The following is a 142254-nucleotide window of genomic DNA, read 5'->3' on the forward strand; positions in this document are numbered from 1 at the left end:
GACCTTGCCTTGCTGAGTCACTCAGGAGATGGACTGCAAAGCATGATCATTCAGTTAGACAGGCAGAGCGGAACGGTGGGTCTAAAGATTAGCATGCAGAAAACCAAAATAATCTTCAACAGTCTCGCGAGGGCTCAGCAGTTCACAATTGGTAGCGAGGTATTAGTAGTAGTGGTTTTGGTTTATGGGGGTTTAACGTCCCAAAACGACTCAGGCTATGAGGGACGCCGTAGTGAAGGGCTCCAGAAATTTCGACCACCTGGGGTTCTTTTACGTGCACTGACATCGCACATCACACGGGCCTCTAGAATTTCATCTCCATCGAAATTCGACCGCCGCGGCCGGGATCGAACCCGCGTCTTTTGGGCCGGCAGCCGAGCGCCATAGCCACTCAGCCACCGCGGCGGCCTTTATTATTATTATTATTATTAGTAGTAGTAGTAGTGGTTTATTAAAATAATAATGAGAAGGAAGGATAAGGAGGAGGAGGAGGAGGACAGGCAGGGAGGTTAACCGGAAGAAAAACCGGTTTGCTACCCTGCACGGGGGGGAAAGGGGTGAGGGGATAAAAATGTGAAGAAAAGAGAGCAGAACGAAATTGAAGTCACTATGCGAAGTCACAACGTTCGGTACACTCACAGCCTATCGCGCAGGCCAGTAGTCTTTAAGAAGCGGAGCAGTGCCTTGGATACCTTCACAACCGACGATCGCCGCTGCCAGTGGCCGAGAATCTTCTTTCCGTCAGTGGGTGCGGATCTAGACGCTCCAGTGTACGGCAGAGAGAGCGCCTTTCGGCGCTGTAGGCAGGGCGTTCACAAAGAATGTGGGCTATGGTCAAAGTCAAAGGCAAATTTATTTTTTTCTTCGAGATGAAGAAAGGGGGCGACGGAAAAAAGCTGCACATGCGCAGCTTGAGGAAGCCTGGCCCCTACTCATCACACCCGCCGATGGTACATGCAGGGCTATCAGCCATGCCGATTAAAAAAACAGTAATGCTTGGGGAAAGCTACACCAAGCCACAGGCGACACAGCAAAGTTGCTTCACGTCGTGGTAGGCCGGATGGAAGCCGGAGCTTCAGATCTGGGTCCAAGGTTTTCAAACGCGGACTCGAAAATTGGCCTGAATTCCACGCTGCAAACGTGATCGTGAGCGCCAGTGGTCGAAGCCTACCCGTTGCGTCGGCTGTCGAGATGGGGATGGACATATAATCGCCATCATGGTGAGCAGTTCGCGCGGCCTCGTCCGGGAGGTGATTTCCTGCGATGCCGCTGTGTCCTGGCTGCCATTGGTAAACAATATCGTGCCCTTTGTTGATGGCTGTGTGGTGGAGCCCTCGGATTTCTGCGACCAGTTGTTCATGGGACCCATTACGAAGAGCAGATTGTAAGGCTAGGAGTGTTCTCTTTGAATCCGTGAAAACAGACCATTGCTGGTGTGTTTCTTCACGTATACGTTCAATGACGACACTAATAGCAGTAAGTTCTGCCCCAGTCATTGAAGTCCGGTGTGATGTTTTCGCTTTCTTAACTATGGTTCTTACGGGGATGACCACGGAGGCCGAGGAACTGGAAGGGGTCCCTGAGCCATCAGTGAATACGTGCAGTCGGTGTCCGTGTTTGTCATGGAGATATTCTAGAGTGGTCTGTCTTCTTTTTGATGCCCGGTATGCAAATAAGCAGCGGAAATAAAGGATAGCAGGCAGAATGGAGAAATTGAATGAAAGAGGTGAGGGGACAGGAAGAGAGGAAAGTGGGAGAGGTAATATAACGGGAGCAAGGTGCTGGAAGTGGTAACGAAATACGTGTACTTGGGGCAGGTGGTGACCGCTGATCCGGATCATGCGAGAGAAATAACTAGAAGAAGAAGAAAGGGGCAGAGCGCATATGGCAGGTTCTCTCAGATAATGAATGGCAGTTTACCAATATCCCTCAAGAGAAAAGTGTACAACAGCTGTATCTTAGCGATACTCACCTACGGGGCGGAAACATGGAGGCCAACGAAAAGGGTTCAGCTTAAGTTAAGGACAACGCTGTGAGCCATGGAAAGAAAAATGATAGGTGTAACGTGAAGAGATCGGAAGCGGGCTGTGTGGGTGAGGGAAAAAACGCGTGTTAATGTCATCCTAGTCGAAATTAAGAGGAAGAAATGGGCTTGGGCAGGGCATGTAATGCGAAGGCAAGACAACCGCTGGTTCTTAAGGGTAACGGTCTGTATTACAAGAGAAGGCAAGCGTATCAGGGGGCGGCAGAGGGTTAGGTGTGTGGATTACATTAAGAAGTTTGCAGGGATACGGTGGGCGCCGCTGGCAAAGGACAGGGTTAATTGGAGAGGCGTGAGAGAGGCATTGCCCTGCAGTGGGCGTAGTCTGGCTGGTGGTGATGACGATATGATGATGACAACTGACACAGTCCTATCCAACATATTTGGACAAAGGTTTTCATTACTAGAAAATGTTTAGGTACTGTTACGAAAATATTGAAGGTAATGGTGCATTCCTCCGACGGACAGCAAAATCTTTCTGTTATAGTTTTCCCATCGCTCGCATAGAAGAGGTAAGACTACCACACAAAACCAAAGGGGAACGCTTTTGACGATCGCAAAAATGTTAATAAGAAGAAAATTTAAGCTTGTGGAAAGGAGATCTGCGGATATATTGGTTGTTATAGCGAAGTCTTACAATATATGAAAAAAAAAACAGCGTTCATAAACTCTTTCCTGTTCAAAAATGTTTATTTCCAGAATTGTTGGGTATGACTGCAGAAACTCATGCCGATGGCATTTACAACAATTGTATTTAAAGTACACAAACTACACAGTACATAAATAGCAGTAAAACGCGAGTATTAAGCAAAACATAAAAACATTGTTGAGAACTTTTCGATCAATGAACACACTCGTATTGTTTATGTCTGCCGACGCTGTAAACAACATTCAGTGAGCGCAATAGCGGTTGCAAGCTATCCAAATTAGGCAAACGTGTACAAATGCGTCGCTAGCCTTATTATGCGTCCGGCACTTAGCGTGTAAGAAGTGGGCATTACCGGCCGATGCCGATGTTCACGCTATTCACCATGGAAACCGAGCGCTTGTGGGTTCCACAAACCCACCCGTCGCGGACCGCGCGCAGTATATGTACTATCCTTCCTTTCCCTTTCCATCTTTGCATTTTCTCCTTTCCTTCTCTCGCGGAGTAGTTCGGGGTTTTTGCGCACATATATAGTGAGACAGTTACAGTTGCTTTCTTTGCTTGATAGCCTAAGGTAAGGCTAATAACCTTAACCATGGAACCAGCAGAATAGTAAAGGTGCCGGTGAGCCGTTAACAGTTCTTGCACCCGTACCTAGAGATGTCTGAATAAGATGTGTGATTGGCTACCGCCGGTCCAAGCTTCACATGAACTGCGTTGTTTTATCGATACGACCGATCGCAGCTTTCGCCAGCACCCTTAATAGAACCGTACAGAGAAAGTGATCGAAAATGGTGGTCTCGTCTGTTCGCATGCGGGACGGGAATTCTCGTGACGGAACAATTTTTTTTTTTTAGCCCTGAAAGTTCAGATCTATACACTTTCCCTCTTCCTCTGTGCTCAGAAGCCCTCACTCTATACCGGTCTAGGGCCCGACCGGCTGTGCATTGAAGCCATGGACTCCGTCCCCTCGAGTACATATTGATCGTGTCCTTTTGTAACCATGTTGAGTGCTCTTCTAAGAATCGAAGTCCTTTTCGCGTTGTCATTTCTTTTATTAGTCTCGTCAGTCAGACTTTTCTGCCCTTGTAAGGCTGTCACGTACATAATGACAGGGTTTCTTGCGAAATAACACCCGCATAACTTTAGGCTAGAAGGAAATTCTTGTGTTATCAGCTTGGCGATTGAGCGTCACCTGACAAACAGAGCTCCTACTTCTTCTCGTTTGCTGAAGTGCTGACGGCTTTTATTCATTTCTTTATTTGTGGTAACTTGAGGCCAGGACAGTGCATCACAGATGCTAACGGGTTGCAGATCAACAAAAAAAGAGACAATTTTTTTCATAAAAGCAGCAAAATCATAATAAGGCACAGATCCGCACTTGTAAACATGATGTCACAGGATTAGCATAAGAGGCTTATACAGCACAAAATCGAGCTTTTAAATGTGGAAAGCAATGAGAACAGAGTTGACATTATAACAGGCTGTTACCATTAAGAATGCACACAAAATTGGTAGGGCTTTATCGTAGTCGAACCGACTAGTCGTTCGAAGGCATGCGTTTATCCTGGCATAGAAACGATTTGAGCAAGAGTCCTTGCAGCTGTCCTTACAGCGGCGCATGCGTCAACAAACAGCGCGTTCGGAGTCTCGTAGTGGGCGAAGCCGGTGCATGGCACGAAGGAGGTCAGTGAGGTGTGCTCGCAGTCAGTCAGTCAGTCAGTCAGTCAGTCAGTCAGTCAGTCAGTCAGTCAGTCAGTCAGTCAGTCAGTCAGTCAGTCAGTCAGTCAGTCAGTCAGTCAGTCAGTCAGTCAGTCAGTCAGTCAGTCAGTCAGTCAAACTTTATTTACAACAAAGGAGGTGAATTGAGAAGAGGCTGGGGTGGTTGCCTAGTCCGCCAGACCACTAGCTGCAGCTGCAGATCGATGATGATGATGATGATGATGATGATGATGATGATGGCCTCTGGCAGAATGGCACGTACCCACGGTGGGGGATTGGCCAGGGTACATTGTTGATACATATATGCAGCTCGACCCCGGCTGACGTAGTGCGCGCGCTGGCCACACAGGTACCGTGGTGCCATCTACCAGCACGGACCGTAACTAGCTCCGGTGGCGCGGGTCGCGCTCAGGGCCCAGCTTCACACAGTTTTCGTGGCTGAAGTGGGATGTTGTTAAGGAGTGCTTTCGCGCAAAAAAATTGTCAGGTTCAGGTGTTTCAGTAGTACGGCGGGAGGCATAGTTAACCTGTAAAATTATGCGAAAATTTGTGCTATTCGATTACCGCCGACAATGGCTGAAAGGTGAGCACTACAAGAGCTGGGAATTTAGTTAGTGATCGCGCCGTTTCATCTTCCTGACTAGAAACGTTTATTGCAGCCCAGCAGTATACGCATCGATGCGCAGGTTTGAAGTAGACAAAACTCAGGCATGTCATTAACCACCTTAGTGTAAGGAGCCAAGACACGGAACGGAGGGACTGAGACCGCGGAGCCTAGGTTTTGCTGAAGGTGAACACAACGATTAGTAAAAAAACCATCCAGGGCAGGAGGTACTGGGTTCGAATCCCTGGACATCAAGGAACCGGCAGATTTTTTCCATCGGTACACGTGTCACCCGACTAGGTACTCGGATTCGCCAGGATTGAGACACTTGAGAGACGTATAACTCGATGTACGAATTATACCGTTATAATAGGTACCCTCAATCTTTACGCCCTTTGGGGATAAAAAATACAAAAAGATTTGCAGGTAGGCGCGGGAAACGTTGGTTGCTACTTCCCAGAAAGGCATTCTTAGTGACTGCCATGGAAGGTTGTTGTTGTTGTTACCCTCATACAATGGCACATGCCAACATAGGGGGACATTGGCCAGGAATTGAGGGGCACAGATAGTGTATTGTATCAGGGCTATCTTCTACTTCTCCATCTACTGTTCTTTCTGTGTTCGTCATCTTCGGTCCTCATGGAAGCTCACTTGAATAACATAGATGACGTCCCTTCCTATACCTAACGACCATTTTTCTGTGTCCTATTATGAATGGAAACCGATGACTTCAGCCAATTGTTGCTCTTAGTAAAAATTGATTCTATGGCTCTTTCTTTTGGTATGTTCATGTTTGTTCGGGAGCAGAAGGCGCATTCTTTGCCAAAAAAATTGCATTTAAAAATCCCCCCCCCCCCCCCCCCCCCCAACCCATTCGATTGAAACTCGTGACGTATGCATCGCAAATGACTCCGTGAACGCCGTTTTCAGGCGAATGGCGATGTAGCCTAGCATCTAGGATCCACGCCCAAAAACTTTGTTGATGCGCCGCTGTTTACATGATAAATAAGCTGCTGGTGGCGAAACCTGTGTTTCATCTGTAGTGCATTAGCACTAGAGCTTCCACTCAGCCGCTTGCCCATTGTCTGTACGGTCTCTCTGTCCACCGGGTTTGTTGGTAATCGACCCTAGTTGAACTAAGTGACCTTGTGACGCCATCACAACCTGCCCGCTGAATTGTGTGCTAAATTCCCACCGTTGCCGTTGGCCGTTAAGTTAATGATTGGTCGCGAGAGCCTGCTCGGGAAGAGCGACTTGGGTCTCACAAGCCCCGCAGGTTGCAGCACTTGCCATTGAAGGACAGTGGCGCATCGATTAATCGGTGCACCACTTCGCCAGGATTGGTATGTGGACTCCTAGGGATCTTTAAATGTTAAGCAGAGAATCCGAAGTGCGATGTCTTCATCCCCTCCCCTACAAGGGAAGAGGGTAGACGGAGGGGGCGGGAAGAGAGGAGGACGGTTGGCAGGTGATAAATGTGGTAGGTGCGGCCACCTGCCGGCTGTGACGACGGCGGTTGCGGGGTTTTCGCTCCAACGAAGTTTCTATGCTGACAATGATGTGGCGCTTTTTTTAATTATTTCTGAAAACCTTCTGCAGCGTTTGCTTGAAGGCTAGTTGGTTCATGTGTTCGGATTACTTTTTAGCGCAACACATATAGGGGATAAGACAGAACCTGTCTTCTCCCCTTCATGTGTTGCGCTAAAAAGCATTGCGCCTTTGGGGGAAAAAAAAATTCTGAAAACCTTGTAAGAATCTTTCTCAACCAAAAAAAAAAAAAACTTCCCACTCGAAAACCCTTTATAATATCGCCATAAAAGATTTCCCCTCAAAGTACCCTCTGACGGACTTTTTACGTGGCGTAAGAGCTGTAGAAGCATAGGCCCATATGGAAAGTCCTCATACCACTCCTGGCGAAGTGGTGTAGTAGTTAAGTGGTGCGCCACGGCCCAGTGATAGCAGGTGCCTCCAAGGGTAGAATTTGTGCGATGGAGGTTGCTATCGGGCTGATAGACGCTGGACGATTTTGCTACCTAGGCTCTCAATAACAATAATTGTTTTTTTGGGGAAGGAAATGGCGCAGTATCTGTCTCATATATTCGTTGGACACCTGAACCGCACCGTATGGGAAGGGATAAAGGAGGGAGTGAAAGAAGAAAGAAAGAAAGAGGTGCCGTAGTGGAGGGCTAATAATAATAATAATAATTGGTTTTTGGTGGAAAGGAAATGGCGCAGTATCTGTCTCATATATCGTTGGACACCTGAACCGCGCCGTAAGGGAAGGGATAAAGGAGGGAGTGAAAGAAGAGAGGAACAAATAGGTCCGTAGTGGAGGGGTCCGGAATAATTTCGACCACCTGGGGATCTTTAACGTGCACTGACATCGCACAGCACACGGGCGCCTTAGCGTTTTTCCTCCATAAAAACGCAGCCGCCGCGGTCGGGTTCGAACCCGGGAAGTCCGGATCAGTAGTCGAGCGCCCTAACCACTGAGCCACCGCGGCGGGGCAAGCGGAATAATTTCGAGCACCTGGGGATATTTAACGTGCGCTGACATCGCACAGCACACGGGGGTGCCTTAGCGTTTTTCCTCGATAAAAACGCAGCCGCCGCGCTCGGGTTCGAACCCGGGAACTCCGGATCAGTAGCCGAGCGCCCTAACCCCTGAGCCACCGCGGCGGGTAGGCTCTGAACCTCCAGATTAGCGAATTCGCACTAAAAGCGTTCATGCTTTTGTCTCCTTCCAGATAGCGTTGCCACGGTCCCTTTGTCGGGAGCAGGGGCAGTTGACTTGCGGGTGTCGGGTGGAGTGGCGCTGAGGCGGGTTCGTCGACGAAGTGCGGTGCGCCCGAGGCGGTGGTGGTAGAGGAGGCGGCCGGCATGAGGGTGCGCCGCCAGCTACCGCCGTCTATGCGCGTTCCGCCCTGGCGAGGCTCGTGACGCCCCCAAGGCGCCCGCTGCGGGCACGCCCTCCCGGAGACGCCAGCAACCCGCAGCCGCAGCTCGACGCCCGCCCGGCCGCCATCTTTCTGCCGCCGCCCTGGCCATCCCGTCGCCTCCTCGCCTTGCTGCTGGCGGCGCTGTTGCTGACGTGCGTACCGGCTGTGGCGGCGTACGACAGCGTTTGCTCGACCGCCCACGAGACCACGTGAGCTGAGCGACTGCGGTTTGGTTTATTGCTTTATTGGCTTATTGGGATTTTAACTCCCAAAGCGACTCAGACTATGAGGGACGCTGTAGTGAAGGGCTCCGGAAATTTCGACCACCCGGGGTTCTTTAACGCGCACTGACATCGCACAGCCTACGGGCCTCTAGAACTTTACCTCTATCGAAATTCGACTGCCCGGGTAGGGATCGAACCCGCATCTTTCGGGTCAGCAGCCGAGCGCCAGAACCTATGAGCCACCGCTGTGGCCTGGGCGACTGTTTTGGGACATTTAGTGTCACCTGTTAGAGGGATAACCGAAGTTTTCAGCCGACCGATCGGAAAACGCTTTTGCCACCAGTCACTCGCTTGATCTGTGGCGCAGGTATAGATTGTTGTTACCGCTAATAGCGACGCAGGCAGGTTATGTTATTTTGAAGAACCACGTTGCGCATTCAGAAGAGACACAGAAAAAGGCCAGGGAGACGGAATGCGCAACATGGTTCTTCAAAGCAATGCACCAACTAGCCCAACAAGAAGTTCTTCTAAACTACCAGGTTATGTTAGGAGAGGTTATGTTAGGAACGAAGAGAAGGCATGGTAGCTGTCTCACTTTAAGTGGGCAGGGAAAAGGGGAACCGAGTAAAAGAGAGGGAGAGAGGAAGTTCAGGAAGACGTCACGCACGGCCTTGGACGTGGAAGCTCGGTAACCTATTGTACTTCGATTGTATAGGGAGATATCGAGAAATGGTAGTATATGAAGTAAGGGCTCAGCATATGATAGCCTAGGGAAGAGGGATACAGACACATAAGAAAGGAGACAGAGAGGAAGAGCAAAGGAAACATGCACTGAGAACTCAAATAGATGTGTGCACACAAACATAACAAGCGGTCGCAGAGAAGTGCGTGCTTGAAGTACACGTACCGCCAACTCGAATTGCGTTGCGGGCAGTCCACCATTACGGAGGGAGTGATGGTCTGTGCAGGTTAAGATCGATGAAGGATGCAAACCAGTGCACCAAAGTCGAAGGGCAGGTAAGAGGCACACACAAGCGCTGACTTTATTTTTCCCTCTGTTATTCAGCCCTGAGGTGCGTTCCCCTTACCTGCCCTTCGTCTTGAGTGCGCTCGTTCGTACCTGTCAAGAATTTAAACCAACCAACCCTACTGGCATTCCTTGAGACATCGATGACTAACCTTCTACGACCAATTTGCACCACTTGCAAATTGTTATTTGCTCCTTTCTCTCCTTCCCTTTCTTCCTCGCAAAAAAATGTCAATAACCATTCCATAGACTGTCCGCGCATTATGCAACGAAAATTGCATGAGGCCATGGCGTTGGCACTGTCTAGGATGTTGCCGCGTGCATTGACCACCATAATGGTAAGCAAAGACCATGCCGTCTGTGCCAAAGACCTGACATCACCTGACGTTCGAATTCCGCTGCTGCAAATTAATCTCTGCTTTGTCACATGTGTTTGCCGCATTGCTGTGCCCGCCATTTACACTGTGGAAAATACTGAGAGTGTATCGGGACCTGGTACACTCGAATGCTGACTTCCTGGTTGAGTGCTTCTTTCAAGGATTCCAGTCGCAGTCCTATGTTTATTTTTTAATAACTGTGTGGGAGCTGCTAACGGCTGCGCTCCACTCCGCAGGTGTCGGTCGAACCCAATCCTTGACGAAGTGGTGCCACCAAACTACCATGGTTCAGAGGCACCGACGTCCGCTGCAGGTAAATGGCGAACTTTTGCTACAGCTGCAGGCAGGAAAGAGCGGAGCTTGTTGCAGCATTCTAAGAGCGTTCAGACGTTGCACAGAGTGAACTGAATTTATGCCTGAGTGGACAATACAGCTTATGTCGTTTTCCCTCAAAGATAGTCTGACTATTATAGTTCGTGCTGACGCGTTATAAAAAACGTTCAATTTTTTTCATAATATTGTGGAATCACTCACGAATGACAGCTGGCATCAAGAAACTGTTCACCAGATAAGGTTATGTACTTAATACTTATTGCAGTTCTTTTTTCGCAAATATTACCTTGACCATTAGCAATACTCCCGCGTTTACGCTGAATTTGCATGACTTCGTGCAGCGCGAAAAAAATTCAGTATCATCGCGGTTGTTTTAAACGTATACAGCAGCCTTAACTAGAGCAGGGCGTCGTTAGGGGGGGCAGCGCTTAATACAATGGCGCCAGTGAGACATGCGGTCAGTGTCTGTGTTCTAGCCTTCTAAACGGAATTTTCGAACTTATCTTCAGGCTAGGCCAGGTATGGGCAAAAAAAAAAACAAGCTTAAAATGGTTAAAACTATGACTAATCAATTGAAAACCCGCTCTAGAATAAGAAGGCATCCGCTCATTGTGTGCAGTGCAGTCAGCTTAATAACAAATTCATGCGTACTATGCTTGCTACTGTCAGCGCTTTTAAAATACGTCTGATACATTGGTGCTGAGCTCATGAAGCCCGGTATACACACGGAATCAGAGTAAAGTCAATAGTGGTCGAAAAGCTTTAAATAATGCATGCCCTTGTTTAGCCTCCACTGACACATTCGTCATTTGTTTCTTCCTTTTCAAATTCGCTGATCTTGCCGTGTGTGGGAAGCATATCCTCTCAGAACCCGCCTGTTAAGCTTGCGACGAAGGTGCATTCTCGTAGCGTAGCTGGTGAACTTTTTGGTTACCAAATGCTCTAACCTTTGTTTTGAAGACAGGCAAACACCTGCACTAGTTACTTTCTCGTTCGGTGCACTCACCGTAGGCGTGTGAATAGTTGCCGTATTTTTCCACTTACAGAATGTGCGAGTGATCTGGACCTCCGGCACATTTTTTGCAAACTATGCCGACTTCAAAAGTGTACAGAGCTCCAAGATGTTGATATAAACACCGAGGCGTTCCCTGACGAGTGCCTCCTTCTCCTCTTTCTGAGTGAAGCTTGAGAAGCGGGGCAAAATTGCTGGCCTTGCAAACGAAATCAGTTTTTAAGATGTTTGTTTCACTTCCTTCTCCTTCGCAGGCGGTCCAGTACAAATTTACGTGTCCTTCCAGGTCATGGACATTGACGATATCAGCGAAGAGAACATGGTAAGGAAGGCTGGACGGGTTGCGCCCTTGTACGCATAACTTCAACAATAACTTGCGGCAATTTTTTCAACTCACTTCTAGACCGAGGTTGCAACATTTTTTTTTTTGAGGGATCAAATGTTGCCTAGACTGTTCGCACTTGAAAAGTAACACACGTTTCCTAACTACAGTTTTATTACACATATATTTATGGTTACACGCTTCGTAGCGTGCCTTTGATGCTTATAAATTCTCTGCTTAATAGCACTTGGATAACTGCAAGAAAGACAGAGGAGTTGGGGACTTTCAATCTTTTCTGTTCAGGCACTTCACATCTAATGTTGATGAAAACATGCTGATAGATGTACGACTGAACCACTTTTCAGTGAACAGCCAGATTTCAATTTGGAGTTTTAGGGCATGAAGTCCAGTGGGGCCTCTAACTGTGATATCTAAGTGCTTCGCTGTTGTCCACTTCAAAACACTATGTTCGTCCACAAGCAATCTTTGATAAGCTCCACTGGACGTAGAACAGCATTGCTAAACGATAGAGTCGGTCCGCCGGTCCGTTGTGGCTACTAAAAAGAAATAAGAAAACTCTCTTAGTTTGTATACCGACGCCCGCCACTGAAGTATCAGAATGTTGCAAAGCAGCATTCTTCTGAATTTTCCTTGAATTAATGACAGCTTCGTGGGAACTCCTGGTTTACTCAAGGCTTTCATATGCTGGACTGCTTATGAATTCTTACCGAAAGCAAGACAGCCGCATGGGAAGCTCAAGGCTTTGAAACACTGGGGCTGGGGCCGTCCAGTGTTGCCTGCCTAGCGCTTCTAGCTATTGGAGACTGTTGCTTATCAAAATGCATTCGGATGACGTTAATTACTGACCTTGGCATCACCATTACTTGCTAGCCTTCTTCCGGAAGCTTATCTGGAAAAGAGCTTGAGCTCATTAAGGCAAAGTCGCGCTTAAGGTGCATTGGAGGATTTTTCTGAGGCAAGGCTTTTTCAGAGGCAAGATGATGCCGAGCTCAATGAGAAGGTGTCGGGCTGAGGCACCGCTGGAGTGTTATTTTAGGTATGGCCGGCTATGGCGCAGAAAGAAATGATTTCAGTGCTTCCTGCACCACATCGGATAAGTGGAACACGCTTGGACGAGGTGGCGGGAAAGGAGGTCAGTGTGTAGGCGCCGCGGCGTTGCTATTTATGCTTCACATCAGTAGGGGCAATTGAAGGACGCTTGTGACGACAGCGCCGTCTTCTTACTTTTGCAGCGGCTACGCCATGCGAAGAGCTGTCTCTTACTATTTGTTTGAGAAAATCGAGCCTTTTCGTTTTCCGCGGGCAGTCACTGGACGAAGTGTCATGATGTGCGCGGGAGTTGGAACCTCTCAATGTACTCACTTCTCATGTTACGGCACTATAAGCCTTGACACACCGTGCACACACCGTGCACACACCGTCGCGTTTCCGGGAATACCGATGACGTGCACAATCCTCATACAAGTGTTGCCTACCTTTACATATGTCGGCAGACAGTAGCCTTTAAAAACAACTCTCACGCAACTAGAGTTGCCAAATCGGGAAACATGAAAGAAAAAAGAAACCTTCATTTAATGGCTTCACTAGACAGGCAAGTCGTCATTCTTGATGGCTAGATCAATGTCATAGACGACACTGGTTGTAGTTTCATTCCGCCTAGATCGGTGCGTTAAGCAATAAGTCTAGCGCAGCCGCGTTATGGATGGCCATTGCGACGATCTTCTTGGGGCCATTCACTCTCACGTCCTTGATTGCATTGGACACGAAAGCCTCGAGTTACACAGAGACTGCTTGCCAGCTAAGTCACCTCAAAATGCCGACGGGGAGCACAGGAAGGATCAGTATCGTGCTCGCCTGCGGGTGGTTTTCATCGTGGGCGTACTTGAGGTCGATACAGCCCTCGGTAGACGTCTATTTCCACTCCGGCTGAAGATAGTTTGGGAGCCGTTGTAACAGCTATCACAACTGGATCGCAATGAAATCGCATATGCAGGCTCTCCTTGCGGGAGTGATGTGAAATGACAAGGCGCATTACATCCGGACAAAACACAAGGCGCGAAGCACTGCTGAGGTGTTTGCCCTGGTTGGTTACCCACCAGTCATTTTGTCTCATTTCGTATCCTTTGCTGCCATAGACTTTATTCAGCGTTTTCGCATTGTACAATATAGTCGAACCCTTTCGGAAGCACCATAAGCGTGAAGATCATATTTTTTCTGTGCTCTTTTCCTTTTCTCTCATATATAATATCCGCTCGAAGGCACGTGTGCCATGTGAATGCATTTAGTATACTTCGATGTCACGGACTCCGAATATGCTGAAATTGTAGGTACGGGACTTGCATGTCTACATTGTTTATCTTTTCCTTACTACTTTACCCCTTCTCTTGGAGCGCTGTTGAGAAGCCCTTTCCGGATGAGACATTTGCCGTACCTCGTCCTTCCCTGCCTAATTATTGATGACTTAGCGGGACATATGCTGTAATACGGATATTTTCACTGCCCTCCTCATCTCCATATTCATGACTATAATGATCATTGTTGCTGTTCCGTTGACGACAAAGTCCTTTTCCGCTGGAACTCCGTCAACACTTTTCTATCCCTGCTGCAGACACCCTATTTCGGACATAATACTGATCTCAACTTTTACCTTACTCTCTCCCGCCCCCCTGCCATGCTTACCTCCGCTTACAATCCTTCTTGTTACGCTAACGAAACATCGCCTCAACCGTACTGCCCATTGCATGGGTCACCCATGTCTATTTCCTCTTGCTAATTGCAGCTTGGATATCGTTAACTCATGTCCGCTGCTTAATCCACGTTGCTGCCTTCGTGTCTCTTAGAGTCCCTTAGCCACTGGCGTAAAGATGATTAAAATAACGATCACGCTCCCCCTGCTGTCGGCAGGCGTTCCGCATCCACATGTTCGTGGTGGACCTGTGGCGCGACGACAGGCTGAACCTCAGTCGCTTCCTGGACGACATCGCCTCGTCAGGTGGCGCCGTCAGCAACGGCAGCGGAAGTGGCGCAGGAGGTCCCCGCAGGCACGCCTCGCGGGTGTTGCCCGACGAAGTGCGGGCCGCTCTGTGGAAGCCCGACCTGATCTTCGTCAACTCCAAGAACGGCTACCTCTTCGAGCACTCGGTACCCAACACGTTCGTCAAGGTGCTCGACACGGGCCACCTGTACCGATCTTCGAGGTGAGCAATAGTCGGACTTGCGCTTGCAGGCTAACGAAAAGGGTTGAGCTCAAGTTAAGGACAACGCAGCGAGCCATGGAAAGAAATGTGATAGCTGTAACGTTAAGAGGCCGGAAGCGGGTAGATTGGTTGAGGGTACAAACGTAGGTTGATGACATCGTAGTCGAAATCAAGAGGAAGAAATGGGCTTGGGCACGGCATGTAATGCGAAGGCAAGATAACCGCTCGTCCTTAAGGGCAATGGAGTGGATTCCAAGAGAAGGCAAACATATCAAGGGGCGGCAGAAAGTTATGTGGGTGGATGAGATCAAGAAGTTTGCGGGTATACGGTGGGCGCAGCCGGCAAAAGAAACGGTTAATTGCAGAGACGTAGGAGATGCGTTTGCCCTGCAGTGGGCGTAGTCAGGCTGATGATGGTGCTCGCAGCCTCGGAACTTGTTTAGATAGCGTGGCTAAAAATCTTCAAGAAAATTGGTTTTGCTCACCAGCACGAAGAGCTAGCCTAATTAAGGTAGGCTTGTAGTCTCTGGCAGGTTAAATGTGCTTATAAACAACCTGCATAAAATTACCATGCTGCTTTCGGAAGGAAGGTACTCTATCTAGCTGAAAATAGCCCATCGTGAATGGAGCGGTTGTCTTAAAGGGCCACTGAGGACAGCTGTACGCAATTTTTGTTTGCAGTAAAAATTGGTTTACGGCTCTTTCTGTGTGCGCTGGTCTTTGTTCAACATCGTTTCGCCTTCGGCGTTAGCTTTCAACGGCGGTCCTTCAGGATGAAGTGAAGTTAGCCTGTATCGATAGGGTACTGCTTTCGAATAAAAAAAAGACCACTTTCCCCGAAAACAAAGCTTCTGTAAGATATAGAACAGTAAAAAAAAACTAATACAGGTGTTGCCATCAGCGGCCGGTTTCGCAGCTAAGACCCGCACGTCGACACCGAAATCAATCGCGGATCACAGTGGTCATGCTACACCGCCGTTCACTTAAAAGCGGCGGCAACCAGTCTTTCTCATTCTAGACGTCACGATCTTGAGTCCAGTGGCGGGAAAGCTTTTAAATTCAATTTTATTTCAAAAAATGTGTCTTTAAATTGACTGCAAATTGCGCTAGCGCAAAACGTAGACACGGGAGACTATGTTGACGGGGGGAAAAGTGCGTTTTTTGGTGCAGTACAAACGTTAATATACGCAGGAAGAGCGACAGTGTTAATTTTTATTGAGAATAATAACTGGACGAGGTTTTTTTCAGTGTGACTTTGAAATGATGACGTAATTGGCGTGTCAGTTGTGGAAGTGCTTCTGGACAAGCAAGGAAGATGGAGAATTAGACGAAGGACGAGACGTAAACGTTCAAGAGAAGAAATGAACCGTCTATAGCAGAAATTATGGGTTAAAAGTGTTAACTGTACCAAATAATCCTGAACAGAAACGTCTGGAACCAACGAGAGTGCGGTCAGACTGCTCTTGCGCCATAACAATTCACCATCATCACGCTTTCAGAATTAATGTATAAAAAAAGACGAAACAGTGCGACGCCATTCTGCATGCCTTTAGCGGCTTATAGAGAAATTCACTTGATTCCGTAGCTTATTGATATATCCGGCATATCGCTGTCATTTCCAAAGAGATTTTATTTTATTTCCTGTTCCCATCTAGGTATCTCTTTCAAGTGGATTGCCTGATGGAGCTTCAAAAGTACCCTATGGACACACAGAACTGCTACCTGAAGGTCGGGTTAAGTAAGTAGCAGAGGCTTCTATTCAAAGGCCAATCACAGCCAGTCATACATTTTCGTCTCAGTGAACAGAACACGTGTAAATAGGACGCTACTTCACTCGCCAGAAACTGGGCTGCTCCGTATCCGGAAAAATCACCATTCATAACTAAAGAGAATGATAATTTTTTTATCTTTTTCAGAAACAGTGAGACATAAGTATGCTAATTAACTGTGAAACAGTGATCCCGTTTCCGTCCATAACGAAAAAAAAAACAGGTCACGAAATTCAAGTATATTGTTTTCCCCTGATTCGACCGTGGGTGCAGGCTGTGGACAAGTTGACTGGTTCAGTCGGTATTCTTTAGCCAAAAAAGGAAAAAAAACGCAAGAAAGACAGGTTAGATGTGAACGCCAGAAAAAAAAAAAAACTCTTTCTGGATATTGGTACTCTGCACTTGACAAACGGCAAAAAACATCTGAGGGTGAGAGGGTCTTTTATGCTTGGAGAAGTATAAAATTCAAGGGAAATGCCAAGCCAATGCGCATTTGCGATAAAGTGCAGTTTGACACTTTATATGGAGCCGTTGGTACAGCTCTGACATGTTCGGCGTCAGAGGGAAAATAAATTTGCATGTGCAGAAGGATTGCCGTGATGTCATCACATCTAACTAAAATTTTGAGTATTTCAAGAGTTTTCAAATCTTGGGAGGCATGCATTATGCCCATCCCGTTTCGGAACGAATGGAAGGCTTTTTTTTGCTGGTAATGAACGGACATTATGAGATGACAGCCGTCCTGGTGTGCGATGGGAACTATTTATGACCAACAGAGCCGCCGCGGTGGCTGAGTGGTTATGGCGCTCGGCAGCTGGCCCGAAAGACGCGGGTTCGATCCCGGCCGCGGCGGTCGAATTTCGATGGAGGCGAAATTCTAGAGGCCCGTGTACTGTGCGATGTCAGTGCTCGTTAAAGAACCCCAGGTGGTCGAAATTTCCGGAGCCCTTCACTACGGCGTCCCTCATAGCCTGAGTTGCTTTGGGACGATAAACCCACATAAACCAAACCTATTTACGGCCAAGAACGTAGAGTAGTGTAATTTCTCGAGCACAGCCGAGTGTCTCTTATTTGCGACAACTTAAACGCACCTACCATCGTGACAAGCTATTTCCTTTTAGTTTTACCGTTATTAAACTGGGAGTGCTGACAATGCAAATATTTAACTCTTACTGCCTATATGCCAGTTGGTAGACAACGCCTCATGGTTCTAAATGCTTGTTTCCTGTGTTGTGTTGGGTTTTCACGGCTGCCTTCTTCAGGGTTGAGCGGATGGGACAAGAGAGGAGGTTTTTAAACCTTCTTTCAAACCAAGGAAAGAAGTAGCATATCTTGTTGCGGTCCCTGAAATAGGTGAACAATATGTACAACATTTATTCATTGTTACCAATAACGGCCAAGGATTGGCTCGGTACACAACAGTGTGATATTAACGACAGTAGATTGTCGACCATACAAGAGCTACCGAGGTCTAGAGGAGCGCTATACTTTATTAATGAACGTTGTTGTAAAGGGCAAGGAACGACCCATAAAGCTGTGATGTGCTATACGTTACAGATCCGCAAAAAGAGGGAACAAACAAGCTGGCGTCTAAAAAAAAAATAAGACAGCTGCAGCAGTATCGTTAGATCACGTTTCAGTGCTACCTAGTGGAAGTTTTCGGCTAACTTGGTTTAACCGTCTGGTGCCAGCACTCTTCGACCGTCGTCTTCGGCGCAAAATACGTAGCACCTTCGCAAAGAGCGAAGGCATCAGCGCCGACTGATCGATCTATTTCGGACCACGCGACCGCAGTAGCACACACACAGACAAACACATACATACACAGACATACAGACCGGAGTGTAAACACTGTTTCCGCGAATAGAAACTCAGCAGCATGCAGGCGCAGCCTACTGGCGGTGCGCTTCGACCACAGCTACGGCAAAGGAAAAAAAGAAAACAAAAAAGTCTTCCACCCAATGGTGTGCGCACACGCGCACAATGCACGTGGCGTAAATGGTGGTGCTCAGACACATGTCGAGGCCACAGAAGCCGTACACACGGTCATTTCATCGCAGACTGAACGCGCACCTCCAGGTACGGCGTCTGACAGACGTTGATGACCACTGGACACGACCGGCCTTCGCTGCCTCTCCCCCTCTCACCCACTCCCTGCCGCATCCTGTGGTTGTTTCTTTTTCTCTTTATCACGTGTCGGCCCTCGTGGTACTTTTCGTTTTCTTGTTTCTGAACCTGTCCTCGAGTGCATGTTCCCACTCAGCTGTCCTTTCGGGAATCCGGTACCGAAGCAACATGCTGAGGTCGAGGTTAGAGGGAGGAGTGCCGCCTGGATCGACCAGCCTGTCTATTTCCGGTCGGAAGGTCGATTGATAAATTAATGCTCCCACGGCGCTTGCCTCGTGCTTGGGCACACGTGTGTGTTTGCGTGTCTGTGCGTCCGTCTGTGCAGTCTCTTTCCGCGGTCAGTGGAGCCAGCGCCTTCTGGCGTCGAGTGCGAGCCAGCGCTGATGCACAGCCACCCTGCACCGGGTGGAGCCTGTGCTCTCGAGGCATGAAGTATTGATGTCACCACCGTGGCGTGCGTGGTACGGAGTGAGAAAGATAGGAGAGGGGGGTGGGGAGCTTTTGGTGTTTCTAGCGTCCATTGTGACGACCTGAAGAGGCGTGAACAAAAGGAAAGAAAAAAAAAAAGGTTTTTATGTATGAACCGCCCACGAGCTGATACGGACCCGCCTCAGTGCTAATGAAGTGCGTAGGTGCTGCCGTAGTGCTGCGCATCGGGAAGTGAGGGGGCGGTGTCGGTACCCCTTCCTTCTTCGGAAAACTTTCGTTATGGCTCTGTGCCGCCTCTAGAGAAAGTGTTATGAAGATAGCACTGAATTCACTTTGAAATATATTATACAATGCAGGTTTACCTACATATGAATGATGCCAGCAGTCATCGGAATAAATTTACCTGTTTCTTTTTACAAATGTATTGTAAACATTCAAAATAATGTCTACGACGAAAGGCGCATCTAAACGTCACTTCGTTCATTTGTGTGATTATGAGATTTACTTTTACTCCTTATGACAAAATGAAGGACGATGGGATTCACATGGACACGAGGATATTCAGCCTCCGAGGATTGTAGGGAGCGTGAAATAATGAATTTGAAAGAACTTTGTCGAAGGAATTCCTCTTTATTAGCATCTCTCGATTTAATAGAACCGTAACTTCCGCTTCCAGGTGTTGACGCCTGCTGCAATTGGGCATGACAACACTTCCAAGGAATACAGACGGAAATAGTAGACTAACAGAAAATCAAATAAATTTTTAAGCGCTACATGAATTATCTGTATGATGTTCTGTGCCGATAAAGCTATCAAGGTTCCCACAGGATAGAACGGTACTTCTACTGCCCTCTACAGACACATTGAGTTTCGGAGATGTCGTAACAGCCCGACTATACTGCTCAAAAGCAGACCGTGTGGCCCGGGAACTTTTAACCAACCCTGTACATACATTATGTATGTGTAAGGCCCTTCGTTTTGCGGGTTTTATTTTATCGAGAATTCGGCAGGCAAAAACCGGGTGATATTTTGTGGGCTCCAACTCGGGTGCAAATCGGGTTATTCAGCAAAATGACTTCACAATTCGGGTTTTATCAGGTCATATTTTGTAGCGGAAGACAATTTTGTGCGGGCCATAATGTTCTTCATCGTGTTTTGCTCATTGTTTTGTAAATAATACAGAAATGACGGGTTGCACTGGAAACCTATTAAAATGGGTATATATTTTTATGTATTTGAAATATTTCGTCGCGTACATTACCATCTGCTGCGCAGCACTTCTACGTCCGTGAAACAGCGACCTACTTTTGTTTGCACGCCGCGACGTTCATTCAACATAAATAAGATCACGTTAAAGTTTAAACGCAGAAGATCCTTGCAGCAGGATGCCGCTCGCGTGGGTAGCGCTCGCTACAGTGATGCCAACTAGTCGTCTGGTCAGTGCCCGTACGTTTTAGTCTCGCTTCCGAAACGTACTTATCGAACTTGACCTCATATAAGCACCATCACGAGTAAAAAAAGCGCAGAGAGAAGTTTAAAATGGTCTGACAACTGAAAACACTCCTCAGGATGTCCGCCTTCTCTCTCGCAGTGTCCACGCCCGAGGACATGGCGACGCTCCACTGGATGGATGATCCGGGCAGTCCGCAGCGCAACTTCTCGGCCGCCATCCGCCTCCTGGAAGACATAAAACCGCTACAGTTCGACCTCAAGGTTCCCGTAGCGCACTCCGCCACAGAGGCCTGGATGTTCGGTGAGGTCGACGAGGGAAAGGCGCACGATGAGCGCAGCGCGTTGACGCCGGTCGCTCAGGAGCACCGGGAACTGGCAAAAAGAAACAAGCACAGGCGTGCATACGCATACATTTGTACATTCCAATTTGTTTTCTGGTGCCCAACTGCAGTGTATGGATGTTTCACCCAGAATCTAACCATCTGGGATAAGATTGTATGAATCTTTGTTTATCGTGTTGGTCTTCGAGGACGGTCCTTGGCCTTACCCACTGTGCTCGTGCCAGAGCGGCGAAAGTGTTTTCTTCTGCTGCTCTTCAAAAAACATCGAGACTTTGGCTCATTCTGTAATGTTTCCAAGTTTTAGCGCTTCCAGGGCAAGGAACTGAGAAGAACATAGACAGTGCAACAAGATGAACACACAGCCCTGTGTGCGTTCATCTCGTTTTTTCTTTGTCGTCGAAGCACTACAGCTTGGAACTTTCAAAAACGTTTCTCAGCCCTCACCCGCCGTGGTCGAACTTGAGGGAACGATGATCTTTTGGGCCGTGCCTGCTCGGCACCTTAGTAGAATCGCTAGGACTGTAGAGAAGGGCTTTAGATTGCTTTATTGATTCGTCATCCCCTGCTCATCTCCCTGCGTTTTAATAAAAACACCGCAATTAAATAACCTTAGAAGACAATGTTCACTAATGGGGTCCAAGTTTCACGCCCCGGACGGCGCGCACACTTTTTGTCAGAAGTTTAGAGCTCAAGGAGTATTATGATTCTCAGCCATACTGTCTTGCTTGTAATGCATCCTTAGTTTTCAAAATCTCCTGAAGGTGAGATGATGTTTGGTCCTGCTGCATGCAATGGGTAGGACATCCTCAAATGCTCCGCAGGAGCCTCACTACACGACTTAAAAGCAAACTCCTTAGGCTGTAAACTTTTGACAAAGGCTTTAACATTACAAAACCATGTTGATTCTCGTCCCCGGAGTGAGACACGAATCGTAACATGACACGCATTCCCTCAGCGGTCACAGCACACGCACTTTCCGAGTGACTAGGTGGTGTCACTGCATTTATTCACCCAGTAACCTCATCGCCTTGCCCGGTGCAAACTTCTCGTGCGACGGACTGAGCATATAAGCTGTCCCCAGCGCGGAATCTGCGTTCCTGCCGCTTATGCACACAATTCGAGCGAGCATTTGCTGGGGAGCTGAAGAGACCTCGTCCTTCGTAGCGACGACTTCGGACTCTGACAGGTTGTCCCGACCATTGTTGATCGCCCAGCCGAATTACGAGGAGCGGCTAGCGTCGTCGTTCACTCGTTTAAGCGCGGCAGTTTGGCAGTTGACCACCATTTAGGGTTGCCATCCGCTCAGAGGCGTCCCGGACAGTTTTGTTCTCGTGCGTGTGCCCAGTTGTCTTGAGAAAATTTTGCAACCGTACCCTTTCATGTACTGTGCTAGAGGCAGTCGCGAACAGCTAAAGTGTTCATCAGGCTTGACTTAAATGCATGCCACCTTAAAAACGCTAGAGTGTAGCCATGAGAAAATTGTACTTAATAGAACAGCAAGTCCATTAGGGGTGCACGTTTCAACCAAAATTTGAAGTCGCCTAAGGGATAAGCAGATAAACTGCATGTAAAAGGAGACACAAGCTTAGGACTGCAGTAAAGCCAAGGGACAACCCGCAATTGGAACCTCTTGCGCTGTGCTTTGCTACGCTCGTGGCCACCAGGTGCCGCTACCCTGCGACCGGCTCGAAATATTCTTCACGTTATGGCGCCGTGCTAAAGACTGGAGCTTCCCCAGTGTTGCCCTGTTGCCACCGCGTCTGAATCGTGGTCTCTAGAACGAGCCAGCGTTCGTCCTAGACTAACGACAGGAACTGGACGTTGCAGAGAACTACACTTACCTGTACGCCAACTTCACATTCGTGCGCCGCCTGACGGCCTCCATCGTGAACACGTACATCCCAAGCGGGCTGGTGGTGAGCCTGTCCTGGCTCACCTTCTGGCTCGACGTGTCCGCTGTGCCGGCGAGGATCACTCTCGGGGTCACCTCCATCCTGACGCTGGCCACCCAGGTGGTCCAGTCTCGCAGCTCGCTGCCACCCGTCGACTACCTCAAGGCTGTCGACGTGTGGCTTTTCGTGTGCCTCGTCATGGTGTTCGCCTCGCTCCTCGAGTACGCCGTGGCCTACAACTTCGAGAAGATACTCGCTCTGGTACCGTTGCTGCTTCCCTTCACTAGCATGCTTTCGTATTAATGTTATAAAGGTAATTGCAGCACTCAACATTGAAGCGCGTTCTGCACCAATCAAAATCGTAATCCAGCTGGCAAAATTCTGTACACATTGCACTGTGCCGCCTTGAAATCAATGCCAATGCCAGAAAATCTCAGACTTCCCCCCTCCCAAAACCATACTGGCCGAATAAAGGGCAGAAATAGCATACTACATGTTATTTGAGTGCTTATTCGTGACAAAAATTTCTTTAGACTGTCTATAGAGTCTATAGACTGTCTGTAGACTGTCCATAGGCTTCGGTCACTAAAGTCTATAGACTCTCTATAGAAAAATCCTAGAGAAGAGTCTACCGGCAATACAAATCCCATAGACAGTCTATAGACAATCTATAGATCTATGGCCATACACTTTTAGTAGACGTTTGTCTACAGTCTATAGACAATGAATAGAGAACAAGAATATTTATAGAAACCTAATAGATTTGATATGAAGTCTATAGACTGTTTATAGACTACTTTTATAGGGGATAGGCCCTACATTTAGGTGTTACGTCAACTTTATTTGTTCGCATACTATTCCAGCTTGCAAAACCATTCTTTAGTTAAGAATATTAAGGAACACTCAACTGGATGTTGTCTTTAATCCCGTGGTGCTATCTCTTAAAGAATACCAACTGAGAATTCAGCCAAGCTGTCTGCGTACAATCCTGAATTTTTTCACTCTTAAAATCCTTACCTGATCTCAGGAACGGAAGCGGAAAACGGACTCTCTTCCGGCTGCCATACGCGTGGCGCCCTCTGCTCGCATCACTCCGCAAGCGTGGCAGAGTGATGGAGTGACGTCAGCGGCCCCTGCTGCAGCATTCGCTCGGCCGCCGTCGACGGCCAAGCAAGCGGAAACAGCGGCGGGTTCAGGCAACGGGGATCCTTGTGACGGTGCCGCAAACAATCACAACCACACCCTTGTCACGCCATCCGTGGTGACGCTGAGTGTGCCCAATACAGTCCCCAACCGGACCGAGACGACCAACAACGTGACACAATCCCAGGGAAGGTGAGATAAGAATGAAACTCCTTCGCCAAATTGGTATCCAGTTTTAACAAAATTCTAGAGCTGCTGGACTTGTACGAGGAAAACCGCGACAGAACCTGTCACAAAAGTCAAAGTATTCGAAGTATGAATTTATTCCACCAGAGCACATGCATGTACAGTGTTTGTCAAAAATATACAGCCCCCGGGGGTTAGCTTCCAAGCTGTGTATCCGGGCTCTTAAGCGCATTTTACAGTCGTAAGCTTGGGAGGGTTGAAAACTTAATTTCCTCCCGCCTTCGTGAGATTGGTTCTCTGTGTATACAAGGCGAGCCGCGCAGCAAGGCTCAGATGCAGACCCCTTGGACTGTTTTCTTTTTACAAAGACTGTAAATCCGTAACGGTAAATCATGGTCGCATTTTGACGTGAGGCACTGATGTCAAAGACGTCATCAATTGAGGGTGTGTCAGGCAGCGGCATATGAGCGCATTTAGGCTTAAAGTCTGTGCGTTCAATGCTTTGCAACCGGCTGTGATGTGACATGTCTCCTGTTGGTGCAGACGTGATTGCCGCCGCTGAAATAATTAAAAATAATGAGTGGTCATTCGGAGTGATGGGTAGGGAATGGGACACCGTTTTTATTTCACTCACTCATTTATTTCAGTTATGATTACCATTGTCTTTCAGTCATCTCTCTATTCCACCGCCAAGACTCTTAATTGGGATAGTTGGTTGCTATATAATTCGACATAGTGGCTAGCGCACAAGGTAGACTTACACAAAAAGAATTCAGACAGGACAATTAAACGCTAGTCCTGTCTGAGCGTTTGTCCTGTCTTAATTTTTTGTGTACATCTACCTTGTGCGCTAGCCACTATGTCGAATACTTTATTCCAACTCTGATTCTATACAAATTTTGATTCTATACTGGTTCTGATTCTGTTCTTATTCTGTTTCTATTCGCCATCGCTTCTTTTAATTTTTTGTTGAGTAATTCTAATTCCGGCGTCTCCGACCTCTTTCCTACTACTGGAAAGGGGGTGGGAGAGAAGAGAAAGAGGGTATGGTTGGCAGGTGGCAGGAGGAGAGAAGGAAATCACCGTAAACAACGCCTGCCATGGCTGACAGGTGGTGTTAGACGCACACGCCGGATTGTTTTCGCCTTCATGGAACTCCTAATGCATTCGCATTAACGAAGTAAGAAACCTCTGGTGTGTTGAAGCTAAGAGCATCCCAAATGCGCCCTCTTCTCGAGTCTGGAAGAGTTGACGTCGGGTCAGAACTGTTTGGCACCAGACTATTGAGGCAGCATTTGGGGTCGCTATGCTGTCTTGCATGAAGGAAAAAAAGGGGTCAGGAAAGGCCTTGAAATGTCGCTCTTTCTGAACATAGAAACTACGTGCTTCAGTGTAGCTAGTGGAGGTGGCATACTTGATTTTGTACTTTTAGGTTATTTCGGTGCGTGCCTTTCTTGCTTTGAATAAAGTTCACGGAATCCCACATATCCGAGGCGGGAGCACGCATTTAAAAATATTCCGTGCGTGGGATTGTTCCCGAGGGACTGCGGACACGTGATCTTGGACGCGCCACGTCAGCAGGCCGCTGACGTGGCACCTTCAAGATCGCGTGGCCGTAGCCCCTCGACATCTCCATGGCGACGGCTGCGCCGCGTCACATTGCCTAGGGAGCGGAGCCCTACATTTTACTATCACAGACAGTGACTGCACGAATCCATACATCCAAGCTCACACGACACCTATAGTCGGTGACCAACTGACTCCGACCGTCCGACTGACCGACCTACTGGAAAACTTCCTTTCGTCCTGGGTTATATAGCCCACAGAGGATGGGACACTTAGTCCATGGCCCCATAAGTTGCTGCAATCCGGTCTGGCCGGTCGATCAGTCTGCGCTGGTCGTCCAGGTCTGTGCTTGAAAGAGCGGTTTCCCATGGAGACAGGGAGGGGTTGCGCATGAGAGGCTGAGGGAGGGGGGTGCGGTACATTCCCACGTGGAATGATAAATGTTTGGGTGTCCTCCGCTGGGGGGGCATAACTCTGTGTATCTGGTTGGGTGGACGTGCCTGTGCGCGAGGATCGGGTAAGTGTTAGTTTGAAGCTGACGCCATTTGGCGGCTTCTTCATGGGTTAGCTTCGGGTGTGTTGTAGGGAGTGTTTCACGGGATGGCCTGCGTACATTAGTGGCACACTTTTCGCGCAGTCTGGACTGGGTTGGCCTTCTGGAGGTGCCCAGAGGACGAGGTCGCGGGCTATCGCATGAGCGCGCTCACTGCTATAGGGACAAGCGCATGCCCAAATCTAGACTAGGCGGTCAGGCGGGATGTTGGTTTCGGTGTAGGATTTCATGTACGATCGCCGATATATGTCCTTTCGCGTAGTTTCCGCGTGCTTCTTGTGAGCCTGTTATAATGTTAATTGGGTTTTCACAGGGGTGAGTGCTAATGGCGAGTGCTATTGCGCACACTTCCACTTAGGTGCCGTTTTCGGTGCGTACTGTGGCCGACGCTATTGCTTCACCCCTTCAGTCAGCCACGGGTATTACCTTTGCCTTTGTAGTTGGGTAGTCTGCAGCGTCCGTGCAGAGGGTGGCGCGGTATTTGCCGTATGTTCTATGCTGGACCTTGGCCCTTGCCTTCTTCCTACCAAAGTGGTATTCGGGGTGCATATTTCGGGGTATGGGTGCTACCGTAATGCGGACTGTCATTTTTGTACTATTGGTTTAGGTTCGTGTCGGGCTGATTGAGCTCTCGCTTGACCTTGACGCACGGGACATACATAAATGAAGGAAAGCAACTCGGCGTGGTTGATTACAACACTTGGGAGCCAGCGGGAACAGGATGTCTGCTGCTTTTGGCTCCGTTCTATTTAAGCGTGATGGAGAACTTTCTGGATATGCGGCTTGACGGCGGCACAGGGATGGAATAGGCGCTCGCCGCGAACAGAATGACAGCGGCCGAAACGAACTTGCATTTAAGAGTGATTAACAACGTTTTCTTAGAAGCTTTTAGCACCGCATTATAAAGATTGCAGGGCCGTCTGGGCAACGCGCACTCTTGCTAAGCGCTCAAAAATGACCATTATCTTTTTCCTATGGGGATTCGCGCAGATGGCTCAGAGCTGGAAAATAAAAAAAAAGATAGAAGTATTCAGCAGATCAGCACTTACAAAAACCTCACAAGTTTTACAGCGACAAGAGTGTTAGGCTCATTCCTCCAAATCTCGACGCCGGCGTGTGAGAGCAAAGGAGGAGTGAAGCCTCCACCTATCAAGAGCAGTTCCACCCTCTAGTGCCCACCCACCAGCAGCGATATGAAAGCCTGCTGCCCATTTGCACCCTCCCCCACATCCTGTGTCCAGAAGTTCTCCGCCCACTAGAAGCCCATGTAAGGACCCCACTACCTATCAGTTTAAAATCGTCACCCCCTACGCCTCCCAGAAGGTTTCCACCTACCTCTACCCTCCGGAAGCCGCCACCCACTCAGCAGCTGAACGAACCCGACATCCTGCCTTTTTAAGTCTCCTCCCACTAGAAGGCCATCACAGGAGCCCGCCGTCCACCCAAAAAACTCACATTTACGCTCCACATGGCCTCCACACATTTTACGCCCTCCAGAAGCCTCCATTGACCTTAAGCCCATGCAGCAGCGGTGCGAAAAAGTGACGGCGAAATCAAATTCACAGTGAGTCGTAAAGGAAAGGCCACCGATGTAAAGCGAGCCAAAAATCATCGCAACTCAGCCGCATCAGTTCGCAGGATGGTCCGCGAATCTTTTTTATCTTTATACGATATCTTCGAGCATACGCAATTTCGAGCGCACTGCTGATCTTCATGTGGTGAACTATTTACCGCTTCATTTTTCTTTTATCAAACTTGCCATTTAAACTTAAAATTTGAATTCCCGTATTCTTTGAAAACAGCTTTCTGCTCATCCACCGATATTTCTGATAATTTTCCGAGTATAATAAACAACCAGAACACTTGGTCGAGATAGCATTGCAGTGGAAACGGTGACCGGTTCGTTTGCAATCTGCGTGTTTCTACATTCGCTTGTTTGTGTGAACAAGCCACGAAAAAAACACTCGTGATCTTCCACATTGCCTATTTCTAACTAATCAAACTTTCAGAATTAATACTGCATATTATTAGTATTTTTACTGTTTTCAAAAGTGGGCCTCGAAAGCGGACCGCCTCATTTCCACGAATGTACGCGTAATGAAATTTCGCACGTTGTTGTCAGTGGCTATTTATTAATAAAATAACAATGCAAGGAAAAGATGTTGCTAGCCGCGGCATCTGCCACCAGGGAAAGAAAGGGGGAAGCGAGGGTGAAAAAGAATAGGGGTAGGGGATAATATACACTATGTACAAATACAGCATAAGAAATAAATGTGGGGTGCTGCGCCATGCATGATAGGAGTAAATTTCGCACGAAAGCTCTCTCTTTGTTTTTCGCTTCTCCGTAGAAAGTACCCCTTCGATTGCGGCATTATTTATATTGGGTCAACATAACCGCGTCATAGTATGCGCTCATTTCAAATTTTGCTTTCTTAAAAGGCTCGGCATGGTCATTAAGCTCTGCTATTTCATGGGCGTGCTTAAAAAAAATGGCAGCGAGTAACTTTGGGCGGTGACACTATCAATGGACGGCGCCACTCGTGAAAAAGTGTCTTTGGAGCATCAGACCGTGGAGGTTTTTCAAAACATGCTCTGCGTGTAACTGCAAGGAGACAACAGAAACATCATGTTTTCTATCTGGTACGGAATCGATCTGTTGTGTTCACGGTGGCCGTCTAATTTTCCTTTCCGCAAGCGTCGCGCATGATTGGTGCGTTTGCAATTCATTTACTACTCTGGATTGTGTTCCATATTAAAAGTGGCCGTTCCTCCGTCGCCGTATCAGTCGGTCCAATAATTTATTTTGCCATGTCCGCGAGAGTGCAATTTTAAAAGAAGCAATAAAGCGGAAATATTGACACGTTATTGAGCGATTTCAGCGCACTAACTTTGCAGCAAGCACTCAGCGAACCTGCATTTGCACGTGTACCTCTATGTTTTGACGTGTTGACTTACGCGCGGTTGTTCGTTGGAGGAGGGAAGGCCCGGCCGCTTTTGCAGATTGAAGGATATCGTTCGGAATTCGCAGACCCCACTCCAGGACGCAAAGAGAGCAAAAAAAAAAACAATTACCGGGCGATGAGGCATCTGATGCCACAATTCTGCGAAAGCAGCTGGATTTGCCTTTATTGATTACTTTTATGATTTCACTCTAATGAATGTTTTACCTTACCCCGAAGCTTCACACAGGTCACAGACTTTTTCCGAAGCGTGCAGGTGGCTGGAGGTGAGTCGAGGGTGGCGTTTGGAGGCCTGGGAGCATCCTAGCTAGAGGGGTGCGAAGGCGGCTGGTGGTTGGAGCTTCTGGAGTCAGCTGGCTTTCACACTGCGTCTTTAAATTCAATTTCACCGTTGCATTTTGTTTCAGCTGCTGCTTTGGCTTGTAGTGCGTGGAGGTTTTGTGGAGGGTGAAAGTAGGTGGATTGGTGACGGGTGAAGCCCCTGGAGGGTACTGTTTGGTTAATGGTGGGGGGAGGGGGAGTGGAGCGGGGCTGAGGATTGAGGATGGTGGTGAATGTGTGTGTTGAGCCCTCTGGCTAGGCGGGTGCGGTAGGAAGGTGGCTTGTGGTTGGTGCTTTTGAAGGTTGGAGAGTCCTCCCTTTTTCTGGAGGCTTCTCTTCAACAGACGCCAGAATCCCAAATTGGAGGGGGGGGGGTTGTAAGTATTGCAGCACTAATTTCGCAGTGTAATTTGAAGTCTAATGCATCGGGAAATGAAGCTACTTATTTTGTGCCGCTTCTGGTGCGGATACAGCTCGGAGTTAATTACGACATTATTGCGCTAGCACTTAAACTGGCCATTCTCCGCATTCAGCCGTTATGTGTTTGTCTGTTTGAAGCCAGTTTTGCGGCAAGCTGCTCACTTGCCCACCGCGTCAGGCGCCAGCTCAATTATTCGTGAGAGCCAGCTCGCACAGAGCAATCTGGATATTGCAACCCAACCCAAGCAACCCAATTCCCACCGATGGCAATACCAGCCATAGAAGGGCACTGGCGCATCGCTTGACCACTGAACCACTGCGCCTGGAGTGGTAGGAAGACTCCCAGGGTTCTATGAACAGAGATAATGACCAATTCCGCATAAATGGACGTTAAACCATTATCGCTATCCGAACAACTGACATCCGGGAAAACTGATCTCAGTACAGGAACCAAGGTGAAAACCTAACTGCAAGCGCAACTAATTCGTATTTGGCCTAATTACGCAAATCGACTATCGTTTTTTTTTCTCGCCAGTCGGCCAATCACCCAATGGTCGGGTCGCTTCCCACGGACATTTGAAAGCCGCGGGTATATCTGACTGAACAATGCCAGAGGTGGAAATCGACGTGTAATGGCCAAATGAAAAGGACCGCTTATATAGAGTACGGCACCTGTTGCCCCATTCCCAGACTCACAAGAATATGGCGCGTGATAAATTGTCTGCTGTAGCTACCACTTCCAGTAAAAAAATTGGCAGTGGCTTAATTTGGCTAACCTTGGGATTCAGGGAAAAGCAAGGACTCTTGCTAAGCGTCTGAGGCTCGCCAATGGCAGCACCGCTACATGCTCGTGAGAGCCCACACGGCCAAGCGCCTACGACTTGGTATCACAGTGTTTTACGGCACCCCCATCGGATGTCACTACGTGGCTTTACATCACCAGTCGGATGTTCTTAAGGTCAGAGGTCAACCCAAGGGTCACCCATTGTGAAAGGTCAACTGAAGGTCAAGGGTCAGGGGTCAAGGGTGTGACACCATAACTGCACCACATATCGGCATACACGGCTAACGCGCTTGGGCTGAATGTCGTTCAAGGTCATTCTCCGGCCTACTCGACGACTGCTTTACCTAGTGTAGCGAAGCTTTCCGCTTCAAAATTAGATTCGTCAGACTAACCAACACATCTATCCCCCCCCCCCCCTTCCTTCCTTCCTTCCTCTGCTATGCGAAATGGTGCAGGTCGGTCAAGACGGGGCGTCGTCGCATATTCCAACGGAGCTTCACACTGAGCCAGCTGTGGCAAAAGACCAACCTGCTGGACAAGGTGTCTCGCATTGCCTTTCCGGCCGTGTTCTTTTTCTTCATGCTGATCTACTGGTCCTACTACCTCTGGTGAAGCCTCTGCCGGATGCGGTAGCTTGTATATGCCACGTGTGTGCGTGATGAGGTGCTGCTCCTTCGAGTGGACCTTGTGGTGGCGCCTCTGCACAATGTTCCGTGGATGACGCCTTCGATACTCGTCGCTGACAAGTCTGGAAAAAGGAATGGGTATTGGTACGAATAAAAGTTGCTGTTCGTTGTTTCTAAGCCCCATGGAAGAGGACCGGGGTTGGTTCGAATTCCGGGGCCGCGCAATTCTACACCAGCGTTGAAAAAAAAAAAAAAAACTTCGTGTGTCGATGGAATTGCATATCCAGGCCTGGACTGCGGCCTGAGCTCGGTGACCAGAACCGACAACGCACTCCCTCACCAGAACAGGATTTGGCCACCCGGTTGTGCTGTGCGATGTCAGTGCACGTTAAAGATCCCCAGGTGGTCGAAATTATTCCGGAGCCCTCCACTCGTGTGCTGTGCGATATCAGTGCACGTTAAAGATACCCAGGTGGTCGAATTTATTCCGGAGCCCTCCACTACGGCACTTCTTTCTTCCTTTCTTCTTTCACTCCCTCCTTTATCCCTTCCCTTACGGCGCGGTTCAGGTGTCCAACGATATATGAGACAGATACTGCGCCATTTCCTTTCCCCCAAAAAACCAACCAAACCAACCACCCTGGTGTAGCACTTGGCCACAACCTTATATGGGCAAACCAATTAACCCTCGGCCCTCAGTCCCTAGCGGCTGCGGAGCAACTGACCAAGGCGGCGGTCAGAGCTGTGATGCAGCGGAGGGTATTAAGAGGACAGGGTTAATTGGAGAGCCCTGGAAGAGGACTTTGCCCTGCAGTGGGCATAGTCAGGCGGATGATGAAGCCTTGTGCAGCCGCCGCGGTGGCCGAGTTGTTGTGGCGCTCGGCTGCTGGCCCGTAGGACGCGGGTTCGATCCCGGCCGCGGTGGTCGAATTTCGATGGAGGTGAAATTCTAGAAGCCCGTGTACTGCCCGATGTCAGTGCACGTTAAAGAACTCCAGGTGGGAGAAATTTCCGGAGCCCTTCACTACGGCGTCCCTCATAGTCTGAGTCGCTTTGGGACGTTAAACCCCCATAAACCAAACCAAACCAAAACCATATGCGCGTTGTGCTGAAGCGAATACTTTCGTAATCTACTGCTTCTGATTGCAGAATGAGCTTTCTGGTATTGTTGGATCTGCTCCAAACAGCAACAGCAAAAAGCAAAAGGGATCCAACGGAAGAGGCCGATGTTGTCAAGTTGCAGAGCGGAGGATATAAAAGTGGCCCAAGAGTCCATGAACTGCCTGAGTGAATTGCGATGCACGAGACTCAACAGCACTTACGCTTGCGTTGTTTCCCCGTTTGGCGTTAATAGGAATTATTAAAATCTTTTGCGGGACGTCTTCGGGCCATGCGGTCTCTTTTTGAGACGGTTTGTGGGACACTGATGGCACTCCTAAAAGTAAAGAAGGTTTAAATGGCCAGGACAAGGGTTGTTTTCGCCTTACAGAAGATTAAAATTTTCAGGATTCCTTGAATTATCTGCTACACAGCTGGAAAGCCCACCCTCTTCGACATCACAGTCTTGAGATGTGGACGCTAACCGACGTCAGCTGGTGCTACGTTGTATCAGCTGAGTTCGTAGCTGAAATAATAGTAATGTTGGGGAGAATTAAAGTCAGCATCGCTCCGTATCTCTCCTGACTAAGATTCGAGTTGCAGAACATGGTTAGAAAATAACACAAAAAGGATTGAACAAGAGGCGGTACGGGAGCCACAGTCGGCTAATCAACTTGTCGACAACAGGACTTGTCGTCTGGGTAAGTGCTGTCATCATTGACAGGGGCTAGGACCTTAATCAGCGAAGGCCCTGCTTAGCTCCTGCTAATAATGACCGTACTCGTTTGGGTGAAGACAAGTCAGTGGAGGCTTCATTCAATACCTGCCAGAGGTGATGGCATTTGGACAGATGAAAGGTCCTCTCCTTGATGGTTGGTCGCTGAGAAGGGCTCCGCTCCCGTTTCTCGTTCAATCTGCATTGTGTTCTCGAGAATACCAGCATCCTGTCTTTTCTTTACCGTGGTTAGAAAAGGCCGCTAAAGTCCTTAAATACTTTTTTAAAGAAATTCTTAAACACCTTCTTAGGAGAGTACATGAAGTAGGTAAATCTCTACACTGCGTTGCCGTGAACATCTGAACCAAATAATACACTTCTACACGCAGCAAAAAACCTGCAATTGCGCTCGAAAGTTGGCGGGCTCTTTCCGGCGACTTTTTAATACTCGCGCTCAGCTCCGTTTCACGCTCCGCTGTATCTCTGTTGGGAGATGGCTATTGGTTAGTATCTCTGTTGGGAGATGGATATTGGTTAGTTTCTTCCTGACGTCACAAGGTTGCCGTGGCCGTGACCAGTCATCCGCGCCGCTGCGGTATGAAAAGTTACGAGTGAACCTGCCGTAGAAAAGGCTTACCAGCAAGACTACGGGCAAAAAAGGTGTTGACCAACATGGCTTTACTCTAATTATTTCGTCATTTTAAAGATAAGATCACAAAAAAATACTCTTCATTGCTTGTCTTGGAGCTCTACACCAAAGTTTCGATGTCAAGAATACTTAATTAGCCAGCATCTACGCGAATGACAATTTTTTACTTCCATCTCATTCGGGCACGTAGTGAATATATTTTAACGATTCAGCAATGTTTCTCCCGTATGAAAGGAAAACATTTAAATTGCGCAACGCGATTGTTTCACCAAACTTTATGTCGCAGATTTGCTAATATGGCTGGAGCTTACGACACCATGTTTCTCGAATGCTAGCTATTATTATGATAATTACACTGAAGCCGGCCTCTGAATCGCAAGGGTTCTGGACGAAAAAAAAACTGGCGTATAAAGAAAAAGCTACCTCATACATATACTGACAGTGGCCATACATACCAAAGCACCGTGGCTATTGTCGTACCTCCAATCGAACATCGGACGTGGTAGGACCGTAGAAACACACCTATTCGATCTTCTTGCCTCATCGAGTGACGTAAGCAAAAGAGACCATTAGTTCGCTCCTGCTTCTTTTTCTTTTTGCTTTCCTTACATTTTTGCAATGCGCATGCGCTCAAATGTTCCGCTTACGGTCCCCCTTGTTGTGATGTCCGCGTTACCGTTCCGGGAATCTTCATGTTATGTCACGACGAGCTCCACTGCTACCGTTCAGTGTTCGGGTTACGAGAAAGGCGTATTTCGAAACAAGCAAATGACGCGGGCTTATAAAGAACGGTGATTTTCGCACGAATGAGATAAATATGTATATAGAAAGTGAAAAAAGGCTTCAATAAAGCTTGTTGCTGGGGCTAGTTGATTACACATACTTTGAATAGAAAGGTAGTGCAAAAAAGACAAACGAAAGGAAGACACATACATTGTGGTGTCTTCCTTATTCTGTGGTCGTCCCTTTTGCCCTACCTTTTTATTCAATAAAAAGGCTTAGGGCAGGAAAGCGGGGACAAATTCCTTTTTTCGGGAAGAAAGCAAAAAAGAAAAAAAGAACAGGAGGTGTAAAAAAACTGGTAAGCTTATCATCTTTCCAGAAGTTTCGGTGGTCAGCAAATTACCTTTGTATCTTCGTGCACTACTCGTGCACTCGTCTCCAGCATTCCCGGAAAAAAGTTTGAAAATAGGAAAATTATAAGATGCTGTTACGTAAATATTAAAGGTAATGGTCTATCCTTCTGATGTGTAACAAAATCTCTGCTTAAAAGTGTTTCCATCGGTGGCATCAAAGAGTTAAAAAATGCAATAAACGTTAATAGAGAAAAGAAATGCGAGACTGCCGTCGGGTGATTTGCGCATATATTGATCGCTATAGTGAAATCTTCCATTACATGAAAGAACTGCGTTCATAAACGATTTGACGCTCAGAAATGCATTGTCTAGAATTGTTGGTCCTGCTAGGTACATAAATAATTGCCTTTTTGTTTTCCTCCAGACCTCATAAAGTCGAAGAGAAAAGTGCGAAAGGGGGGGGGGGGGGGGGGCTTTCTCGCAGATATCTCAAGAAACACAGCCTCCGTTGATTGCTATGATGAAAGTGTTTAGGTGATTTTGCTTTCATTCAGCAACGTCCCACGCCTCTTAACTGAGCATTTTTCATTTTGGAGTCAGCGAGATTAATGAAGGTCGTCTACAAAGGCAATGTATCGAAGGAACCGTAGCGTCTTTTCTCAAGGGGTTGCACGAATGAGTAATAATAATAATAATAATAATAATAATAATAATAATAATAATAATAATAATAATAATAATAATAATAATAATAATAATAATAATAATTGGTTTTGGGGGAAAGGAAATGGCGCAGTATCTGTCTCATATATCGTTGGACACCTGAACCACGCCGTAAAGGAAGGGATAAAGGAGGGAGTGAAAGAAGAAAGGAAGAAAAGGTGCCGTAGTGGAGGGCTCCGGAATAATTTCGACCGCCTGGGGATCTGAATGAGGCCACGTGGCAATTCTTGCACAACCGCACGGAATGAGTCTTGAGTACAATTCGCCCATCGAGGGATGAATAACCGCGTGAAGTGCTTCGGCGTCTCGAAGCAGTCTCAAAAATGCGCAGCCATTTATTGCGAGGGGCTTCGAATCAATTTTTATTCCACTACAAAGCAAAGCCCTTGGGCGTCCATTAAGGTAATGCCAGCGTGTCGACGCCTTTGCATTCGGCTCGCACAAAGCACACCGCGTTTGCGTCAGTACCGTTTCTCTTTTTGTACCACAGTTTCGCAAACAAACAAGCAGACCAAGGAGCATTGGCGCTAGTTGACCACAGCCGAGAATTAGAAGATAAACCACTCGGTGACATCCCTACATGCCGTCCTTTTTTCTTTGGGTTGCTGCGTTAGAAGGGCTGTTTTTACGACCAGGAGTCATCCTGTTATGAGGTACAGGCAACGAATATAGGCGACCAGGCACTTTCGGTCTAACATGGCCCCAGCATCACCGCTGTTGCCTGTGACATTTCGAGACCGACCATGGATGCATCGACCACATCGACTCAGAATGGAATGGCTTCAAGGTTCATGTCTGTGCGTGTCTGTGCATTTGAGCGTGGACTGTAGAAGCATCGATTGCCGATTGATGAGCCACACTAAGTCGGCTGGCCATAGCCGCTTCTAGCCGGAGCTGCATTGCAAAACTGTTTTTCTCTTGAGTTCTTTTGTTATTCTTGCACAGTTTCCTGTGGCCCCGTTCGATATTGCTATTGGCGTACGACGTTATTATTACCGCCGAGAGAGCCGGACTCACCCGTTTGTTTCTTGCTACTGGGGCTCCGCGACGCTGTTCAAGAGCGCCGTGATCATCTTTTATAAAAGGGAAAAAGAAAGGAAAAAAAAAGATCGAGACATGGCATGGCGCGCCAGCCTCCAATTGAGTGTAGGTTGACCCTGAAACACCCTCTAAGGTAATTATCGAACACTCCGACCCTGCTAAGCATGTGGCGGTATAGATCTACCTTTACAGAAATGGAATAACTCTATGTGCCCGAGGGGAATGGAGGAGCAGGGAGGGGGCGGGGCACTAGCCGTGTCGGAAACTGGGGATTTTTTATATCGTAGGCCCGCCGCGGTGGATATGCGCCGCAAGCCCCAGAGTAGACATCATCCTGTAAAAATACGGAACATTTGCGGCTGGCGAAGGGAGTAGATTCGTACGGACGTAAAAGAAAACTTTCAGGAACTCCTATCGCATTATGTGATTGCAAGCAATAGCATTAGAAACTGCTGATGTCTTTATACATCGCTTTTTATGTCATTCTTTCGTGGTTGCGCTTGCGTACCCCAACAGGTGTGTCTGCACACAATCTGACATCCTGCCTTAGTGTTATCCAACTGGTGGTTACATGTTTCCCCCAAGGAGCCTAGAGGTGGCGGCACGAACGCAATTAACATACATCGAAACGTTTAGCTGTCACTTCTGGTCTGATGGCATCTCTTCCTGTCCTGATAATTAGGTAACCAAAAATGCATTTTTTTTCGCGATGAGGCTTGGAATCCTATCACAGTATATACGAGGTTCTGGTTCTAGAAATGGGAGTCGACTTTCAGCGCGACAACTCTAGTTCATGCGGTTAACAATGAGAGGAGATTTTAGACAATACAACTGTGATACTGCAGTAATTAATGTAGCTTGCGGTTTTAACCCCATTTTCTTGCTAACCGCAGAGCCTCTTTTATCGCGGTGAATGTCTATATTCACTCGCAAAACCTTTCAATTGAAGTCCTCCATTCAACGGCACTGACTTGCTGCTGCTGCTGCTGCTGATGATGATGATGATGATGATAAGAGGAAAGAAAAGGAAAGCGCACGGGCCTGCCTACTGGCTTAAGCCGAGCCACGCTCGCTGCCGCGTGCTGAAAGTAGGAGGGGTAAAGGATAGGAAAGATAGAAAGAAAAGGCGCGCGCTAATATGCCCCGGGCCAATCCCGGAGGCAGTGCAATACCGGACCGACCCGTGCCAGAGTGCTTCAAGCCGAGCACTCCGCACTGACTTATTGTGAGGAATATAGCGTTCAGCCAGCTTGCACCTGATACAGGCTGCAAGCAGGTGCAAGCACATACGGGCTTTTGAATTTCAGGCAAGGAGTCAGACCAGTTTCTCGCCTAAGGTCAGTTTTTCCTTTGCCCTCGCGTGACCACCCATGAAGGAAGGAAAAGCCCTATAGAGGCCCTTGCTATCCGAGCTGCAAGTAGCCGGAAGTCACGTCTTATCGCAAGGAATACTGGGATTCTTTGGTTGACGGCGCAGTGGCGTCGTCTGCATAACCGGCGCGTCTGTCCCGATGCGACTCCAGTTCCTCTGGTCACCTGTCATTGCACACTGGCGCATGCGCAATCGCGCCGCGACGACAATCAGGACGCGCCAAATGGCGTGGAGGAGGCTTCAATTATGGCTTAAAAAACGGCTGGCGGTTTAGCGTTGCTAAGCACGAAATATTGTGCGAAAGCGCAGTTTCTTGCAGGTGGACAGCACCGCCAAGTACCTGAAAGCGCGATTGAGGTGTCCACTGAGGGAGACAGTTAAGCGCATCTTCAACTTTTTCATCGTCAGTGTCAATTTGCTCAATGTATACGACTGCGGCCTAAGCTCCAGTGCCCGTTTCTGCAGCAATGTTATTGCTCTAGAACCGTGCTTCTGCCACAGCGTTGTCCACGCCAACACATACAGCGCACATATCTCTGCCACTACTGCCACATAGCTCAAAGCGCGAATATTGGTTTGATAGTAGTATTTGTTCATGAAAAAGACGATGTGCAATGCACAGAGTGACAGTGTGTTGCAGTTTAGCACGAGGCGCGAACGGCTGCGGTGACAGCGTTGATTTAGATAAATCCAGGGGGTTTTGGTTGGGTCATTGGGGTACAAGGCCAAGTAATTTCTGTGGCGTAAGATGGGACTGCGGGAACCTCCAATACCTAGGGGTTCCTATTCACCAAATTCTCAACAGTGGAGCCTATTAGGATTCCCAGACAATTTCCATGAAGCGACAAACCCAGGCTTGGATGGGTAGGGACCTGTCAGTGTTTGCTCGGGCTCAAGCCTGCAACATTTTTTTATTTGCAAAACTTGCCTATGTGCTGCAGGTTCTCCACTGTGCGAAGAAGAAAGTGCTGGGAATGCACAGAAAATTTGCTACCTTCTTACGGGGATCCCAACGGGAACCCATGCGTCAAGATAATTTATTTATTTCGCTAGAGTCTGGTGGAATTGGCCTTGTTCACTTATTCGTGCATCAGCTTGTTTTGCGCTTTTTCTTTTTCAAACCGGAAAACCACCCCCTTTTTTTGTAGCTGTGCTTATTAGACGTCCCAGTGCTCATTTGCCTTTCCTATTCGCACCGATTGGACAAACTCGTGAGGGGCCTTTATGGGGATTATTTAAGGGGATTCCTTTGACACCTACAATTTTTGACACCTTCAACACCGCAAGCATGCAAACGTCGCAAAATCTTGCTCTGGTAAAATGCAACGTAATGGCCTCTCCTAACTGATTTATTTCTTACATGTGCCTACACGACCCCGCGAGCATGCTCTATTTCTAGGTCTCAGGAACTGCCGCCATGGAATGCCGCCAACAGGTGGTGGGTGCAAGTGAGCCCAACACTATGAACCTCGCAACAGGATGGCCTGCTGCGAAACAGTAAATATTTGACGGGCCGTGTAGCTATCGCTCCATTAATAGACCTACACGCAGACACGTGTCCGGCCAGCATTAGACTGGAAAGCCACACAATCATTCATCTTCTCTCTCTCTCTAGCTTTCTTTCTTCTGTTCACCATAGCTGCGGTATTGCAGAAACGCTGCGGTCCAGGAAATTGGGTCTTGCGTCGCGGTGCAGGTGCCGCGGGTTGCGTGACTGAATAAACCAAAGCCGTGGCGGGGCCTCTTCTCGGCCGCTACTGCTTTAATGAGCCCGCCGAGCCGACATCGAGCAGTAATGGACGGAACGGGCAATAGGCCTTTTGCGTCAGAGCTGGCCACTTGCTGTGTGCTGTTACTTCTTTTCTGCAGCAGACGCTGCGGAGCGAAGTACAGCATGTGTGTGCTATGCAGTGCTCCCGTTTCCACAACGCCAAGTGCATCGATTCTCCTATGCATATGCAAGGATCGTTAAGGTGAAGGTGGCCGTTATATGCGAGACAGACAGACAGGCAGGCAGGCAGGCAGGCAGGCAGGCAGGCAGGCAGGCAGGCAGGCAGGCAGGCAGGCAGGCAGGCAGGCAGGCAGGCAGGCAGGCAGGCAGGCAGGCAGGCAGGCAGGCTGGCAGGCAGGCGGGCGGGCGGGCGGACGGGCGGACGGACAGATGGACGGAAAGGCCCAGACAGACACAGACAGACTGATGGAAGGACGGACGGACGGACGGACGGATGGACAGAGAGACAGACAGATGGAAGGAAAGACCCAGGCAGACACAGACAGACAGATGGAAGGACGGACGGACGGACCGACAGACAGATGGAAGGACGGACGGACGGACGGACGGACGGACGGACGGACGGACGGACGGACGGACGGACGGACGGACGGACAGACAGACAGACAGACAGACAGACAGACAGACAGACAGACAGACAGACAGACAGACAGACAGACAGACAGACAGACAGACAGACAGACAGACAGACAGACAGACAGACAGACAGACAGACAGACAGACAGACAGACAGACAGAGACGGACGGACGGACGGACGGACGGACGGACGGACGGAGATGAGTGACAGACAGATGGAAGGACAGACAGACAGACATACAGATAGACAGATATCTGCTAAATGTGGGGAAGTGCCAGCGCACTAGTAAACATATAAATCAGCTTTAACGCTGTCGCGGACGAACCCCACTGGGACTCGTTGTCGTTGCCGATCTGATGGATCAAGAGGATGGATTGAATGGCGTAAACCTGGCGCTACGGATGCGCAGTAGTCTATGTAGCCGGTTGGTCATGTGAACATTTTTGTTGCATTTCTATGCGGCAAAACTTTAAATTCCTCGTGTATGTGAGTCACATTCTCCACGCAAACACGGCATGACAGGCCTTTGGCAAACAAGATAATGTATAGATACTTCCACACGATATTTCAAAGCAGGAATTGGCGTTGTGTGGTGTTTTCTTGCTTTTCATTGCGGGTATTAGAGAAAAACAACGGCGCAGGAGTCACACAGTGGTCGAAGCAGAACAACAAAGATAAGTGGAAACTGGCGATGCTAGCGCCGACATACAGTTTATTCATTAAAGAAGTCTCTGTTTCTTGAAAACAAACAAAAAAAGTATAATGAACTTTAGTGTTATTTATTCATTTATTTGTGAATACTGCAATCTCACAAGAGATTTTAGAAGGGTGGGTACATGAATACAAAAAAAAGGAAAATTACAGGTAGAAGTGTCAACTGTTCAGGCAAAAAGCTGAGGCATAAAAAGTTCCGGGGTTCGAACCCGACCGCGGCGGCTGCGTTTTTATGGAGGCAAAACGCTAAGGCGCCCGTGTGCTGTGCGATCTCAGTACACGTTAAATATCCCCAGGTGGTAGAAATTATTGCGGAGCCCTCCACTGCGCACCTCTTTCTTCCTTTCTTCTTTCACACCCTCCTTTATCCCTTCCCTTACGGCGCGGTTCAGGTGTCCGCCGATATATGAGACAGATACTGCGCCATTTGCTCCCCTCCCCCCAAAAAAAAAACAATTAATAAAAGTAACAAGAATTAAAAGCCGCTCATCGGCAGTAAAAAAAAAGAAAATAATACGTAGAGCATCTATTACAACCAGTCAGTAACAAAGATACTTAAACCAGATGAGGAAATAGAACCAAATTCATGAAGAAAAAGCAGAAAAAAGAGAAAACTTACTTGTAGCAAGTGACGCCACAGATTGCTGTATAATTTCGTCGTTTGTAAGCTGATGGTAGTCGTTACTGTTCTTGGGAAAAAATAATTTTTGAAGCAATTATTACGAGGGCTAAAAGGGGTAATTGTGAGATTGTGTGGCTGACTTGCGTCGTAATCCTAATAGAAAGATATTATTTCACAAACTTAATCATGCAATTACCGTTTACAGGCTGGTTCAAAAATTTGTTCCACAAAATTCCACACACAAAAAAATAATCAGTGTTTGTACGACGGCGCACGTCTATTTTTCGGTCGCCCCAAAAATTCCACAAAAAAGAAATTTTTGCAGCGACTGCACAATACACGTGCAACGTAACATGGCACTGCAAACCACCGCAATTCGAGTGGCTGACCAACTGCACAACTGACTCCCTGTAATAAGGGGCTCCCGACGAAGGCACAGCGGCCCAACTGCGGAGGTCAAGGGGCCGCTCCCTCGTACGGGACGCCCGCTCCCATTTTCCCCCAAACCGCCCCGGGATAGAAGAGCGTCCGTGCCAACGCCACCTGTTGTCCGTGTGCGCCCACCGCGGAGGCGATCGAAGCCGCGGCTCCGTCGGCGGCGTGTCACGGGCGGACCATGCCACGCGCTGGCCTCGCGGTCCTCGTGTGCGCAGCCTGCAGCCTGTCCGCCCCAGCAACGCCGACAGCGACGGCCGGTGAGGCGACGGCCAACTGCACCCTCTCCACGTGAGTGGTCGCCGTGCTTGCCTTGTTTGCTTAATAATAATAATAATTGGTTTTTTTGGGGAAAGGAAATGGCGCAGTATCTGTCTCATATATCGTTGTACACCTGAACCGCGCCGTAAGGGAAGGGATAAAGGAGGGAATGAAAGAAGAAAGGAAGGAATAGGTGCCGTAGTGGAGGGCTCCGGAATAATTTCGACCACCTGGGGATCTTTAACGTGCACTGACATCGCACGGCACACGGGCGCATAAAAACGCAACCGCCGCGGTCGGGTTCGAGCCCGGGAACTCCGGATCAGTAGCCGAGTGCCCTAACCACTGAGCCACCGCGACGGGTAAAAAGTTCGCGCTAGGTATATGGGGTAAATGATACGCGAATTCAGCGCAAGGTGCACATAGATGCACATGGCCGGTATGAGGAGTGCAAAGTTCGGAGTGGGAAAGGTATGGAGAGTACAAAGCACGGGGAATACAGGATATGTGGAGCGCAGTGTAAGGGAGTACAAGCCTCCCCTAGCGCACGTGTTTTTAACCTCGTACCTGGCCGTGTCATTCAAGCGTTACAAACTTCGTCATGCCGAAAAAATTTGCCCGAACACACTGCGGGGAGTACCAGGTAAGAGGTGCACGATATATATGCTAAGTGTGCAAGGTTTGCAGAGCTTTTGTTGCTTTAAGTCTTGCTAAAAGGCGTTTAGAATGCATCTGCCTTTACAAATATACACGTATTCAGCTGTTATTTTGGTTTGTTCGCTTCTTTATACAATCATTTTCACTCACTGCATGTATGTGCAAATGTAAAGTTATTATATCTGCCTGTTTCTGTGTAGACTTAAGCTGTGTATAGTTAAAGCGAGAATAGCAGTATGAGAAGAGCTAGCCATTGCCAAATGTCAAGCGTTCTTTTGCTTGCTTTTCCATGATTTACGTGAAGAAATGTAAATAAAAAAAGCGAAATAAAAAAAATACGTTGAGGGCGAAGGGGAAGGGCTGTTCGAGTGATCATCAGGAAGTTACGAATAACGACACCAAATTCGGCAGACAGATAAAAGTACTTAAGAAGTATAAGAAAAATTGGTTCTTGATACATGGCGCGCGACCATAGGGGCTATTGGGAAAAGGCATATTGTATGAGTGGGGAGTTTTCAGGGTAACACCAGCTCTTCTACACATTATGCTGCCCTGGACCAACAATTCTGGGGCGGCACGTTGTCGGACGAGTCGGTCCTTCATTATCATACAGTCAACTGCACACACGCGCGCGCGCACACACACACAAACGCACGCACACACGCACACGCACACACAAACACATGCACACAAGCCCTGTTACACTGTTAACCCTGTCAGTGTCTGGGCTTTTCACAGCACTGTGACAGCGGTAAACAGCATACAAGGGCTCGTAGGGTCATTTATTTCTCAGAAGTTAGGCATCTCTCAATGTATTAGGCCGTCGTATTGAAACCAAGTAGATTTTTCTGACACTCTGTAACTGCGATGCTATAGTTGTCTTATTGTGGCTGCAAGTATCCCGACTTGCATCTGTGATGCTAAAGCTTGCTATAATAATGCAACTTCTTACGAACACAACTCAACAGCCTTCCTTAGAAATTTGAAGACAGTTTATGCAACAGCGCTGTAGGTGGCTGCGGCTTTGCTAGGCTGTGGATGATCAGCTCGAAACAACGAAGAGTGATAATGCGAAGCCGATTGAGTAGAAGTGGTAGTTAAAAGCGGTTAGAGCGGTGTTGATTATATAAATAAATACAAAGCAAAATATGCACAGACTTGGAAAACGCAAACTGGTTATTCTAGCTCGTAACTTCGTTGTTCGAAGACGTGAAGAAATTGTACATACATGCTCCCATTGGTCTAAAATTCAAAGAACAGAATTAAACAAACGCGACGTTCTTTCAAAAGCAGAACGTAAATCCTTGGTGTTCTTGTGGGCTGTTTCGTTGCCGCAACCCTTTTTCGTTTAATTAAACACACCAACATGTACGTGCCACGACGTATTCTGGTGAAGTCTAAAACTGTCGCTTTGAATTCCATTAAGCGCACCTTTTTTGTTATTTCTTTCCCTCATACCTATTCTCCAGTGCAGGTAGCCAACCAGAACACCCTTCTTGTTAATATCCCCGCCTTCCCTCTTCCTCCTTATCTCTCGCTCTCTCCCTACAGCAATACTAAAAATAATAAAAGCTGAGTACAGCGAGTATTTCTATTCTTTTGAGCTTGTACGATATTCGACCTGCCGCTAACGCACTTTGTGTGTATGCATATACACATGTGTGCGTTAATGTAAAGGTGCCTAGAAAACTTTTCGGAAGAAGAAAATTACAACGAGGCCTAACAACTGAGAAACTTAAGCTTGCAGCCAGATACTTAAGAGGGCGCTTTGTACTTAATTGCGCGACCTGCACAACAGATCTCTCAATGTCTGGCTGCGCTTTTGGACAGCGAGGAAATCGACGTTTTACTTGATTTGTTTGTTCCGAAAGCTTTGGTGGGCACGTCTACACACAAGCTTACAAGAGCCCTTGCGTAAGCTCTGATACCACCTGTTGGGTTGTCTACAACGCAGCTGTTCTTCTGATGAAGTGTGGAACAACTTCCTGCCTTCCAATTACAGCAAGTCGGATCCTCCTATCGTCGACGGTGCGTATTTTTGGCTCCGAATAACCGTATCTAGTTGTCACTACCCTAGCAAAAATTTATTTACACAGTCTATAGACGGTCCATAGACTTCTGTCTATAAAGTCTATAGGCCTAGAGACAAACCTTAGAAAACAGTCTATAGACAATCTATAGATTTATGGCCATACACTTTTATAAGACTTTTGTCTAGGGACACTCTATAGACAATGAATAGACAAAAATAAATATATATAGGAAAGCAATAGAGTCTATAAGAACCCCACAAACTGTATATAGACCATTTTTATAAGAGATAGCTAAGGAGTGTAAAGATGTCGGCCAGTTCGTGAGACATAACTACTGAAACCGCAGCAGACGCTGGACAGAGGTAGGCCTTGTGTTGCCGCCTGCCTCTGTCCTGTGTCTGCTGCGGTTTCAGTAGTAATGTGTCACTATAGCGCTCTGTGCTAGCAACATATCGTCTGCATTAATTATGACAGCGGTAAACATTACTACGAATTCGGGAGAGCACCCAGCCTGTGGAGCTAAGCCTAGCGGCCTGTAACGTTCTGTTCTGCAGACGCCCGGTCGTTCTCTTTCTCGCTTACGTCACGAACGATGTGAACGCGCTAGTTTTGAATCTTCAAAGCCATGCGCCACTTGGTGGCAGCCAAGGGAACTAGAAGCGCTTGTCCCGATTTTTTCGGATAATAGAGGATATAAACCACTTTTTGCAGAAGACGAAATATTTGATGCGAGTCCAAGAAATCGAGGAGTTCCATGGAGAACAAGGAAATGCTTTCCATTCGAAAAGTAAAGAATATTTTTTTCCGCCGACACCATGTGAGAGCTACAGACTCCGCCGGCACAGCAGGGACAAGTCCGTGCCTATGCGCTACATCCTTAAAGACGTGTTCCGTGGCACTAGACTACCGATATTAGACATGAAAACCAATAACCTTGGTTAATACGAGATCATAAGTCGATTACAATTGCCTAAACGGTTCAGCATTGAATAACACAAAGCACAAGAGATTACTTATTGAGCAATATTTTCCTAGGCTTCGAATCCTGAGGTAAAAATTGCAGCTTCTCCTCCAGAAGCACAAAGTGCGTGAATATAGTCCGCTGCACAGGCTAGGAATCGAGGCAGTACCGCCGTTAATGATTGGTCGCGAGAGGCTTCTTGGGAAGGGCAACCTGGGTCTCACAAGCCCCACCGGTGGCAGCATCTGCCATCGCAGGGCAGTGGCGCATCGCTTAACCGCTGCAGCCCTGCGCCAGGAGTGGTATGTGGACTTCGAGTTCTATGAACGCAAAGTCGAGAATTTATAATTCCGCATATATGCTTATTCCTTTCCTCAGCAATCAATTTTCAATTTTCATTAACTTATTAATGCTATCGCGTCAACAATTAAGGCCGAGCTAAAGTGCCCCCTCCAGTACATTGGAGTTTCACCTGACCTAAGGAAAACACACTGAGAGAACAAAGCGAAAATGAAACAAAGGGGGACGAAAAAACGCCGGAGATATTCCTATCTACGTCGCCAGAATGTCCTTGGCCGGCCGCAGTCTAGCAACACATGAGCGTCGTCTAGGTCACAACGTACATAGCTGAAGGCTGACGATCGATAGGAACGTAATTACGGATGTATGCAAACGGCGAGCTAATGTTTTCCGCATCGATATACTGAGAGGAAGCTGGTATGTTTCTGGTACACGCACATATCTTGCGGTCAATATTAAGCGCGGATCTTGATATACGTCAGAATGTCCTCTGAAAATCCCCTGCAGGCCATGTTCAACTCGGGAATAGTCCAGGCACTTGCATTGTGGCTTCATTACTTCAGTTACCAAAGCACAGGAGGTGATACGAAGGCTGTTTAGGATGACCGACAGAATCGGCAACAATGGTGCGAGCCGAAAATAACAATTGGTACACGAGCTTCTCCTTATACGTTTCCCGTCGCCAAAAACGTTACAGAAGGTCATGTTCATGCATAAACCACCTAGTCTCATTACGAACTGCCCAACAACATATTTACCAATGAATGCAACAGTGTCCTTTGTTTGGTTCTGTATTAATTGAGCACGGGTCTTATACGAACCCTCTGAACATACTGTTCGTCTATGCGAGCGCGCGCGTTTTTTATGCCTGTGTATTTTGTTTCTTATTTTTTCACTCTCCTATGGAGCAGCCTGTCATGTAGAATACTGACAAATATCTCCAGTACTCAATAAATTATGCCTTCCCTTATGCTCTTTATTAATTGCAATCGGAAAACTGCCTCACATCTACATAACGCAGCAGCGAAATGATCGTTGGAATAATTACTATGAAACTTGCACAGCGTACGCGCTGCTGATAAACAGAAAAATTCGGAGGAGACTTAAGATCCGCCTTGCGGCTATGACGCGAGAGTGTTAATGGCTCACTTAAGCGGCCTGGGGTCCTCTTTGCATGTCACTTCTCAGACCTGACACTGTCGGACAAGACGCACAAGGCCTCCCTTAACCATGTCGAACGAGCGCACCTCGGTGGAATAGGAATGGCGTGTTCGACTCGGGATCTAAGGTGCACGGCTTTGGTTCCTACCTCTAAATTGAAAATCGCGGCGGCTGCGTTTTTATGGAGGAAAAACGCTAAGGCGCCCGTGTGCTGTGCGATGTCAGTGCACGTTAAAGATCCCCAGGTGGTCGAAATTATTCCGGAGCCCTCCACTACGGCACCTCTTTATTCCTTTCTTCTTTCACTCCCTCCTTTATCCCTTCCCTTACGGCGCGGTTCAGGTGTCCAACGATATATGAGACAGATACTGCGCCATTTCCTTTCCCCCAAAAAACCAATTATTATTATTAAAATTGGTTTTTGGGGAAACGAAATGGCGCAGTATCTGCCTCACATATCGGTGAACACCTGGACCGCGCCGTAAGGGAAGGGATAAAGGAGGGAGTCAAAGAAGAAAGGAAGAAAGAGGTGTCGTAGTGGAGGGCTCCGGAATAATTTCGACCACCTGGGAAACTTTTAACTGGAGGAAAAACGCTAAGGCGCCCGTGTGCTGTGCGATGTCAGTGCACGTTAAAGATCCCCAGGTGGTCGAAATTATTCCGGAGCCCTCCACTACGGCACCTCTTTATTCCTTTCTTCTTTCACTCCCTCCTTTATCCCTTCCCTTACGGCGCGGTTCAGGTGTCCAACGATATATGAGACAGATACTGCGCCATTTCCTTTCCCCCAAAAAACCAAGTATTATTATTAAAATTGGTTTTTGGGGAAACGAAATGGCGCAGTATCTGCCTCACATATCGGTGAACACCTGGACCGCGCCGTAAGGGAAGGGATAAAGGAGGGAGTCAAAGAAGAAAGGAAGAAAGGTGTCGTAGTGGAGGGCTCCGGAATAATTTCGACCACCTGGGAAACTTTTAACTGGAGGAAAAACGCTAAGGCGCCCGTGTGCTGTGCGATGTCAGTGCACGTTAAAGATCCCCAGGTGGTCGAAATTATTCCGGAGCCCTCCACTACGGCACCTCTTTCTTCCTTTCTTCTTTGACTCCCTCCTTTATCCCTTCCCTTACGGCGCGGTTCAGGTGTCCAACGATATATGAGACAGATACTGCGCCATTTCCTTTCCCCCAAAAAACCAATTATTATTATTAAAATTGGTTTTTGGGGAAACGAAATGGCGCAGTATCTGCCTCACATATCGGTGAACACCTGGACCGCGCCGTAAGGGAAGGGATAAAGGAGGGAGTCAAAGAAGAAAGGAAGAAAGAGGTGTCGTAGTGGAGGGCTCCGGAATAATTTCGACCACCTGGGAAACTTTTAACTGGAGGAAAAACGCTAAGGCGCCCGTGTGCTGTGCGATGTCAGAGCACGTTAAAGATCCCCAGGTGGTCGAAATTATTCCGGAGCCCTCCACTACGGCACCTGTTCTTCCTTTATTCTTTCACTCCCTCCTTTATCCCTTCCCTTACGGCGTGGTTCAGGTGTTCGCCGATATGTGAGGCAGATATTGCGCCATTTCCTTTTCCCCAAAACCAATTATTATTATTATTAAACTTCAACGTGCACTGGCATCGCACAGTACATGGGCGCCTTTGCGTTTCGCCTCCATCGAAACGCTGCCGAAGCTGTCGGGCTCGAACCCGGGAACTCCGGACGAGTAGCCGCGCGTCCCATCTCGAAATGAAAATGAAATGAAAATTGGTTTTTGGGGAAACGATATGGCGCAGTATCTGTCTCACATATCGGCGGACACCTGAACCGTGCCGTAAGGGAAGGGATAAAGAAGGGAGTGAAAGAAGAAAGGAAGAAAGAGGTGTCGTAGTGGAGGGCTCCGGAATAATTTCGACAGCTAGGGGATCTTTAACGTGCACTGACATCGCACAGCATACGGGCGCCTTAGTGTTTCGCCTCCATCGAAACGCAGCCGCCGCAGTCGGGTTTGAACCCGGGAACTCCGGACCAGCAGCAGAGCGCCCTAACCACTGAGCCACCGCGGCCGGTTCCTATCTCGTACCAAGTTTATTTTCAGTGCAATTAATTTACTTTGTATTCTTACATGTTATAATGACGCTGTAGTTATGTTGGGACCTTATATTCCGAGCTTATGTGATCTTGTATTCATTTTTCAAATCCGCCGCTCCTTGTGTTAGGTCACTAACTTTTCGACCAATCCGCAATTTCCCGCATGCCGCCGTGTTCACTGCTGACCTGCACCCGTATACGCTGTGTTAATGCGACTGGAAGCCTCAGTGCTTGAGGCCGTATCTAATGTGTTTTAAATAAGGGGAAATCGGCTGGAGATATATGTGTATATGCATATTGCAAACCTTCGAGCGATAGCGCAGGGATGCATCGTAGCAGCAGTTATGCCATAGGTTAGATGCAGTGACACAATATATAGCCCCTAAGTTTTCGGCTCCCCCGGCAGCCTCTCGGCTCGATAGTATGACGTGCGCTACTAGTTTTGGCACAAATATATTCAGCTAAAGCTACCTAATCCGTTCGCGTGATCGTCAAAGGGCTGGTTTCGCCCTTTCGACTAAGGTGCCGGTTTCGCCGCGACAACTTCCCGTACCCTAAAGGCGCACGATTAGTGTTTCTAGTGCCCTACTATACCTAACCAATAACGTTGTTAAATTGCCGGTGCGGAGCATCAAACTTTAGCGAATCACAAAAAAAAAGTGCCAAGACACTGCAGCGCTGAGCGCAGGTTTGGCGTGAGTCCGCATCAATACTGAGTGCGGGAAGCCTTTGCTGTCCGGTGTTCATAATAAAGGGATGTCCCCCAGCATTGGTGATGACGAGTTGCAGGATCGCGTGACTTAGCTCCGCGAGGCCGCTTGTCGCGCACCAAATAAAAAATCGGACGCGACGAGCAACAAACGAGCGATGGCGTACGCGCGCCATCTGGTGGCAGCGCCGCGCATTGATTGAACTTGGCCTTAGGGAGTACACACGCGAATGTGAAGCCCTGACCCGCTGCGAAAGCTGGGGCAGGGACAGAGCTGGCGGCGAAGGTCCACGATTCCAGTTTTGGAAGCCACTGCGTTGATCGAAGTTGTCTTTGGAATCGATAATGCGTGGACACTGACGCTCGATTTCTTTCCCGTCTATTATTAGTGGCAACCGCTGTCTATATGTACAGACGGACTTCATTGGGGGCGGAAAATATGGTCGGCGTCTTCCGAAGCTTCGATAAAATACGTGCTAAGTCGAGCAGAGGCAAAAATGAAAACAATTTTTGAGGAAAAACGCTAAGGCGCCCGTGTGCTGTGCGATGTCAGTGCACGTTAAAGATCCCCAGGTGGTCGAAATTATTCCGGAGCCCTCCACTACGGCACCTCTTCTTCCTTTCTTCTTTCAGTCCCTCCTTTATCCCTTCACTTACGGCGCGGTTCAGGTGTCCAACGATATATGAGACAGATACTGCGCCATTTCCTTTCCCCCCAAAAACCAACTATTATTAGCAAAGACGCAATAACGACTCACTCTCCCTGGACACCTCAACATGAACTGCACCGAACCAAATACAAACCGTGGCGTCCCCGTTTCGAAGATGAAACACAAATAGCACACGTATGCTGCGCGAAGTCAGCGCACGCGAAAGAATGAAAAGTGCACAGGTCTGCCCACTGGCTTAACGGGACCCAGAAAGGGGGTCTCAATAAAGGTGAGGTATGTCTGGGATGTTAAAAGACGACGGTTCATAATTATCCCCCAGCAAGAATTCCTTTAATGCGTTTTGCGGAAGCTGAGTTATATGCAGACAAAATTTGAACTTCCGCGTCTGCGCGCCTTTCCCTCTCCTCTCGCACGCCAAAACGGCGGCCCCACTCACTCGGCCCCTCCCGCAACCTCCGCCGTCTGCGGCGCGCGCGGAGTGGCCGCGGCAGCGGTAGCGCGTGACGTCTGAGAGTTTGGCGCTGTGAACCAATTATAACCCCCGGCTGCTGATGTCATTTGCAAGACGTGATATCGTCTGCCAGGTTTTCGTGCGAAAGCCCGGCACCACGCGTCGCCGCGAAGTGCGAAAGCGGGAATTTTTGAAAATGTATTGTAAATTTCCCGCCCGCTTCTGAGGTCTCGTACGCGGCATGGACGCTCGGTGGCCTGTACTCTACATAGTGCAAGGATTTTAATGCCAAGCTCAACATCCCTTTCAGTGGCCCTTTAAGCTGAGCTCCAATCGCACTTCCACGTGTAGACACTAGGAGAGAGACGAGAGATGCGAGAGAAAAGGTTGAAAGACAAGGCGCGCGTCGCAACAACCGCGTCATCTGAAACGACGACGACAGTTTAGTAGCAGATACACCCGGTGACAAGGAGCCCTCGCCACTTTGGTGAGAGCTCCTAGATCCCATCCCCGTAGGACCAGGAAGCCACCCTCCACCCCCAACCCCCGCACGTTAAATATCCTCGGGAGAGAGAGAGAGAGAATAAACTTTATCAATACAGAGTAATTACGCTGGTGGTTAACCCAGGTCCGGGAAACCATTGCCGAATACGGCCCTCCAGGCCTGACCGATCATCTGGCGCTGAAGGGGGAGCTCTGTGTGAGCCAGCTTCGTCTCCCACTGCTAAGAGGTCGAATTTATGCGGGAGGTCTCCACTGCGGCACTTCTTCCTTCTTTTCACACCCTCCCTCCGCCCTTCTCTCCCGGCGCGGTTGTAGTGTCCCCCTATGAAGTTAAACAGTTACTGTGCCATTTATCTACAAAAACTTTTTTTAAAGAGCGTTAGCTCTTACTCATCACGTTTCGAGATTTCATGGGGTCTGCTACCACATTGTTCACAGCGCCATCTGTGGCAACAACTACTCATCACGTTTGGAGATTTCGTGAGGTCTCCTAGAACCCAGAGATCAAAGCGCCATCTGTGGCTGCAACTAGAAAACAGCGCATCTCGCATTGTGACTTGTAACGTGATCTACAATAGCATTGTAGAAACAACCACCTGCCGCGTGCAAATGATGACGTCACGGTCCAGTATGGTGGATAAAGGTGGAACTATGTGAGTATGACGTCAGGGGAGGAAATGGCGGCATAGTTTCGGTTTTTCGAATCCAAGATAGCGGTCGTTAAAATTGGTGGTGCCCTCTCATCTCTCCCCCACCCTCACCAAAACATATCCTAAAACGGGTAGGAAAACTGTCCCGCCATGTGTGTGTACATTCGTTCCGCTATATATACTCCGACAACAACGGGCACCCATTCCGGGGACAGTTGTATACCCAATGTGGTAGGCAAATAAAACCCTAGGGGTTGTGGTATAGAAATGAAACCACAATTAAACAATAGGTAAACATTGTATTCATGGGATTACTAAATGTTCCATACCGCACGTCAAGCCGAACTCTAGGCCCACCTTGACTCCCCAAACGAAGAAAATTCTGTTTGGGACGTATCTTGAGAGGGTGCAACTCGACAATGGGTAGACGTGCATCGTAATTTCTCTTATAGATGGCGCTAGGCGGGGATCGTTCCGCTAGGCGGCGAGCGTGCACGCGTAGCCGAGCATGGTGGCAATCCACACCGTTTCAAAGGCTATTACATTCCGTTTCACGATACGAGCGGCCCGCTCTTGTTCGCTTTCTTTATCTAGTAAACCAAACAGCTAACGCTCGTTACTGCATCGCCTTCCAGACGGTGGCAGCCTTTTTTTTAGTTCGCAACCATGTCTGCATTTCAAAGGAAGCGACATGCAAAAACAAAAAATAGGAGGACGCTCAAGCTTCGTTCTAATTGCCCACGCGACAGCGCCTTCTCCTTGGTCGTCTTTTTTTTTTGTCATTTGAAGATTGGCTTTTGGGGAAAGGAAATGGCACAGTATCTCTCTCACATATCGGCGGACACCTGAACCGCGCCGTAAGGGAAGGAATAAAGGAGGGAGTGAAAGAAGAAAGCGTGGAATAATTTTGACCACCTGGGCCCGTGCGCTGTGCGATGTCAGTGCACGTTAAAGATCCACAGGTGGTCAAAATTATCCGCAGACCTCCACTACGGCACCTCTTTCTTCCTTTCTTCTTTCACTCCCTCCTTTATCCCTTCCCTTACTGCGCCGTTCAGGTGTCCAACGATATATGAGACAGATACTGCGCTTTTTCCTTTCCTCAAAGACCAATTCTTATTATTATTATTCTTATTATTATTATTATATTATTATTATTATTATCTTTAACGCGCACTGACATCGAACAGCACACGGGCAACTATGCGTTTCGCCACCATCGAAACGCAGCCGCCGCGGTCGGGTTCGAACCCGGGTACTCCGGATCAGTAGCCGAGCTCCCTAACCACTGAGCCACCACGGCGGGTAGTCTCTCACCGGTTACCAATCCACAATTTAGAGTGGTACCTGGGTTCGTTCCCGACCGCGACGGCCGCGTTTCGATGGTGGCGGAACGCAGACACCCGTGTGCTGTGCGATGTCGGTGCACGTTAAAGATAATAATAATAATAATAATAATTGGTTTTTTTTGCGGAAAGGAAATGGCGCAGTATCTGTCTCATATTGTAAACTTGGAAGCGCAAAAAACCGGACGACGGACAGAGCAAGGGAACACAAAAAACAGGTTCACGAGCGCTCGTGAACCTGTTTTTTGTGTTCCCTTGCTCTGTCCGTCGTCCGGTTTTTTGCGCTTCCACGTTTACAACATGCATCACCAACTAGCCCGGCAGCTTGCTCTCCTGATCTGTCTCATATATCGTTGGACACCTGAACCGCGCCGTAAGGGAAGGGATAAGAGAGGGAGTGAAAGAAGAAAGGAAGAATTAGGTACCGTAGTGGAGGGCTCCGGCATAATTTCGACCACCTGGGGATCTTTAACGTGCACTGACATCGCACTGCACACGGGCGCCTTAGCGTTTTTCCTCCATAAAAACGCAGCCGCCGCGGTCGGGTTTGAACCCGGGAACTCCGGATCAGTAGTCGAGCGCCCTAACCACTGAGCCACCGCGGCGGGTGGAGTGAAAGAAGAAGAAAAAGAATAGGTGCCGTAGTGGAGGGCTCCGGAATAATTTCGACCACCTGGGGATCTTTAACGTGCACTGACATCGCACAGCACACGGGCGCCTTAGCGTTTTTCCTCCATAAAAACGCAGCCGCCGCGGTCGGGTTCGAACCTGGGAACTCCTGATCAGTAGCCGAGCGCCTAACCACTGAGCCACCGCGGCGGGGCCGTTAAAGATCCCCAGGTGGTCGAAATTATTCCGGAGCCCTCCACTACGGTACCTTTCTTCCTTTCTTCTCTTATCCTTTATCCCTTCCCTTACGGCCGGCCGGCTCAGGTGTCCGCCGAGATGTGATATATTGCGCCATTTCCTTGCCCCAAAACCAATTTTCATTTTTTTTCAAAAATTATTGAGAGATATCGAGTTATCAAAGGTAATAATACCCAGGTCCGAATCCGACCACGGCGGCCGCGTTTCGGTGGAGGCGAAACGCAAGAACACCCGTGTGCTATGAGATGTCAGCGCACATTAAAGATCCCCAGGTGGTCGAAACTATTCCGAGCCCTCCACTACGGCACCTCTTTCTTCCTTCACTCCTCCTTCGTTCCTTCCTTACGGCGCGCTTCGGGTGTCCACCGATATGTGAGAGTTTCTGCGTCACTTCCTTTCGCCAACCACCAATTTCTCTTCAGTAAAGTGCAAGGAAAGTGTAAAAAGTCTGGTCCAGCGTATTTTTTAAGCGAAAGATTCACAACGCTAGATAAAGCCTATTGCGCCGTGCGTTTCCGGTCAACCTTCAAGTGAGCCAGAGGTCAAATGTGGCTGTAGGCCTTACCATATGTGGTCCACCATGTGTCCACACCACTTGACCCTTTGACCTTTCGATTCGCGGGTAGAGGCCGGTAGAATAGGGCGCAGCGTTCATTGGGTGACCAACCTCTCGCGATCAACCATTAATTTAACTGCCATGGTGGCAGGGTGGGCGCGCGGTCTATCCAGTGTGCGGAACGCACTCAACGTTATACATACGCCAAGCCGCGTCTACTTGCCCGATACACCACATCCGATACACACCAGTCCGCCGGCCAGAAATGGCTGGTGGATCGAGCTTTATGTGAAGCACAAGCCCGTGGGCTCCTGGACCAGTTGTTTTCATCTATCCTTCCAACCTCAGCAAATTTTTAAGAGAGAGAAAAACTTTATTTGGTCCATTAAGGGTTTAGCGCTCGGTCTTCTTCTTCATCGCTGCAGACTTGACCTTCAAAGCAGGGTTGGGCACCTAGTCCAGGGCTCCGCTGAGTCGCGCTGCTTCGCTTGCGAGCTGCACCATTGCCCTTTGGGCGGCGAGCTCGCAGCTGGTGAGCCGGCTCTCCCACTGCTCCGCACTCGGGGTTTTGCGTTGGTGGAACGTGTAGTTTCGCTTACACTCCCAGGTTATATGGTAAAGCGTGGGGGTTGCACCGCACCACGGGCATGTGTTCCTATACTGTGTAGGATGCATCTTGCTAAGTATATGTTGGTTAAAGAATGTTCCCGTTTGCAGCCTCCACCAACTAGCTGCTTCTTGTTGTGTGAGGCCCTTATGTGGCGGGCAGTATCTAATTCCCCTGCCTCTTTGATAGTTTAGGTATTCGGAAAATCCGATCTCCACGGTGAAGTGCTGTCCCAGGGCATTTGGCCGCTCGGCTCGGTACGTGATCTCTCGAGCCAAGTTGTCTGCCCTTTCGTTTCCTTCTATCCCCGTGTGTGCCGGAATCCAGATTAATTTGTGGGTTGATGTTTTTCTGAGGTGTACTGCTTCGCGGAGGATAGCTAAGGCAGCCCTGCAGATTGTACCGTTCGTATAGTTTCTGCATGTCTCTTAATATTGAGTCCGTTAGGATGACCAATCGCTAAATGAACCTATTTTGCGGGACGTTACGCCATTTCTAACATTCTCGCTTTTAAAACAATAAGATTAGCCTAGTGGCGCCATCTGGTGGTTAGGAGGGGAACCATTGTTGTCAACAAACCGACGCCCCTCTTAAGCCTAAAAGGGGAAGAATAGTCACCCGAAATATAAAATAAAGCAAATTTATCACTCAAACGTTTTCTTACGGGCGAGAGGAGACAAAGCGAAAGACCGCTGGCTCTTTTATGGCAAGTGAACGCGCTGAAAAAGGCAGTAACAGCGACGAATTCAGTCCGAAGCGAGGTGTCCTGCATCGAGGGGCGCCGCCATGTTTCTCGCCGCGGGTTCTCGCTTTCCTATTGGCTGACGAGATTCGGCGGCAGAATTCTGTCCTGGACCGATCGGCCCATGGAGGAAGTTTTCCTTCCTCCATGGATCGGCCTTTCTGCTGGGTATTTAGGTGGAATCTCTGCCGCGGCAGCGGATTCCGCTCGCTCTCGCCGCCGAATGTCCGAGCGTGAACGCGCCATCAGGCGACCGCGGCGGCTGCGTTTTTATGGAGGAAAAACGCTAAGCCGCCGGTGTGCTGTGAGATGTCAGTGCACATTAAAGATCCCCGGGTGGTCGAAAATATTCCGAAGCCCTCCACTACGGCACCTCTTTCTTCCTTTCTTCTTTCACTCCCTCCTTTATCGCTTCCCTTACGGCGCGGTTCAGTTGTCCAATGATATACGAGACAGATACTGCGCCATTTCCTTTCCCCAAAAACCAATTATTATTATATGCTTCAGGCCACGGTTGAGGTGTCCACCTAGAAATGATGGAGTCTTTTCTCATCAATTTCCACGTGGCTGCAATATGAACGGGTGTGTCTGGAACCATTCTGTACTCTAAAAAAAAATGCAAGTTTCATGCAGACATGAGGCCTGTTTCATGTGCCCTTGTTCTAATATTCATTGAACGTGAGACATTGCTTTATGCTTCATTGCAGGTTGCTGCCTAAACAAAATTTCTCCTCGCCGTTTTAAGCTCGGCAAGCATTTTTGAGGACATCTTTGAAACGATATGACACGAAAGCAGTGCTACTAAGCGTGTTTTATACAATATCAACCAACTCCAGCAGCACCGCGCAGTTGTGGCTTTTACAGCAATACCTGATTTCACGCTAGGGCTTGATAAGTCCTCATGGTTAATGACAGCAATACGTGCTTGCACGTTAACGCTTCATGAGTTTCCATGGTTAATGATAGATATTCATGCGACGGCGAAGTTTTTTGCGACAGAAGCACTATTTCTTGGTGTCCAAACTCAACCAACAATCTTGAAGAAATTGTGCCATGACTTGCGTTTCGAACACGTAGCGGAGCGAACAGGTCAGCTGGGGCTATGCTGTTGCCGCAGCCGACCACGCTTCCTCCTAAACTGCAACACACTCTCGCGCAGTGCTCTGCACATCGTAGTCTGCCTTCATCAACTTCCATCTGCGGCGCCAAAAGATCACACCAGCTTAACCTCGATCAGAGATTAACCTGAGTGTAACGTCGCCGCCAGACGTGCCGACGACCCAGCAAAGGAAAACCGCGAGTCAACCAGGGCAAATACACGCTCTATCACGTCTACTCGTTTCAACTACGTCATATCCCAACCAAATATTTTACATATTAGGACGGAATTTATATGTGACCGAGCAGCCTGGAATGGGTGCGGACTCGCCGCTGATCAAGGGGATGGCATCAGTACATCTGCACGTCCACCTCACTTGAGTACGGTGGGAATGTACAGGGACCGAGGGTCCTGCGTGCCTCCAGTTCCTTCGTTACAATAAAGTTTTGAATGGAATGCTTCCCTATACGCCAGGTAAGGCCGATTTCGCCGTGCGTTGCCGGTTCACCTTCAGGTGAGCCAGAGGTCAAGTGTGGTTATAGGCCTAACCGTATGTGGTCCACCATGATGTTGCATCATTTGCCCTTTGACATTTGACCTTTGGATTCACCGGTAGAGGAATGTAGAATAGGCCGCAGCGTTCACTGGGTGACCAATCTCTCGCGATGGACCATTAATTTAACCACCGTCTCCCAGGGTGTCGGGGTGGGCGCTCTGCCTATACAGTGTGCGGAACGCACTCAACGTTACGGACGCCAAGCCGCGTCTAGATGCCCAATACACACCACAGCTTTCGCTCTCTAATCAGGTTCAGCAGTAGTTAAACCGCAGGAAATTTTTTTCTCTCTCTTTGCACATAAGTGGCGCCATAAAAGGAGCCGCTGCGGGAGTAGGGCCCATGCGTAACAGGAACACTGCTGGGGAGTGTGGGGGGGGGGGCAGACTCCTTGGGCCCCCCCCCCCCCTTTTGGTTTCGTCCCTGCTATAGGCCCAGGCTACCCTGAAATGCCGTTTTTCGGTGATGCACGTGCTCGGCACAATTTTGGCGCCGGTGTACCTATCACGGATGGCCTTTGTTGTGGAAAGATCTTGGGGCGGACAGGAACGAGCCAGAATTTAAGCGTGAAGCAACTTCCCAAAAGCAAATGCTTGTAAGGTCTAGGAACTGTGCGGATTTGTCACTTTAAGGTGGGTTGGGAATCGCGTGTTGCAACACGCCGCATGCCTGCACACCATATAGACGTCACAGTGAGCAGGTTCGCGAAACAGGCGACCACATTTTTTTTTTGGTTTTCGTTGGCAGTATATTATACACAGCCAGATGCTAGACTGCGCGATCAGCGCTCAGTCGTGATTTCACCACGAGCGAATCGGCCATTGTAGCTTGACATGAGTGGTATGTAAAACTGTTGTGAAACTAGCAGGTTCCATCGAATACCACTGAATAGAGCAATACCGCTAATATTGTTACGTGGTGGCAAGCCAAGGAAAGCACGACATGATGACAGAATGAAGATATGATTTAATGGCTCAGGGCCTAGCGCGAGCACTCCGTCCCGCACCACTGCCCTCTTCTTCGTCTTCATAACATGACCCCGGTCCTCCGAGCGATCGTCCCGATCGATTGGTGAGGTGACGATGAGGATGATCAGGAAGGATAGAAGAAGATGAAAGGCTTGCCACAAAGATGAAGGAGATGATCTGGTGGACGGTTGCCCCCGGAGCTTCAGGTCCAGCGGTCGGTCACCCACAGCCAAAGGTCAAGGGTTGAGGGATCGCCGCACAGCCCGGGCGGGGGTGCTGTCTTGGTTCGGGTCGTAGTCGGGTCATCGTACGTCAGGTCCTGGTCGTCGTGTCTTGTGTTCGGGGCTGAGGACGGGGCGGGGGAAACCGGCTGGTCGGTTCCGGTCAGTTCGAGCTGGGGTTGGGCCGTGCGGCGGAGCCCAGGTCCCCTCGGCCGACGACGAAGGCGAGCAGAAGGCGGCGATGCTCCGGGGACTAGGATGACGATGAGAACCCAGCACCTCCACCAAATGTTACGTGGTGGCAAGCCAAGGAAAGCACGACATGATGACAGAATAAAGATATGATTTAATGGCTCAAGGGCCTAGCGCGAGCACTCCGTCCCGCGCCACTGCACTCTTCTTCGTCTTCATAACAATATCACTGCGAATGCGCACAATTTATGCTGCGGTCATGACGTCTGTAGTCCCCATCACCGCAGAACTCTTCTTTCAGCCTTGAGGTTATATTGATACAGATGTCTAGTCTAGCCATTACCTCCTACAGCGCAGCCTGGCCGTTAATAACCGAGATAACTTCAGATGTGTTGCGTTGTTTTGGGTTTCATGGCACATACATCTAAGGCCATCAAGTGCCAAGCTCAAGGTATAAGTTTTCTGCAGAGTTCTATAGAAATCTGAAATATCATCGATGGTGCAGCGCCTAAATTTTTGAGCAATTGTTAGTAATTTGTTAGTAATTGTTAGTAATGAGAAACGAAATATATTTGAAAAATGGCTACTAAGAGAAGTTTTCAAGAGGGTCGGGTAACCTCAGCAACCATCCTTGGCTGGGCAAGGATGTCGAGGCTCCCAACCACGTAACTTAAGGAGAATTCTGTGGCAATTTCGACTACTCAAATTGCACAATGCGCCCGAAAGACAGCATCACAAGTAGAACGGTGCTTGTATATGAAAATTCAACGTGGTGCAAAAAGGCACCAAAAATGAATATGTTACGATGTTGCTGAAAGTGCTGCCATTAATGACGACACTTGCAATACCTACCAGGAGCATTTATGGCGAGTCGCGGGTTCCCCGGAATATTGGCTTCTTTCTATTTGCCTAGCAACGCACACTGGGCTGCGCAAACAGAAAGCTACATACTTGGTTTGCTACCTCTCCGTCTACCGCATTCTGTGCCGCTTAGCTCGCGTTGGTTCTGGTGGTCGCTTTTGCTAGCCGGCATGTCAAATATGCCGACCGATTCCTTCACGAGGACAATCCTCGTTGCTTGATTGATCGACCGCTCGAACTTTGCAAAGCGTTCGAAGCATGATCATGATTTCGAGATCTGTTGACGTGCCCTGCCTTTGGAATCAATGGGAACCTGTCAGTAGAGACGAGAAACGGGTAACGGTATTAGTCCATCGAGTTTTTCATGCTGGCAGTCGCCTACCAATCGATCGTCTTTTCGATTCCGGCAGGTCATAAACCATGAAGTGCGCTTGGCCATACAAGACTACTTCGTACAGACGGGGTCCCCTGAGTCAGAAATTGTAGAGAAAGCAACGAAGTAGTCAGTACGGCTATTTCATTTTTTTTGTTTACTGCCGATCTAAAGCAGTTAATGGTGCAAAGTTCTGGTTAATGGTTCTGAACTTCCATTACCATGTTATCTCTCTGTGAAGAGGAGACGACTAGACGAATTACTGTCGTAGTATTGAAGCAGTCTTCGATCGTCTGACCTATTGATTGAGCATCACTTCACCATTCAGCGTACGTTGCCTGCAGGACTTCTGGCTAAGTACAAATCTGAAGTTTACATTTCAGGAACCAGATTATTTTCGTTGCTTCTGGAAGCAAAAAGAATTCTTAAGGTGTCGCAAGCTTAGAGAGGACGAAAGAAGAAATAATTTTCCGCACTTAAAAAATAGTGCAATATAAATAACAAAATTGTAACAATAGCTGACTTCAGGCTCTGGCCGGTTCAGTCGAAACGACCATTGACCTCAAGGCAGATAACATCTAACCTACGTTAGCCTGCTTGGTTACATGTAGCGTAAATATGGACATGTGTTGTTATTGTGACTGTTCTGCGTACAAATGTTCATTTCATTTGTTGACAGAAAAATAACAGCGCTTTTTTGACGACGGTAGAGAGAGCGAGACACACACAGGCGCTGCATCGTTCTCTGTCCCGTCTTAAAAAATGGACGGATATTTCTTTTCCGTCAACATGTACAGTCTTGGTCAAAAGTCTTAATGCAACAGGATTCAGCTGCAGCGAAATGAATCTTCCCAGAATGCTCCGTGTAGCGGATCATTCAGAACACAATTCAAGCAGGAAGCTTCTATACCGCAAGAAGAAACCTTCTCCTAGCATTTCAAGGTAATTCGGTTTTTAATAGTGCCGTAATGGCTCGGTTATGCAGCTGAAGTGAGAAGCCGTTAGCCTTAATTAAGACTTTTGATACCAATACGGTACCAACCAGCCCGTATTATGCCTCTTCTGGAATTCACTTCATTTTATTTGCAGGCATGGCTGTCCTAGTTAATGTCTCGATGAAGATAGTCGATGTTGACGACATCAACGAAGAAAGAATGGTAAGTTTATCAGTGATAGCGTTCTGGGAACGATGCTATTTTGTGACAGCTTAAGTAGAATGTAAAATGAGAGAAAATCGCTTCAAGAACGACCACAAGAACGGCGCAGACATGTTTTTTGTCATCCTGCTCACTTATTGTCATCATTGAGATGCGGGTGCATAATTTTACAAAAAATGAGGCAATTTATCGAAAACCAAGCCTGGTTAACCGACGGTATACCATGCAAGTGCAATATAGTACCTAGACTTCTGTGTCTGCTTGTGACAAGGTCACCTGTCACTGTGTGGTAAATTGAAACAGCTTAAAATTTGAGACATGACAGAAAGAGGGAAAAAAGGTTTGTCAAAGTCATGTAGTTCACTAACTATTCAGAGGCCCCTTATAAAAATAATCTATAGACAGTCTATATACTTCTTATAGACTCTATTCCCTTCCTATAGATATTTCTTTTTGTGTATTCAGTATACAGACTGTTTATACACAAAAGTTTACTAAAAGCGTACGGCCATAGATCTATAGATTGCCTATAGACTGTCTATAGGATTTGTGTTGCCTATAGACTGTTCTCTAGGGTTTGCCTATAGGGGGTATATTGACTTTATTGACAGAAATCTATAGACAGTCTATAGATTGTCTAAAAAATTTTGTAAAGGAGAAGCCAAGGCTGCCACATTGTGAGAGAAGAGCAGATATATTATGGGTACTGAATAGCAACGGGACAGGAGAAGGTCCAATTGCGCACAGGGTTCGAGGCTTTTCGGTCATGCAATGGAGGGACGCAGGCAGTCGAGGAAATAATAGGCTGAGGTGACTCATGTACAGAGGCAACACAGACGCCCTTCTTTAATGCGGGGTTTGGCTTCATCGAAATGCGTAGGACTTCCGTCTTCACACGTACATCGAAGAGAGTTGGCACGACTACCGGCTGCGGACCGCGCCGTTTGCCGGAAGGTGGCGCCGCGTGCCGGTGCCGCGGCGCGTCGCCCGTCTCATGTGGACGCCCGACGTGGTGTTCTCCAACACCAAGCGAAGCAGCATCTTCCGACAATCGGTGGACAGCGTCGCCTACAAGATCGCCCGGGACGGATCGGTGCACAGACTCACCAGGCAGGCAGAATTATGCGCATGTCTCCTCCAAGCACTTTGAATGAATCGGTTCTGCAGACCGACTAATGGGTCTCGCAGTTACCTTTATCAAGATTCCTTTAGCAATTACCTTTATCAAGAAAACCAGATACCTTTACCATGCGGGGATAATTTCATAGGCAAAACGGGGTGATGTCATAATGAGCGATGAATGGAGCACGCACGTAACGTCAAAAAGGGGGAAAGGGAGTTCACTCGTCGACCACATTCTTTCATGCGAATCGAAAACAGGCAATCCATTTCTTGAGAAGACTGTTGTGATAGGTAAAAGCAAAGACATGACCATGCTATTAATAACAGAAGCCGAGAGGATCAATGCTTCAGTGTGACGTGGGCTAGCACTCAATCTATATGTTTTTGTGATTAAGAACTGTCGTTTCCTAAGGCATGAATACTGTCAGCACAAGTGATATCATGTCTTTGGCGTATAAATGAGATGCATGCGGGAAATAAAACTTTTTGGAAGTTAGTGCTCGTGTTCGTTTCTTCTTGGTGTGTCGTCGTCCCCTGCTGTGCTGCAGTCTCGCAATGAATATGCACCAACAAGCACAAAAAGCCAAAAAAGCAACGCTGTTGAAGTTACTCAACACTTTCTCTCATGATTTCTACAAAGCAGCAGTGTGCGATTTCATTGCGCAGGTACCTGTTTCAAGTCCGTTGTCTCATGACGTTCCACAAGTACCCGATGGACATCCAGCACTGCCACTTCAAGGTTTCACTCCGTAAGACAACAACATTGCTGCATGCGCTCTTTCACGCATACTTTAAACAAGGTAGACAGACCACAGCTTATGACACTTATTACTCCCTGAAAAGTAGCGTTGTACGAAGGTCACTGCCCTCAACCCTGCGAGTAGATAAAAATCCAAGGCAAATAAATCAAGCGCTGCAATCTCAAAACTACTGGGCAGCCTATAGTTCGTTATCATAAGATTAATGTCATGGTTGAAGACTTCTATTTTTAATTTATTATGGCTGTCTTTTGAAAACAACTGCTACAAGATACACGTCTCTGATAGCAAAACTGATAGTTTTGCTTTGATGCTATACTCGCACCAAATAATATGCAAAGGCTCGACAAAATGTGGCGCCCAGTACAAGGATCCATCTGATAAGAAGTTCACTTACTCGGTCGTTCAGTGGTCAATCTCATGATACAGCTCATTCTCTATCTTGATTAAAGACTAATTTGACCATGAGCAACTCTTGAGTGAGGGACCTCACCTGATATGAACCATTGTGCCATAGTACAGCTTTGTGCCACTCCCTGTTCCAGTGGCAACGCCAAACTCCATCACCGAGCTCTGCTGGCAAGGCGGCGTGGACGAAGAAGGCGAGGACTTGGCCATAGAGTTCGTCGACAGAATCGAGCCGCTGCAGTTCCGCATCAAGCGCCCGAAGGTACACCGTTACAGCGAGAACTTTCTCGGAGGTGAGTGAACTTGAAGGCGTGGAGCTGCATCTCCACCGCCACTGGCATCGCGAAATGGTGAACTGCAAATGTCACAGCGCGCATTAGGCGACTTCGGCTGTGTCTCTCTATTTAGGCCGGTATATAGACATATATGACAGGTTTCTTTCAGGGCTAGTTCTGTTGTTTTTGTAAGTTCTTTCCACGTCTTTGAAGCTTTTAATAGCAAGAAAGGCTATCGAGCAGTGTAAAAATAAGTCAAGGAAAATAACGACATCCTCCAAGGAGTACGTTGTATGTTTTTTTCGAACGCCAACATGCACTGTACAAAGGATGTATGTGTAAATGGTGTCATTGATTCCTGATTAGGCCATTTAAGGGTGAACACAGATGTGCATACCTTGAGTGGACTCCTGGTTTTCTGCGTCAGCAGGATTTCAGCTTGTCTTTCAGGCATTGCACAACGAATGTTTCCCATAAAGGCTTGGAATCACTTGATTATCACGTCCTAAGATGCGCAAGTGGAAGACACAAAGGAGGTTAACTCAAACAATTCCTTCCCCTCAATGATATATTACTCCTGTCATCTGCCTCATAAAGTAGTTGGTCTCAGCGATGTCGGAGCTAATGGTGCACTATATTAGTGGCAAATAGCAAATGACAAAAAATACACAAATAAAACTAGAAGGATATCGTTTTAGTACACCGGCACAAGACTGGTTTTACAAACGTTCTTAGGTCACACTGGTTTGTAACCACTTTTGGCTGGACAGCTCACTCTCTGTTCTCGTTACATCTCGCCCAGAGAACTACACGCACCTTCTGGCAAACTTCACCTTCGAGCGCCGCCTGACGGCGTCCATCGTGAACACGTACATCCCGAGCGGGCTGGTCGTGGTGCTGTCGTGGCTGTCCTTCTGGTTGGACGTGCACGCCGTGCAGGGACGCATCACCCTCGGTGTCACCGCCATACTCACCCTCACTACGCAGGTACATGGCCCCAACCTGCGGCGCGAAAGCTTGGGGTTGGAATTTTAGTTGCGTGCAGCAGTCTGGTGCTATGGTCGCGACGCTGTTCGATAATCGTCAGGATACTGGAGTGACAACCTATAGCTCAAGCTGGCGGCTGTGTTGATATCGATATGGTTTAAAGAACATCTTGAAACTTTAAAACGTCAAGAGTAAGGGGAGCCACTGGGGCCGTTCGGTGCATGATGATACAAGTTCAGCTTTCTTGGGCAAAAATTTTGACTTTTGGAAAATTTGAAACACCGGTATGGAAATATTAAAGGCAATGGTTCATTCTTATATGTGTCAAAATCTTTCTTTTATAGTGTTTCCAGCGATCGCATCGAACAGTTAAGACTGCCATAAAAAAATCAATGGGGAACGCTTTTGATGAGAGTAAAAACATGAATAGAAAAAAATATATACAAGACTGCATGTCGTCGGGCGATCTGCAGATATATTGATGGTTATAGAGAAATGATACATTATATAAAAAATTGCGTTCATAAACGGTTTACCGCTTAGAAATCCATTTAGCAGAATTGCTGGGTATGAAAAGTAGTAAATAGTACATAAAACATAACAGCGCACCTTTGTTTTATTTCGCGCTGTATTTCTTACTTCTTCAGAAAAACCGCCGCACTGAGCACTTTTCAAAAATAAGAGATAAATATAGGTTATTTGTAGCAAGCAACGAATGTTGATACTTTGCAACCGCGCCCTACTTTTCCTGTCTAATACCATTGGTTCGAGTTCCTTGTTATCGTATTTATGTCAACTTTTGTATAGTGTATGAAGTTAGGATATTTGGTTTTACATGACTATGAACTAATTGCAAAGCACGGGACGAGAAGTATAGGGACGACACGTGTGTAGGTGCTTGCATTTGGTGCGTTGGTTCGTCAGGCATCAGCTTCTTGCATAAGTGATATTTCCTCCGAGAGGGGGCGTCACAAGATATCTAGTTTTAAGGCGTTACAGAGGACTTCTAAGGTAAGCACAAGTGGAATCGCGCTTCTTATTAGTTTCATGGCAAACCCGTGGTTTATTTGTCGTTGCTGGCAGCCTCTTGTGCCCAACATGCTAATTTCATGACGATATAAAATAATGAACGCGAGAAAACGAAGAAATCACTGCATCGCGTTTGAAAACGTCCGCCGGCATGAAAGTGAAGCGGTAGACTGTAGGCGTGCTTCGGAGCGTAATTTTTGCAATTAGCATTAGACGCAGGAAAGACACAGCTAACATCATGCCGCTCATGCAGAAAAGAAATACGACAGACAAACCTGCCTGCCCGGCCGCTAGAGTTTCAACTTAAGTTGTACTCTTTTCCGTTAATTTGTGTTCATAAAATTTATGAACTAGGTGTTAGATTAAATATGGATAAATATTTTTGTTCGAGTTTACAAATGGAGAGCGGGAAGAATGAGGTTGCTTTTTAATGCGCTTTGTTCTGTCGAAACAACCACACCTAGTACTATCAGTTTTGTTCCTAAGCAGTGAATGGCTTTGCAAAGAACGAAGACATAGCTTAGTGTGACACGGATAACGAATCTGATCATTAGTCGGTAATTAGCCTTCGAGCAGAGCAATTCGCGTTGAGGTGCTATGCGGCATATTGTCTCCGTCTAACTAAAACTCCTGCTAATATTCCACACAGGGCGGAAACTTCGTGTTCCCAAAACTCTTTCTCTGTCTCAACCATCAGAAAACTCACACAGAAACACTTAGAGGCTGTCGTATCGCAATGCCGCGCAAAATTCTGTGTAATAGCGCTTCTAAAAGATACTTCCCTGCTGAAAAAAGTTGTATGAAGCAATCGCGTCATAAAGCACAGGCTTCGTCATAAAAATATCATACAATTTGTATGATGTATGACATATGTATCACAAATATACGATTTGGCAGCAATGAATGACATCGGTATGACATTTGTATCACAGGCCTTATGAGGTTATTGCGGCATACGAGTTTTTTCAGTAGTGATTCACAGCAGACCTCCGACGAGAGCTTCAGAAAGTGTCCTCTAACCGCTTACTCAGCGGAGCAAACTAAGTGCTTCCTACGCGGCGATCATCTGTGGACTAGTTTGCGGCGCTGCCGCAACGCGGCGTCTATTTCATAGAAATGTCCAATAGAACAACTTTCTCTTCAGCCTTTGCTATTGTGCCTGAATACTTTGCTCTTTTCGCTCAGGTAGTACAGTCCCGCACCGCGCTGCCGCCGGTGGACTACGTCAAGGCCGTGGACATTTGGCTCTTCGCCTGCCTCATCAGCGTATTCGCGTCGCTGCTCGAGTACGCCGTGGCGTACCAGTACGTCAAGTCTCGGGGCATCGTGAGTGTCGCGCCTTCGGGGACGTTTTTTTATCTCAACATTTTCAACTATTCAACAATTTATGAACCTTCCTCTAGGGGAGGAGGAGAACAACTTTGCACGAAGCCAGAACCGCGACAGCAGGAAAAGGAGCGCTTGCCAATTGGTGATCTGATGAGTTTAAATCAAGCCAAACAGTAAAGGAAGGAAGGAGGTGAATGGGTGAACTAGGGAGCCTTACAAATGCATAGAATGTGCTATGCCTCCGCTCTCATCTCAGGGATTTCGGAGGATTTTCATCACCAGCAGTCACTTTTGTGCCTGCATTTTTACATCAAGGCAAGAACCTGAAAAAAAAGGCTCATAGGCAGTTTGGTTCAATGCGTTAAACACGACGCTGCCGCTTTTATTCAGGGCAGACAATACCCCATAAACACCCGCAGGGCTTCCAAGGAGGAGACGGCGCCATCGCCGACGAGGACATCACGGACAACGACCTGCTGGGCTCCGCCGACTCCATGGCGCCCGCGGTGTCTCACGGCCGCACAGTGCCGGCATCCTCCGCCCCTAGGTTCCCGGTGCAGCAACTCCAGCCCAGCAAGCTGCTCGCTGTGATTGCCAAGTTCCGCTTCCTGAGTGTCACCAGTTCCAACGTGTTCGACAGCGTGTCCCGGGCCGTGTTTCCCTCGGCCTTCATACTGTTCATGATCGCCTACTGGGCCCACTACCTGCCTAGCAGACCCGGCTACTGAACGATGACGAGGATGGGGCTAAGAGTGGAGTAGCCGAAAGCAAGAGCCTGAAAAAAATTTGAGGCTTGGTGTTCTTGCGCAGCACTAAACACAAAGACAAAGGCAATGCAAGGGCAATGCGAAATGCCGTAATGACGTGGCAGCAATTCTGGCAAACATTCGACACCGAAAAAGAAGGAGAATACTTGAGGCACACACAAAATACAGCTGGGACCGAAGTTTGTAAGCTGTCTCTTTTGCTTCCTTTGCTAAGTCGCTAGCCGGCTCCGTTATCGAAGCAGGGCCTGAACATAGGAGACAAGGCAAAAGCATAAAGGAGAAAAGAAAGCTTCAAGTGAGCGTGCCATCCAATGAACTTACAATTAAAGTTCTGTACCTTTGAAAGAATAACCTTTCTCTTCATTGACACTTGGCTAAAAAGCCAAAAAAAAAAGAGATTTGAAAGACAACGAACTTCTCTCTTTTCACTTTGGATCGTTTAGTCAGTACAGTTGCTAGCTGACCTCATGCGTTTGTAGTTCAGTATTGTGTCTGGGTGTACGTCCTATTTCCTTCGTGTTTAGCGTTGCGCAAGATCTTCAAGTTTCCAGTGTCACACCAAATAACTTGTAGCCGACCGTAGTGCGACAAGATGGTCACGGAAGAGACGTTAGGGCCGTACCGGGTGCTTGCCATCGTAGAAGGAGATTTTGTGCTGATATTACTAATCAAGGGCAAATGCTTAAGCAGCACAACGCCTAAAACCCATGAGACAAGCCCTCGCGCCGACTATAGTTTTGTTATTTAACAGTCTATCCCCGTTGGTGGTTACCTCGAACATCATCCACGAAATAAGGAAACAATAACAAAACAATAAGAATAACACGAGAATAACAAAACGCCGATTATGCTTAGTGTTCCCATAGTGCAGGACTAAAGCACTATGAAAACAAGTATAGAAAGCTCGATTTCAATATTTTATATAAATTGCCATCTAGGATTTCTGTTTTCCTATATGCCAATTAGTGACCCCTCGACTGGACCTTTTGCTCAAGCAGTGCAGTGACGGGAATTTGACAAGAAAATGATATGGTGGCTAGCGAATGGAAGGGTTGCTTATCGGTCCGGAGCATTTGAGTCAAATGCTATCTCAAGGTCCCACCATTGCGCGATGTGCAACATCTCGATGTTCGGGTCGCACATCATCACGCAGGAGGCGCCCGTCTCCGCGCTGGCATCTTCCCCGCTCTTGCCACGTTTCTGGCACGGCTCAGTCGACGCTTAATAACAAGCCCCATTTACGGTATGTGCATCTCCAACGAAAGCTTGAGTGCACCAAAAAAAGCGAGAATACAAATACTCAGATATTGCAGTTAAGGAGCGACGAGTAGAATCCCAGACCGTGTGATTACCGATAGTTCCTACGTAGAAGGATGCCAAGAAAAGGATGCAAAACTCCGGTTTTTTTAGGACACCACGTTTCACTGCTGGTTCCAATCTTTATGCACGTGCAAATCAGACGTAGGCACCATAGCCGTGAGTGCGAAGACTCGAACCACACTTCATTTATTTCACTTGTTGTTATCTTCAAGTCCCGAAGGCACTACACAAGGGGGAGTCGAAAAAACGCTCTAAAAAACTTTGAAGTGCAAAAAAATAAACAGGTAACAAGAGGAAATAACAGTAAAAAATCAAAGAAAAAAAGAGAGGTCAGTGAAATTATCAGAGTCCTGGCTGGTGTTTAACCTCACAAAGTTAGACTGAACAACTTTTTCCGTGTGTAGTGAAAGCTACGAGCTTGAGGCGACGGCTTGCACAAGGCTGCTGTTCTCATGCGGTCGTGGGCTGAATTATGCGGTCCGGAAATTATATTTCCGAGCTCACAGCTTGCACTCCCATGACTGCGAAACCTTTGAGTTGATTGCAAACAAAAATGAAAACGCGCTCTGTCGACTTTAGGGTACACTTACGCACCAGTGACGCTTGCTCATTGCTTGTAGTACACCTTAATTTTGCAAACAATACGGTTTTCCTTGTTTACAATCACGCTGTGGGTCAGAAATCTCAAGTTTCAGAAAGATGCTTGACCACTCTTGCACTGCTTCATTTCCAGGTTTAGCACTAACATGAAATGGACAGTTGCAAATGTTAATAAACAGGTAATCATCAGCCGTCAAAAAAAATGCTCGCATAGAATTTGATCCGAAAAATCCTAAGTAATTTTTGCTTAATTTCTTTTTCCCAAGCATGACACCTAGTACAACTAAGATGATTTCTCTTTTTGTTTTTGTGTTTCGTAAAAGCAGGTTTTTAACACACGGTTGCTAATAGTCCTCGTACATTGTTGCTCAGTACCTGCGGAATTCTCGACGTTTCGGAACGTTACAAAGTGAGCAGGAGGAACACTGCTCAGAGAACTTAAGCTCAAGGCGCAATGCGGAAGAGCCATACAACAGCATGGAGCCCGCTGCGGCAATAATTGAAGTGCCATGCGTACTTCTGAGAAACGCCGCACGTTTGAAGTTTGAAGTTTGAAAAGTATTTATTTGAAGTGTGTTGAAGTATTTATTTGAAGTATTTGAAGTGCCTGGCCCAGATAAATAAGCCTACGGGTGAGGAGTTGTTGTTTGTTTGTTATTCTCCTTGGAGAATAAAGTGGCCTTAGTTTTCACTTCCGTGTTGTTTGTCACCTGTGTGCTGGTGTTGTTAGGGGAGAGGGGGGTTTCCGATTACACTGGCGTACTCTAATATGGCTACAAGATTGTTTTGGAGATGTGTGTTTTTAAAGGACGCGATATTGTGTCAAGCGAGATTATTCGCAAGGACGCGCTGAACCATGTACTAAAGAAGACCTTACTTTACTCTGCACCAAGAATGAAAGTAGAGCCACCCTTGGGCTCTAGCAGTACTATTGTGCGCAAAAGCTTACAAACAACCGACTCTATCGCAGGAATTTTTTGTGCATTTGTGCATTTGGTGATGTATGCAAGGAGCACGCACAGAAGCGAAATATCCATGCATTTTTAATGCGTGTGCATGCGCATTGTGTACATACAATATTATATTAATCATTAAGCTGATGGAGTCCATGATAGCCATCTGTAGCGCCAGCGTGGAAGTGGCCTCGCCACCAACACTAGCTCTAAAGAGAAGACATTTGAGCACATAACACCCAGACCGTCCGCTCGGAACAAGCAGACCTGACCGAAAACTGGTCGCACTAACCGGCCTGAAGTGAAAACGCGAGCTTTTCTGGATGTCTGAAAATTAGCCAAGAAAGAAACTAACCACAGATAACTGTGCAGATTTGCAATTACAATTCGGGGCACTGGATGATATCCAAAGTGCCTAGAAGTAACGTAAGGTGCTCTCTTGGCACTATTCAGATCGAACTACTCACTCGACAAAAAATGGCTTCAAATGACGTGTCCTTATTCGTCATAGCTTTCTTTGCATGAATGCTGCCAAGAACGGCTAAATTTGAATTCGGGAAGCTGTATTCCCGAACGAAAGACACTAGCAAGGAAGCAACGTGAGCTTCATGATAAACAACAGCCTAAAGGCATTCGAGATAAGCGGTCGCTGGACAGAGACAGCGCCAAACTACTGAATATACACCCTCCAATTCTGACGAAGTCAGGTGGTTCACCGATAACACAGCAGGAAGATGACAGCGTACTAACTGATATTTCTAAATAATTAAACACTGACAGACACATGCTGAAGCGTAGTTTCACATTTTGCCCATCTAACTATAGATGCAAAGAATATGAATTTCATCGAGATTAATTACAGTTTGCACAATGAAAGCGTATTAATGAATACTTCACCAGAAAAACAGAAAACTCGAATTAAAATTTACAAACACCCTCTAACACGTGGTGAACATGTGCCCATCAAACTAACGCGCCAAGCGCTATTTCCATGTCTCTAATAGCTCTCAGGAATGGTCATCGGACGCGAAACAAAGCTCCGAACTAGACTTGTGTATTAAATGTGTTTCAAAAGAAATTCTAGATATAAAAAGGCAAACTCGAAAGAAAGGAAACATTGCTCTGATGGAACTCAAAACTTTAAACCAGTTAGCTTCAAGATCCGACAAAGTCTTTAAGTCCGCAGACCAACGCAGCAGCATAGCCATCATGCCAGCAGAACAATAAAATAAAATAGGCCTGCAGGCAGCTCGGAAACCCTTTCCATTTTATAAATTAGATATCAATCCCACCCTAGAGTTCAGTCGGGTTGCGTCAAGAAAACTAGCAGACCTACGAAACTAGGCTCTTACTGAGATTGCAACTTCTTAAGGCCGTCAAACAAGTAGGACGCTCTTATTTTCTCAAAATTCACAAGGTTTCCGCAGGAGAGCTGTCTACAGCAGATATATTGAGCAGGTTCAGGGTTTCCAACAGTAGCTTTTTAGAAATTTGTCTATATTTCTGGACCACTGCCTTGAAAACTTTGCAATCCTCATTTCTGCATCCAGCACGCATGACCACCCTGTTACAGTTTATTCGGGAAAAGTGTTTGAAAGTTATTCCCGTGATCCTTCAATCACATGACGGACGCTTATCGATAACAAGGATACGTGAGTAAAAGGTGGTTGCAAGCCTAAAAAGGCAGGACTGAAAACATCTTTGGACATCGTTTGATTGCTGTCGGCGGTGGATTGTTTTCTTTCATCCCTACATTTCTGCGTTGAGCGCAGCTTTGGGCAGTTAATCTGAAAGCCGCCAAGTGGCGTGACCAATCCGCTGATTTCCTAATTTTTGACCAATCAGAACGCCGGATTCTGATGCAGGGGCCTCCTGGGGAGCTTTTCAACTGCTATAACACAATAGCTGTGATTCCCATTGACGCCATTCTGAATTACGTCGGCACATTAAGCCAATGTTTCGAGCATACTCGTCTTCATAGAGGAGAAGACGGGTATACTCGAGACATTGGTGGAGAAGAAGCCTGCCACTCTGCAGAGTGGCAGGCTTTAAATTTTATTTTGACGTTTTTCGTCGATATATTTTTCAAAATTCATGCTTGGCGCTAATATTTTGTCGTAATCGCTTATGGCAATTTCCTTGTTTATGCCACTACACCTTGGCCAATCCCCCTATGTGGGTATGTGTGATGTTTTAAGAGGAAGAAGTAGAAGAAGAAGACAGAAGACGGTAGTGTGCGACATCCACCTCCGGTCTTGACCGTCAACTTGTTCACAAGCCAATAACCAGGTAGCGAAGTCTAGGCCATCAGCCGGAGACCAGGCCGCAAGGCAGAGGAAGGCGCGACGCACCCTTTTGCCTCCAGGTGGTGGCCACGTCATTAGGGCGCCTTGCGGATGTCCAACGAATCGTACGGGGACGTGGTAGCGCTCAGCCTGGTACTCGTCAGCGCCATTCTTTTGGCAGTGTTCGCGTGGCTGCTGATGCGCAAGTACCGCAAGGAGATGCAAAAGACCGACCTCTTCATGCTACCCAAGCTGGCGGGTACTCCCGTTACGACGCCACCGGCTCTGGAGTTCCCGGTCGTCGACCGCACGACGCATCTCGCTGCGTTCGCCGTCAGGGAGCAGGTTACCGCTGACCGTGAAGCCTCGACCTCGGCCAGTCAGGCAAGCAGCTTAACTTGGCCTTATAAAGAAGTGCGTCATGTTGAAAGTTAGGAAGGAAGGAACAGATAAACTTGAGAGGAGGAATGTACAAGACTCGGGTGCGGTTTTATTTCTTACTCGAGGGGAAATGTAATATGCGAAAGAACACGGGAATGACTGTGGCAACACGATAGAATTTTGCCGGAAGTGACCATGGTGGTGCTTGTGAGACTCAGGTTGCTCTTCTTGAGCTCTTCTCGCACAAACTGCACAACCGACCACAGCGGTGGTCAAGTGGTTGGGCATCCGTCTTGCATGCGAGAGGTGCGGGGTTCAATCTCCAGTGCTGCCGGGTACCCACCGGGGATAAAATGGGTACAAGCTTTCCCTGGCCTGGTGCTTAGCTAATTCACGATGTAATGCTTGGGAAATGAGCCTTTGACCCCACCTTGAGCAAACGAAAAACTACCTTGTGCCATGGCGCTCTTTGGCCGCAGATGCCCTTGCGCCATAAAAAAATCACTTACATCATCAAACTGCACTGCCGCGGTTGGTCGGTGCAGCTTCACACAGACAAACATGTACTGATGACGTCACTACAGGTCTGTTGTCGTCACATCCTAACAGTCAATGGGATTTCCCCGCTCTGGTGACGTTGCTAATGACATGTTTGCTCCGGGTGAGGGTTCTATGTAACGGCATAAAATAAAGGAGAGGTTTAGAAAAGGTATAGCGCACCTACACAGTGATGTTGGAAGAATTTGATGGTATTGGTTACACATGGCTGTTTGCTGCTTCGTGCAGTAGTGATATTCAGAGTCAATATAAAGGCGAGTACTTCTTATTACACTTCACCTATTAAGTTTGGCTCACCGTTAGACAGGCTACAGTTTCTTCACGCTATGCGACAAAGCGTGTACTTGCGTGAAATCAGTGCGATATTCATCCCGAATCTACGCACTGTACAGTGCTGGACACGTTTGCTTCAGTCAGTCGACTCTGAACACTTTTGCAGGCGGTCGTGAAGGCGATCACACCGGAGGAGACAGGGGCTGGCATGCAGGCTGATGAGAGCGGGACCTCGAGGTCTGGGGTCGATGATAAGGGGAAACCATCAGCCTATGTGAAAAAGAAGCCATCGGTTCATGACAAAAAGAAGCCACCAGTGGACAGTGAGACGAAACCACCAGCCAATAATAAGACAAAGCCACCGGTTGATAATGAGAGTAAGCCATCAGCCGATGAACCGACAAAGCCACCAGCGGACGACGAGACGAAGTCAGCAGCCGAACGGAAGGGCAAGCACAAGGATTCTTCCAGGGTTTCGCGACGAAAGGACTCCAGGAGGTCTTCTATTGCATCTGCCGAGAGGTCTTCCACAGGTTAGTACGATCTTCGGCCAGCAAGTTCTATATGCCGATTGCATAACTTGCTATTAGCCAGAATCTAAAAAAAATCAGCAGTCTTCTCCAGCCAAAATTTTGAGTTTTGAAGATGGTCGCGTATCCTGTGATCAAACTACATCAATTAGAAATAATGTTGCATGGCTGTACGCCTGTGCAACATACAGGGTGTATTATTTTAACCGTTGCAGTTTTTTATTTTAAAGAAGTGTGGAAGATTCGTCCTGTGCCCCAGCAGCAAATAGGGGATTATATGTCAGTAGCTGATATATTAATACCTCCTATGGATCAATAATCAAGTTATAGATTAACATAAATCACTCAACTTGCTCATTTTTGATATTAAGGGCAAGGTTACATTGTGAAATTGATGGACGTCAAAATCGAAGATGAGCCCTGCTTTGAAATTTTCTTAATCGGCAACATGGTTCGAAATATAGAACGTCAAAAATTCAGATTTGAAAGCTTGTTGAGCTGGCTTTCCCGCATTATCATATGAGGTGGCACCGCTGTGCATGGTATGACCGCCAAAATGAAATTAGAAATTTCTAAATCCTCAAATACACCCACTGCGCCTGTATCTAATGGTTAATAAATGTGAGAGACTGCATGTAATAGATATAAATCTGGGAAAGCCCACTGAATGAGCTTGCAAATGCGTGTTTTTGACATTTGCATGTCCGTCTTTCTCCGGCAAAAATTTTGAAAATTGGAAAATTGTAAGATACTCTTATAGAAATATGGAAGGTAACGGGCCGTTGCTCTGATATGCAGCAAAATGTTTCTTCTAAAGTGTTTCCAGCGATCGCATCGAACAGTTACGACTGCCATAGAAAATCAATGGTGAACGCTTTTGACGATGGCAAAAACGCGAATAGAAAAAAAAATTCAAGCCTGTCGTCGAGTGATGTGCGGATGTTTTGGCGTCATAGTGAAATCTTGCATTATATGAAAAAATTGCGTTCATAAATGGTTTCCCGTTCAAAAATGTTTTTGTTCATAATTGCTGGGTATGGATATTTCGAACCGCATTGCCGATTAAGAAAATTTTAAAATGCAGCTAACCATCAACGTTGACGGCCACCAGTTTCACAGTATAACCTTGCCCACTAAAATCAAGAACACAAAAGTTTATTAGTTAATTTTAGTGAATTGATCACTTAATTATAGATCCATACGAGCTGCAGAATGTCCGCCTTGCTGTACACTCCAGCCCTACACAGCACCGACGTGTCTTTCACAGTTTTTAAGATTAAAGTCTGTAAAGGTAACGAAAAATCACCCCTGTATAATGATTACAAATTCGCGATGACGCACAGCGCACAAACGCATGTGCTGGTTACTCCTGGAATATCCATATCAGTTTATCCGCTCAAGTTACTGAGCATTAAAGTTGCTACAGTTAACCTCCCTGAGAGGGCACATAAGCCAGACCAGCATAGGACCAATTTTAGAGTAACTAAAATCCAAACTCGAAAACTGTTAAGTTTCCATAACAAGAAAGCGAGCGTAGCCAGGTACAAAAGTGATGCATCAAAAAGGACCCACGATCTGGGCATGCTGTCAAGCTTAGGTCTTTAGTAGTATGTCGTTGCGGGCTAGTAGGCGACTACGTGAATATCACAAGGACAAGAGGCCAAGAACCGAAACTGCGCCCGTGGTGGAAAAATTGGAGAATTAGTTTTCGAGGAAAGGAAATGGCGCAGTTTATGTCTCACATCTCGGTGGGCACCTGAACCGCGCCTCACGGGAAGAGATAAAGGAGGGACTAAGAGAAGAAATGAAGAAAGGTATGCCGTAGTAGAGGCCTCCTGAATAATTTGGGCCACCTGGGGATCTTTAACGTGGTGCCGCATTCGTTTTTTCGCCTGTTGTCCTTGTCCTATTCACGCAGTCTTCCAGCCAACGTCGTTTGCGCAGAATGAATGAATGAATGAATGAATGAATGAATGAATGAATGAATGAATGAATGAATGAATGAATGAATGAATGAATGAATGCGAAACTTTATTGTTAAGGAGGATTCTCGCGGCGTAGGTAGGTCCATCAGTACAGGGCCCCAGTGGCCTTTGCAGTCTTGCGAGCCCTGTCGATCAGCTTGAGCTGTTCTTCAGGCTTCGAGCAGGACAGCGCAGCCTCGCACTGCTCCGGGGTTGGTGTGTTGTTTATTGGCGCTGCCTGCGTTTTCTGACAGACCGGTGTAACGTGATAAAGCGCTGAGTGCTCCCCGCAGAGCGGGCATTTGCTGTCATATGTTGAAGGATAGATTTTGCTTAGTAAACTGAGAGTGGTGTATGTATTAGTCTGCAGTTTTCTCCAGGCAACCGACTGCTCTCTACTAAGGTTTGTTTGGGGGGGGGGGGGGTTAGGTCTTCCTGGGGGCTCGTTGCGGAGAGTACGCTTCCTTCCTGGCCATAGCTGCGGAAGTGGTTTGAGTGTCGCCACCATCAGTGTGGGAAATCACAAAAGAACTATGCGCGCGAGGAAGGCTTGGGCTACGCTGGCGCCTTTCCTACCCCACCGGCAAGTGTGCCGTCTCATTTTGTTAGTGCCGCCAAGTGCTAATCAGCCTTTCAATAAGGGCATGCAAATACAAACACGGACCTCAAAATTGTCATTACATATTCATAACATTGAACTTAGCGGTGGCACGAATCAAGCCTTTCTAAAAACTTGTTTTTATTCCTGATGAGAGTTCAGAGCGGAGACAAGTTCTAGAATTTATTTTCTCCAGATATGTGGACAAATACTTTGGAGAGCAGCTCTTAAATTCATTCTGCTTTAACAGAGTCGTTTCACGAATAGACATGTGGGACCATCTTCCCGCCTTAAGCCAGTTGGTTTGGAAATTTTTTAAACTGTACAACAATAACTGATGGGCACGTTGGTCTGACATGATTTCCAGTGAAACAGCGCAACGGCACAAGGCCAGAGGACAAGAAAGGACGATACACAGCGCTGTACCACTGTACCACTTTCTGTACCACTTTCTGTCTCGTACCGCAGTTAAACGCAAGTCTAAACGTCACCGTTCGGAGGGAGCCTCGACTGATGCGGCGAAGTCTAAAACTGGCGACGAGCCCTCAGTGACGTCATCCTCTTCCCTTCATAAGACGGAGCCGCCGGCGGCGGAGGCGACCACTACTCCCGACTCTGCTAGCGTCCCAACCACGGCTCCTTGCGACGTCACCGAAACCCCAGCGGTGGGTTAATGACGGAGGCTATTTTTACACTTCTGAACTGTGGAAGAATGCTACTCATAATAGTCATCAGCCACTGTACACGCTAGCTTTATTTAAAACTCGTGACACCTACACAGAAAACGACAGGTTGCCACCGCTTTGAAGTGAATGGCGATGTATATAGCGTAACCTGCGGGATCCACGAATGAAAATTCAGTGTAGTCGCAGGGAGCATAAATGCGAAGTCAGCTGGCGATGGCAGCCCCAGTTCATCTTCAATGTCGGTATGACACCACTATTAAAGGAAACATTCTTAATAAATGGAACAAAATGTATTTTACTGTTCTGAATTGTTAGCCATCACCAATGGGAAATGTTAGGAACCTTGAGTGGGTGTGTATCTTGGAAGAAGTTTTCTTTAAATTTTTTAACTGTAATGTCTTTGTTTGAAAACTGCGAAATTTGCCTCTCACGCCAAGAGTCATAACTCGCAAACAAACTAATGAACATCATAGTATTTTGGAATTTACGCAGGTCTACGTATTAGCTGTGCAGTTAACTAGAACAAATCAAATCAAATGAAATCAAATCATATTTATTTATTTCACTACATATATACATGGTAGGAGCTCTTGGGCAAGAAGCTGCTCGGGGCAGCTTGACAAGGCCCAAGAGACCATAACAAGGTAGAGCTGTGCAGGTACATGATTGTAATATGGCAAGAAAACAATATTATATGCAATGTTATATACAAGGAAAACACGGCTTGTGTATGCAACACAAAAATTGACTGTGTATAGAAGTTACCATATTACATGTTCAAAAGAGTCTGTAACGAGTTTGCAGCCAGTTATCGCACAAAAATTAGAAAACTTGCATATAATGGGCTTTCTGAAAGCACGGGCCTGATAGCAGGCCAGAACATGAAATTTTTTGGTAGATTTTAATTATACTAGTTCATTGCATGCCTCGATATGTAATAAATGAGCATGCGAAGTTTCAAGAGAAAGTTTTCAATGGGTGTAATTTTATTCACGTTGGAACAACACAAGAAGAAAAAATTGCGTTTGAGAAGAATGGTAGTCAATATTACAAGTTCTATATACGAAGTTTATATATACACAAAAATGCAAAGTCCTAAAGGGATCCACACCTGTAGGAAGGTTCTTGAGCATTTCGATCCTCTTTTTTTTGCATGTGTTGCAGCTGGCCTTTTTCCTTTTTTTTTTCTTTCTGATGAATTTAGCACGCTACAGGTAACAATTTAGCCTGTAACTTTTGAACGGCACTAGATGAAATTTTAACTCTTTTTGCAAAAGCTAGACGAACGTTGGCAGTTATGAAAACCAATAAAAATGCAGGACGTCATTTTTGAAGAAAATTGACATTTTAAGAGTCGTCACACCTTAAGCTACACGAACAGAGCAGAGTGGACCAGCCCAGAACCGCGAGTAATGATATCCAAGTTCAGATCGAGCTTATGATATGGCCACGGGCAGAGCGGGTATTGCTAAAAGGAGATAACTGATGATCCTCAGGGGAACGAAGTGCATTCCAGGAGAAGGCATACGTAGCAGTGAGTGGCAGAAAGTCAGATAGCCTATGAGATAACGAAGTTTGTGGGGACAAGGTGGCCGCCGCCGGGGTATGACACGGCTTGTTGGAGATGAATGTCATACGCGTCTTTGTCCTAGAGCGGAAGTAGTTGAGCTAGTGATGCCTGCGATGAAGTGACCATTAGATCAGAAAAATGTTTATTGGTCTTTGCTTAGCAGAAACAAAAGTTATCAACGTTATATTGACCGTGACTCTACAAAATATAATTTGCATCTGCGCAGATTGCAAGGAAAGGACTACCATGTGTCACACTCGAAAGTATCGATTTCATACGCTTTCTTATGCGACGTGTTAGAAACTCGGTGCCAGGTGTGAGGGTGGCCCAGAAGTACGCACTTACCACAGGCATCCATCACACTGTCAAACTCTTGTACTCGTCGCGTGCGTTACGATGCAGGTTGCGGAGGACGGCGCCAAGTCTACGCCGGTCGCAGACCAATCAGCCTTGGCCTCGCTCCCGGTCGGCAGCGTTGCAGCCGTTCCATCTGCCGACGAAGGAGGCGTCGCGTCTGCGGCTCAGGAGTTCGATGTCGTGGGGTCGCCCGTGGTGTGAGTAGAGCCGACAGCGCATGCGCTAAAGCTATCTCTGCTGCTTCTTAGCTCCGAGGCAGGGCTAGAAAATCGGTCTGCCGGTCGGTCGTTCTGTACGCCCGGAGATTTAGCCGGAAACAGGATTCACGCCAGATGGCAGTAGATAAATGTCGCTTGCGGGGATGCTTATGAGAAGACTCAAGCAGAGAGCAACACATCATCATCAGCGTAGGTCCCTCCAATGCAGGAGAGAAGCGTTTGCCATTAAAGGGGCAGCGAGTACAAAGTGAATGTGGGAGAAATAACGCGACAGGGAAAGACGTGGATGAAAGAAAGCACACACACAAGCATGTCGCATCAGGTTGCCCAAACCTTCAATCTGAGCAAAGTGAAGTTGGCCCGTATCAAAATAATAACGCTTATTTGCATTAAAAAAAACGCTAGTTTAACTAAGCACGAAGGTTTTTTAATGTAAAAAAATGTCAAATAATAAATTCCGATGTCGCTACCAACGATTGTTTCTAAAATCACACTGATTTCCGAAAGCGAACTACACTGTCAAGACAGATTTTCTTTCCCCGAGGTCACACTACTGCGCCATTCACTCCCAAACGGTGATCACGTAATCCTTTTGGATTTTGACGTCCCCCTTTTGAATAAAATGGCGGGAATTTTTTTATTCCAGTTTTTTTAAATACTAAATGCACCTTTAGCTGACGAAAGAACGTAAACAAAGCTAGGAGCCACACAGCCTATTTATACTAAAACAAAAACAAAAAAAATTGAATGATGTTGTCTGCGGCCATTCTGGTCCCACTAACTTCCTGTCTTGATCTTTACATCTGGCTCCTTGCCACACCGTGATAGTTTGCTTTCTCTTGAAATACACTCCTTTACCCTTTAGGTTCATCGGTTACCTTTTCTTGGTTTGCATGCCAGTGACCTCTCGGTTTCAGTTACGATACTATCAACTTGAGTTTCTTCCCTTACTCACCCTGCATTATTCCTCTCTGTAAACTTTACCCCTCTCATTTTAATTTCCATGCCTCACTTTGTTGTCCGTAGTTTCATTTCAAACTATTCGTTTGCCTCCAAGTTTCTGGTCCATTGATGAGTACTGGTGACATACAGCCATCGTAAAATTTCCCCTTCTGACACGCTGATTAAGTGATATGCCTGAACTTACAGTACCTGCTCCGAGGGCGTGTTGTACAAAACACCTGTGTCCTCCGGTCAAATTTACATTGGATAAACGGAACGGTGTATTAACACATGATTTAGAGAACATCATAACTTATTAGATTCTACCCGGTCTACTAATTTAGTTCATCATTGCCGAGGGTGTCAATCCAGTTCTCCTTCGTTATACTATAGTGGCATATTGTATAAACACCCTGAAAAATTGACCACCAAAATCGTCGAAGCCTACCAAATGAGGAAAAAAAAACGGATATCATGCGTCAGGAAACCACCTCTGTTTCTGCGTGATAGTGAGGTTGCCTATCTTGACCCAACGTAGCAACACGTGCCTTGTGGTTTTGTTGTTGCCTGTCATCCCTTATATTTCTGTTTCCTCTGATTAAACTTCAGTTGAGAGTCGGCGCTTGCTCTGTGTTTTTCTCCCCCTCGTCTTTGTTTTTCACGCTGTTATTTTTGAACAAGTACGTGCGAAGCAATGTATAACAGATATGTCCGAGGGCATGGGGATTGCTCCGGCGGACACCCACTGACCGGACTCAAGTACTCTTTCATCACGTCTGTCGGCGCCGCAGATGTGGCGGTCTGTCGTCTCCAGGATGGCCCACAAGGAGCGGCGAGGTATCGGATCGCGCCCAGTCGTACCTCACACCGTTGCCAAGGATCATCTTCGCGACCCTGACATCGCCCGAGGCTCCAAGCACAGCACCGGAGCCGCCGGAACCTGCCCCGGATGGCACGCAACAGCCACCCACTCAGCCTTCTGCGTGAAAGGTTTGTGCGCATACCGCATGAAAGACGCGGAACTCTCACGGCTTATGGACGGGATGTAATGTATAATAAACAAATATTTACGACGGATACCCTCACATGACATCGCAACGCGCCTCCCGCGCATTATCTGATTTCAACGCATGCTTATCCAGTTCTTATCCAAGACCTGTCGTTGATATGCAACATACCCAGAAATTCTGGACGAAAGAATTTTTGATCGGAAAACCGTTTATAAACGCAAATTTTTTATACAGTGTGAGATGTCACTGTAACAGTCAATATATCAGCAGATCACACGATGACAGTCTTGCATTTTTTTCTATTCACTTTTTCACTATCGTCAAAAGCATTTCCCATTGGTTGTCTATGGCAGTCTTAACTTTTTGATGCGATCGATGGAAAGACCTTAAAAGAAAGATTTTGCTACATATCAGAATAATGAACCATTAGCTTCAATATTTTCAAAACGTGTCTTACAACTTTTCAATTATCAAAATTTTTGCCTGAGAAAGCTGGCCTTGGTATAGTGGGTAGAGGGGGGTGCATTAGGAAACCTTTGGATGTCAGAAAAGTCACACCTATTGTTGGCGCCATTATCATAAAGGGATTAGAGATCAGCTGAGGAATAAACTGAGGAGTGCAAGAAAAAATTACTAAGCTTGGTGACGGCTTAGTTGAAAAATTAGGCCAGAGCCACTGCTGTGGCTGCGTAGTCGCTGTGTTATTAAGGCCAGGCAGACTATGATAGAGAAAAAGAATTAAGCCCGCAGCAAAATCACCCACCCACGCACCACTACCACAGGAGCGATCCTTCATTTTGCCCACTTATCCTTCTGCTCTCTCTCGCCTCTTCTCTATGTTACTTTCTCTTGGCAGCTTGGATTGGCTTGGAGCGGTGCCAAAAGCTACAACGGGCTTCAGTTACACGATGGGTCGTGGTGGTCACCCAATAACGGCTCTCGCTGCAAGAGCTCGGCTGGAATACACAAAGGGGATACCGATAGAAATAAGAGTAAAACTTGATCTTATCTTTAAATGAAGCAGCGCATGACCTCCCACACTCTTAGCTGCTCTGAGTCCTTCGGAGGTATTTATGCTGTCACGTAGTGGTGCCAGCAGTTGAAGCAGCGATGAAGACGGATAAAAGGTCTAAAAGAAAACCGTTTGTTGGGCTGACTTGCACCCAAAATGGACTGAATCACTCGGCGGCGGCGAAGCGACAAGCGTGCTCGGCGGTCGTCGAACAGAATGCCCGTCGCTGTCGGCCGTGCTCAATTTAAAGCCGATAGCAAACCTTCGAGATAAAGCGTGCAAAGTCACTAGAACATTCCGGAACAACGTGGAATCAGCGTTGCCAGGCTGCGATCAATCGAGATAAATCTAGTCTCGTCTTGCGTCGCGAACAAAGCGATAAAGTTGTGTGGCGGCAGATTTGAAGAATGAACAAACACTGCAAATGTTCTCAGCACAGCTGAGATTCTACATGACTTATTTTGCTTCAAAAAAAAAAAAGGAAACTCAGGGTGCCCATAGCATAACGCCTCTTTCTGCAGTCATGCTGGCTCTCTTGTACGCTGTCGTCACTTCCGGGCTACTTGCTCAAGTCGTCGACTGGAGAGGCAGCGTCACCGGTGTCTCCCGCCGTGAGCACACAGCTGGATACAACCTTACCGGCAGACGAAGACAAAGACGCGCCAATTATCGGGGGCATACGCCTGGCGCGATGCGCTTGGAGTGCGGCCCCGTGCTGCCGCACGCTTACACTGGATGCTGATGTTCCTTTTTGCTTGCGGTAGTGTTTTTATATTTCCTATTTTAATTTTTGTTAGTCTCATGTAATTTATTCACAGGTACCTGTAGAGAGATCGCGCCCGCACAATGCAGATAAACATGAGGCCCGCACTTGAAATCCTGTCATTCGCGACTGTCATCTTCTGCTCTCAATCGCTTTTCTATTTTGAATGTTGAGGTAAATTCCTAAGAAATTGCGCTAGAAATGGCACAAAGAAAAACATTAGACAGGACGTCGATCTTTGTGCCGTTTTTTTAAAAAAAATTCTTATGGATTTGCAAGACAATCATATAGCCGGACAACAATTGCTTAAGTGAATGTTCATGCCTCGAAATATTGAAGGAATTTTGCAGTCTGTGCATCTGCAACTAGGCAGAGATATCCGTTCTCTCTTCGAAGAGCTCCCGAGATGCGCCAGTGCTCTGAGTTTGAGCAAGAGCAAAACACGTACTGTGATTCAAAGACGGTTGGTCCTATGCAACTGATTGATGTGTTTACTTAGCGAAATGAAAACTTGCAACAATATATGGCTCAGTGTTTTGCTTTTAGCCAGGTGATTAGTGTGGGGCTAGTAGCCCCTTCGCATCTTGCGAATGCGGCGTCAAATTATTTGCAATCGGTCTTACCTATGTCTGTGCGGTGAATGTTGTTCCGCGAGTTTAACGTTCGTTTAAAGTTTGATGAATTCTCTTCTTGTCCATGATTAATGTACATTTTTATTGGCCATTCCTTGTCACGTGATTTCATCATTAAAACTGCCGTGCTTCTTGAATAAAACTGCCACTGCTGAGTAACCGCTCCCTTCACTCAGCCGGCCCGGCCGATACCACGTGGGCATCGAGGATAGGATCCTGTAAAAACTGACAGAATCTCTTGAAATGAACATTCGAAAGAAATTAAAGCGTTTGCTTGGTGTAAATTAGTTGCGTACCGCCTGGAAATGTTCGACGTGTTCGCAGTGAAAACATTGTCCTTGAAGCGGGCACGTTGTCGCGGACGCTGTATGACTGTTTGGTCCGCATTTATATCAGTGCTTGAAACTTCGATCTGGATAGCACATTGGCGATTGAGGACGGGATCCGTTTAGCCGTATCAGCCTGGCAACAACCAAAAAGTTCTTCTGAAACCAAGAAGGGGTAAAATCGTCATAAATTTCAAATCCGCTTAGACACAGACGCTGCGGTGGCTCAGTGGTTAGGCGCTCGGCTACTGATACGGATTTCCCCGGTTCGAACCCGACCGCGGCGGCGGCTGCGTTTTTATGGAGAAAACACGCTAAGGCGCCCGTGTGCTGTGCGATGTAAGTGCACGTTAACGATCCCGAGGTGGTCGAAATTATTCCGGAGCCCTCCACTACGGCACCTCTTCTTCCTTTCTTCTTTCACTCCCATTTTATTCCTTCCCTTACGGCGCGGTCCAGGTGTCCGCCGATATGAGACAGATACTGCGCCATTTCCTTTCCCCCCGAAAAAGCCCAACCTATTACAAGAGACGTTCAGTGGTTCTCCTTGCCAGCGGTGACGACGGGATACATTCCAGCTATACGGTATGCCAGCCGCAACAAGGGCATGCCGCCTGATATGCTGCGCCGCGCAGATTTTTCGCAGCCCACCAGTGAATTAGTTCCAGCCGTCGCTTCGTTGCCAGCTACAATCTACACTCCGAATGAGTTCATTTCTTTGTCACGTCCAATTTTTTCGACGCGAAAGAAGCGCCATGTTCTAACACGATGGCGCGTAAGCTCAATGCGCCTTATTCGTATTTATAATTGAGACACCTCGCTGCGGCTTAAATGCAACGGAAAGTACGGCAGCACTTAAAGATAATGTCCATGAAAAAATGATCGTCGATTTGCAAAGTTTGGCCAAGTAGGAATTAGCGGTACGGTTTTCCATTTGGTTCCGGTGTTCAGTTCCAGTGCTGACGGTTGGCAGTTGTTTGGATAGTAGTAGTAGCATGTGTAAGGAAGGTAAAAGATTTTTGGTAACCCCGGCATCTTGCATCACTACAGCGGCGGCACCTGAGTTGGGGCAGCGGAAATAAAGGATAGCAGGCAGTTTGAAAAAGTGAAATGAAAGAGGTGAGGGGCGATAATTGGTTAATGTTCATATATGTAGAATGGGTCATTCTCTGCAATTTCATATATCTCTGCGAGACTTCCTACCACTCCTGTCGCAGTGGTGCAGCGGTTAAGCAATGCGCTACTGCCTGCGACAGCAGGTGCTGCCACCGCCCGGGCCAACTGGCCCAAAATTTGGGTCAGCTGCCAAATTTTGGAGGTCGGCAAAGTGAAAAACTTTTGGGGTGGGCCAACCGCCAGACTTTGGGGGTGGGTCAAGTGTTAGATTCTGTGGGTGAGCCAAATGCTAAATTTGTTGCAGGTCAGTGAAGTGTCAAATACGGGGCTCTGTTCAAATTTCAAATTTTAAAGTGCTCTGTGCCGAGCGCCAAACTTTAAGAGTGCTTCGGAAGTTTAGATTTGCCAGCGCTCTCTGACTGGCTCCTGTGTATTCACGCAAATCTGTTGACATCGTCTGCCAACTGACCAATCAGGAAATTTCTTTACGGAAAAACCGGGTGGTTTTTCAAGATGAGACCTTAACTGCTTCAAGCCGCCGCGGTAGCAGTGGTTATGGCGCTCGACGGCTGACCTGAAATGCGGGGGGTTCGATGCCTGCCGCGGTGGTCTCATTTCGATGGGGGAAAAAGCCTAGAGGCCCGTGCACTGTGCGATGTGACTGCACGTTAAGGAACCCCATGTGGTCGAAATCACCCGGAGACCTCCACTACGGTGTCCCTCATAGCCTGAGTAGCTTTGGAACGTAAAACCCCTTAAACCATAAGCAAACCTAAATCCCTCTCATTAAGAAAACATACCAAATGCCCAAAACTACGGCCCCCCAAGCGCGGAAGAAGGCGCGCCATAAGTATTCCACCACCATTCTCCACCCCGCTGCGTTGCTGCGCACCCCTGTCTAGGGGCGCATGGTATGTTGAGCAGACAGGAAGTTTGTTTAAACGACCGCCCGAGGGAACACTCTAGTTCTTTCGACAAAGCTGGCGGCTCGAATTTAGCTCTGCATTGCAGGCAACTTGAACAGACGTGCACCCGATTGGTTCACCAGACGTCAGTGATTTTCAAATATAAGGATCAGACACAAAGGGAGTTAGTACAAGTGTATCACATTGATAAGGGTGGTTCCACGTGTGTCGCGAAACCAGCGTCATCACTGGTTAGCCGAGAATTTGCCCTTCTTGATAAGACGTTGTCTGAAGATAAAAATGGGATTCAGTGGGTTATTTGTATGTGTTTCACTTTGCGGAAAATTTATAAATGTCTCTGGTAATAAATCTTCAGTTGAAAGTCAGCGCTGGTGTTGTTGTACTTGTTCCGTCCTTGTGTTTTTCGCGCTGTTCAGCTTTCTGTTCTTCTAAATGTTGAACGAAAGCTGTTTCGTAGCCCACCTGGTGCACCTCAAACTTCATCACCCCAGTGGCCACGCTACCTTTAACATATGCCCAAAAGAGCAGTTAAATCGCAATACCACATGACAGATTGAGATTGCTGAACACTCTTTGAAATGAAGCAGTAAGCCTTGTGTTACGATATGCTAGGCCGAGAAAGAGCTACACTGCAAAACGCCGAAAGGGCTACTTCTAATACGGATGTCGTATTGCACTTGACTGCCAGTCCAACCATGCCGACCTGCGTAGCATGGACCTGTCATGCCATGAACTGCCACCAGTGTGAAAGCTTCTTCAGCGTGCCAGGCAATGTTCGAGAAGGAAGAAAAAGAATGTAAGATCCTCGAGCAGGGCACGCGCTCCTGGACCAGTTAGGACCAGAAGAAGAAGGTCATCCGGTTCATGCGGCCGCACCAGAGCTAGCTCTCTGTCAGACAGCACGATTTCCAGGCGACAAGGAGTAGTGACCGCTGGAGAGCACGTGACGGCATCATCCCATGCGGAAGGGTAGAAGCCGCCGGACGCCGTGCATGAGCCGCGCCCTGGGCTCCGCCCATGGCCGACGAGGACCCGCACGGGGATCTGGTGGCGCTCATCCTGATCTTCGTCGCCGCCGTGCTGCTGGCGGCCGTGGTGTGGCTGCTGATGCGCAAGTACCGCACAGAGCAGATGAAGAGCTTCGAGTGCACGCCGCCCAAGCTGGCCAGTCCCATCCCGTCGCCGCCGTCGGATCTGTCCCTCCTCCTGGCCACCGACCAGCTGCGGCAGCAGCCCGAGCAGCTTCGGAGGCCCGGCTCCATCCAGGAGCAGAGCGCCAGTGCCTCCAAGTTCACGAGCACGGCCGCCGATACCAGCCAGGTACGGCGCAGACGCAGTTTATAATTTTGGCGATATCATTTCATTATGTGGGCCAAAGTGCCGTACAATATTTTTGCTCAGCGTCCAGTCATATCTCAGGTAGCATTTTCTGAAGTCCGTGTCTCGACATATTTACCCTAGACAGGGTGGAGCAGGTGACATATGAATCAGTGGCCGACGAAGAGCAAATTTAATAATTGATTTTTTGGGGAAAGGAAATGGCGCAGTATCTGTCTCATATATCTTTGTACACCTGAACCGCGCCGTAAGGGAAGAGATAAAGGAGGGAGTGAAAGAAGAAAGGAAGAATAGGTGCCGTAGTGGAGGGCTCCGGAATAATTTCGACCACCTGGGGATCTTTAACGTGCACTGACATCGCACAGCACACGGGCGCCTTAGCGTTTTTCCTCCATAAAAACGCAGCCGCCGCGGTCGGGTTCGAACCCGGGAACTCCGGATCAGTAGTCGAGCGCCCTAACCACTGAGCCACCGCGGCGGGCGAAGAGCAAAGCTGGAAGACGATTTACGAGGTGGTCTTGTACCATGGAGGAAGGAACGCTTATAAGAGGCCTCGCTATCCGAGCTGCAGGGTCAAAAGTGCCGAAAGTCACCCGGTTCCGCAAAGGCTACTGGGAGTCTTTGGCTGATCGTGCGCCCACTTGTAGCGCTGGGAGCAGCGAAATCGTCTGCATCATTGCTGGCTGCACATGCGTTAGCGTGCTGAGGAGGTGGTGGCCAACTAGCGAAAGCAGCCCTCACATAAAATGAGACGCAACGGCCTCTCCCAAATTCTCTCCTTCCTCTATGACCTACAAATGGGGATGGCCTTATACAAATACAGGGAGGGAGGTGCGCAACTGCATTGCAGAGAACCCATTCACGGATACACATTAATACCGATGCACCACGAACGCCGGCCACGCTAGGCACGGCCAATTCTGTATAGTGCGCTTATAGAAGGTGTGCTCAGCACGCATTACACAAAGTGGGGTAAGGTGTTCAATGCCGCTCCCCCTAAAAGTCAACCAAATATTGTTTATTCATTCTCCGCGTGTGCAAACCCCAGGTCCTCGCACTGGCATATCAAACGGCCGAATAGCCAAACAGCCACAAACGTCTCCAATAATTGGATGAGACTGCATTTAGCCGGAGACTGGGCATTAGCTGCAAGCCATTTCGTTTCTTCCCTGGAAGCCGAAACGACCATGAACGCCGGGTGAACGCCGCTGAGAGTTGAATACTTCTGCCCATTCCTCTCCTCCACCCTGGCAAAAACGTGCCAGTGATGGTGCAGTCCAAAAGCGCCCACACACAGAGTTCACGTGAGTGTGGTGCAAACTGTTGGTGAACATGCATGTTAGCGGTACGACATACTACGTTGAATGCGATACCATTGATAACAGACGATGCCCCATATACAGCGATGTAACCTTGAAGGTATTGGTGAGCGCTACCAAAATACGGAAAGGGACCAACACACAAGACAAGCGCTTTCTAACAACTGTTTATTATCTGAAGGAGCATGCCTATATACACATATTAACGCCAAGTCATACACAGAAGAGGGAAGAGCACACGACGCTGACAAGAGCGATATGAAGGAAAAATATATAATAATAAAATATCAACACGTGCCTTTACAACAGCCGAAGATTGCTATTCCTGAGGTAGTTTAATTCGGTTCTCCCTAGCATCACCGAAGGGGAGCTGATGCATTGGTTATCTGGAGCAACGTGCATAGCGAAAGCTTCGATAATTTCGCGTTCCCGTCTGTTTCTGGCCCGACCTATTACCTTGGTGTTGTTTAGCATCGGGGTGCATTTGCAGTGTGCGCAATGTGGTGCCAGGTTTCCTGATTTCGCTACTTGCTCGCATAATCTTTCGTGCTCTCTGAGCCTCTTGTTCAGGCATCTACCCGTTTGCCCTACGTAAGTTCGTTGACAGCTAAGTGTCGTGTTTGACGTCAAACACGACATCACCTATCGAGAGTGTGAAGAAAACGTCATTTACAGCTTTCCACTTAGCTGTCAACGAACCTACGTAGGGCAAACGGGTAGATGCCTGAACAAGAGGCTCAGAGAGCACGAAAGATTATGCGAGCAAGTAGCGAAATCAGGAAACCTGGCACCACATTACGCACACTGCAAATGCACCCCGATGCTAAACCACACCAAGGTAATAGGTCGGGCCAGAAACAGACGGGAACGCGAAATTATCGAAGCTTTCGCTATGCACGTTGCTCCAGTTAACCAATGCATCAGCTCCCCTTCGGTGATGCTAGGGAGAACCGAATTAAACTACCTCAGGAATAGCAATCTTCGGCTGTTGTAAAGGCACGTGTTGATATTTTATTATTATATATTTTTCCTTCATATCGCTCTTGTCAGCGTCGTGTGCTCTTCCCTCTTCTGTGTATGACTTGACGTTAATATGTGTATATAGGCATGTTCCTTCAGATAATAAACAGTTGTTAGAAAGCGCTTGTCTTGTGTGTTCGTCCCTTTCCGTATTTTGGTAGCGCTCACCAATACCTTCAGCGATGTAACGCTTCTTAAAAAGGTTCGTCATAGGGCAGATTCCTGAAATCGACAAACATAGAAAGAGGGCGGCGGAGAGTAATGTTGGCCGGTGAGATTAAGAAGTTTGCGGGCATATGGTGATCGCAGATATCACAGTAAATGTATTATTGGAAGGATATAGGATAGGCCTTTGCACAGCAGTGGACGTGTTTAGGCTGATGATGATACATTAAAAAATGCCGAATGGCTAGTTCTCTCGGAATCAGTACTAAAGGGCTTCTGATTTATGTGTGTGTGCAGGCGGACCAGTCGAAGCTAGAAGCCGAGGAGATGCTAAAGCCACCGCCGAAGCCGAAAGATCGACCCCACGGACACCAGAGCGGGTCCGTGGGCTTGCGAGATTCCAAGGGCGCAGCAAAGCGGTCGGCCAAGCCGAAGGAAACGGAGGCGAGCAGAAAGAAAAGCAGACGGTCATCCGCAACCATCCGCGAGAAGTCTATTTCTGGTAAGGAAGCAGGATAACCTGGATCACATGACTTCACAGGGCTTCGTGGGAGTTTAAAAAGTGGTTTTTGGAGCATTCCAATTTCTTTCTTGAGGCGTTCGAGTATTGCTTTGATGACTGTCTCAGAATTTCTCTTACGTCTCACAGGAGTTAATAGAGAAATAGCTATACAAGCTCAACAGTCAAGTACTTGTAAAAGAATGGAGTAGAGCCACAAAAAGTTTAAACAGGGACATCTTAGAAACCTATCACCAATCACTTTTTATTCGCACAATAATACTTAACATATAAATTTCCAGCCCACATTTGGCACGGTAATCATGTTACTCAAGTGGGCCTGAGCCACAAGCATACGAGAGATGGCGAGTGGGCGCTCCCACTAATGAGCTAAACACGAATTACCCCATATGGTTGTAAAATGTGCTCTAGCGCACTCGCTAAAAGAGGTACTGCAAGACTCGAAGTAGATGGCAACATCAGGGTTGGCATGGAAGCAGATTCCCACCAGAAAACATGCATAATTCTCGGGGTTAACAATGGGAGGAAATTTAAACCGCTAAAACGGAGGTTTTATTGATGTTTCGAACGAACTAAATCTTAGCCAAAATCTCTCTTCAGTTTTGACCGCACTAACGGCATTGTCACGATGATACCCCTGCCTTCACTAACCGCAAGAACTTCACAAGTTTTCTTGTTGAAATGTGCTCACTTCCCGCCTGCAACTGTCCGTAAAAATGTAGGTATTTCATATTTTTAGGAGTGAAAATCTGCTCTTGCTCGTGGAGCATATCCTGCTTGCATTAGGAAGTGCGCTAGACAACCGTTAACTCCTTGATATGGTCCTTCGTGTTCAGAGTGGTGATGTGGTTGAGATTCGCCTGTGCCATGACTAAAGTGTGCGCCACAAAGGTCTGCTTGGAAGTGGGAACACCTGTGGTGGAAAAGGCGTGAGACGTAATCGTGCCATGTGTTATTCGCGCACTCGGCGTTAGGTTCCACATATGTGTTCCATGCTGCATGCGAAAATGGGAATTAGGTTATCCGAAAATATCGTATTCGATGAATTTAGCGGACTTCCTCTTGAACTACTGTTGTAGAGCGGACATTCGGCGGCAGCAACGACATAGGTAGAGCAATGTGTGTGTCTCACTTAACAGAGGCGTTTGAACGAGCTTACTGGTCAGCCTTGGAGTCGTCGGTAGCCTCGTGTGTGTATGCCACTGCGGCACATAGATTGCAAAGCTATCTAGAATTTCACGAAGAGCACTTCCTTCTTGAAATAAATGTGCCATTCTACAGCTCCAACGAAGCGCAGGTCGAAGCACCATCGTCCGGAGCCATCTGCGCCAGAAGTGTTGAAGACCGCGCCGGCAGACAGGCTCTCAGTGGCGACGTCTTCGTGTCCGCACCAGAAGGGCTCTCTGACGCCAAGAGCGGCTGTGGTCAGCGCCTCCACCCCTGCGGCTTCGTCACCTGCCACTCCCGCCTCGGCTACAGGCGCGGGTGTCAGGAGGAACCCTACTACCGCGGCGGAAAATGTCACGCAGGTAACGACGGCATGCTCCGCCAATTTCGTGGAATGCCAGCATGCTGGCTCGGGTAACGATAAGCGTGTACCACTGATGGCACGCTGTATACGTTTACCCTTTCCTAGATGGCGCCACTGAACAACGCCCTATAGGACGTGTTTGGTCCCTGTCTCCGTTGAATGAAATGTCGCTGGCGTAACAATGCCAAGCTTTAATCTATGTCCTGTCAGTATTGTTCAACGGTTAGGGCTGTTGCGAACGAAAGCATTTTTGTAGCAATACCCTTCATAAAAAAAGGAGGACTTAAGGGCAACTTTTGGAGTTGGCGGTCGAGTGTGCCTGGTCGTGTTCAGAAAATGAATTTGTTAGCGTGCTTCATATAAGAAATTATTGTTGACAGAAAATTTATCGCACACGAAAGGTGGCCGCATTACACCACCTCCCCGTCCCTAAAGTGCGCCTGTTGCTTTCCAGCTCCCTGACTAAAGAGAAATTGCACTGGTTTGTGAAGTTTAAAGTTCCACGCTTGTTCTTCGTTTCCGTATTCTGATAAGAACGAAATGTAGAAACTTTGTCATGAAGATGTGTCAAGATTAGATTGAAGAAACCTCAAGTACCTCATACTGACTAATGCTGAAGTAATTGGGCAAAATAGTTTTGACTTGAATAGAGCGTGGCGCTAAAGGGTACATGGACTACGCAGGCAGCAGACCTGGGCCCGTCCTCTGTCCTGTGCCTTTTGTGCCCATGTCGCCTATAGCACCATTCTCTGTTCAAATAGATACTTCATATACGACCGGTACGTTCGGAAGCGTCAGTCACTTTGACGTCAGCTTTCCTGGCCTCTGTGTATGCGGAATCACGGTGCACATGAATGGCCTATACATCTATGTTTTTCACGCACTTCTCTCAATTTCGCTTTGAAGAGCGAGAGAGCATGGACTTTGATGTGACGCTGGACTCGGCGCCGACGATATCCTGCACAAGAGTCGCACAGCCCAGATGGGCCGTCAGCTGGTTTGAGGCTGTGCAGGCCGTCACTTCGGGAGAAGCTTATCATAGCCTGGAAAATTTTATTTTCTCGTGTCAAGCAGCTATATTCAATCCCACATTTTCACTATCACTTGATCTCAAGGCTAAAACAGCCTAAGTCCGAATACGACTGAATGCTTGCAATACACACAATTATAAAAGGTCCTAGAGGGTCTCCACTTAAAGCACGCTATTAGCAGACGTTCGCAACAATATTTCTTTTTTCATGTGGCGCCTCGGGATAGAAACATGAGCTTTAGTTTTCGTACTGATAACAGCGTTTTGTTCTTTCTCTGTACCCTAGCTCCTCTTCATTCAGAACATGGTTCATATATACACCCAGAGTGAGGCAGCTGCTGAGCATTTTCTATCCTTACAGTGTCTTCTTACCTCATCCTCCCATTGAAAAAGGAGGCTCAGAATGAGTGAGGATTGCCCGATGTATGTTTAATGTAAGGTCCGCTCTTGCAATATTGTTGGTACTGCGAAGCCCTTCATGCAACCTGTCGAAAAATTATGAAGCACTAAATTGGCGACTTTTACTTGCCTCTTGAGCTTTCAATAATAATAATAATAATTGGTTTTTGGGGGAAAGGAAATGGCGCAGTATCTGTCTCATATATCTTTGGACACCTGAACCGTGCCGTAAGGGAAGGGATATAGGAGGGAGTGAAAGAAGAAGGGAAGAATAGGTGCCGTAGTGGAGGGCTCCGGAATAATTTCGACCACCTGGGGATCTTTAACGTGCACTGACATCGCACAGCACACGGGCGCCTTAGCGTTTTTCCTCCATAAAAACGCAGCCGCCGCGGTCAAGTACCCTGCAGGCTTCACGTAATGTCTTCTGTCGAAAAAAAAAAAAACTCTGACGCTTTTCGCCCTACCTTCCATGTGAGATGAACTGTCCTAGCTGGTATACACACCCTGCTATTGCATGCCAGGTTCTGAGGAAGACGCTGAGTAGGGCCGCTCAGTAGAAACTCCAGCTCGTTGAGCGATGTTGATTCACTGGTAAAGCCAAGCAAAAGCGTGTATTCAAACGGACGCATCGCAAGCCCTGGCCGGGCCATAAACAAATAAAGCGACCTCCTGGTTTATTTTAGTTCAAAAGCCTCCTAGCCCGAAAAACCTACCCGTTTGCGTCAAGCCGCTTAGGAAAGGGGATAACTGGCTCTCAAGTTCAGTCGACACCCAAATTGGTAAATTGGTTTTTAGGGAAAGGAAAAGGCGGAGTATCTGCTACAGATATCGGCGGACACCTGAACTGCGCCATAAGGAAAGGGAAAAAGGAGGGACTAAGGAAAGAAAGAAAGAGGTGCCATAGTGGAGGGCTCCGGAGAATAATTTCGGCCACCTGGGGATCTTTAACGTGCACTGACATCGCACAGCACACGGGCGCCTTAGCGTTTTTCCTCCATAAAAACCCAGCCGCCGCTAAATTGGTTTTTAGGGAAAGGAAATGGCGGAGTATGTGCTTCAGATATCGGCGGACACCTGAACTGCGCCGTAAGGGAAGTGAAAAAGGAGGGCCTAAGAAAAGGAAGAAAGAGGTGCCGTAGTGGAGGGCTCCGGAAAAATTCCGTTCACCTGGGGATCTTTAACGTGCACTAACATCGCACAGCACACGGGCGCCTTAGCGTTTCGCCTCCATCGGAAAGCAGCCGCCCGTGTGCTGTGCGATGTTAGTGCACGTTAAAGATCCGTCAATCGCACTTTAAGCTAAATGACGTAGTGACAGAGAGAAGTGCGCTGCATGCGTTGGCGCTGACAACGTTGTGGCAGAAACACGCCACTGGAGCAACATGACGCCGGTGTTCAATGGGTTCATTGTCGTTAGCTTTGACGACGCTGCAGACTCCGTTGAATTTGAGGAAAGGAAAGGCGCATAACTGGCCCCCTGGGTCAGTGGAGTCGCGATATGAGGTACGTGGCCGTGCTGTAAATTGAAAATTGGCTTTTGAGGAAAAAAAATGGCGCAGTAACAGTCCCACGTTAGGACTGACGCTTGGGTGAGTTGGTATGCCATTTTCAAGAACAGCGCGAATTTGACAAGGACTGAAGGAAGACACACACAGACAGGCGCTGGCTTGCAACTAAAGGTTTACTGCTTGAAAGGTGGAAATAAATAGAGCAGGTTTTATTCGAGGTTTCAGAAGCTCATGAGAAAAAAGGTCTCATGGCTTGCTCATTTGTTTTTAAGGAAGTTTATTATTCACTTCCGCATGATGAGCTGTTTTCGTGCACTGGAGAATGCATAGAAAAACACGGCGTTGTCGCCTTCCAAAATGAAGCAGTCCTCTCCGTCGCAGGGTTCCTGAAGTGTATTTAACATTGTATTTAACATTTGTTATCTGGGATGTAAACTTTATCTGCAGAAAAAAGGAGTGTGCATCGGTTCATGCATAGCGCCCGTACTTAGTGATCTGTTACTCGCACGAAAGGACAGAAGGCTCCAACGACAATTAGAAGGGTCAAAAGCTTAAACTTGGACTGTTTTCGATTTGTTGATGATTTCTTTGTTCTATTAGACACCAATGTCCATAACTTTGAAGCAGTCATGCAACCGATTCAAGATATTTTTTTGTCCAGTGTTTTCATCCACTCACGCTGACTTCTGGTGTTCCTGAAAATGACACGATTCGATTTCTTGACCTCAGACTCAGCTTTACGCTAAATCATACTTGCTGGTCTTATGAACCGCGAAGCAACAAGCCTCTGCTTCCGTTCGCAGCGTCGCATTCTAAACTGGTTAAGCGCGCCGTGGCTAAGTCATGCTACAACAATGCTCTAAATAAATCATGCATTCACTTTCAACAAGATAACATGTTTCATACATTACAAAAAAGGCTATGCAGAAACTAGGTTACATGAGAAGAACCCTGCGCAATTCTACACAAGAGATAAAACTCCTTGCCTTCAAAACTTTTATCAGACCCGTTCTTGGATACGCTTCTGTAGTCTGGGATCCGTGCACTCAATTAAACATTGCCAAACTCGAAAGCATCCAAAAAAAAGGCAGCTCGATTCATCTATAACTCATATAGTTGGCGTACCTCAGCAACTGCACGTGTGGAAAAAGCTAATTTAGATCCATTACAATTGCGACGGTATTTTGAACGAATGAAATACATGCATCTACTCTACAATAGTAAGCTAGGTATAGATAGTAGCATTTATATCGAACATGTTATATGGCGATGTACACGATCAAACCATTCCAAAAAATTAAAAGAATATATGTGCCGAACAGATGCCTTTCAAAATTCCTTTTTTCCGAGAACCGTCCGTCAGTGGAACGCTTTGCCTTGTGACGCTGTGGAATGCCCGACTGTCGAATCTTTCTTATCAAAATTGAAGTGCATAAGTTAACTCAACCTAAGCGTTTTTGGTTCCCGCTATTGATATTGCTTTGTGGTTGTGATTATTGTCATTGCTGATGGATCAGCGTATGTCTACCGTTAGTGTTTATTTACTAAAGCGTGCTATTGATGCCGGTGTTCTTGTGTTATGTGCCAGTGTTGTTTCTATATGCCTGAACAGCGCGAGCTTGTACAAAGCATTTTTCTTTCTTATTTTTTCTTTTTTCTTTTTCTTTTCTTCTCGTTGTTAATCTGCTCAAGCAGGCGGATGATACCACTGTTATCATTATCATATCTTGTAGCGCTTTTTTGTACTTTCTTCACCATGTATGCTCACTCCTGCCAAAGGCCTTCTGCGAATGCTGGCAGTACCTCTGAAATAAATCAATAAATAAACATCACTTTGTGAAGATAGGATATCCCAAACAACTGCTCGTGTCCGTATCTGAATCGATGCTCACAAGTTTAAGCAAAAACAAAAAGAAAAAACTGATAAAATTCGCCAAGGTAAAAGAAAAGACAGTTCCATACATAATAAATTTTCTTATAAATAAGGATAGGCGACCGAACTTACGTAACAGTTGTTTCTTCCGCACCCGAAAAGCTTAGAAAATTGTGCAAACAAGTTAACGTCATTGGTACTAGGCGCGAACACACACAGAACACAAGGAAGGCGCTTTGTCCCGTTTCCTTCCTTGTGTTCTGTGTGTGTTCGCGCCTAGTACCAAAGATGAATTGTGACCAACTCGCGCAAGAAGACGTTCTTTTAAGTTAACGTCAAATTCACTCCACAAAAGTGCACCACAAAGCATAAGAATAATTTTGTTGCATGCCAAGAAGGCCTCATATACTCCATTCCGCTTTCATGCAGAAAGCAGTACTTTGGACAGACGAGCAGATGCCTAAACGAGCGCCTAAGAGAACATAACCATCATGTTCACAATACAGCTCAAGGGCATCTCGGCATCCACTGCCCAGATTGTGACAGCAAAACTTACCAGTCATGCTTCCAGCAAGCAAGTGTTGAGCAGACACCCAAACACGGTAACTCGAGAAATTATTGAAGCCTCTCAAATCGCCTGGTTAAAGGACACATGTGCCAACAGTTCCTCCTTAGCGTTATCAGCCAATGAATTCGAATTTCTATCTGCAGCGAAGTAATGCTGCTGTATCATTTTGGTTCTTTTTTCGCGTGCATGGATAAGTGTGTATCATCCACGATGTTTTCTTATTGTTGTTTGGAGCCTGATCTATTTATTTCCACGTTCCAAGCAATCAGTCTGTGTGTGCCTTCCTTCAGTCCTTGTCTAATTCGCGCTGTTCTTCTTAAAAACTGTCCCACATCTCGGAGGACACTCGAACCGCGCTGTAAGTGAAGGGAGGAAGGTGGGAGTGAAAACAATAATGAGGTGGCCGTAGTGGAGGGCTCCGAAATAATTTCGACCACCTCGGGATCTTTAACGTGCACTGTCTTCACACAGCACACGGGCACCCTTGCGTTTCGCCTCCATTGAAACGCAGCCGCCGCGGTCGCGGAACCAGGGAACTCCGGGCTAAGTAGCCGAGAGCCCTAACCACTGAGCCACCGCGGTGGGTGCCGTGGTGTCCACCTGCAAAAAAGTGTCCACCTGCGAAAAAAACGTGCTTTCTCACAATATTTAGTGCTTAGCAATGCCACACCGTCAGCCATTTTTTTTTTACGCACTGCGACTTGTGTCAGCGCCAGAGAGAATTTTTTGTTAAAGGTTATCATCACCAACAGCTTTCAAATATATATACGTGTTCATGTTAGGCGCAGCGGCGCACATATTCTATCAAATTTTTTAACCTCCTAACTTCATTAGTCTCCTGGCCACCCATGACTGTTTTCGTTCTTTCGTTGTTTTCACTCTCAAATTGTGTGAAATGTGAGTTCGACGAATTACACGCCCTCCCCATATCAATTTATTCTCTAGTGTTTCCGACGACATATCCTCCACTCGCTTTTGCTGCCTAAAGCCGTGCTTTCGGTCTATTGATGTTGCGCCAATCTAAATTTTCAGTGCTTCGTGCTCAGTTCCCTTTGGTTGCCTTGAAGTTTGGATTTTGTAGAGTAAGCTGGCCATAGGGTCACTGTAAAATGTAAGACATCATTTTTCTGCGTGCCTGTATTTGCGCCCGATCTGAAACTTTCGCTATTGTTGCACTGCTGACATTCGAAACTAACTAACGTTATGTCACTGCATCGCAGGACCATCCGCGTAAGGCCTCTCTTTGCGAGGAACTGTCGCCAGTGTCTGTCGTCGCCAGCGCGCAGCAAGTTGCGACCTCACCTGAAGCTGGAGGCGACGACGACCTCTAGCCAACGCCGGCCGATTCGCTCAGCAGCGATTAGACGCAGGCATGTCCCCAGTGCTGTATGGACGCCGCCTGGACACCGATATCCGAACTTTTCACACGCTCCAAGTTACACAGGTTTTTACGCGTATTCGCACAGATATATAACACGTGCGCAGAAGTATCAAATGTGCTGCTAAAGTGCACACAATATACCATATCATTCACATTAGTCTTGTTGTGTTTTCGAGTGCTCTTGGTGTTTTTTTTTACATTCTAATCATTCTTCCTATGAAAATGCCTGGAAAAGCTCGAAAACTTAAGGATGACCAGAGGTCTTCTTGAGAAGGCCTCTGGTCATCTGGTCATCTGGTCCAACCACTGATTTCATTCCCTTTTGTCCTAAGTGTCTGTAAACCAGCAAACAAGATCTACCACCTGGTTTGACTGTTTTAAGATCCCTGAATTTGCTCCTTACCCGCGTAGTGGCACCCACGGAGAGTCTCATGTTTAAAATCTCTGGATGGTGCAGAAGGGTTTCGCGTTCATCCGCACACTGCTATTCTGTCTGCAGAAGTGCGGTAAGCTTCCGACTACACTGCTGAGAAGCACCTCTCTAAACTGCACACCTTCCACCTTGCCTGTATGTACACTTGGTGGCACATGTGGTGAGCGCTAGTGGATCCGTTAATGCTAGTCACACTAGAGTTTTATAATAGACGTACCGCAGAGAACGCGTGTGTTCCAGTACCCTGTTGCGTGGGCTGAACTTTGCACCATTGCCAGCAGTCATGCCTTATGTGATCCTGTGCTGAGTAACGACGGCAGAGCAGGAGACATGCATTGTAAACGGATGGTGGGTCAACCGCGTCGGATAATGCATTGCGTTTTTGAGCTTTGTTTTTCGAAATAAAGCCAATTCCAAACCATGCCGCACCGTGTAGTGTTATTACATTTAACCAGCTTGTGTCTGGTAACTGTGTATGTAAAAAAAATGTACTAATAAAATGTGCCTTTTTTCGTTTATCTGTAGCCCAGCCCAGGAACTGGTGGGAACGAAAGTGACCCAGCCTTAGTTCGTAAATGAGTCTTGGTCGTGAATGGGAGCGCGTCGAGTACTTTCGCTGCACACGCTTAGCCTCCCGACCATGGCGCATGCCCTAACCAAGTCTCTGCTATGAATATATAAGCAAAACACATTTTTAGCAGTTTTCACTGCAGAACGCCTTCTTAAACTAACAGGTCCGTCCGCCCATCAGACTTCTCGCTCCTTCTCGCTGCTTCTCGCCGTTTTATATATCAAGTCTTCAACCCAGAAAAGCCTTAGAGCCTTTACCATAGATATCAAGGATTTGTTTCACTCACTGCCGCAATCTGATATGCTTTGCTGTGTTGACTGTATTGATAGGCTTGGTAATGTTGCTTTCCAGAACGCTCCGGTACATCGAGCAGTGGCTTTATGGAACCTCTTAGTCTACCTTAGATCTACTTTCATACAGTGGGATGGGCGGCCATATCTGCGAAAAGAAGGAATAGGAGTGGGCTTGGTGGCACGGAAACGATGGGCCACACTCACCTGTGAATCTTTCCCGTCGTTTGTGCAGGTGAGCAGTTGTCATTCCATATATGCAAAACGCTCTAGTAACCGCTTTTTATTCGTGCTGCCAAGCTCACACTGCGCATGCGATACTGTCTATGAATGTTCTCGTGTCATGTTTGACTTCCTCCTGATGGCCGGTGATATCGAGTCCAATCCTGGACCCACTGAGCCATCTGCATCAGATCTGCTCAAAGCCATCCAAGCCATCCAGTCCGGGCAGTTAACTGTCCTAGAAGAGTTAAATCTATAAAATCATCTCTGACCGACCACGAAAACTCAGTGAGGTTTACAACCGCATTTCTAAGATCGAAGCAGATTTCGCTTCCTTCTATTCAATAAAACGTGAAGTAGAAAATATCAAATCTACTACAGCCGAATGCAAGGCTCAGATTGCAACGTTGACTGCTCGCCTGGACGACACTGAAAACCGAGCACGAAGAAATAATCTAGTGTTTTATGGTGTGAAAAAAACGACCTATTTTAGATAAGTTAGCTCACTTTAAAGACAAACAGCATGTGCTATTATTATGCAGCAAATTTAAAGTTACTGGCTACAGCGTCTCCGAAGATTATTCCCCCACCACTCGTCTTGCGTGGTAACGCCTCTGTGAATACGAGAAACGTAATAAGCTCACCTTTAAAGTGCGATATGACAGGCTGATATCCGGAAATAAGTCATATGTATTCGACCCTGCCACTCATCACTCATCGCTCCCGGTCCCATCGCTTCCAGTCATCTTTCTTGGGCACAAACATCTGTAGAGTAATCCCAGAACGCGGCTCATTATGTAACCTTGTTGAATAATGCTCCACTAATGAAGCTTTATTTACCGAAACTTGGCTTACCTCTGCAATTAATGACACGGATATATTGCCCTCTGTTCCAAATTTTGGTATATTTCGAGCGGACCGTACGGACGGGAGGGGTGTAGGAGTTCTCATTGCTACTGATCGCTTATTAAGTTGCTCTCGTGTGGACATTGCAAGCCCGTTAAAAATTATATGGCTTTGCTGTGATGCATCCTATCCACGTGTTATATTTGCAATAGAAGGGACATCTGGGCTAGTATGGGTCTCATCATTGGAAGCTTGTAAAAGATGGCAGAAAACCATTTTGCCGAAGTAATTCGCTGCAGAAACACGGCTATATTTGCTGGAAACAAATGCTACTGCTTTCCCTTAGATGCGTTCCAATTTGTTCGTATTAGATGCGAGAATTCAATTTTCAAGGAAATAAATAGGCTCGACATAGCCAGAAAGAGGCATAGAACCGACTATGAGAGACGTGTCCTCCATATGTGCTTTTAATATTGAGGCAAGTCCACTTTTCGCAATGCAACAAGAAAAAAATTTTGAGGGCGTTCAATGTAATTCGCGCACCAAAATGCGAGAGCTTGTATTTTCTTGTAAAAATATATAAAGCGCACTCAAGACAACGGACAAGGAAGACCAAACAACACAGGCGATTACTCGCCACTGGGCGTTTATTAACAATCGGCGCACGTGTGTTGCCGACCCCATGGTGGTTTTGCATGAAAAGAGTTTTATCTTGACGCGCCTGCATGGGCACTTATCCTGATGCGCCTGCGTGAAGGCTTTTGTTTTGTTTACGGTGTTTCCTCTCTTTTTGTGTGTTTCTTCGCTACTCTTCCCGTTGTTGGTTGACATGTTCTGCCTATGCCCGACCCGGTGCCCACTCCTCTAAGTTTAATTTGTTGTACTCTCAAATTTCAAATGCCGGCACAGTGGGACGGATGCCGGACACAGCTTATTTGCTCAAGCGATGCTTGTATGATATATGCTATTCTATAAAAACATAACCTCCCCTGACGTCACTGTAGTATTTTTTAAAGATTTCCTATGGTGGAAAAACCATTATGTTTAAGGTGGGTGACACCTCGCTCAATTTTCAGTGAAATTATCCACTTAGCGGAGCATACCACTGCCAGTTCAGGTTACACCCTTTTGTCACATGGGGTCTACGGTTGTGCACGTGACATTTGAGACTGTTATTAGTGCGCTAGCACTAAGACCCCCACGCACCGATTTCGCCACAGCCTGAATCTCACAAGCCCCCGTCGCACGATGGCCGCAGGTGCCATCGCAGGGCAGTGGTGCATCGCGTATCCACGGCACCACTGCGCCAGGAGTGGTATGAGTACGTTCAGGGTTCTATCAATTCAAACCAGAGAATGACAAATTCCGCATATATGGGCATTAACCCACTAAAGGTTTCGTGCAATACTTTCAAGGCGGAACTTGAGCGTAACCTCCAGTGTGCGCTAGCACTACGGCTCCCTCCCACTCGCCTATCTCGCCGATCTTTGAAGATCACATCGCCTTGAAAAGGCATAACAACGCGACTCGTCCGTTTTTAACGCGGCAGCTTCAAGGAAACGTTCTGCGACAGTGTGTCGCAGAAAAGCCGGTATCGTCGGCGTCGGCCGTGAGCGAAAGGTACCTCCTCCTCCGCGTGAGCAAAAAATCTCTCCTCCTCTGTGTGAGCGAAAAATGCCTCCTCCTCCGTGTGAGCGACAAATCCCTCCTCCCCCGTGTGAGCGAAAAGTACCTCCTCCTCCGTGTGAGCGAAAAATCCCTCCTCCTCCGTGTGAGCGAAAAGTACCTCCTCCTCCGTGTGAGCGAAAAATCCCTCCTCCTCCGCGTGAGCGAAAAATACCTCCTCCTCCTCCACGTGAGTCCCGGGTTCGAACCAGACCACGGCGGCTGCGTTTTTATGGAGGCAAAACGCTAAGGCGCCCGTGTGCTGTGCGATGTCAGTGCTCGTTAAAGATCCCCAGGTGGTCGAAATTATTCCGGGGCCCTCCACTACGGCACCTCTTTCTTTTTTCGCTCCCTCCTTTTTTCTTTCCCTTACAACGCGGTTCAGGTGTCCAACGATATGTGAGACAGATACTGCGCCATTTCATTTCCCCCAAACCAATTATCATTACTCCGCGTGAGCGAAAAATCTCTCCTCCTCTTCCTCCTCCTCGCAATGTACGTCACTGCTCCAACAGATAGCGCGCGACGGCAGCGCCTCCTAGGGTGCCTCAATGCCAGCGCCGGATCGAGACAACTTAAGCGACGCCGGCATATTTAATCACAACTGGCCTCTCCCATGTACCGCGAAATGCTCAAATGGTAGCCCAGTGTAGCTCTCGCTGCAAAAGGCCATTCAAGTTAAAGCACTTTGAAGCGCGCCGAGAGCATGAACGGCGCCGTTACAGACGCTAGCGCCGCTGATCCCGTGTGATTCAATATGGCGGCGCCGCTGAAGTTGTCTCCACCCCGGCGGCGCTGGCATCGAGGCACCCTAGCGCCTCCCGCTCGTCTCGTTCGGGCGCAGTGGGGCCGTGCGGGCACGCAGGAATCACGCGGTGAGCGGCGAACACAGCGCACATCCAAAGCGCGTTCACCACGAAGCTTGCGGCTTGCTGCCCGTTCGTTCGGCGCGGAAGCTATGCTGGCGTTCGTGGCATCGGGTTTGTCGAGAACGATGTGCCGATGAATTACGACTGCAACTTGAGTCCCGCGCGTTTCGGCAAGGCGCCTGGCAGCGGTTCTACGTGGTTTGCCGCTCCGCGCGTCCGTTTCACCGTACGTAGCAGAGCAATTTGTCTAACGGTCAAGGCGTCGCGCCTAACGGGCGATGGCGTTCCGTCGACTCCCTGGCAGTGTTGCAACACGCTGTCGCGTTGCATTCTTAAATGCGATTCTTAAGCGACCTTCAATTTTTTTAAACGCTAGGCCTATTATCACGCTGTCAGTTATGGCGGCTACCTTCGAAATCCGTGCTGGAAAGACTGGTACGGCCACTTCATGCGTAAAACAACGCGTCGCGCTTCAAAAAATCAGAAATAAAGATGGACGTCGTGAAGCTATACGGCACGCCAAGGAAGTGCTGAAACTTTTGTCTTATACGGTGGAGTGCCTCACTAAAGGACACTGCAGCTGGTTTTTCATTGCGTAAGCTTTTTCGGATGATATATTTCGTTTTATTTTTGAAGCATAGAGCTGAAATTCCTTGAGCGTGGAAGTATACGCTGTGCGTGAATTTATTTTTTGTAGTCATTCATGTTATTTTAGCGAAGTAAGGGTTGTAAATATACACACACTTCCGCATTTTCTCAATAGTAGAACATAATGCCTGCCTGAAAACGTCATTGTTAGGAGAAGCTGAGGAAGACCTCAGTGCAGTATATTAAATATGCTTTGTAGAGAAAAAAACTCACTAAATGACGAACTAATTCAGACCAATTTATCCTCAATGCCTGATATCGTTTAAGGATATCAATTCTCGCTTTCTAATTTTCAATTTCTTCGCTCTCTCAGCATCGTTTTCGTCTAATCTATAGTGAAACACACGGGGCAGTCAGTGCGCCTCTAATTTTGCATTTTTAAGCCGGCATCTGACGATGACCACCCTGGACTTGCAGAAAAAGACAGCCCTTTAACCAACTAGCCTCAAAACATTGCTCGAACTGAATGACATACCAGCTGATCTTAACGACCATTGAAGGCCATATAAACTACTTGGCGAGAACAAGCACTGTTTGCTTTCTACTATTTCTATTCGAAGGCATGCTGTTAAAGCCATTCACAAAGTTATAAATGTTCAAAGCCGCATATTTTAAGGTACAAGAATGTGTGCCTTTAAGGCGAATTTCTTAAATGACGTCGGCAAAGTTTTGCTTAACGGTTTGCCTTGTGCTCCATATGGCTTTAGTCTTGTGGCATGCGCTTGCTGAGCTAGACCGTCGTCAAGGCCAAAGCTATATGTTGGACGTCTCTCAAAAGGGGTTTCTGAACGTGCTGAGCGCAGCATAGCCTTTAAGTAGATCCATTTATGCACAGCTGCGTTCTGCCATTGAGCTGGCAGCCTAACACGCATAAAGGGCGCGAACTTGACCCTCCAAAAACCCCTGTGTAGGAAAGGGCCTGTGTTACGCAAGACTTAGGCAAATCGGCTCCATGCCTAATCCAGTAGGTTACATCACGTGCTTCGCAAGGACGGATTAAACTCATTGACATAAATGCACTGTACACGTAAGAAAGATTTAAGTCTGAATATCGAGCGATTGATTCCGGAACAAAGAAAAAAAGACAGTCCTACATATTACTGACATCGAGCAGCACTAACTGATGACGTCAACGGAACTGAATCGTCATTGATTTCGCACAAGAAATTGTGATGTCACACGCATGGTCGCGGACCTTAACGGGAGTCGCCTTCACGTCTTCCATCACCGCTGTGTCACGATGTGCTGGCTTTCGTGGCCAAGGTGTCACGCCTTATGACGCAGCCAGTCAGGGAGCAGCCGGCGGCAACGGCGGTGCCTTGAGGTCGTCGTCGTTCTTGGTAGAGGCCGGAACTAGCGGAGAGCATTCGCGGGAGATGCCCGCGTTGGCCACCGGGGGCATTAGCGGCTGGTCAGCGACACTGCCACAACTTTCGGCAACGGGTCCACTGGGTGGTAAGGACGGCATGTTGGGCGAGTGCTCTTGCGGCATGATGTTCTTGTTGGCAGCCATGGGTGCTGGAGGCTGGTCGGGGACAGTGCCCCGGCCCTCGGCAAGACCGCTGGGTGGTGAGGATGGCAGGTAGGGCGAGTGCTCGCGCGAGAAAATGTCCATGTTGCCTTTCATGGGCGTTGGCGCCTGGTAGAGGACAGTGTCAGGGCTCTCAACACCGAGACCGCTAGGCGGCGAGGTTGGCATGTACGGCGAGTGCCCTCGAGAGAAGATGCCCATGTTGTCCACTGCGGATGTTGGCTGCTGGTCGGGGATACTGCCGCGGCCTTCGACAAGATCGCTGGGTGGTGAGGATGGCAAGGAGAGCGAGTGCTCACGCGAGAAAATGCCCATGTTGCCTTTCATGGGCGTTGGTGGCTGGACGGGAGCACTGCCAGAGGCATCGACAAGACCACTTTGCGGTGAGGTCGGCATGTATGGCGATTGCCCCCGGGAGAAGATGTCCATATTTCCCTTCATTGGTGTTGGCGCCTGGTTAAGGGTACTGTAGCGGCCCTCTGCAAGACCACTCGGTGGTGAGGATGGCAGGTAGGGCGAGTGCTCACGCGAGAAAATATCCATGTTGCCTTTCACGGGCGTTGGTGGCTGGACGGGAGCACTGCCAGAGGCATCGACAAGACCACTTTGCGGTGAGGTCGGCATGTATGGCGATTGCCCCCGGGAGAAGACGTCCATATTTCCCTTCATTGGTGTTGGCGCCTGGTTAAGGGTACTGTAGCGGCCCTCTACAATACCACTTGGTGGTGAGGATGGCAGGTAGGGCGAGTGCTCACGCGAGAAAATATCCATGTTGCCTTTCATGGGCGTTGGCGGCTGGTCGGGGACGATGCCACGGCTCTCCCCAGGGGGCGCACCAGTTGTTGGGGACGCTACGTAAGGCGAATGCTCTTGCGAGAAAATGTCCATGTTTGGCACCACGGGTGACAGCGTAATCAGCGCCGGCCTGCGAATCATTTCAAAAATATGACAAACTGGCCGATGTAGCTTAGGACTGAGCGTAGTTATAGTAATCAGCTTTACGGAGCCCACAATCTCGCGCACACTTCTGATTACCCGCATGGCCCGAATACATTGCAAAGAACCTACGACCCGTAAATGACAGAAATATTTCACAAGGACGGAACCACCGCGCTCAAGACAATTCCGAGGCCCCATGGACACATTCATCCGAAGGCTGCCTGATTGGTGAGGCTAACAGGACGAAACAATTACAAATCTAACGCAATCTTTTACTGTCTTGGCGAAGAATATATTCAGTATTTCGCCATTAATTTTTTTTATTATGACTTGAAATTAAGATAAATGCTGCTGCTTCTAGACTTGCCCTGATGGCAAGCACTGATTGTGATATAATCATGAGTTACTCCCGTTGCGGGAGGCAATCCCCTCATACTGATCTATAATTGTTCCTGTCCTGCGTCTGCCCTAGATTCGCTGACCCAGCGGATTTGATAAGCTTGTCAGCGGTGCCTTTGACTCGCTATCCGTATCCGAAGTAGCCGTAGGCGTTTGCTCCCTAGCCGGCTATGGATTAAACACTCGTTTTGTAATTAGTCAAGACTGATGCAGCTGAGTGCTGTGTATTTGCTAGTTTCGTGCATACTGAGATCTGAGGTGGGCTGCCGCACCTCGAGAGCGGGGTTCTTCGATGCTCTGCGCTACTCAGTCTGTAATGAAGATGAGACTTGAGACTAAGCCCCTATCTCATCTGTCAGCGTCGTCAAGACGTGGAAATTTCCGCAGTTATTTGTCTCTGCTCTGTGAAGACTTTGAGCTGAATACTCTTGAGGAAATAGACGTGGGCAGAACGTGTAGCGCGCAGGCCAGATAAAAACGGAACGGACTAATTCCAAAATGCAAATGTAGCAGCTGGATAGATGGGATCAAGGTTTTTAACTACGCGAAGGCAAGTCCTCTTGTTCCGGCCTTCCTTGCTCAGACGAATAGAAGCCATCTTGCCCAAACATTGATGAGCGGATTGAGGCTGCTGCAGCTACTTGTCCAAGTTAGTGCTTTCAAGTATTCCTCCATTCCCTTCTTATTCGTCCACCGTGGATCAAGTGTGGCCATATGATGCAGTTAGGCTGGGCCTATGCGGTCTCTAAACGGGGCGCTGGAACGCGGCGTCGTGTGGTGGGGGTTAAGCTATGGCTGTTACTTATTTATCCGAGATGAACCTTTTGAAGCGAGAAGATGCTTAAGGGATGTCAGCCGGCATAACCATCAGTGAAACCAGTAGCTTCGTGATGTCACCAAAGAAAAAGACGAGAACCCACTTACATCTACCGTTAGAACACAAATGTCCTGACTAACGCAAAACACAACAGCCAAAGCATACACCAAGTTACAGGTTATCGTCGAATTAACCGCGTCAAGCCACAGCCTGCTTCTCACTGCTTCAGCTTTAAAACACCCATTATCGCAGTATCTCCGGCGTTTGCGCAGGCGTGTCAACCATCGGCTGGCAAGAGTTCGTGCGAAGAGAGGAAAATCCCCTTCACTTTCCAGGGAGAGGAAGGAGAGGGAAGAGAGAGAGGGTGGGACCCAAGGGGCGGGAAGAGTCGACACGGGGTACGGCGTGCCGCACTATGATTGCTGGATTGAATTGGGAAAGTGGAGTACGTTGTTTCCCATGGCGATAGAATGACTGCACCACGCCACCCATTTTGCGCTGTCTGAACCCGTCAGCCGTAGTGGCTGCTCGGTACGCATACTGTGCCACATCAGTCTCTTCATCGTCTGTACATTTCTGAATGCTATATCATTAGAATTGTCGTCACACCAAATCCCCCGCTGACGTTTGATATGAAATTGGCTGATTGGTCAAGATAGTCAATAATTCAAAGGTATCACGTGACCACCAAGGACCAATCACAGCGCACCGCCAAATTTGAAAATCTGTCATCACCGGCGGAACTGGGAGGCTGCGACAATATCGAAATCGCTACCGGAGAGGGTCGGCATAGCAGGGTGCTCACTGTGCCAAGTGGCCGGATGGCATAATGAATAAATTTAAAAATAACACTTTATGGCCGCAAGCGGCATTCGAGCCAGCGGCACCACCAAAAGATCAGCTTCGCTGGCCAAGCTGAACACAATGCGTGTTGAATTCCCAGTCTTTCGCGCAGTGCTTTCGATGTCGTCGTCTTCAACATCCATCCGTGCGCAAGTCAGTCCAAGACTAGGAGCGCGGGCATATGCACGAGCAAGCCCAAATTCAAAACCGTGGCCGCTTTGAGAGGTAGAATTGCCAAGGAGAACAAAGAGATTCACCCATACATCTAACGCGACGAGGCCCCCGCGTCTGTTAGCAACAGCTCCTGGTTGAGTACAGATGTGCGTCCGAGAGTTCCAGCCACCTGTGTATGCAATGGATCCAGAACAGATTGCTATTGCACTGCTAGGAGACTTATGCATCTCAATAGTTATGTTTTCTTTGCTCCGAGACACACAGCTAGTTATGATCCTTGTGCAATCTGTGTGCACTCTAGATTCCTTGCTGCATCGTAAGTTTTAACTGGCGGTCTCCTCGTCCCCTGCTAAGGGACTCACCTGACAGGCAAGGACGCGGCCGCGGATGATTGCTTCCGGGAGGAGGTGTTCACTTTGGGCACCATGGCAGTAGGCACGGGAGGTAGCTGAATTGTCCATCCTGCCGGAGGGGACACGTCCTCGGACCAAGAACCCTCCTGCAACAGGAGGATTAAACAGCATTGTCCTTCATATGCACTCTTCCCAGCACCCCATGTCTCCTATGTGAGTGCTGGAGTGCATAACTTTAGACAGTGGGGATGCATTTGATGGGTGATGCCTTTACAAGGACGTTTTCCAGCTATTGTAGATAACGACGGTGATCGCGTATTAACGTTGTAGTTAAGGCTTGTGCATCAATTGCTGCTACCAACGCGTCATGTACAGAGAATTCGAAGCCCACCATGTCACATTCTGAGCGGTGCTGTGTACGTTGTGTTGCATATCTGTGCAATAGAGATCTCAAATTTGATCTGTACTCTAAGGGAATGGTGTTACCGCTAGTCCGGGTGCAGATGCGAGCTGATCATGCGCGGCTTCAACGATATGCGATTGATATGCGTTCCAGCGCTGTGTACTTTTGATGAGCGTCATTTTGAAACTGTTGCCTGCTGGCCGAGTTTCAAACAGTTCGGCAACGGCGGTCGTTTCATATGACGTGATTCTAGCTCATATCATGATGACCGCTAGTGGCATAAAGATAACCGTCACAAATTTCATTCATTCATTTATTTTTGACAGAAACCGGTACAGTGTATATGCGTGTACATATTTAATTTTCCTGTCTGGATAGCCGAGGCAAAAGGCGTACTCAAATGCCTGACGAGGCCTCGGAACCGTTATTGCACACAATGCCTCAGTACCTGCACCGTTTTTAAGACCAAGGCGTTTGGAAGTCCAAGTAGTTTCTACTTTAAAAAATTCTGAAACGTGTTCCAGAAGTTAATTGTGTGCTTCGTATCTCTTTGCGGAAAGCCCTCGTGGCAGCACCATGATGTCAACGCCGAGGAAAAGTGAATGAGATTATAAAAACTGCATATAGTAATCATCATCATCATAAAACTATTTCTACTGCAGGACAAAGTCCTTTTTCATATCTCTCTAATTAAATCTGCTCTGTACCAGCTTCGCTAACCTTATACCCGAAAACTTCGTTCTACTCCGCCCACCTGACTCTGACGCCCCCTGCTGCGCTTGCTATGTCTAGGATGACCATCGGAGGAGAGCTTGCCTTCGCATTACATGCTCCGCTCATACACGTTTCTTCTTCATATCGACGAGGATGTCATCAACTCGAGCTTGTTTCCAGGGGTGCGTGTGGTGGTGGTATTAATGTACAGCCAGGTTCCCCTATTCGATTTGCTCTTTTCCTGTCTCTCAAAGTTACACCTTTCATCCTGCTTTAGATTGCTGCGCTGTCCTAAAATTCAATTCTAATCATTTTCGTTTCTATCCCATTCGTGAGTGCCGATATACTCTCTTCTTGAGGGGTAATCGTAAACTGTCATTCATGATCCGAGAGCGCTTGCAAAATGCATTGCTCCTCATTCTAGTTTTATTAGCTTTTTCCCTCTCGTGGCACAGATCTGCAGTCATTATTTCCCTTAATTATATGCATACCGTTATCACTTCGACTTTAGGTATATAACCTAAATATAAATATAAAATCTACAACTTTATATATGAATATAACCTCCAAGCGGTTAAAGCACAACTTCGCTATTTGGTCCCATTGGTGGCAAGTGCGACACTCACGGGTATGAGAGACTTCCGCGACGCTCTGGACTTCGTGGAGGACCGCCTCCGCACCAAGCGGGGGTGGGAATGCGCGGTCCCTGTTTGCTTGCGGTCTTCCCTTGGAGGGGACGAGGGGACGCTAGCCCCGCTGGCTTCGGACGGCGCCGAAGGTGGACTTCCGGACGTCGTTCGTTTGGACTTCTTTTTCCGCTTTGAACCTGCGCCACACACAACCGAGTTCGCGAGATAGAACTAGTCACTTTTCACGAAGAACTGCACGAACCGTGGGACAATATAACACTAATACTTTAACGACTGCTCATGAATAATTTACGGCGTGACGAAATTTACGACACCAGCTAGATTTAGTTGGCTGCACGTTAAGTGCAACTCCCATCGATCTGTAATAGCCTCGTCCAGTGCCAGGGGCCACCCCCATATATATCCCAGCAAATTTCCTATTGTCAAAAAAAACTCAAAAAAAACAGCGTCGAATGCCCCTCATAGAAGCCCCCCCCCCCCCCCCCCCCCTTGCCAACGGCATCGACTGGTTCTCATGAGGTTGCAGTTAATCCCCTAGCGTGACATCGAGGATGACTGGCAAGAGCCTGCGTGAAATTGGTTTAACTGCCACATCATGACAATCGGTCGACGCCATTGGTTGGGGTTCTCCCTTTAAAGGCCTGACTTTAGGGCTATAAAGGGCAGAGAGAGGATATTTATGCAGTATCTTGTTCTCACTGATGTCGGACTTGATTTCAGACTGGGTGGGAGTCTGGTCGATACCGGCGCTGGAGCTGCTACGGCGTGTTTTGGATTTCTTCCGCCGTCGCTTGCTCGTGGAAGTCGTGTGCTCTGGGGACGTGGGGACGCTCTGATCTTGAGCCTTGTCTAGGTGAGCACCAGCCGCGTCAGAACTGGACCCCGCGGTGGCGTCATTCTGTTGCGGCACCGGATGTCCTTTGGCAACTGTGGTGTCAGAAACGCTCGCAGGGACGACAACTTCGTCTCTCGCCGAACCTTTGTCGGAACTAGTTGACTGCGTAAGAGGTTTGGTGAGGTCGGCGACGTCAACCTTGCTAAGCGACGACGGCTGCGCCTTGGTCATGTCGTCGTTCCTGGGATCCTCGTCCTTGCTCTGCACTGGTTTCTCTGTTGTGACGTCACTGTCCTTGGAGGACGCAGGAAGCGACTTCTGCCCACCTGGGATGGTTTGACTTGGCGGTGAACAGCTCTTTGGCTCGGTGCCTCGCGTGTCGTCCGCCGTGTTCGAGGCGGTGCCGGCTTTCGTGGATTCAGCCTTGGTTTCCTTGTTGGGTAGCGCGGTTAGTTCGGGCTTGAGCGAAGCGTCGGTGGGAACCTGGGCAAGTGTTTAATGACACTTTAAGGTTAGCTGGCCGGCACTTGTAGTTAACTCGCTATGCGAATCAACGGCTAGGTGTCTTAATATGATCGATTACTGCCGGTTACAAAAAAAGAAAACAGGTTTTAATTTCACTGCGGAGTCCGCCATGACAGTAGCAGGCCTATCGAACCGTGGAAGCTAGACGAGGAATTTCATCACTGCTTAACGTATAGAAGAGGTGTACGTGGCGCTGTGGTTAGGATATGGGGTGATTCAGATGAACGAAGGCTGAGAAAAACCCTGCTACCCCGACTAAATTGCACTTAACAGGTGTGACCAGTGTAGGCATAAACGCAGGTGTACCCTGACTTTTCTTTTCGCTCTCTCCTATGCAACTAACTGCTGCTGTGCGGCAAGGGATTTCAACAAAATTTCAGCGTGGCAGATCTTAATATATCTAACGTCAATCGCCATTAAAGCTTGACTACGATACCTGTCTAAATCATCATCATCTTCATAATCATTATCAGTCGAGCCACGTCCACTCTAGGAGAGAGGCCTGAGCCACTGATCTCCGTTAATCCTGTCTCGCGACAACAGCAAACTACCCATGCCCTTGGCCATTTCATCTTGTTTATTTCGGCTGGCATATCATTAACCCGCATTTGTACCCTGCTTCTCAAAGTATCCCTTGCTATTTTCCTTTCCATAACTAACTTACAACTATATAACCGCTATTGGTTAACTCTCAACCAGCAAGTACCGGCAAGATGCAATGTACTCTTCCCACCTGACGGACTCTCGTAAGCTTTTGTTTATGGCCTTGGAATACAAAGGCGGAATAACTTTCCTACAGCGCCTGGGGTGTGTGTTCTGGACTGCGAAAACAGTAGCCAAATCCTCGGTGACCAGCGAGGCAAGAAATAACGATGCAATGTCCTGAGTGAAGCTGCGCATGCTCGCAGGCGGCTCGTTTGAAATGAGACGGTATGGCTGGATGTGGGAGAAGTCCGTCCGTAACACGCCCAGGCAAGTACACATCTGCAACACGTCTCTAACATGCAACTCATAGGTTTTAGACGAATGTTTTACCCTATGTACCTGCCAAATTCCCTCTGTGGCAGTGAGGTTCACCTTGACCTGGCCTACCTGCATCACAAGTGTGCACTCATGCTGTGCACTTGTGGTCCAGATGGACTGCAAGATACTTGGAGGCTGTATAGGGGATGAATTCGATGGGTAACACTCCATGTGGCGTGGGGTTGGTTATCAAAAACGGTAACACACCGTAACTCACTCGCGGTGAACGCCGAAACGGCGCTGAGGGGTAGAAGGAACTAAGGAGGTGTGAAAGGAGGAGGTTGAAAAAGTCAAAGTGGTGGCCTCCAGATTAATGTCTACCACCTATTGTTCTCAAAAACGCGCATTGACATCGCACACCCCATGGGAGTGTTTTTGTGTTTCGCCTCCATCGAAACACGGCCGCCAACCACCGCTGGGTTTCGCCCGCGACTTGTTCTCAGCGAGCACCGCCTAGTCTTGTTCAAGATGGCTGCTAGACCACTCCACTGAGTCAACGAGGCAGGCGGGTTCTACCAGGATTGGAGCAAGAGGTCTCGGAGGCCATTCGTGTCGGCGCTAGTTTAGCGCCGCACTTACCTGAGCCGCGTCGGCACCGGAGGACAGGGCGTGCAGGATGGTGGTGGTCTCCTCCTTGAAGACGCGGCTTACGGTTTCTGACGCATGCCTGGCTGCGTTGGCGATGCGCCGGCCGGGCAACAGGATGTCGGAGGCCACGGTCTTGACGACGGTGGGCTGCGCGACAGGCGGCTTCTCTCCCGGTTGACCCAACGCGGTAGGCCTCGCTACGGCAGGGGGAGCCACTACGTCGCTCCGCTTAGGCTGGGCCTCTCTTCCCAGGGCGTCCACGACACAAGGCTTTACGGCTGTGGCTCGTAATTTCCGCAGCAGAAGCCAATACAGCACGAAGATGGCTGTGACGCCTGATAGGGTGATGACAATGTAGAACAGTTCGTCGCTCGAGGTCATCGTTCAAGCGGAGGCATCGGCGGGGACCCACAGAGCATTGGGCGCTATCAGTCTTGGCCTCTCTATTGCAGCGAGTACGCCGTGATCGGGTCGTGGGAGGTACGCACCAAGTTCTTTGAAGGATGAGAACAAGAGGTCGGCCACCCTAACTACGTGTTCGAGAATCGAAAGGGCTAAGCTCGAGCGCATGCACTGCGCGTTGTCACGCAAACCTGCTTCATCTTCTTTACCGTCTACTACATTCTTTGTCTGAAATGATTTTTGTTCCCGTTCTCGGCACTCTCAAACATCCTGCCGTAATCAAGGCGAACCTAAACCTGAAAGCGACGCGAATCTCCGCCCGAAAGGTAGTCACATAAGCGCAAACCTTACATTTTTTCGGCCGACTGCTTCACCCTTCAATCCGCTCTTACATTCGCTGCGCTGTTCATGTTGATTCCTTGTGGTTTCAAGAAGCACCATGTGCTGGCAACCGGCGGGTTCAATCTGTCAACATAGAATACAAACGCCGCGCTGGTCTGACTTCAAAGCCCGTATTCTTGAAATTTCTACTTTGGTCCGCGCCAATTGTTTAAAGCTCCGAACGCGACAGTGAGACTGCAGCTGACCCATCTTTCCCCGTTGCATCACCTCGGCTGAAATTCTGCTTGCGATTACAACAGAAATTGCAGCGCAAAAGTGAATACTGCAAACACAATGCTATAAATTTTGAAATATAATTTTGAAATGTGGCGGCAAAGCGTAAACGCAGGACAGCATGAAAGATATGAAATTTAATGAGGCGTCAGCGGCGTTTGATGTCTTTAGCTCAAGGGAACGCGTTCAACTTAAGCCAGGCCCACTGGGACACACGTCCACTTGAGGAAGACTTCCACAATGCGCACCATGCAGTCTTTTTATTTATAGCATAAAGGGTACGCAATGCACATCCATAATGTTTAGTACACTTCACACATCACGAGTGCTAGGACAGGTACAAGCAGCACCATAGCTATTTTTATTCTCGCAGCGTAGAGGCGAGGAAGAGGAAACAGGCAGCAGCAGAGGGTCATCTTTTCTGCAGTGCTTCAAAGTTAGAAACCAAGAATTTTTCATTAGGCACTAAAAACTATCAATTTTTTTTGGTGGTGTTTAGAATGCTACAACTAATATTTGCACCTAAACTATATAAGCTATAAATATGCAGTCTCCACCATACTATATATTACCATGCGATCGCTACTACTATGTTACGTTACGATCCCGTTTACTTTAGCAGCCACTCTCGGATATATGAGATATAAGGCTGCTATGTCTACAAAGGTGTCGCGTTTGTGCTATACTTACGGATTTATGAACACTATCTATATACCTATGCACAAGGAGCATCGGCGTCCGTCACAAGGAATGAAACAGGTACGACCGCATGATTGTTTCTAATCAAAACCAGGATTTTACATAAAAATATATTTATATGCCACCTAACCATATGCACAGTCGTGAAGGAGTATTGAATCTGGAAATATTGATCACACAAGCAAAAGAAATGAAAGACAAATTTTAGCGTCCCTTGACATGTCGAAATCTGACAGGGCACGTAACTGGCACTGCATAATCTGACGGCCACGCTTATCTGTCGTAACATCATCATCAACATCTAACGAAGATATCACGATGACGCCGTGCGGACCTCAGTCGAAGCTCACAGGCGTGTTCTTACGTCACTGCTGCGTAACAGACTGCCGCCTATTGTCGCCACAAGGTGACCCTGTCGCACTTTGCCCGACTATCGATCGCAGAGGTGCTGGCGTCGAAGGAAAAACGGTGATTAGCACGTCCTTTTCCCTGGGCGAAGCTGGAATTAGCGGAAGGAAGGTGTGCATGTTGGCCACCTTGGGTTCCCGTGGTCGATATTGGGACCTTTGGGACACACTGCCGCAGTTTCGTCGACAGGAGGGGTGCCGAAAGGCCCGTTGGCAACCACGGGTGACACGACGATCAGCGCGTGCAAGCCAACCACCCCTGATATGTATCGGTAGGCGACAGTAGTCTTGAAGGTTGTGCACAAGATGGCGCTTGTTGTGCCAGGGATACGATGGTCAAGCGCAACACCCACAGAGTTGTTGACGGACTTCCTCGACAGCTAGCACTCGGTGGAGGACCGCCTTTGCAACCAGCCGTCGAAGAGCCCGTCGCCAGTGAGCTTTTTCTCCCCCGTGGCGGATGAAAGGCCGCTGCATCACGGAGGTTTTGGAGAGCACCTAAGATTGGGTCCTGTTTGGGCTGCGGCTGGATGGCTTCCGCTTCCGCTTCGGCGACCGTGAACCTGCGCCGCGGTTCGAGTAAGTGGAAAGATAATGAGGCACCGCACGAAGAAGTGCAAGAGTCAATGGACGCGCGAGTCAGCATGGCTTCTTTCCTCACTCAGTAAGAAGCTGACTGCCCACAAATGGCATAGCATGGTATGGCATAGGCTATAGCATGGCACATGGCACGGTATGGGGAAGTCTACAGTTGGACGAAAACTCATCTGATCGGGGACTCATTATTAATACATGAAAATGGAGACACCAATCATAAAATAAAAACAAAAACAAAATCAAGACGTTTCGGCTCGTGTTTTCTATCTGATTCGGTGTCTCTGCCTTTTCCCTATTTTATTATGGTATAGTACGGTATGGTATGTGAGGTTTAGCGTCCTGAAGCTGTACATTGACTATGATAGAGCAAATGTGCAGCTTGGTGACAACAGCTGTGTGAAAACCGTTTTACTGAAAAGGCTCCATTTCCTGAGTGAAAGCGGCTCAAATATTTGCCCATTGATTGAATACTGGAGAGTGAACGATTTGGTACACGAATTGGTCTATTTTTTTTTTTTTTTTGCGTAAGGAATCAGTCAGCAGAGCCATTAGAGTCCTATATAGCTCGAACAGGGTAAGTTGCGAGGAAGCTCATCGAGGAAAGGGCACGAAATTAGGCACCCCATTCGATTTTGTCGCTTGCAGAATAAAGGTGCTCAACTGTGCGTCTTAACACCGCGATGGTAAACAAAAGATTGTGATTGCCTTGACCAAAGAACTGCAGCATCGAATCTCCACTGTCATTTGTTTCCACTAGTTTGCATAAGACGCCTCTTCGGTTCATTGCATGTTCAGCAATTTCGGACAAAAAATTTTAAACTAGCAAAATTGTAATTTACTTTTACGGTAATATTGAAGATACTGGTCCATTTTTCTCATATGTGGCAAAAACTTTATATCAAAGTGTTTCCATCGGTTGCATAGAGCAACTAAGACTCCCATAGAAAATCAATGGGGGACGCTTCTGACGATAGCAAAGACGTTAATAGAAAAAAAATTCAAGATTGCCGTCGTGTGATCTGCGGATATATTGATTGTTATAGTGAAATCTTACATTATATGAAAAAATTGCGTTCTTAAATGATTTCCGGTTCAAAACTGCTTTTGTCCAGAATTGCTGGGTATGTTTGGTGTTCTCTCAAAAGCAAAATCGGTGTGTACCAATTGGGGTTTAGTTAGACATCATTGCAGCGCCATTTTCTTGCAGCGGCTGGTGTCGAGACACGAGATGGCGAGACTGTTTTCATCCAGAGGCATCTCAGTTTGCTCGTTTTTAGAGCTGGTGCTCCTGGTTGGTGAAAATAGCGAATGGCATCACAAGACCAGCCAACAACGCAACGTCGCGTGATACACGCCGCCTTCTGCTCCTGCAGTACTGTTAGATCTATATTTGTGACTGTGACAGGTGTTAAGTCGCCGGAACAAGACGAAACCGCTTCCAGTTCACCTTCTCTACATTTAAAGAGACGGTGAAGGGTAGAAGAACCCAGGAACCAAGAATGTTTTAGGCCTAAGCGGTTCAGATCGAAAATGATCCCCTACAGGCTCATTCCCAAGTCTGCCTTAGTTCCTCACGCATCCTGTTAGCTGAGCATACAAGACTTGCTGAGCACGAGAGCATCGCTGCAAAAGGCCTTCTCGGCAAACAGAGGGGGGTTATTATTTCTTTTTGAGCGAAAACATTACTCCGCCGGTTCAGAAACTAGCAAAATCGTCTCTAGCCGATGTATGTCCGACGGTTCAGAGCCGAGCAAAAAGAAGCATCAATATCCACGACTGGAAGCCGAACCCGCGGCGGCGAGAACAGATCAACTTCAAAGGCCGCTACACGAGACCACTTGGCTATCGGCGCAGCCGAACATGCCTACTGTTAAACTGCACCACACTCTCGCGCTATGCGTTACAGAGCGCCCTCTTCGTCAACTTCCATCTGCTCCGTTTCGCGGCACTGCCCGCTCATCGTCGACTTTTACGTCGCACAAATCTGTGCTCTTGCACCGATTCGAATGTCGATAACAATCTTTGTAGATTTTTTCACGATGCAGTGCTGAAATATATTAGGCTACCTTCTCTGGAGCATTGAGGACATGAAGAAAACTGGCGGACAATGCTTTCCATAGTCGGTACTTGGCCTATAGTTAGTGACATGCATGACAAAATGTTTGTTTTGCAATTTTTTTATATTTCATTGTAGAATTATTTTTTTCAGTAACCAAGGTATTTCGTGCATGGACAAAAGGCAGATGTACTCTGCCTGACCGGTCCCAGCCAGCGTATTCACCACATCAAGATTCTTGACAACACAAAACAAATTGAACAAAGGTCCAAGGGAAGCATCTGTCCGTTAGCCAACGCTTCGACAAGAATTTGTTTTAGGTTGGACACTGCAGTCTGCTATACAGCACGCTTATTGTTCCAACGAAAACGCCAAAAACAGACTACGATTATTCTTCTTCATTAATGGAAAGAGAACGAGTCACTTTACGAAATGGCGCAAAAGTCAAAAGGCTTCAAAGGACTGCTGACAGCCTGCTACGGTACGGTAAGTGGGCTTTCTGCCATAGCTTCTCACATATCTTTGCTAGAAAAGTATTTGTCAGTTGGAGAGCATTACAGCAAAAATCCAAAGGATGCTGCGCTGGTAGAAGGACCAGTACAGCTGCTGCTGCATGCTTTTGCATGCGCGCACAGCATGACGCCACCTTGGCGTGCGTTTCGCTGCGCGACACGTCTTTTTAGCCTGTTTCCTTGTTTCACCAAACTGGCAAACTTATATGGATGTGCTTGCAGTTCAACCGATGAGAAACGCCGAGTAGTCACGTGATCAATGAGCAGGCAGCTGGCTCAGACGGTTGCATACTTGGGGTGAGGTCACGGCACAGGGCTATGGGATAGACACTGCTCAGGACGTGGATGCTACGCCAACGCTGACGAATACAGCGGGTAATGAGGTAAAGATACTGTGAATAACTCGCACTGCGATGCAGCTAGTTAAAGCTGGAGTTGTAACACTATACCTTTGCTCCTGGCAGTACTCTTGACTGAGAGAATTCGTAATAACCTGTGCGAGAAAAAGCTTTTCTAGCGGGTTGTACTCACCGGGGTCGCTCTTGAGTTCAGACTGGGCGAGAGACTGGCTACCGCTGCCGACGGCGCTGCTACTGCGTTTGTGGGACTTTCTCCGCCGGCTTTCACCCTTCGTGGATCGGTGCTCGGAGGACATCCCGACATCCGCGTCCACAGACCCGCTCAGCTGAGCCCCTGCCGCGTTGTGCTTGTCCTCTTGCTGCGACTGCAACTGTTCTTTGGCACCGGCGCCGACGGTGGCTGTCCCAATAGGGTCGCCCATCGGCGATCCGACCTGGGAACCTGTAAGCTGCGGCGGAGGCTGGCCCTGTTGGGTGGCGCCATCTCTGGTTTCCGACTGCGGCTCTGCCTGGCCAGTCTTTGCGTTCCTGGCATCGTCGTCTTTGCTCTGCGCCGGTTTCTTCGTCGTGACGTCATCCTCCTTCGGGGACGTCTGTCCAGGGCATTTAGTCAGCGATGACTCCCTTTTCTTAGGTTGGGTGTCTACCGTGTGGCTCTCCTTGTCCGATGCAGCGGCGTCCTTCGGGGGTTCAACCTTGCCGTCCTTCAAGGACACCGGCGGTCCTTCGGACTTGAGCGAAACGTCTGAAGGAATCTGCGCGGAAGATGATGATGTGCCGAGTCACAAGACGTAAAAATGACTTATCTTCATCGCACGCGAAACTGCTACGTGACAACTTCAGATGGCTGATCGCCTTTGTCACCAAAGGTTGATTCTGCAGCATATTACTCTACTCTGAAGTGAGGCTGCATTAGGACTCCATTTTCAACCTGGTTAATGAACCTTAACTCTTGTGTGACGCGGCCTCAGTGATAAGTGTGGTGAAGGCATTATTAAGATTCTTCAAGTACAAAAGACTAATGAACCTTCAAAAAGTAATCTGCGATTTCATGTGCACAAGTGTATTTCGTGGATTGTTTCACTTCCTCCTGGAGTAGCCTACTATGCAGGTAACCAGGCCAAGATCACTAGTGAGCAGAAAAGGGAAAATACGGCTTTTTTTTTTCTACATGCACGGATTTTACTGAAATTCTCGAGATATTTTATCCGCACTCTTCTGATCTCTGTGCCAATTTTGGTAGTTTACCGGCGGTTTCTTGCACCGAAAATAAGTTTAAAATTTGCACATTTCTGGGCCTTAATCAGGGCTATTTCGGCGGGAAATCTTGCGCGTATGATGTCACACTTTGCAAGCTCGTTGATATTCGCTCTGCTCTTGCTGAACAACAAAATTTCGAGCTTGTTTACGGTCATCTCGTACCAATATTCACCCAAACACTCACAATGCCCAGTAGAAATACACAGGACAATACAGGACAAACATTGTGCAGGCAAGCTTGTGAGCACACGGTTATTCTCGCTAGCTTCGACGCTCCGCGCAGAGATAAGGCGCTGATAAGCTGTTTGGGCGACGCGCGTGGTACTGTTAATGAATTGGCCGGATGTACGTCATAGTTAGTTTATACCGACTTTCGATTTCTGGTTTCAGCTTTTTTTAAAACACTTCTATTCGGTATTTTTAAAGACGCCTCTTTGTGCCGCAGATAGAAAAGTTTCAAGGAATGTGATGGAATTACCGAAATGTTCGAAAAAAAACCCCAAGTTGCAGTTTAAGGCGTATCTTGTACCTGATATTTCTCCGTGTAATGTAGCACCTAGTTGTACAAGCCCCAGATACAGAGATTCATCAGTATTGACTAGCAACAATAATTCCAGTAGTACGCAATAAATTCGACCTCCCTACACAGATTGAAAACCCTTGACATTGATTGTCTTGTTGATCCGGGTTTTCTATTTGTAGCGGGCTGTCACGTAGGATGCATTGTATCTAAAGCGCAAAATAAACACGTGAACGCCAGCAGTTTAAGAAGCGCACAAAAAGACGCTGTCTCGTTATTTTCCATTGGATGACGCCGGGCATGCATTAGTGTAAACTCTCAAATCAGTGATTATCACAGAGAAATAACCAACTTCAGCCCGTGCTGTTCACGCAAATTACTCAGAAATATACAAGTAAAACATTCGGTTACATTTGAGAGGTGTAGAAAAGAAATGAAGGTGCTAGCTTCAGTATTCAGATCCTTTCCACTCTGCTCACCTTTCTAAGCTCTCTACTCGTCGCGGTGGCGCAGTGTTTAAGGATGCACGGCTGCTGAACTATAGGACGCGGGCTCAATTGCGACCACGGCGGTCGCGTTCCGTTGAAGGCGTAACCGAGAACACACCCATCACTTTAACGAGCGATGTTAGTGCACGTTAAAATTCGAGATGGGCGAAATAATTCCGGAGCCCTACACTACGGGGCTTCTTTCTCGCTTCTTTCCTTCCCTCTCTCCTTCGTTCATAACCCTCAGGGTATAGTTGAGGTGTCCACCGAAACTGAAGGAATTGCCGCGTCTTTCGTTTCCTCAAAAAACAAAAAAACTTTTTCCCTCTCCCAGTGCAAACACCTCTTCTGCTATGCGTCGAGATATCACCAGGCTCATCCAAAGCTTCAAGTCTATAAAGTCCATCGCAGTTAAGTATATTTATTCGAGCACAATTCTGAGTTCGATGAAGTGAGAGGCCATCTATTTTAAGTATGAAAACCGACCACTTTTCACTGTACGGTCTGGAATCTTTGTAGACAAGAGAGCGCAGGCGGCGTGCATGTGCAACCATAGCGTGTTGGCATAACACCTAAGACTGAAAACCATTGTGCCTCAAGTAAAAGCATTGTTTGGTACGCCTGAGGCACCATGGGGACGCACAACACTTCGAGGGAAAGATTCGGCAAGAACACGAAATCAGAACTTGGGAGACAGGTGCATGCACTCACTGGCTACGCACCCTTGTCTACCAAGATCTGCGCAAGACATCAGTTTTTGAATCCATTTACGCAGTAGGCCTACCTGCATCACGTCGGCCCCGGAGGATAGGGCTTGCAGGATAGCGCCGGTCTCCTTCTTGACGGCGCGGCTTACAGCGACCGACGCCCTCCTGGCGACCTTGGCGATCCGTTGCCCGGGCGACAGGCCGCCGGTCTGTGGGGGGTGGCCCGCGTCGGGTGAGGGCTCAGACGGCGTCTTCACTGCCGGCTGGTCGAAGGTCGCGTTGCCCACCGCGACGTCAGGACTGACTCCAGCCGACTTTTGAGGCTGGTCGGCTCCACCGGGGACCTCCTCGCCGCATGGCTCGACGGCCATTGGGGGTACGAGTCCACACTTGCGCATCAAAAGCCACAGCACCCCGAACAGGATTACGACGCCCAGCAGGATGATGGCCATAGAGAGCACGTCGCTGTATGTATCCGCGGGCATGGTTGCGGGAACGGTGCTCGTTGGCGACTTGTTCTAGTGGAGGTTGTACCTCTAGGCCTTGGTACTGTATCGCGAACATCCAGAAATCAGCAATGACGGTGGGCGTGTCTGCGAGCTAGCCGACATTCTTCTTGGAGAAGTACGAGAAAAAGCGGCCTTCGTTAAGCTTCTTCGAATACGCTCGAGCGCAGTGCGCGTGGACACTTCGGCCTTCTTTTTTGTTTCCTGCTGTCAACTGTGCCACTTCCCCGCATGTATAGCCTGCAGGAGTCTGAAAACGGTGAACTCAAGGGCAACAAGACCCCTGGTACACAAGCCGGGACGCGTAATTCCGACCTCTCATCAGTATGGTGCCCCCCTTCTGGCTTCGCCTCCCAGCTCATGTGATGACTTTCCAATCGGCGATATTGCCTAGAAAACATATGCAATCTAATAAATAGCACGCAACCAAGAAAGGCAATAAATCATTTACGTGATGTTAATTGAGCGTAATTTCGTTTTCTCATCAGTACAGACCCCCAACTGCAGAAGTCACTTCTCTCGCAGGTTTCTATAAATGGCGAATTCGACTCTAATGCATTAAGAAATGCAGCCTAAAATGTAACGCACGCCCTCTGAAGATGGTAGTGATTTGCGTATTGGTAATTTTTGGCACGAAAAAAGAAGAGAAAATTCTTGTGCAGAATGACCGAGCAGTGTAGCAAATACGAAAAATTCCGGGGCACTTTGTTGACGTAAAATGTGGGGAGGCGAAAGCCTTTAGCGCGGTGTTGCTGCTTGTGTAACTGATGTGTGGTTAAGGTGTTAAGTACAGAATTGCGAACCTTAAATGCTGGAGACACTGGAGGGTGTTTGGGAGGCATCTGTGTGATTCGACGCCTTTCCGCAAACTCTCTACAGAGTCCTAGACAAGGAGAACTACATATGCATTCTCAGGAAGTAGCGTTCAGGAAGTAGCGGAGTTCCTTGACACCACTGTTTTAAAACGTGTTAGGCGAATGTGCATTTCTTCTTCCGCGAAAACATTCTTTTTTAAGCTGCACACGTCAACGCTGCCTGTGAAGGCATGGCTTCATGCTAAGGGGATGCTTGCGCCATGGATGGTGAATTGTCGCCTGTGCAATACACCAGAGACAACTGACCACTGTTTTGTTTTGTACTTTGATGCTATCTTCTTCTGGGACATTTTACAACGAGCAATTAAGGAGGACATTGACATCATACCGTACAATATTCGTTTTTTGCCCGTGGAAAAGGACAGTGCTGTGCCATATGATGTATTTATGTTGCTGGGACTATTTAGTCTCTGGTAGAGCCGAATAACCACGGCCGTCGAAATCTTTGTTTCATGAACAATAAATGCGCTTTGGTGCGGGGAGTATACGCTGCCCTGAAAGAGCCGCCTAGCTGGCTCCCCTATCTGGATGCATGTGTGTGCCTCCCAGACTTTTGATGTTTTGGAAGGAGGGTTCATGCAGGGGTAAGGTGGCCTGGTGTTTTGTGACGTAAGCGTGCTTAGACTTTTCTTTTCAGCACTATTTCCATGCACTAAAGAAAATAAAAGGAAGCAACGTAATCGTTAGCACGTTCAGCTGCGGAACGGAAGGATGGTGGTTCGAATCCCATCGTGCACAAAGATTTTTTTTTTTTCTTGAGTTGAAGAGTGTCACGGACGGACGGACGGACACCGTGAGTATGAGCCATTAAACGCTTCCGCCTCAATATGTTCTGGTAGACCGCCGGACTGCCTGCCTTCCTAACTACCCTCCCTCCAGCCTACCTACATACTAACCTACCCTCAACCTACCTACTATGGCCATGGAGGCGAAAACTGTCCGGCATCGGCGTCTGTCCACCTGCCCATCATTGCAGGTCTTGTTTTGGGGTCCTCTTACACCTGCCGATGTTGGCAGCTTTCAGATGAAGAGAGAGAGAAATTCTCCTCTCTATTCTTAGGGTAAGGAGAGGCCGGTCTAAGAATGACTCAGAATAAAAGAAGCGATAGCGAATGAAAATGAACCAAGAATAGAATCAGAATTAGAATAGAATAGCTTTGGAATAGAATCATAAGTAAAAGACAACGAAATTAGAATTAGAACAGAATAACAATTTGAATTGATTGCGAAGTGAAAGAAAAATGCTATCACATTTCCAACACATCAATACAATTGACAGCCTATACATTTTTTGTCGTTGATTTTATATTAAGGCGAAAGCCTTTAATGGCTAATGATCGCGTCCATCCGTTACATCCTTGGTCACGTAACCGTGTCCGTCTTTTACACCCTAGGTCACATGACCGTGCCTGTCCGTTACATTCTAGGTCACGTGACCATGCCCATTCGTTACAATGCCACCTAGGTCACGTTACCTTGTCACGTGATCACAACCGGACCTGTCAACTTGGGACCTTGACACGTGCCGGAAGTGTTAACTCGCGAACTGAAAAGGTTAGGAGAAAAACCGCTGAAGAATGGTTGCTTCAGATAGAGGAGGACCGCACACAACCCGCAACCCGGCGAGGGTGCAAGTGTCCAGTTACCGTCACAGTCTTTCGGTAGGGTGGAATGCCAACCTGGAGTGCATCGCATGTGGCCCTGCACAGAATCCCAACCCACATGCTACCTCCCAGGCGTAAGCGGAGCTATCTTAATCACTACGACACAGCTGTGGGGGTGGTGTAGGGTTTAGTTAAGATTTGTATACAGTAATGATATTGAATGATAATGAATTCTAGCGCGGCAAATTCAAATTAAATCAGTGCAATGAGTCGCAAACAGATTTCGCCTTCCTGCACTTAAGGCATATATAAGTGCCTCCAACGAAATTTTTCCTTTACAAGGCTTGACACTGATGATGCCCAAACGACTGACAGAACCTTATTATAGGATTTTGGCGTAGGCAAAGTACTCAGGAGCTTAGGGTACGTTGTCGATTTTTAAATTATATTGACTAAACAATCTCTCTTGACTTACTCGCAAACTGTGCAGGAAATTTTATCTGATTTTAAACAACATACCAAGAATCTGGAATTCTCTTACGAACTGGCGAAAGAAAACCCGCTAAAGTTTTTAGATATTGACATAACCATTACTGACGGAGGTGTTTGCTGGATGTATCGTCCTCGTGCCCGTAAGTAATTGTGCCGTACAATTCGATGCACTCGAAAACTGTAAAACGTGCCATTGCCACCATGTGCCTTGAATCCGCTCTAAAGAAATCATGCAGTCATAAAGTAGAGGAAAAATTTGACGCACAGATCCAAAAGCTTAAGCAGGCAGTCTTTCCTTCCCAGGTTTTAAATTCTGTCATGGAAGCGTTGCTGAAAGAGGTAAAAAAAAGAAAGAGAAAGAAAGAGCGAGGAGGGTGAAGTTTCTGAAAAGAAAATCAAAGCAGTGACGATTCCGTACTCCCACAAAGTGGCTCATGATCTGAAGCATGTAGGTGTGGAATGCAAAGTTCCTGTGGTCTTCTCTGCAACCAGAAAACTTGCATCGCTGAGTCGCAAGATTGAAACTGATAACGCAGAAGTAACATAATGCGAAACAAAGCATGGAGACCCTTTTGTGAAATGTGTTGTGGGGGTAGCCTAAAGCCTCTCGCTTACGTGTGGAAAGGTGTAGATCGGCCAGACGGGCCTATTTATTTATGAACCTCTATTTGAACACAAGCGTTCGCTAGGAAAGGGTACCGGATCACATTTGCCGCATCATTGCAAAGGCTGCGGTAAAGCAGAGCAGAGAATTTGTGAAGCTCAAAGATACTATTATTTTACGCAAAAGCAAAGCTAAGGCTGCCCGTGAATTACTAGAACCCCACCAGATTAGAAAAAGCGGGAGTGCCTGTGTTAGTACCCCATCGCTTGTCATTCATAAGTATGAAAGTGTGCTTTCAGATAAGTTTCAAAAGCATTGATTCACTTTTGTACCGTCCATCGCGTTGTCCCTGTTGTCACACGTGCCATTTACAATGTTTGTTGTATTGGCTCCCCTTCCACCACGCCTCCTTCTTGTCTATAAATAAGCAGGTCCTGAATTCAATATACAGTCGAAAGTAGCGCCTCTCTCGTGTTATTCTTTGTCTATGTGCTGTCTTTTGTGCGCTTTATCTAGTCAAGCCATGCACCAACTTGCCCCAAAACGTGTCCTACTGCGACACAAAGGCTGTGGCCATATCGTCTAATCCAATTCAATCTAATCTGTCCATCTGCTGGGCTGTACCATGGAGAGAACGAAACTGTGCAGCCGGAGCTCGGCAGGTGGTGCGTCCTGTTTGTAACCAGAGTCCGCTGCGATCTAAGTGCGCTGTGAACCTCTTCCTGCTCGCACCACTTATCACATTTTTAATGCAGAGGACATTGAAGAGCCGCTGCGTGAGGCTTTCCGCTGGCAGGCGTGGTGCAAGGAACTCAGAAATCACAATAAGTGCCTTGCTCTTACGTCTTCAGGCCATAGCGCTTGTTTTTAGCTCTACGGTCGGACATTTACGCTACCTCTGAAGCTGGAAAAGCTAAGAAAAGTCAGAATGATAGTATTCTTCCCACTCGGGAGATTGCTCAGTTTTGATGTGTCGCAGCTGCCCTACTACACGACTCAGAAGCCAACCCTAGGGTCCGCATCTTGCCTATAGTTCTTTTCTGACGCTAAAGACGTAAAGAAAATGGACTCCACGGCCGGGAATTCGATATTTAATTACACTCGATAACCTCTTGCGCTCCTCAAGTGTGCGCTCTTTAGAGACATTTCGGTCGGTAGATCAACATAACTTTAAAAATCAAGAGCGATCTTTGAGTTTAGAGATGAGATATTTTATGAACGTCATCTGCACATTTACTTATGCGTGTGTGCATTATATCTGTACGCTATGTTGAAGAAGAACTAACTGTAGAAAACCAAGAATAGAGAATGAAAAAAGCATAACAAAAGTGCCGGGTAAGCTCTGTCCAGGCGGAGTCCATGCATCGCGCTTGGCATAGTCGTGCATGCGTCTTGTCGCTGGTCAAAGACTTGGGAGTCTTGGGGAGAAATTTTCTTCCTCTCCGGCTTCAGGTGATGTCGTAGCCTGGCGCGCGCTGGCGGCGGCGGCGGACACTGGTGACAGCTCCTCGTCAGGGGAGGTCTTTCGGGGGTGGTCCTGCGGTGAGGTGGTATGACGCTTGGTTTAGATAGCAGCAGTGTTCATTCAACAGAAACTACGGGCAAAAGTGTCAGCTTGGGCGCATAATAATGGTACGCACCGCAATACGGTCTTAAAGTTTGCAGCGATAATCTTGCCAGTACACGCTAAAGAGCCTAGAAACATCGTATAGGAGGAAAAGACGAGAAATGAGGCGCGCGAAGCACTGGAAAAGAAATAGAGCTGTGGCACCAGTGGAAAGAGGAAGCAGTGAAGCAGTTAGTAGTCGCAAGTTAAGGATGTATTGCTTCGAATTATGAAGAGGAAATGAACATGAACAGGGCATGCAATTCGCAGAACAGGCCGCCATCTGCAAGGGTTCCAGAGTGGATGCAGAAATAAAAATAAAAACATTGAGAGTTGCCGAGAGACCAAGAGGTGAGGACTGGAACTAAACGTCGAAAGCTGGGGTAGTTTGTGGTTCGTAACACTTTGACTCACAAGAACAGAGTGTGTCTAGTCTCCATCTGCCGTGATGTCAACTCTTCCTCTGTGGGTGTCATAGCTGTTTTGAAATTCGATTGGGATGTTTTCCGTTGTAGTTCGAGTTATATTCGTAGTGCGTCAACGTTCGTAGCAAAAAGAAAAAAAGAAAATTTCCTAGGCGACCATACGGTTTAATGGGATAATCTGCATTAGCGGTATTAAATGTTCATTTCGCTTTTACGCTGTCTTCCTTCTCATTGCTAATTTGATTTCAGCGCCACTTTTTCCTTGCGCTGCTGCCTAGGATTCTGTTGGGTAGAGGCTTCTGCAGTGTGGAGGAGATTGGTGTGGGGGGTAGGCGGTTGGTGAACGGAGGCCTTATGGATGTTGGAAATGGAGTTCTGTAGAGGCTGCGGCGGGTGCCCGGGGGTGCACCGGAGGGTGCTTTCTCCGTCGGGGTGGAGGCTTCGCACCCGTACAAAGCGGAATTTGGCCGAAAGAGTACTATACTGCTGAAGCAGTAAAACACATTCGGCCTAATCTGAACCTTGTGAGAATTTGGATGCGGGAGGGGGGGGGGGGGCGGTGATCCTAGCTTGCTATGTTTAACCAGCCAGCCAGGCGAGCTCACCGAGCTGAGGGTTTGACACAACGACCTTCCTCGACGTCTGCCAGGGAACTCGACACATAACGATGGTTTATGACGGTTTAACGTCTCAAAGCGACTCAGGCTACGAGGGACGCCGTAGTGAAGGGCTCCGGAAATTTCGACCACCTGCGGTTCTTAAACGTGCACTGACATCGCAGAGTACACGGGCCTCTGGAATTTCACCACCATCGAAATTCGACCGCCGCGGCCTGTATCGAACCCGCGTCTTTCGGGCCAGCAGCCGAGCGCCCTAACCACTGAGCCACCGCAGCGGCTTACATAGTAATGGAGGGCGTATGGCAGCTAGGACTGTCCATCCTGCACGCAGAGTTCAGTCAAATGCATGGCAGTTTTTTTTTGTGTGCTTGAAATAACTCAAGAGGCAAAAGGAGTCAAGAGGCAAGCAAATTTAGCCCATTTACTGTGTCAAGGTTTTTCGACTACAAAGTACTAAAGGGACTCAGCAGTAGCAACGATAGTGCATGAGTGAGCCGTGAATGTATCATAAGCACGTCAGTCTAGATACGTTTTGCGTCTCTTGTTCTAAGGCGCTGTAGAGGGAAGGCGACGTTGTAAGGAAAGTATAGGCGACGAAACTCTCACCTTGGCTAGAGCCTCACTGCGAGTAAAAAGGATGAGCTCAAAGAGTGAAGTCAGAAGTCCGCCATCAAGAAGAAAACAAAAGTTAATTTCTGAGGGCCCATGTCAAAGCAGATGCCCCTGCAGTGGCACTGGGTATCAGATATATGGATAACATCAGTGCTTTTTTTTCGGCACATTTTCCGCTTGAGCAGCAATCATCTTGGGCTCCACCATCGCATCACGTGGACCCCAGGCCGCAAGGTCCTTAAAGGAAACGAGAGCGTTAACGTTTTTGCTCGCGACCTTAACAACCGATTGGAGGGGCCTACCCCACACCTTGCCCCCTATCCCCCACGTATTCGGACCGCCTTGAGAACCAGCGGCTCGACAAGCGAATTTATCCACCACTACATAGGCACTTCACCTCAGAGAAAGCCTAGACGTGGCGTCGAATTCAAATTAAAGCGAAAATTTGGGCTAGTTGGAAATTATTCACAGTCATATTTGCTAGCGCTTGTTTCGACACGAGGACAGAGTAACTCATACGCACAGGACAGACACTAGTCTACAACTGCCGTTTATTGAACAAAGACATGGCTTATAAATCTTCTCAAGGTGTTGAAAATCACACACGCGAGGTAGTAGTGCCAGACTTCCGGGACGATATATATTTTTCGGAGAGATAGACAGAAGGAGTGCTGACACAATTTGTTCCTTCGATATCAATGCATAGGGCTTCAAAAAATTTCCCGCTCCGATTGCGAATTTATCTTGGATAGCATGCTAGTTTCCTGGAAGGTAGGAGTGCAAGGTATAGGATCAGGGCCGTCAGGATATGGTTGATAACACACCGTTTACAGTGATCAGCGAGATTCCCCCCAGCCGATAAGGATACCGCTGCCAAGCGGTGCTCTAAGCCGATCATTTAGGCATCGACCAGACTCCCCAATGTATGACTTGCCACATGTGAGCGGGATTCTGTACACGACACTGACTTTGCAAGGGATGAACTGCGTTCGGTGGCTCGTAGTGCAACTTGTCTGCCTTGCCGCGCCGTTCACGACTGGGCACAAGCGCACACGCGTTTTCGGGTCAGTCAATGCAAGATCGACGCCCCACTTTTTTGCCGTCTTTTTTAGACGCTGCGGCACATTGTGCACATATGGCATGACCACAAGTCGAGTTCGTCGGCGCGGATCTTCGCGGTTTTGTCACTGCCCTGTCCTCACTTCTTTCAGTAGCTTTTCTGCCACAAATGTTATGTTTTTCTCAGGAAACCCAGAGTCCTCTAGGTAAAAAATGTTCAAGAAATACCTGGACCAAAGTGAGCCGCCCCTATGCAAAGAACGCCTACAAGCCCTTAAGGCCGCCACTGCTGGAAAGGGCATTGTGTTGCCAGCTTGTAGTTGGTACCAGCCAGCGTTACTGGTACCACATCACCAGGACATTGCTGACTGCATGCCGGCATACGTGCGCGTCGTTAGTTTCAGCGTCAGCAGCGCACAACCGCATGTCCCAAGAGTTGTCCTAAAGTACTCTCCTCCCGGGAGGATAACGATACCAACATGTCATCAATGGTACCAGCACGTCGTTATTAATGCGAAAGCATTATATGCCTCATGCGAAAGAAAACCCATCACCGGAAGTTGTCCACAGAATGTGTCCACGGGTACTGGTACCTGTCACAAAACCTCATTCGAAAAAAAAATCTCCGGCACAGGTGTTCGAACTTAGAACCTCTGAGTGCCAGGCGGGCACGCAACGCATATGCAATGAAGGGTCGTTGGTTTTGAAGTGAACGTGTTGTGCTGTGTGCGACGGTATTGGGGATTTACACGAATGTTAGACAACGAAGACTTGCAAAAAAGCTGACGTCATCCAAGGGTCACGTGATAAGTGCCACATGGCAACGATGTCTTGCAAAAAGAAAGTTCCTGATGTTCAAACGCAAATGCTTTCTCAATTTTCCAATGCGGCAGACTGCAGTGCTCCCCAAGTTTTTCATACCAGCATTCCGGTATGCCAGGAGATTCATGCAGCATGATGGTATTTACCTGCGCAGCATTTCCCGCAGCGGTAGCAGGGTTCCTCCTGACACCTGCGCCTGTAGGCGACGCAGGAGCGGCAGGAGGTGAAACCGCAGTGGTGAAAGCAGTGCCAAGAGTCGCTCTTGTCTTTGCTGACTCCTTGTGGGGCGGAGATGGAGCTGTTGCCACCGACAGCTTGTCGGCCGGCGCAGTCTTGAACACTTCGGGCGAGAATGGCTCCGGACGACGGTGCTTCGACCTGCGCTTCGTTGGAGCTGAAGAAGGTAAATATTATTGTTGCTAATGTAATCTATTGAGTGATCAGGAAATGTTCACTTTTTCCGTTCCACAGCGTCTTATGTCCATGAAGATACGATTAGTTAGAGGACGACCCTTGTACTGGCTGAAAATTTTATTGTATGAACAACGCGCACACCGCTGCAAGTCAGCCAGTGCTACTGCCGAGTACCTTCCCAACGTTCCAACTGTTCCATAGCCGGTACGGCGCGTTAATACTGATTTATGATTATTATTAAGGTACGCAATATTAGCGTACTGAGCATTTGCTCGCAGCCTGAAGTACAGTTATGAAGCCCAACGCTCAGCGTACGTGTTATGTACAAACCGTACCCCTAAATATCCAATAATGTTCGGTGCATGCAGACAAATTAATTCACCAAGACCTTGGTGTAGACACACTGACGTGGCCGCGGCTCAGGGTAGCACAACACGAAACAATACTGCAAGAAATGTGCCAAACGCCAGACGTCTATGCTTCCAACTTTTAAGCCTGCATACCGTCCGGGACGGCACTACTTATTATTTGCAGTATTCAAGGACCAGTGCATGCACTTAGATTTTTTTACCTTTCGGGCTGGTCAACTGACTTTGCGGCCGGCAGCAGTGAACCCGTCAAATATTGCCGAGACGCAGAACGGCCTACTCGCTCAGCTACCGCAACCCGCTTCCGCGAGGAACCACTGCGTGCGCGCTGGTTGGTCCCGACGTGGCAGGAGCGCACGCAGCTGACGGGAACGTGGCGCCATCTGGCGCCCTCATGGCATTCTACGCACGCGAAGTGGTGCCTCGCTGAAGCGGATCACGGTAGCGGGTCGCGGATGGCGCTACGCTAAACCTCTCCTAACACCGCTACATAGAGCGCTGCCTTCACTCGCGCGGACATCATGAAATTATTCTGTACACAAGCAGAAAATGATCAGGACTCTCTGGTGGCATAACCACATTGAATGAAGCTGCTGCTTCTATTGGCTAAGGTGGGCGGAAGTAGTTCTCTAAAAATTGCTCATAAAGTATTTTCTTTTTCAACGGATGCTTTTAGTTTCTTCTGTTTATCCTTTTAGTGCCCAACGTGCATGGCGAGGAGTATTTATGAGCCCTCTCCGGCGTTACTACAAACGATTGCCAAGACGTCATGGTAACGGCAGTTAAGCTGCTCAAGAGCACCCAATAATGAGCTTATGGCACGAGAAGGTTACTATGCGAGTTCCGACTTAGCTGAAAAATGAGGCGGTATTAAAAGCAGAGAGTGACATGCATACAAACAGTACTAGCTTCAGACTGCTTGTCGTTGCTATCCGTGTCTGCCTATCCTCTTGGTGAAGAAGTGTCAATGATAGCTGTGCCTGGTGCCACCCTTTCCCCCAGAAGATTTCTCGCTCATAAGGACACCTGTGCCGAGCACGCGGTCGCCTTAGCCCAAGCATGCACTTGAGCCACATGACAACACACGGCATAGCCTGAAGTCGAGAGTTGGAAGAAAGCTTATCCGGTCGGAGACAAACTTTGAAACGCCAAAATGGAACGTCGAGCAGAAAGTAAAGATAAACAAAAACTTTTCGGCCTCCGAACCAAGAAATAAAACGGTCCAGCTTATCACCCAAACATAGGATGAGAAACATTTAGCGCAATGGCGGGTTATCATTTGACGTCTCATTTCTCAGGCCTGCTTGGACAACGACATCATCATCATCATCATCATCATCATCATCATCATCATCATCATCATCATCAGCCTGACTACAAGCACTCCAGGGCAAAGGCCTCTCCCATGTCTCTCCAAGTATCCCTGTAATTTGCCAGCTACGCCCACCATATCCCCGCAAATTTCTTAATCTCATCCGCCCACCTAACCTGCCGCCCCCTGCAGCGCTTGCGTTCTCTTGGAATCCACTCCGTTACGCTTAAGTACCAGCGGTTATCTTGCATTCGCATTACATGCCCTCCCCAAGCCCATTTCTTCCTCTTGATTTCCACTAGGATATCATTAACCCGAATTCGTTTAGTCCCGAAAAGTCACTTATAACATACACAGAGTAAACATTTTGTGTGCCTTAATTCGCTGTCAACAAAAAGTTTTCAGCTGCCGCTCTAATAACTCTTGTAAACAGGCAGTGAACGTTTCAATGCCTCGAAACCGACTGTCTAAATCTCCTGAAAAGGGACAGAAAAATTTCGAAATGAACGCTTTTACATCTATTGTAAAAACTCTCAAGACTGTCGGTGCAGTCAGGGGATCGGGGCTAGTACCGCCTCACATATACTCTAAACAAAGAAGTAAGAAGGGAGTAAGCTGTCGTCTAGTACAACCCTTTTATAAAAGGGAGTAAAATCCCGTTCATAAAGGGAATGCTGCTAGAGGACAGCTTAGTCCTTTTTTACTCTCATAGAGGTGCATTTCTATAGAGTGTAAGAAGGGGCGTCATCATAAGGTGTAGATGGGCAGCATGCAGAAAACCAGGTGCAGTGCTGTGAGGACTTCGCCTCAAAGGAAGATGTGGAACTTTTTTATGTTATCTTCTGCGGTGTCTCTTTATTCTCGCGCGCACAGTGTCCCTCCTGCAATCTGGAACCTCCATCTCGTGTGGGATATTTCTTTTTTTGGAAGGTGTCACCTCCGTGCTCAAACGGTATGCAGAGTGAACTCTGTGAGACCACTTGCGCTTTCGCACGAAGCCACTTTCAAAATTACAGGGGGCTTCCTTACCAGAAAGAGACTTCTCGCGGACGGCCGTGGAGGATCTTCTGTTTTTCTTTCTGCCCGCATCCGTGTCCTTGGACTTGGCCGACCGCTTTGCTGTGCCCTTGGAGTCTCGCAAGACCGTGGACCCGCTGGGCACCGTGCGGGGTTGATCTTTCGGCTCCAGCAGCGCCGCTTTCACGTTGTCGTCGGCTCCTGACTTCGACATATTCGCCTGCAGGCGCAAACCGCGATTACGGCGAAGAATTGAAGCCCCATCAGGAGTCGGAATGTGTCATCGGCCACTCGTTTTACTCTATACGGGAATTCACGTCCATTTTATTTAGGAGCGACAGCATTTTCACCGTGAGAGGACATAGTAGTAGCAATAAAATGCTGGGACGAAAGGAGAGAAGGGGTAGCCGGGTTGGCCATCTGGGCCACCCTACACCACCCTATTTTTCGCTCACAACGCTAAACCGACACCGGTGACGCCGACATCGACACTGGATTTTCTCCGTAACGGGGTCTTTAACAGTTACGTTAATATGCACTTGAATATTGGTTTTGTCTGCATGGTTCATAGTGGCGAAACCTCATCAGTAACAAATGATCTTCGCAGTTCATGCAACACCGGCTTCTGGGCCTCAGCTGGCCCGTCTCCTGGCCACACTGTGTCTCGTCTACGCTTGGCATCCCCCCAACGTTCGTATTACTGCCTATATCTATGCGGTTCTGACTACTGCACCATATATACCTTCGCCGTCTTAACGCCTAACCCGAAGGACAGCCAGAAGAAGAGCCCTGCCAAGCTCTCTACAGTCACCCTCTCGCCTCCCCCTGTCGCACAAACACACGTGATCCAAAAGGACATCTGGATACCTACGCCGCTTCCGCCACTAGACTGCGCTCATCAAACGGCCGACTAAGCAGGCTTGGTCTTGAGGTTGAAAATAATTTGTCCACATGCGCTCCTACTTCGACTTGCCCACAGTCTATATTCAAGACACAAGCTTCGGAAATTTCTACCAGTTGTCAAAGTTGGTAGAGTACGACGCCGCTGCGATCTGTCCCACAGAGTCACAAATACTGCCTTCAGCAATATATCTCGAATTCAGCGCCGTACCTGGCTGGTATCGGCGGCCGTGCTCGTGAACCTGGTGGCGCTGGCGCTCTGCTCCTGGATGGAGGCCGTCCTCGTCGGCTGCTGCCGAAGCTGGTCCATGGCCAGCAACAGCGACGAATCCCACAGCGGCGTCGCGATGGGACTGGCCAGCTTGGGCGGCGTGCACTCGAAGCTCTTCATCTGCTCCATGCGGTACTTGCGCATCAGCAGCCACACCACGACCGCCAGCAGCACGGCGGCGACGAAGATCAGGATGAGCACCACCAGGTCTCCGTGCAGGTCCTCGTCGGCCATGGGCAGTGCCCAGGGCGTGGCTCATGCACGGCGTCCGGCGGCTTCTACCCCTCCGCATGGGATGACGTCGTCGCGTGTTGTCCAGCGGTCACTACTTCTCGTCGCCGGCAAATCGTGCAGTCGGGAGGAGAGCGGTGCGGCCGCACGACACGATGACCTGCTTCTTCTGGCCCACGAGCGCGTGCCGTGCTCTTGAAAACCACGTTCTTTCTCATCTCTCTCAAGCACTGCTTGGCACGCTATTCTTCTTTTGGCCCTCCTCACAGAACCCTGGCCAATCGCTCGTCGTGGGTATATGCCATGTCACTATGGCAACTACAACAACGCTCGTATGTAGCCCGTACGTTGCCGAGGCGTCCATCTCACGCTGGTCGATGACAGTTGATGCCCTTGTTACGCAAGTAACCATAGCATGAACCGGCTATACTGTAGACGTGGTGACAGCTTCATGAGAAAGGCCTTCCGTCATTTCCGGCATAATTTTGTCGGCTTATACATGGTAACCAAAGCATATTGAAATTTTAGAGAACAATGAATGTTCAGGTTGATCGTGGGCTCAGTGAGTATTTAGCACAGTGAGAGTGAGAGAAGCAGTATTCGGATATATATCCTGCAGGGTACGTATACTGATGTGGCCACCGGCTCTGAAGCGATATTTTTTCCTTGAAATGTGGGACGGGGAATAGGGTAGATAGGGTAACTATGTCTCTCCTTCTTTCACTCTTTTGGAGCCATTGGCGATTTTGAGTTATTAATTTTTTTTTCCTGTGCTGGGGGTGTATCCTTTGACGGGATGCACTGTAACATCACCAATGCACCAACTTAGTCGCCTTCCGAAGGAAAGTGCTTGTTCGAAGATTTTGCTTGGTTGTCCACCACACCTTAAATGGGCTTTGAAACATGTTTGCGCGACCTAGAGCCATATTCTAAAAGCTCTTCATTTTCCACTCTCCATTTTGTGTCTGTCATTGGTCACTAAGATGTACCCGCTACTTTCAAGCGTCTGTGTGCTGCGTGTGCTGCGTGGCCAGGTCCGTTCGGCTGCTGTTGACACAGCGCTGCAGTACACCTCACCAATGACTGCGCATCGGATCCAGTAGCAGCCAGTGATGAGATCCGGTTGCCAACCGCCGAAAGGCCCGGTGCATTCCCATAGAAGCTTGAAAGACGCGTCAGCTATGACTGAGGACCAAGTAGATAAATTAGAAAGTTACAAAATACGTCCCTGAATATGATTTTCAATGAAACGACACATTAATGAGTTAGTCTCTCAAGCGACAGATAGATAACATTGAGAACAGTCCGTCAATGTTTAATGTTTAGAAATTTTAGAAAGCACTGCTACGCCCGCCGACAGGAATTTCGTGCATTGCCACTGTACCCATGGAATTCATTACGTGAATTCTCTGCGTTTGCAACAAAATTGGAGTGGTTCCTTTAACACCACATTGTCTATTGACGAGGTAGGCTTGGTCCACCTTGGAGATAACTGAACCGCCTCCTTCTGTCGCGAAGACGGCCCTCTCATCCAGCTAAATGGTTGCAGAAGTGGCCCAGCTCATGCCTCCTCTATTTCTTAAGGCCAACCGCATTGCAGCGTCGTAATGGGGGGAAGGGGGGGGGTGAGCAGGGCTGGCTGGTCGGTGACCGGAGCAGACTTAACCGCGCACTCCGCAATCTTCCATCGCAACGCACAGGGCACGTGCGGCAGTCTGACAGTGCATCACCCGTGATAGCTACTTTCGCGACACCATCACGCGAGGAACCGTATCCATTAAGCGTCCAAGGAAAAAGCGTATGAAAGCAATGCTTTAATCTCGGAAACACTGCATTTTACCCACTCACAATCAGTAGATTAGGACCGCTTTCGTTTCTGCTAAAGAATAGAATTGTACAGGTGGGATGGACAATTCCTCACAAACATAGCGCACGCTGCGCACAAACGCGCTAACAGGACGCAGCGGGGATTGCGTAGCCACTTCCAAGCGCACATTCCTGGGGAAGCCGAGCGCGGGGTACAGGGACGCTTGTGCCCATTTTTACGGGAAAATGTCCGGCTGTAGGTTTAACATCAACCACCTCCCGCAGCCGAGGTGGACACGGGAGCCTCTGCTCCATCGCGCCCACATAACTTGAATCCAGCGCGTTTTCTTTCCTTTAGGCCCACTTGAAACATCACCGTGAGCGCGGTGGATATGCTAGCGCCAGCATACGTCTGCGGGAGGAGTTAAATCCCAATACCAGCTGATATATCCTCAGGGTGCCCTCAATACTCGTTGAAATGACCGCCAATAAGACTTCGGTACTGCTACACTAGGACGAGAAAGAACTACACCGGAAACGCCGCAATCTTTCGTACCCAACCGCGGCGGCTTTGTTTCGATGGAGGCGAAACGCTAAGGCGCCCGTGTGCTGTGCGATGTCAATGCACGTTAAAGATCCCCAGGTGGTCGAAATTATTCCGGAGTCCTCCCATACGACACCTATATCTTCCTTTCTTCTTTCACTCTCTCCTTTATCCCTTCCCTTACGGCGCGGTTCAGCACAGCGAACGCTCAAACATACGCGTTACATCCTCGTTACACTGCCGTTTCATTTTCTTGGGACTAAGTGTGCAGATAAGACTGCTTGGAGTCGGACGGGAAGGGGGGACGTCTTGAGGTAGGAGCCCCGGCGCGCCGCACCCATGGTATAGAAGACCGCGCGTTGGCACAATACTGCGTGGGATGTGAGATCAAGGTGATCAAAGCATACGTAATCCGGTGGGGGCCACTACCTACGCGAAAACAACACAAACAATACCGCCGCGAAAGGACGGCAATGTAGGTTGAGCAGGTTAATCCATGGGCACTCGCAGCAAAAGTGTGCTGGGTCTCTGAAGGTCCCTCCCGCCTGTGACCGCAGTGGACGGCCATGTTGCCACCAGAGGAGCAGCACGTGCGCGGCGCATGACGTCAGAGGCAGGCGTCATTTAGTTTTCGTAAAAGTTCATTTTCCTTCGCTTACGGCGCGGTACTGGTGTCCACCGAGGTATGTGAGACAGGCGTAATTTTATTTCCTTAAAACCAACTTTCATTTCCCTTTCCTTCCGTTACGGCGCGGTTCGGGTGTCCACCGAAATGTGGAGACAGGTGAGACAGGCATAATTTCCTTTCCTTAAAAGCAATTTCCATTACATATTCCTTCCTTACGGCCGCAGTTAGGGTATCGGTCTCCACGGTTGGCGTCGCATGGATCACACCTACCATTCCGCTGAACGCAGCAAAGTGCACCGGCGTTTTATAATAATAATAATTGGTTTTTGGTGGAAAGGAAATGGCGCAGTATCTGTCTCATATATCGTTGGACACCTGAACCGCGCCGTAAGGGAAGGGATAAAGCAGGGAGTGAAAGAAGAGAGGAACAAATAGGTCCGTAGTGGAGGGCTCCGGAATAATTTCGACCAGAGCCCTCCACTACGAACCTATTTGTTCCACTCTTCTTTATGAAAATATAGTTTTGGGGGAAAGGAAATAATAATAATAATAATAATAATAATTGGTTTTTTGGGGAAAGGAAATGGCGCAGTATCTGGCTCATATATCTTTGGACACCTGAACCGCGCCGTAAGGGAAGGGATAAAGGAGGGAGTGAAAGAAGAAATGAAGAATAGGTGCCGTAGTGGAGGGCTCTGGCATAATTTCGACCACCTGGGGATCTTTAACGTGCACTGACATCGCACAGCACACGGGCGCCTTAGCGTTTTTCCTCCATAAAAACGCAGCCGCCGCGGTCGGGTTCGAACCCGGGAACTCCGGATCAGTAGTCGAGCGCCCTAACTACTGAGCCACCGCGGCGGGGCGGAAAGGAAATGGCGCAGTATCTGTATCGCTGCTTCTCGCTGCTTATCGCTGCGAGAAGAGGTGAGCTCAGAAAAGTGGTTGTTTGGGCGTGTTGGTGAGACATGATAGAAGCATGAAGCGCAAAACCAGACGACGACGGTGAAAGAGACGAGACTAGCACGAGCGCTAACTTTCAACAATTTATTGTGAGCCGCGAAGCAGCATATAAAGGCTAATCGTGGCAGGTCATCCCACATGCGCAGTCCGCAACTACTCAATGACGACGCAAGTATTCTAATTCCTTAGGGGATAAAGCAATGGACGGCTTGGACACGCAGTTTTCCTCTGAACCATCTATGATCTCCGCCTCTATAATTTCACGCGTTAGTTTACAGGTATTTCTGGTGATAATGGTGCATCCTTTAGAGAAAGGCATGCAGATAGATTACGCACAGGGTTATGCACTCTGGACCGAACTGGGTACATCACAGGGGTCATCACTTCATTCACGTTTTCTACAGTGCGCGTCCAAGAACCCTCCGCACTTTTC

The 142254-nt window shown here is 47.9% G+C and overlaps 7 protein-coding genes across 7 annotated transcripts; 4 read left to right on the forward strand and 3 right to left on the reverse strand.

Annotated features, from left to right (window-relative positions):
• The first annotated feature begins 7838 nt into the window (after positions 1-7838).
• LOC144100885 (gamma-aminobutyric acid receptor subunit beta-like) lies at positions 7839-31195 on the forward strand. Its single transcript, XM_077633793.1, has 9 exons — positions 7839-8161; positions 9817-9893; positions 11180-11247; positions 14173-14465; positions 16121-16203; positions 20382-20543; positions 22411-22736; positions 23503-23810; positions 30864-31195. Exons 3-9 carry the CDS (start codon positions 11215-11217, stop codon positions 31018-31020), a joined length of 1362 nt encoding a protein of 453 aa, XP_077489919.1. The 5' UTR covers positions 7839-8161; positions 9817-9893; positions 11180-11214; the 3' UTR covers positions 31021-31195.
• Positions 31196-61766: 30571 nt separating this feature from the next.
• LOC144100029 (glycine receptor subunit alphaZ1-like) lies at positions 61767-68534 on the forward strand. Its single transcript, XM_077633075.1, has 8 exons — positions 61767-61832; positions 62713-62942; positions 63621-63703; positions 64258-64413; positions 65198-65382; positions 67597-67737; positions 68160-68264; positions 68301-68534. Exons 1-8 carry the CDS (start codon positions 61767-61769, stop codon positions 68466-68468), a joined length of 1134 nt encoding a protein of 377 aa, XP_077489201.1. The 3' UTR covers positions 68469-68534.
• A 5707-nt stretch (positions 68535-74241) lies between these two features.
• On the forward strand, positions 74242-82729 carry LOC144101698 (uncharacterized). The gene is made up of 5 exons (XM_077634832.1): positions 74242-74253; positions 75044-75410; positions 78438-78634; positions 80628-80779; positions 82534-82729. The coding sequence occupies exons 1-5, from the start codon at positions 74242-74244 to the stop codon at positions 82727-82729; spliced, it is 924 nt and encodes a 307-aa protein (XP_077490958.1).
• Positions 82730-88351: 5622 nt separating this feature from the next.
• Positions 88352-100259, forward strand: LOC144100030 (uncharacterized). The gene is made up of 4 exons (XM_077633076.1): positions 88352-88847; positions 91667-91871; positions 93171-93418; positions 100022-100259. Exons 1-4 carry the CDS (start codon positions 88545-88547, stop codon positions 100130-100132), a joined length of 867 nt encoding a protein of 288 aa, XP_077489202.1. The 5' UTR covers positions 88352-88544; the 3' UTR covers positions 100133-100259.
• Positions 100260-107014: 6755 nt separating this feature from the next.
• Positions 107015-115901, reverse strand: LOC144101699 (uncharacterized). Its single transcript, XM_077634833.1, has 5 exons — positions 115512-115901; positions 113249-113867; positions 112526-112725; positions 110792-110928; positions 107015-108182 (listed from the first exon to the last, which is right to left on the reverse strand). The coding sequence occupies exons 1-5, from the start codon at positions 115899-115901 to the stop codon at positions 107015-107017; spliced, it is 2514 nt and encodes an 837-aa protein (XP_077490959.1).
• A 1523-nt stretch (positions 115902-117424) lies between these two features.
• On the reverse strand, positions 117425-124627 carry LOC144101700 (uncharacterized). The gene is made up of 3 exons (XM_077634834.1): positions 124220-124627; positions 121340-121922; positions 117425-118206 (listed from the first exon to the last, which is right to left on the reverse strand). Exons 1-3 carry the CDS (start codon positions 124625-124627, stop codon positions 118142-118144), a joined length of 1056 nt encoding a protein of 351 aa, XP_077490960.1. The 3' UTR covers positions 117425-118141.
• A 4998-nt stretch (positions 124628-129625) lies between these two features.
• LOC144101702 (uncharacterized) lies at positions 129626-137883 on the reverse strand. Its single transcript, XM_077634836.1, has 5 exons — positions 137590-137883; positions 136491-136698; positions 133467-133761; positions 131481-131496; positions 129626-129760 (listed from the first exon to the last, which is right to left on the reverse strand). The coding sequence occupies exons 1-5, from the start codon at positions 137881-137883 to the stop codon at positions 129626-129628; spliced, it is 948 nt and encodes a 315-aa protein (XP_077490962.1).
• Positions 137884-142254: the final 4371 nt, after the last annotated feature.

This window comes from Amblyomma americanum, chromosome 8 (assembly GCF_052857255.1).
Source record: "Amblyomma americanum isolate KBUSLIRL-KWMA chromosome 8, ASM5285725v1, whole genome shotgun sequence".
In the NCBI taxonomy this organism is placed as follows: domain Eukaryota; kingdom Metazoa; phylum Arthropoda; class Arachnida; order Ixodida; family Ixodidae; genus Amblyomma; species Amblyomma americanum.

Bases quoted from the DNA above. Each gene is read 5' to 3' on its own strand.
- LOC144100885 (XM_077633793.1), top strand. From the start codon at position 11,215: ATGGACATTGACGATATCAGCGAAGAGAACATG. The intron at 11,248-14,172 runs GTAAGGAAGGCT...TGCTGTCGGCAG, and splicing joins ATATCAGCGAAGAGAACATG to GCGTTCCGCATCCACATGTT. The intron at 22,737-23,502 runs GTACCGTTGCTG...ACCTGATCTCAG, and splicing joins TCGAGAAGATACTCGCTCTG to GAACGGAAGCGGAAAACGGA.
- LOC144100029 (XM_077633075.1), top strand. From the start codon at position 61,767: ATGGCTGTCCTAGTTAATGTCTCGATGAAGATAGTCGATGTTGACGAC. The intron at 64,414-65,197 runs GTGAGTGAACTT...CATCTCGCCCAG, and splicing joins CAGCGAGAACTTTCTCGGAG to AGAACTACACGCACCTTCTG. The intron at 65,383-67,596 runs GTACATGGCCCC...CTTTTCGCTCAG, and splicing joins TACTCACCCTCACTACGCAG to GTAGTACAGTCCCGCACCGC.
- LOC144101698 (XM_077634832.1), top strand. The intron at 78,635-80,627 runs GTGGGTTAATGA...GTTACGATGCAG, and splicing joins ACGTCACCGAAACCCCAGCG to GTTGCGGAGGACGGCGCCAA. The intron at 80,780-82,533 runs GTGAGTAGAGCC...TCGGCGCCGCAG, and splicing joins GTCGTGGGGTCGCCCGTGGT to ATGTGGCGGTCTGTCGTCTC.
- LOC144100030 (XM_077633076.1), top strand. From the start codon at position 88,545: ATGGCCGACGAGGACCCGCACGGGGATCTGGTGGCGCTCATCCTGATC. The intron at 91,872-93,170 runs GTAAGGAAGCAG...GCCATTCTACAG, and splicing joins CCGCGAGAAGTCTATTTCTG to CTCCAACGAAGCGCAGGTCG. The intron at 93,419-100,021 runs GTAACGACGGCA...ACTGCATCGCAG, and splicing joins CGGCGGAAAATGTCACGCAG to GACCATCCGCGTAAGGCCTC.
- LOC144101699 (XM_077634833.1), bottom strand. From the start codon at position 115,901: ATGACCTCGAGCGACGAACTGTTCTACATTGTCATCACCCTATCAGGC. The intron at 112,726-113,248 runs GTGAGAACAAGA...TGTGTGGCGCAG, and splicing joins TGAAATCAAGTCCGACATCA to GTTCAAAGCGGAAAAAGAAG. The intron at 110,929-112,525 runs GTGAGTGTCGCA...CTCCTGTTGCAG, and splicing joins CGCGGAAGTCTCTCATACCC to GAGGGTTCTTGGTCCGAGGA.
- LOC144101700 (XM_077634834.1), bottom strand. From the start codon at position 124,627: ATGCCCGCGGATACATACAGCGACGTGCTCTCTATGGCCATCATCCTG. The intron at 121,923-124,219 runs GTAGGCCTACTG...TCTTCCGCGCAG, and splicing joins CCGGGGCCGACGTGATGCAG to ATTCCTTCAGACGTTTCGCT. The intron at 118,207-121,339 runs GTGAGTACAACC...ACCGCGGCGCAG, and splicing joins TGAACTCAAGAGCGACCCCG to GTTCACGGTCGCCGAAGCGG.
- LOC144101702 (XM_077634836.1), bottom strand. From the start codon at position 137,883: ATGGCCGACGAGGACCTGCACGGAGACCTGGTGGTGCTCATCCTGATC. The intron at 136,699-137,589 runs GTACGGCGCTGA...TTGCGCCTGCAG, and splicing joins CGGCCGCCGATACCAGCCAG to GCGAATATGTCGAAGTCAGG. The intron at 133,762-136,490 runs GTAAGGAAGCCC...TACCTTCTTCAG, and splicing joins CCGCGAGAAGTCTCTTTCTG to CTCCAACGAAGCGCAGGTCG.